Source organism: Microchirus variegatus (genome assembly GCF_963457635.1).
Source record: "Microchirus variegatus genome assembly, chromosome: 17".
Taxonomy (NCBI): Eukaryota; Metazoa; Chordata; class Actinopteri; order Pleuronectiformes; family Soleidae; genus Microchirus; species Microchirus variegatus.
The window spans coordinates 23,475,654-23,597,549 of NC_139818.1; the positions used below are offsets into that span (position 1 = coordinate 23,475,654).

At 37.8% G+C, this 121,896-nt stretch overlaps 3 protein-coding genes across 5 annotated transcripts; 2 read left to right on the forward strand and 1 right to left on the reverse strand.

The window, feature by feature from the left end:
* Positions 1–43,433: 43,433 nt before the first annotated feature.
* LOC310939104 (bone morphogenetic protein 2) lies at positions 43,434–47,317 on the forward strand (the record flags this gene model as incomplete). The annotated part of the gene is made up of 7 exons (XM_083903771.1): positions 43,434–43,554; positions 43,704–43,767; positions 44,282–44,625; positions 45,370–45,509; positions 45,604–45,720; positions 45,845–46,052; positions 46,884–47,317. 7 exons carry the CDS (start codon positions 43,434–43,436, stop codon positions 47,315–47,317), a joined length of 1,428 nt encoding a protein of 475 aa, XP_083759897.1.
* An 869-nt stretch (positions 47,318–48,186) lies between these two features.
* LOC310939189 (uncharacterized protein) lies at positions 48,187–57,244 on the reverse strand. Of its 3 annotated transcripts, none has more exons than XM_083903869.1 (3): positions 56,844–57,244; positions 56,641–56,743; positions 48,187–55,136 (listed from the first exon to the last, which is right to left on the reverse strand). In XM_083903869.1, the coding sequence occupies exon 3, from the start codon at positions 55,030–55,032 to the stop codon at positions 48,874–48,876; it is 6,159 nt and encodes a 2,052-aa protein (XP_083759995.1). In that variant the 5' UTR covers positions 55,033–55,136; positions 56,641–56,743; positions 56,844–57,244; the 3' UTR covers positions 48,187–48,873. The 3 variants fall into 3 exon arrangements, with proteins under 3 accessions (XP_083759995.1, XP_083759993.1, XP_083759994.1); XM_083903867.1 differs by having other exon boundaries at positions 48,187–55,140; XM_083903868.1 differs by having other exon boundaries at positions 48,187–55,140; positions 56,641–57,244.
* A 13,221-nt stretch (positions 57,245–70,465) lies between these two features.
* On the forward strand, positions 70,466–120,716 carry vstm4b (V-set and transmembrane domain containing 4b; the record flags this gene model as incomplete). The annotated part of the gene is made up of 8 exons (XM_083903437.1): positions 70,466–70,517; positions 73,090–73,497; positions 86,008–86,061; positions 86,214–86,321; positions 87,245–87,278; positions 87,447–87,571; positions 119,410–119,474; positions 120,411–120,716. 8 exons carry the CDS (start codon positions 70,466–70,468, stop codon positions 120,534–120,536), a joined length of 972 nt encoding a protein of 323 aa, XP_083759563.1. The 3' UTR covers positions 120,537–120,716.
* Between the last annotated feature and the right edge of the window lie 1,180 nt (positions 120,717–121,896).

Sequence of the window (121,896 nt, forward strand, 5' to 3'; positions counted from 1 at the left end):
GGTCTTAAAAAGTCTTCAAAATTCTTAAATTTGAATTTAAAGGTGAAGTAAGTAGTTTATAGTGCCATCTAGAGGAGAGGCTGACATTTACAACAAAGAACTGCTCCTCTGCTCACCCCCCTCCCTTCCCTGAGCGCTACGGTGTCCTCAGCCGGTCAAATGTCGTCCTCGTCGTCTTTCTCCGTGTCAGCAGATGAGGTTTGTGAGGCGAGGGAGAGGGCGGAGCTACCGCGGCCGTAGCAGACGAAGCGGAGAGAGAGGAGGCGGGACTTCAGCTACAAGTAAAGCGACGCTTGATTTGTTCTCTCGCGTTTGTCCTTACAGGCTCCCGTATAAACATGGCGTCTCGCTGCTAACATGCTTACATGACTTTTTGAAACACTACGCAAATGAAACAAAAACTATTATACAGCGACTAGACAATGCAGGAGCACATAATATGTATAAAAAAGTGGATTTTGGGTTCATATAAACCCATAAATACTACACAGTGTCCCTTTAAGGCCTTAAAATGTCTTTAATTCTCCTAGAATATCGTAAAAGGTCTTAAAAGGTCTGAAAGGTCTTAAAAATCTATTAAAGTTATAGTGAATGAGAATTTACCGAGCACCACTAGCTAGTGTGCTGTGCGCGTGCGATGCGGTGCTATAGTTAGCATAGCGGCGGAGAAAACTTTTTCGAAAACCCGCAGCTAAGCCGAGTTGCAAGTTCAACGATTTTTGGCTCCAATTTTCCTTCATGTCTTTTGTACTTTTTTTTTGCCAGTTTGGATTTGAAATGGGTCTTAAGTTGTATTCATTATGGTCTTAAAAAAGCCTTAAAAAGTCTTAAATTTGACTTGTTGAAACCTGCAGAGACCCTGTTTTAAATATCAGTTATTATATACTCTTGACGTCCAGTGTTTTTCAGGTTTAGAAATGTGATGAGTGGAAGTTCTAAAGTCTTAGCTCGCTATCGCGCACCATAATGTCTATAAAAACAGATATAATCTGCGTTTTTTTTTAGAAAATAAAACCAACGTGGAAGCATCTAAATGGCCACTTCTGTTCGTTCATTAATGACTTTATTCTCCACATGTGGATGGCGGAGCCTACGAGCCACTGCACCACCGTGTGGACAGTGGTTACACCCACTGGGTTGCAAAAAGAAATCAGTTTTGTATGTGATTCTATAAGAAAAAATGACTCAAATCCTCACTTTTAACTTTATAACATCAGTGAGTTGTTAGATTCAGGTCTTCATCAATACAACATGGTCTTCATTTTGTAAATGACGGTCCCTTTAATAGATGATAAACCCCCCAAAAATGGGCCGAGAAATACACAAAGAATCAAAAGCAAGACATTAAAATCAACATTAATGTTAAAATAGACGTTAAAATTGAGATAAAACGTGCATTTAAAACCATGATTATATAAGAATTGAAGTAAAACACAGGTCTCAGAGTCAATATTTTGTAGAATATTTTTCTTAACTCAGCTCACTGGTTGGTGAATTTCCCCAGATGCTCACGTTCTGTAGGAAGTAGGATTTTGAAAGCAGGACCACACACACACACACACACACACACACACACACACACACACACACACACACACACACACACACACACACACACAGTACAATACATCAGTGCTGTCGCGGCATCTCATTTACTCAGATCTGCAGGATGAGCTCATACTGAGTCAAAGCACTTAAACATGTTCTTATAAAAAGAATAACTATGCATCAGAGACCCAGGAGCCAGACTGACTGAGTATATATACTGTATATATATATATATATATATATATATATATATGTACATATGTAGAGTTTATAAGGACCGCAGCCCCTCCACATGCAAAGCTGGAGGCAAATGTGATTCGTTTTCATCAAAGTTCTTGCATTATCGGTTTCCTCTTCTCTAAAAATTGCTCCAAACTTCTTCAATGAAGCTCATTTCTCTATATTTTTTAAAACGAGATTTACAGCATATTTCACAGAGATTATGATGAAGTGAAGGGTGGATCTTAGCCACGCCCCCTAAATCATCCCCTTTATTTTACCCTCTATTTAACTCTAAACGGGACCGTGAATTCCAAAGTTGACATAATTTTCTATTGAAGAAGACACAACACAAATCATTGAAACCACAAAATCATCAGAAAAAATGTTTTTTAAAAAGTCATTTTTTTAATAGACTTGCATTCAAACTAGTGGTGTCGCCCCCTGGTGGCCTTTCAAGAGAATACAGGTATTAGTTGCTTCCACGTCGGCATAACTTTGTGGATAACATCAATTATTCATACTGTGTACAACTCATCAACTCAGTGCGTGTTAAAAGTCTGATCTTAGTCGGACTAAGACAATAATTCAGTTTTCGAAATACAAACACGTTAGTCTGACTAAGACCAATTGGATTTTAGTCAGACTCATGTGTTTACTGTACATGACACTAAGAAAACCAAATTAATGTCTTGTGGATAATGGGATTCATAGTCCGATTACTCCTGCGTGTTTACGCTTAGTCAGACTGGAGTTGGACTCGGTGTCCCGGCCTCTTTCTTCAAACAATGTGAACCACGGCGATCTTTTTGTGACATAAAGCTCAACAGGAAACTGATTCAATACGCACTAGCTTATCGAGAGATATATCGCCACCTACGGAGGTGGAGTCAGATGTACACGGACTAAGTCGGACTAAGACAATAGTTTGGTTTTCGTAATGTCACGTGAACATGTTAGTCTGACTAAGACTAGTTAGATTTTAGTCAGACTAACGTGTCCACATGACATTAAGAAAAATATTTTCAAATTATTGTCTTGTGGATAATGCGATTCATAGTCCGATTACTCCCGCGTTTTACGTTTAATCGGACCGGAGTCGGGCTAGATGTCCCCCACGTTCTTTGACCCAGAAATGGAAGGAGGCGACGTATAAACTCTTTCTTTGGACAACATGGCCAGGCAAGTTGTCCGATTCCCCGTCTTAGTCAGACTATGGCCTTTAACTCGATTAAACCGTGCGCGTATGTCACAATCTAACTCTTTTGGCCTGATTTGTATTTGGGTTTTAGTTTCAGAATGATTGAATTAGCACTCTTTGCCACAGCGTTACAACCCACTCAGCAAACTTACACGGTACAGAGTGATGGACCACCCTAACCCTTCGAGATGAAATAAGGTTGCATAGTGCTGCTCTATTGGAAATAGAACGTCTCTGTCAGAGCCGCAGATTTGATTAAAAAGACAAACTGCGCTCCAATCAGCTTTTGATTTTCACAGCACTAGCAAAACAGCAGTAACTTACGACGATAACTTAAGAGCCGCCGCGATACGCCGGGCGTAAACACAGCCTCAGTGTTCCTGCTCACTGAGCCATCAGGCCTCTGAGGTGAGCTTGAACCGGAGCCAAGTGCGTTCTGCCGGGACCCCGCGAGGCTCCGAAGGGTCCCACATTGGTGGTTCCTCTCCGACTCTGGATCTTCGTTAACCCAGGGTCACTCGGCGGGACGCCCCCACCGAAACGGCGTCCGTCCTCCGGGGCGTTTATGTTTGTCTACGAGTGTGAAAAAGGCAAAACTCGGAGAATGTCAATAGAGCGCGTGAGCGCCACAAAGCCGCTGTGCTCCGGGGGGAAGAAGAAGAAGAAGAAGAAGAAGAAGAAGAAGAAGAAGAAGAAGAAGAAGAAGAAGAAGAAGAAGAAGAAGAAGAAGAAGAAGAAGTGGCTTTTCTTTTTTTTCCACTTTGAACTCTTAATTTACACCAACCGTGAAAACTCATGGGGACGGATTTACAGATCTTGAGTTTCAGAGTCAGAGGGCACGTAAACACACAGTGGAGCCCGATCCCGATCCATTTTGTTGTTTTTCTTTTCTCCCGCAGCATCTTTTCGTCATTTCGTTGTTGGTGGGAAAACAAAAGTCAAGCCCGACACAGAGTGTGATCTCTCACTCACGTCACGGCGTTTTAGTTGTAATAGACACAACATTCATAAATCTGTTGTCATTTCACCAAATCCCCAACAGCCTGATCAACTTTTCCACACTTTTCCCTCCAATCCCTCCTCAATTCAGCAGTTGTGGTTTAAATTGTTAACCGCACCCCCCGCCCCCCCCCCCCCCCCCATCAATCATCACAACACTTGAGTTTATCCCATTTTTTTTTGTCACTGTGAGACAATGCCTTGTGCCACCCAGTGGCGAATGTGTGCAACTGCAAGGGAATAGAAGTATATAGTTTTTCTTCATGTTTTTTATTAGTTTATACATCATTTATGGATGGGTGTGTGTGAGTGTATGTGAGTGTATGGGGATGTTTCCCATATGGTTATACCTACTCATTTTCTAGGGTGGTCATTTATGGGCTGAAAACAGGAATAAACCACTCAAAATTAAACAAAAATCTGTGATTTTATGCATTTTGGTGCCCTAGAGAGTAAAAATAAAACAGACAGGATGGCTAAAAGAAGTATCAAAAAACGCCAATAAAAATGGATTGGAAACGGGCAAATGGATCATTTCCTGAATTTCAAAAATTCATTAAAATTATTCCTTAAGAGGTTTGCAAATATTTTCAACAGATCCTTGTTCAGGGCCATGTCGACTATTATGATGGTAAATTTCAAGTCATTCCGAGATACTTTTTGGTTTTTTTGAAGAAAGTCAGCTCACTGTCAAAGTGCATCAGGGCAAATGGATCATTTCCAGAATTTCGAAAATTAATTTACGTTGTGAAAACCTGGTCAGATCCTGCTGAACTCTTCTAGTAAAGGTTAATTTCTCATTGCTAAAAGTCGTTCTGTCAGCATGTGATGAAATGCTTGAAACAGTTGAGCACAAACTAACAAAATCAAATCAAATACTAAAAAAATAAATGTTGACATCTGCTAATTCAGTGACATCTCCGCGGCAACCGGGAAGATTTTTTTCCCCCCCGATTTTCCGCCGAATGTTACCGTTTCAGCATAAAACCAAACACTTTTTGGAAGTGGAAATAAAGTTAGAAAAAGCAAGTGAGCTGTAACTGTTGGATTTTGGGCGTCAGAGAGACAGAAGAGAAGGGAGCGGTTGAACATTATGTGTAGTGTACTGTACGCTGCGGGTGGTTCCCTTCATGCAACTCAATCACTGATTATACACGGTCCATCATTTAATAAATGTTGAGAAATCAGCGTGGTAATCGGCTCCTTATGGTCAGCCGAGTGTTCCGTGGCTCTCGGCCACTAATGATTCAGTTTTTCAGCGGGACCTCGGCGTGTAATTACCAACATGCCGAGGTGCAAAACACAAAACAGACGCCCCTGTTTGCTGGTTTCGGTTGGCTCGGGCCGTCCGCGCTGGCTCGGGCCTTCGCGTAGGAAAAGATTAGTGCGACGCATCCCCCCTCGCTGTAATTACACTTAAGGCGTGTAAGAATATAAACGAAGTGACATTTACAAGAGCGGCGATTAACTGTTTTTGACCCGCCAACGCTGAAAATAAACAGCCACGCGGTCGGTCGCGGTGCGCTCTGACAGGGGTAAACTTTAGATTCATCTCATTAAATAACAGCTTTTCTGTTTGTGATGATGATGATGATGATATGAAAGATGCTACGAAGTATTAATGAGTGAATTTCTCGACCCTAAAATTAAAAACCATCAATCTTCTTGATGACATCACTAATATGGCATTGTTTACATACAAATATTCACTATAGAGGCTTTGAATGATGTAGGAGACAAATGTCAAATAATTATAATATAAAACAACAATATATTGAATTAGGTCTTGTATGAAGCACCTTAAAGGTGATACATGAGTAAAGTATTTGACCAGAAAATTACTTTGGTAGAAGTTGAAGTCACTTTTATTGTACATCATATAACACTAGTGCTGTGGCTGTTGTAAGTATGTATTCCTATAGTGGGAGTTGGTTTAGGCACAACGCAAATTTGCCTAATGTTTTTTTGAAGTAAGTCAGCTCACTGTCAAAGTGCATCATGGTAAATGGATCATTTCCTGAATTTCAAAAATTCATAAAAATTATTCCTTAAGAGGTTTGCAAATATTTTCAACAGATCCTTGTTCAGGGCGATGCCGACTATTATGATGGTAAATTTCAAGTAATTCCGAGATACTTTTTATTTTTGTGAAGAAAGTCAGCTCACAGTCAGTGTATCAGGGCAAATGGATAATTTCATGAATTTCAAAAATTCATTAAAATTATTCCTTAAGAGGTTTGCAAATATTTTTAACGGATCCTTGTTCAGGGCGATGCCGACTATTATGATGGTGAATTTCAAGTTATTCTGAGATACTTTTTATTTTTGAGAAGAAAGTCAGCTCACTGTCAAAGTGCATCAGGACAAATGGATCATTTCATGAATTTCAAAAATTCATTAAAATTATTCCTTAAGAGGTTTGCAAATATTTTCAACAAATCCTTGTTCAGGGCGATGCCGACTATTATGATGGTGAATTTCAAGTCATTCCGAGATACTTTTTGTTTTTTTGAAGAAAGTCAGCTCACTGTCAAAGTGAATTAGGACAAATGAATCATTTCCTGAATTTCAGAAATTCATTAAAATTATTCCTTAAGAGTTTTGCAAATATTTTCAACGGATCCTTGTTCAGGGCGATGCCGACTATTATGATGGCGAATTTCAAGTCATTCCGAGATACTTTTTATTTTTGAGAAGAAAGTCAGCTCACTGTCAAAGTGCATCAGGGCAAAGGGATCATTTCATGAATTTCAAAAATTCATTAAAATTATTCCTTAAGAGGTTTGCAAATATTTTCAATGGATCCTTGTTCAGGGTGATACCGACTATAAGAATATTAAATTTCAAGTCATTCCGAGATACTTTTTATTTTTGAGAAGAAAGTCAGCTCACATTCAGTGTATCAGGGCAAATGGATAATTTCATGAATTTCAAAAATTCATTAAAATTATTCCTTAAGAGGTTTGCACATTTTTTCAACGGACCCTTGTTTAGAGCGATGCCGACTATTATGATGGTAAATTTCAAGTTATTCCGAGATACTTTTTATTTTTGAGAAGAAAGTCAGCTCACTGTCAAAGTGAATTAGGACAAATGAATCATTTCCTGAATTTCAAAAATTCATTAAAATTATTCCTTAAGAGTTTTGCAAATATTTTCAACGGATCCTTGTTCAGGGCGATGCCGACTATTATGAAGGTGAATTTCAAGTCATTCCGGGATATTTTTTATTTTTGAGAAGAAAGTCAGCTCACTGTCAAAGTGCATCAGGGCAAATGGATCATTTCCTGAATTTCAAAAATTCACTAAAATTATTCCTTAAGAGTTTTGCAAATATTTTCAACGGATCCTTTTTCAGGGCGAGGCCGACTATTAGTTTTGCTATTGTTATGAACAGATACTGCAGATAAACATTGATTATCCTGGGCCTCGTGACCTGTGTCACACCGAAACTATAAATGTTTTCACCCTCTGTGGTTAAACCGCTCCGTTTGCTGTCCCTAAAAATAGACGTTAACCTCTTCACCTCCTGGAACCTGCTCCTCGTAACATCTGTGTCTCTGCTGCTGCTGCTGTTGTCCCATGTCCTGGCACGTCTGTTCACCTGTGTGTGTGTGTGTGTGTGTGTGTGAGCGTCCACAGACAGCAGGTGTCTCGCACACTGAGTCATCTTTGGACGTAGAGACTCTTGTTATTTCACCGATATCTTACAGCTGGAAGGCAAATATTGTTGTCTTGCAGGGCCGGGGCGTATTTGCACAGACTCGGTCGGTCAAGGGGGAAAACGTCTGAATCTCCTGCGGTACCTGAAGCAGCCACGGCCAACTTGTCTGACTGCAAAGGTTTTTATTAAAAACAAAGATGTGGTTGCATCATCGACCTCAGCTTTTCTGTCCAGTTCTTGTCCTCGTGTGATACTTAGGGGAAAACAGAGCAGAGTTTCTTCTCGGAATTGTTGAAAATGGCTTTGTTTTAGGTCTCGTTGCTGAAGAAAAAGTCTCTTTGCGTTGTATTTAATACTTCCTACAACAGCCCAAGAGTCAGATATTTCCTTCACTAACATCATACACTCCCATTGTACAGAACTACAGATACAATAATACATTTAAGAGGGTTTAAAGCCAGAATTCTAAAAAAAAAAAGATTTAAAGACAGAATTAATTTTTTTTAGAAAAACTAAAAATCTGTATTTAACTTTAATCTCAGAATTCTGATGCTTTTGACTGTTTTTTTCCCCCGACCCTCAGAAAAGTGGCTTTAATCTAAAAATTCAGATTTTTTTTTTTAAACTCAGAATCCTAGAAGTAAACATTTAGACATTAGAGTCAGAATTCTAACTTTTTTCAAGAATTCTGATTTTTTTTCAAACATCTTTGATTTTAATCTCTGAATTCAGATTTTGAGATTAAAGTCAGATTTTTTTTTTTTTTTTTAAAAGACCTTTTTCCCCAATTCTGACATTGATCTTCTTAATTCTGATTTCGATAACATTTTACATTTTCACTTTAATCTCAGAATTCTGTTTTTACTTTTTTTTCTAAGAATGAAGACTTTTCCCCCCACAAAAATGAAGGTCAAAATTGTTTGTTTTTTGACTTTGATCTAAAAATTCTGATTTTGTTTTTTAAATCTCAGAATTCAAATTTTGACATTAAAATCAGAATTTTAAGAATAAATTATTTTTTCCAAAAAAAATTTTTTTCTAAATTCTGTAGTTGATCTCATAATTCTGCCTTTTTTTGTTTGTTTCCAAATTATTATTATTTTTTTAATTTTCCTCCAATCACAGGCCACCGTCGTTGTCCGATTAGTCAAAGTCCTTTTATGGTTAAATGGTTAAATGGGCGTGGCCACAGGTGCAACAAAGCTCCCGTCTGTGTAGCTCACCTTCAAGTCTGTGAACGCTCTCCTCTGACAGTGTTCAGACTGAGTTAAAGGACATGAAAATGCCACTGACCCCACCCTCGTAATTTGTTGCATTTCAGTTGCCCTTTCAGCTCATGTTCTAATATTTTACTGGACGTCAAACCTCTTGGCCTCGCCCACACTCGCTTTTCCTCCAGCCCTGAACTTCTTGGCACGTCTGTCCGTAGCGTCTCCCAGCAGGGACTGCAAAAACAGTATTAGCATACGTGGGAGGGGATTTTAAAAAAGAAAAAACTTTCTTCTTTATACCATTACTCAGAATCAGATATCGCACAGTTGACCGTGACATAATTTTATTTATAATGGCTGCAGACCCGGGTCTGTATAAATGTTATATATCCTTCTATCTGCATGTCTGCCTTGTGGAGCATGAAGAGGGGAAGGCGTGGAGGTGGAATATGCGGATCTGGCTCGGCGAGAGCTGAACCCGCCGCTGGTCTGAATGTAAATGTAATTATACAGTAAGTGGTTTTAGCCAAGAAATCTGATTGGACGGCGGCGCGGTCAAGCCTTGGTGCTAATTCCCATGAAGCTCAGCCACGCTTGATCGAAAAAAAAAAGAGTCCACGCAGCTCGGATTATCCGTTCCGTCCTCTCACCTTCTCTGTCTCTGTGGTTCATCCTTGTTTTTATATTCCCGCGTCCAGTGAAACGTGGGCAGCACATGTGTCCGATAACATCGTCGGGAGTCGCAGATCAGGGCCCCGGTCTAGCGCTGCTTACGTAAAGCCGTAACAAGGCCCATTAAGACAAACAAAATGAGGTAAATTCACTAAAGCCATTTTCTATTTATGCCTAATTTGACTAATTTCATCGTTAAACGGTCAAACGAAAAAAGTCCAAGGCTACGTTTCGCCTTTTTTTTTTTTTTTGCAAGGGTTTAGACCTGATTGCAGTGAGTTCTATGCCACAGTGGCCGTGAGTACACAGTGTCCTGGTTTATAATCCTGACACTGCAGGTCAGTGAGGATCTACTGTCCGTCCACTTTGCACAAACAGAGTTTGTTAAAGTGGATTTTTCGGACACAGATTGCGTTATTTGTTAGCACATTTTGTCGAAGTAGTTGCTGAAGCAGAGAAATGCAGTGTGAAATAATCATTTACAGGGCGTTAAACGCTCAAACCGCATGAAAACATTACAAGTTTATCTCGGTGTCAGAGGGTCACAGGAGTTCATGTGACCACGTTTGCATGATTGTGCTTTGTGTGGATGTGTAGAAAATGTCATCTTAATAGTAAATATTAGGTATTAATACGTAACTACATGGACTAGAGAACTAGAGAACAGGCCCAATAATCAATCTTTATTCAGATCGATGTTAACTGAATGTGATTCTATAGCAAACACGTTGTTGTTGTGTTGGCTACAAAGATGGAGGCTGATTATGTCCTGAACTGTTTTACATTCGCTCCTCCTGATGCCGAGATTAAACAGTATGGTCAGTGGAAGGTAGGTAGGATGGATGATGATGATGATGGAAGGTGGATGGATGGGTTGATAGGTTAGTTGGATGGTTGGTTGGATGGTTGGTTGGTTGGATGGATGGTTGGATGGATGGATGGATGGATGGATTATGAAGAGGAAGGTAGGCAGGTAAGTTAGATGAATGTGGTAGGTAGCTAGGATGGATGGATGGATGGATGAATGATGATGATGATGGATGGATGTTTGGTTGGATGATGGGTGGAAGGTAGGTTGGATGGGTGGAAGGTATGTTGGATGGATGGATAGGTTGGGTGGATGATGGCTGGATGGAAGGTAGGTAGGTTGGATGGATGATATGTAGGTTGGATGGATGGATAGGTTAGGTGGATGATGGATGGATGATGACGGGTAAGTAGGTTGGATGACGATGATGGATAGAAGGTAGTTAGGTCGGATGGATGGAATGTTGGATGGGTGGAAGGTAGGTAGGTTGGATGTATGGGTAGGTAGGTAGGTTGGATGGACAATGATGGATGGAAGGTAGTTAGGTTGGATGGATGGAATGTTGGATGGGTGGAAGGTAGGTTGGATGATGATGGATGGAAGGGTAGGTAGGTAAATGAATGGTTGGAAGGTAGGTAGATTGGATGGATGGGTGGAAGGTAGGTAAGATGGATGGATGGGTAGGTAGGTTGGATGGATGGATGGATGGATGGGGTAGGTAGGTTGGATGGATGGGTGGAAGGTAGGTAGGATGGTTGGATGGGTGGAAGGTAGGTAAGATGGATGGATGGGTAGGTAGGTTGGCTGGATGGATGGATGGGGTAGGTAGGTTGGATGGATGGGTGGAAGGTAGGTAGGATGGTTGGATGGGTGGAAGGTAGGTAAGATGGATGGATGGGTAGGTAGGTTGGATGGACGATGATGGATGGAAGGTAGGTAGGTTGGATGGATGGATAAATGGTTGGATCAGTAGGTGGGTAGGTTGGATGGATGATGATTATAGATGGATGGATGGTAGTTCCACCTATATCATTCCACATCCAAACAAACACTTTTATTTTGAAATTCTGTTATAAATCTATTATTTCAATTTAATTTTCTCAAAAAAGTCGGGCCTTTTTATGCATTAACCCACTCTTTTTTAAGTTAAATCATTAACAAAACAAAAAAAAGATCATGCGATTCATAATGGTACCGTAACAGCTCCCGTGTCCACAGAGTGCAGGGACAGGACGCGGTCGGACGTCTGGCTTGAGTGAGTCAGGCTTCTGTCTCCGGCTGAAGCTACTGCAGGTTCACACAGGTCACATGTGGCTGCGTGTCAGGGCAAACATCTCCAGATGGATGTCAAAGGACACTTCTCCATTTCACTACTGCACTCACGGAGAAGCCAGAGGAAAAAAAAAAAACACACAACTGTGACACAGGAAACTCCCTCTTTGTTACGCTCGCTCACTCCATCCCATCATGGTTTTGTCCTGTCATGTGCGGTCATGAGTTTCTTATCACTATCATCATTTTTATTATTATTTTGACATTCCAGTCTGGATTATGTACCTGCACTTCCTCCAATTTTGGCTTAAAACACGGACCGGGCGTCTTTTTTCACATCGTTGGTTAAAGAGTCGTGTTACATATTAGGATGAACCCAAAAGAACAGAAAGAAAAATCATAATTTAGCCCGTTTTTTTGCCTGTCTGTCTGTCTCTGCGTCTCACTCTCAAGTTTAAAACTCTGTCGTTGGAATTCGACCTGGGGAAATTCCCCACTTTTGACACTGTGACAGCTCTGGTTTGTGTTGCCGAGGATAATCAGCGAATTCTAGAGCACGGCCGAACCTGTAATTACAAGGGAAATTAGCAATAGGCAGTAATTTGTGTCTATTTGCAGCGCCGGTGTTTGACAGGGTGGGCGGGGGTTTCGCTCTCAACCTTTCTTAAAAAAAAAAAAGTTGAAATGAATGGAATGGAAAGGATGTTTGAATGTGCTTCATAATAATCCTGAAACATTAAAACCTCCATCTATTACAGCAGACGAAGTGCGTATGTTACACTTTATATTATGGACTTTATCTTAGATCAGGGGTCTGCAACCTTTAGATATGAAAAGAGACATTTTTGTTCCCTCTCCACCCAAATAAAATTATTCCGGTGCCGCAAAAAACCTATTTGATCCTTAAAATGAAGATAAAATCACATGTAAAGTTGTTGTTTTTACACATATATACTACATTCAAAGAACTACAGTTTGTCGCACGTTGATACCAAACCTCTAAAGTGTAGATAAATGACTTTGAGATGAAATTTTATGTACAATTTTATGTATGAGAAAATCTGCCTGGCCTGAGTATATGGATCTAAGCATGTCCAGGAATGTCAAATGTGAATTTCTTCATGTATGCATTACTTTAATGGCTTTCAGGGGAGGTTTTTTTTCAATTGGATGTGACGGACAAAATATCCAAAACACTTATTTACGCCTTTGACTTGACAAAAAAGTGTGAAAAACATGAAAAGTTTTTTTTCTTCAAAGCGAGAAGGAGCCACTACCGAGGGGCTGAAGAGCCACATGAGGCGCTAGAGCCACAGGTTGCAGACCCCTGTCTTAGATGTAACAGAAAAGGCGATTTGTATTGTATCACGTATTACTGTGTAACCTTGCGCGACCGTGTTCGGTTAAAAAACCCCCAAAAAAACGTTTATTTTGTTGAGATTTTGAACCAAACCGCCTCTAGCGATTCTTGTAATCTTGAAGTCATTTGGCTGGAGGAGCGCGCGTTGCCCAGAAGTCACTTTAAACACATTGTGTCCGTGTGGTTTCTTTGGGTAAAAAAACAAACAAAACAAAACAAAAAAGGGGTTCAAACCGAATTTTAAAACCTCTGCTGAATCACTAACAGCTGCCACGGGCCAGCGTCCTGCCAGGTTACTCACCTAAAGATGTCTTAGCGGCTGGCTTTGACCCAGGCTACTGCTGCTGCTGCTGCTGCTGCTGCTGCTGCTGCTGCTGCTGCTGCTGCTGCTGCTGCTGCTGCTGCTGCTGCTGCTGCTCACTGTTTGGATGCGCAAATGATCCGGGAATAAATGCGAAAATAATGACTATAAACTAATCAATATTCATGAGACAAGATGGCTTCAATAAAGGCAAAAAAGGGCTAGGAGACGTAGAGTATAGATGGCACGCAGATGTGGCTCACTTCCTGGCACGGTTTTAACACCTCTGCGATTCTTCCTGGATCTGGAACGAATATGCACGAGTCTTGTAGTGTGTCCCAAATGTCCGGGATCAAATGTTGAACGTGTTTTTTTTTAATGCAAAGATCCGACGCTCTCGGGCTAAAGGTGGAACCTACAGTGGTCCACGTGTGCAGGTGATTCGTACGTATCTTGGACAGAACCTTTCTTTTTTATTTACCTGGGATTTTCAAAAAAACCCTTGCCAAAATTACCAGGGTGAAAACTTCCCCTCGGCCCCAAACTGTCACCAGAAGAAGTACCTAGTACTCGCGATTCAGGACCTTTCAGAACTTACCAGGAACCTTAGAGGAGCAGGGTTGTGTGCAGAAGAAACGCTGATTGGTGGAACACCATTTTGCAGCCGCCTCTAAAAGAAGAAATTGGTTGGATGGAAGGATGGTGGTAGGTAGCATGGATGGAAGGTAGGTAGGTTTAATGGATGGTAGTAGGTAGGAAGATGGATGGATGATGATGGATGTAGGTAGGTAGGTTGGATGGGTGGAAGGTCAGTAGGATGGACGGGTAGATAAGTTGGATGGATGGATGGAAGGTTAGGTAGGTTGATGGATGGGTGAACGCTGATTGGTGGAACACATTTTGCAGCTGTTTAAGACGCCTTTAGAAGAAGAACTTGTTCATTTCGCTCATTGGTCATTTCCAAAATATGGAGCAGACGAAATGGACGTGCAACAAGTGGACTGACGACGAGGTCCAAGCTCTCTTGAGCGTAGTTGTTGTTCACGTCGGAGATGTTGTGCAGTTCCCTTAGATGCATTTTCCGGAAATTTGAGGTGCGGTGAAAACGCAAAAACAACCCAGATTACCGGGGAATTATTTCCCCCCCCCCCCCCAAGGTGAATAAGACCCTCCTGGTAATAAAAGTTCCTGGAAATGTCGGTGCCATGAAATATTGATTTTTACAGTTTCTAGAAGCTGTAACTCGCACTGACGCTGCTCAGATTGTCGTTTTTTAGATAGTGTTTATGGAAAAAAATATCGATAAAGCCGACTTATATGACGAATTTCATGTGAAATGCGTTGGATTTTCCAGTTGGTTTCATTGGTGACAAACAGACGTTCATCACGGACGTTTCAACGTTGCGCATTTTACATTGAGTATGTTATTTTAATACTTTAAATAGCTTCGATTTGTAGTGATTTTATTGTGGTCAAAGATTTCCCTGCTACATTTGTTGTCTTGTGTTTTGTCTTGGTGGTGCTTACCCAAACGGTTGCTATGGTAGTTGCGTCAGATCTGGACACCTGTGTGTGTGTGTGTGTGTGTGCGTTTGTGCATGTGTGTGTGTGTGTGTGTGTGTGTGTGTGTTCCAGCTGCTTCGGTGATAACAGCAGCATGTGATGACAGGGCAGCCAGGTCTAATTAGAGATGTCTTCAAAAAAAAAAAAAAGCTGCAGCGCTGATGTCAGTGACACTGCAGCTGTGAGGGTCATCCACACACACACACACACACACACACACACACACATGCAAAGTGTTAAATTAAAGCTCACACACCTGGACGGGGTTGGTGCAGTAGGGCTGAGGTGTGCGGGGGTTGGAGGGCGGGCACTCGAGTGTCAATCATTTCGCCTCATCTGAGGGGAGATTACGTGCTGACTCAGGCAAACAGCTGATCACCAGCGGTTATTAGCGCTGGAACTGGAACTTCCCCGCTCACCCGCTCACTGCCTTGATACAAGAACAGCGACGCACCTGTACACTGTATTTACAGAGCTGACTTAAAAGCTGCACAGTGAGAGTGTTTTTAGCTTTTAATGTGGTCTCTAAACGCAGATCGTGGGTGAAATAATTAACGGATTTATTAAGATATACACTAGGTCACTTGAAATGTTCCCTATGCTCACAGCCTGTACGTTTTAATATCATTACAGAACGTTCTGTGTGTGTTTTAACATCTTAAACAACAACTTTCATATAACTTGCAAAGTGGCATATCAGCCTTACCCTGCTAGCTGTGTTAGCATATGAGTGTGTTAGCTTGCAGAGTCTTTATATTTAAGTATATCTAAGTATATTTATTGACATTTCTGTCCAACACTCTGTCTTTTGAACAACAGGTGATAAAAAATGATGAACAAAAACTTTTTGTTTTGTCAGTGGAAAAGTTTTTAGGGGCCAGTACAAACAAAGAGTTAGCTAGTCCTAGCATGACTGGAAATAGGAAGCTCTGTCATAGCTCTGTCCAAAAAAACAGTGACAAAGTTCACTGATAAATGGGCTTATGGGAAAAAGAAGTACAAAAGTAACTTTATACTTTATAGTTAGATCATTTATAATGATTTATAGATACTTTACGCATAGCCATGCAAACTTTAAGCTAGGCTAATACCAGCTAGAGCTCATTGAAAGGTCCAGTGTTTGACATTTAGTTGGGGTTATTGGCAGAAATGAAACACATTATGTTCTAGTTTGTTTGTACATACGTGTTTATTTGCTATAAAATTAATTGGCTTTTCATATTAGACAAGGTCCTTAATGAGGCCGCCACCTTGTGCTGCTATATTTCTACCATGATGCTAACAAAGAAGAAAGGCTTGTATAATAGAGTTTTCATCTTTTCAGGTATGTGAAGGCCGCTGTAGTTCCCCAATGTGCTTTAGAAATGGAGGGATGAGGGTATTATCCCTTCAAAATCTCCATCAAAGGTTTGGTACTTTAAGGATGGATGTTCGAACTTGGAAAAAAAAAAAAAAAACAGTCAAACAAGGACAATATTGTCATGTTTGTCCAAGAATGATTTTTCTCATAGAAGCGATTAAGTGAAGGGGACGTTTCCTTTTCAACAGTTTTAGCCAAAGTTGGCCAAATTCACATGTTTCCATTGCAGATGACGGATGGTCAAAGTTGCTCTTCAATTTTTTTTTGAGGAGCCGGGAACGCGGCGCGACGACGGCCAAAAACGGTGGGCCGTATACGGGAATCCGCGGAAAAAATTCAGACCAAAATTTGAAGGACGATACCGCAACGCCGCAGTTTTCTTTGACAGATTGTTGTGTCCACAACACGCTGCATAATCTCCAGGCGCTCCTCGCTACCATTTTGTTTAAGCCTCCCACATTGTGCCCATCTCGCCGTTTCCCACCCACGGAAACCCAGACTCTTGGAAACGGCGCTCCTTGGCGAACCACAGCCAAGTCTCCGAAGACTGACTTCCTCCAAAAACACAGCAATCTCGTTTCGTGCTGCCAATGTGGGGGCTAACAACACGATTCTGGTGTTTAACTGAAGGGCCTTTATCATTCCTTCGGCTGACCTCAACGTCCCCTCGGGGGACCTAATGATGACATCTTTAACCCGGGCCAAGCGACTGCGGCCTGATAATCCCTGACATCATGTACTGTAACCGGCGAGGGCAAGACTCTGGTGTTGGGCGTTATTGTGAGAGAGGAGGAAGGAGATGGAAGAGAAAAAAAGACCAAAAGGGGGTAGTTCACCATAATCGGCGGTTAGATGGTTGAGGTTGTCTGTGTCAGATAGCTTTCCATCCCAATAAATATGAACGGGATCCACCATCTGTGGTTTTGATGAAAGTAGAAAATTAGATTTTGGGGGGGGGGAAAAAAAAGCAGCAGAGATCATATTTCTGTTACTTTGGATAATTATCTTTATAAGACATTCCTGCTATAGGAAGTCAAAGATTTAAAAACTGCTGAACAATCAAAACTGCTTCAATTGCTTTAAACCACTTTCCAGGAACTGGCCTGGATCAAAATAGCAACCTCCAAACATCCTCGTACAGTATCTTCTGCGTAAATAACACACGATGCGTTTCCATGACGACTCACCGGAAAAAAGACGCGCGTGACGTCGTATTTACGTGACTCCCGATTGTTAAAATTAGTCTCTAAAGTAACGCTAAACTTTAAAAACAAACGCACACATACGCAGTTACACAGGTACGCTGGTTATTTGTAGCGCTGCTATTTTCGTTTAATAAACAGACTGCTCCAGTTTGACTGTAGGCGCGCTAACCGGCGCTAAAACGAGCTAATGCAGCTAACGGAGCTTACCGGTAAACAGTGCCTGGACTCTGGTGTCGCGGCACGTAAACATGGCGTGTTGCGCGTCTTTTTCCGGTCACTCGTCATGGAAACGTGTCGTGCGTTAACGCGCGCTAACCTTTTGCACGGCACTAAAAGTAACGCTAAGGCACACATACGTAGTACACAGGTAGCGCTGGTCTTTTCCTATAATAAGCTAACGGAGTTAGTTTCCAGTTAGCTAACGGAGCTAACTGGTAAATGGTGCCTGGACTCCGGTGTGGCAGCACGCGACGTGTTGCACGTCTTTTTCCAGTCACTAAAAGTACTAAAAGTAACGCTAAACTTTAAAAACAGGAGCACACATACGTAGTACACAGATACCCTGGTTATTTGTAGCGCTGCTCTTTTCCTTTAATAAACAGACCGCTCCAGTAACCGCTAACGCCGCTAAAGGAGCTAACACAGCTAACGGAGCTAACCGGTAAACGGTGCCTGGACTCCGGGGTGTCGCGGCACGTAAACATGACGTGTTGCACGTCTTTTTCCGGTCAGTCGTCATGGAAACGCGTTGTGCGTTAACGCGCGTTAACCTTTTGCACGGCGCTAAAAGTAACGCTTAACTTTAAAAACAGAGGCACATACGCTGGTTATTTGTAGCGCTGCTCTTTTCCTTTAATAAACAGACCGCTCCAGTTACCGCTAAAGGAGCTAACACAGCTAACGGAGCTAACCGGTAAATGGTGCCTGGACTCCGGTGCCGCGGCCCCTTAACATTACCTCTTGCATGTCTTTTTTTTCGTGAAGAAGAGCTTTCAGAAGCAAACTACATCTCCCAGCGTTTCCAGATCACGACTTTGAGGTTGTATTTATGACTCTACTGCATCTGTTTCCCGACATAATTCTATCTATGCGGCGTCTCGAACATATGGCGGCTCCGCGACAACAGAACAGTATCAGATCAGAGCTTTAGTTTCCCTGCGATTCTCATCACATCTTTGGGGCCCTGAACGACGAGCTGCGCTGCAGCAACAACAGGAGGATTTAACCTCGTCACGTTGGCTGTGACTGTGAAGACGAAGGGAATCCTTGTGTGACAGCTGTCGCTGAGTTCGAGGAGGTGTAAATCAGAGAAGAGCAGCACAGAAACCACGGAGCATGTGGTGTCAATACTCTGTCGTTTATTGCCCGTCATTATCTCCTTCCTGCGTTGGACGTGCTGAGGCACATGTCTTGATGCTGAGACATGTTTTTTTTACGTGGTACTTTACTGCCTCCTTCAGGTCAAATTGGAAAATACAGCTTCTTCTTCTTTTTTTCTTTTTTTTGTATTTAAATGATTGTGGCTGTAGCTCTGACAGGATAACCCTTAGGTTATCGAGGCTGGAGCTGCAAGTGTCACGAGAGACACGTTTACAAATGTTGTCCTGAACAGCTGTGGTTCAGCGGATCGTCTTTCAACCAGAGAGGTTTGGGGTTTGATCCCAGCTCTTGATGCTGACGTGATTCATGGGTAAGAGACTTATCCCTAAAATTGCTCCTGGCAACTGTGGAGACGGCATGTGAACGGGTATTACAGATGTGTGAATGGGAGTGAATGGCACATCAACAGTGTTGGGCAACGTTACTTTGAAAAGTTACTACATTACCAAACTTTTTATACCAAGTACCACCTGAGTAAATACTGAAGTAGAATACAGTAGAAAACAGTATTTCTGATTTCCCTTCAAGTACAACCAGAGGAGCCTCTCGTACCACTGGTGGTACACGTGCTACTGTTTGAAAATAGATGCTAGCATCTGCCACGATCTAACCAGCAACTTTGTTTTCATGTAGAGTAGAAGATCTCGATCCAGTCGCTGTTTATCATGACCATGAACTCTTATTTTTCGGCTTTTCACAAGTCAACTGTTGTTGAAACAGTTTTTTTCTGTACAGCCGCTATCTTTTTCCAACTGTTAGTAAATTTTGTTGAGGTAGCAGCAAATTTTCTGTCCGTCGTATATTGATACAGAAAGTAGGAAAGTCCACTGTTTACTGGTAGCATCTCCTGCACGTGTAGCCCCGATACAAGGTAGTTAATCTCACAATAGCATAACTAGCATTAGCCTGGTTAATATTGTCATCATAATCTTAATCCAAAGGACAAAGGACTTCAGGGTCATATTCCACAACTACTACTCACGCTTTCACATAAAATAATGTCAAATTAGCTTAAAAATGATTCGCTGAATTCATTAGCTTGTATTAAACACAAGAAATTTGACAAGAAAAATTTTGTCAAAAATTTGTCAAGAAAAAAATTGCCGAATTTTACAAGAATTTTTTTTTCAAAATTTTAAAAAGAATTTTTTTTCAAAATTTTGACAAGAATTTTTTTTCAAAATTTTGACAAGAATTTTTTTTCAAAATTTTGACAAGAATTTTTTTTCAAAATTTTGACAAGAATTTTTTTTCAAAATTTTGACAAGAATTTTTTTTCAAAATTTTGACAAGAATCTTTTTCAAAAATTTAACAGTTTTTTTTTTCAAAAATTTGACAAGACATCTTTTTCAAAAATTTGACAAGAAATGTTTTTCAAAATTTTGACAAGACATTTTTTTTCAAAAATTTGACAATTTTTTTTTCAAAAATTTGACAAGAAAAATGTTGTCCAAAATTTGACAAGAAAAATTGCCCAAAATTTGACAAGAAAAATTTGTCCAAATTTTGACAAGAAAAATGTGTCCAAATTTTGACAAGAAAAATGTGTCCAAATTTTGACAAGAAAAATGTGTCCAAATTTTGACAAGAAAAATTTGTCCAAATTTTGACAAGAAAAAACACATTGAAAAGCTAACTGCAGACATAGTAAGTTAGTGGTAATGTGTCCAGACAGTATAATGTAAAACCTCCAAATGTTTAATCCTATAACATTCCATCTGTATCCGTAACTATATCAGCGAAAAGAAAAATGTGGGAAAATGTGTGTTGTACGCTGTTTCAAACATAACCACAAAAAAAACATTTTTATCATCACTTTCATTATAAAACTTGGACCCCGTGACTTTTTTCGACAACAGATTTCTTCCGGAGTCAAAGACTTTGACCACAGTCATGAGGACGTAGTGATGGAAAAAGCATATAAGCTCCTTTCCCGTGTGCTGCTGCTAATGCGAGGCTGCAGGAGCCAGAAACAGCTGTGAGCTTGAACAGATTACAGAGCCCATAACACTCGTTATACCTGCATCAGCACAGGACCCTGAATCTGACACGAGACAGACACCTCAAAAAATATATTTTTTTTTATTGGCAGTTAAAATCTGGAACTGATGAACGGTAACTGTCTCCTGCATCGATATCTTTTGTATTTCTTACGGGGGTGTTACGTTCAAGAGCTGACGTGTGTTGACAAGAGAATCGCATGCGTGGGAGCGTAGCTCCTCGCGTTACGTGAAGCGGCGGCTGCGGCGGCGAAAGCCAACGCGACGTCCAACGCCTTGTCAGTGGTTTTCATCAACACTTGAATGCGCCGGCCGTGTTTTTGTAATCATTGCTCTTCACTGATGAGCTGACCACGCAATATTTTTACCCAAGTGATTCAACCGGTGATGCAACAGAAGGGAGACCAAACTAAGAGTTGATGACTCCCCTAGTTAGTTAGTTATCTGTAATCTATCAGTTTAAAGGTTTTATATTCAGAATATGTGACTTTTGGGTCTCTGCTAAGGACCTTTTACAGGGAAGTGAGGATGGTTTGGTTAGTTCTGTTTGAGTGTTGAGCCTTGATTTTAGGGTTAGGATTGGAAGGTTTAGGGTTGAGATTAGGCATTTAGATGGGATTGGAAGGTACGGATTAGGGGCTTGGAAACGCGTATACTTAGACAAAAATTATGCAGAATTAGTCAAAATCCTGCCAGGTTTGGGTGCCGTAAAGCAAGATGAACCCAACTTTAATGAACCTCTGCTGAAATTTTAGAAAGATTATTATTTATTTCATGTTTTGGAGTTAGTTTCTCAGAGTTTAAATTTGCCAAAACCACATTTGTCTCTCTTCAAATCTTTGTTGTACAAGATAAACATGAGGAATAAAATGACACAACAAAAAAAACTATTGGTACAATTAGATCAGATTAGATTGGATTAACTTTATTCACCCCCTTGGGGAAATTCAAGTATACCATAGCTCACACTGGATGCATATACTGCAATAAAACAATACAAGTTTAAATCACTGGCTTAAAAACATCAGGTAAGAGAAGAAAAACACTAAAAAACTAACTCAGAAACAGTTAGATTAAGATTAAAATCCCTCATTCATCCACATAGGGGACACTTTTGAGTTGGTGAAGCCTGAATATAGAATAAACCATATCATTTATATCATTTAACAGGTTTTATTTACTATATAATGTATTTGTTATATGTAATTTTGCAGTACAACCATGAAAAAGAGAACTCGATCACAACTTCCTTTACCTGTTTTATGAAAATTGCATCATATGGTATTTTGTTGTATAAAATCAAGTAAATAAGACTATATACAATCAATGCATACTATTGTAGTAGTATATATATACGCCACATTTATGTACGTGACAAGTATAGTACAATCGTGAAACAGATGATAATATCCGACTAATTATCGCACGGTAATAATAACGATAACATTGTCAAACTTTTATTGGCACTTACTTTATATTTCTCTGGCGTCTACATGTGAATGAAAAGAAAAAAGCTGAAGCTTGACTTCACTTCTGCGCCCTGAACTCAGTCAGCATGTGTTTTAAGTTTCCGCCGTTGGCTTCCGTCAGTATCACTTACTCGTTACTCATCACAGCGACCACTGCCCACTGAGTCACCGCGCTGACCCGAGGCCAGAATCCCCGTTCACTTTGGGTCGTGATTCACTGCCGGTTGACTGGTTCCTAACACACCCAGTAGTTGTAAAAAGGACTTCTGTTGCCTGTAAGAGAACATTTTATACTCGTGTCTATTTTTAGACTGTCCAGACTTTGCTGTGTCACTTCCTGGGCAACAAACACGCACAAACTTTAGTGGAAAACATCAAGGTGTGGTCTTGATGACTTGCAAATCGGGTGTTTTTGTGATGTCAACATTTGACAAAAAAAGTCATAGGTTAGTATGTCGTCCAAAATTTGACAAAAAAGTAATAGGTTAGTATTAAAAAATTTGACGAAAAAGAAAAAAAAAGGTCCACAAATTGACAAAATAGTCACAGGTTAGTATGTCGTCCAAAATTTGACAAAAAAAAGGTTGTCCAAAATTTGAGAAGAATTTTTTTTCCAAAATTTGACAAGAATTTTTTTTTACAAAATTTGACAAATTTTTTTTCCAAAATTTGACAAATTTTTTTTCCAAAATTTGACAAATTTTTTTCCCAAAATTTGACAATAATTTTTTTTTTCAAAATTTGACAATAATTTTTTTTCCCAAAATTTGACAAGAATTTTTTTTCCCAAAATTTGACAATAATTATTTTTTTGAAAATTTGACAAGACATTTTTTTTCCAAAATTTGACAAGAATTTTTTTTTCCAAAATTTGACAAGAAATTTTTTGTCCAAAATTTCACAAGAAAAATGTTGTCCAAAATTTGAGAAGAAAATTTTTGTCCAAAATTTGAAAAGAAAAATGTTGTCCAAAATTTGACAAGAAAAAGGTTGTCCAAAATTTGACAAGAATTTTTTTTCCAAAATTTGACAAGAATTTTTTTTTCCAAAATTTGACAAGAATTTTTTTTTCCAAATTTTGACAAGACATTTTTTTTCCAAATTTTGACAAGACATTTTTTTTCCAAATTTTGACAAGACATTTTTTTTCCAAAATTTGACAAGAAATTTTTTTTCCAAAATTTCACAAGAAAAATGTTGTCCAAAATTTGAAAAGAAAAATTTTGTCCAAAATTTCACAAGAAAAATGTTGTCCAAAATTTGACAAGAATTTTTTTTTTCCAAAATTTGACAAGATTTTTTTTTTCCAAAATTTGACAAGAAATTTTTTGTCCAAAATTTGACAAGAAAAATTTTGTCCAAAATTTGACAAGAAAATATTTGTCCAAAATTTGACAAGAAAAATGTTGTCCAAAATTTGACAAGAAAAAATGTTGGCCAAAATTTGACAAACATTTTTTTTTCCAAAATTTGACAAAAAAAGGTCATAAGTTAGTGTGTTGTCCAAAATTTGACAAAAAAAATCATAGGTTTGTATGCCATTAAAATCAAGATGTTAAAAACATGTTTTTTGTTCCCTGTAAGTGATTCAGCTGATGTTAAGTCACTTTTCATAACTAACAGTGATGATTCATAATATCTCGTTTTCCTGGCTTAGAAATCTAAAAATAATGAACCGTATTTGTAATATCAGAGGATTTGCTCCTTCCACATGTTCGTTAAATTCACTGGGGGCGTTTTTGTGGCGTCACACTCGCAATCACAAAACATCCTGTGCTGCCCAAGTTTACCTCTCCCAGTTGATGGAAACAAGGCTGCAACAACAACAAAAAAAGCAACAAAAAAACAGCTACGATGCTCAAATCTGCTGCCAAGCTAAACCGCACAGGAACGCCGGCGCACATGTCTGATTGGAGACATTTCACGGATTCTGCCAAACCTTCGGGGAACGTTAGGCTGACAGAAGACAAGAGACGCCACAAATGAGAACCAGAGAGGCCGAGGCAGCAAACGATGTAAGAAGCTCCTCTCGTTGGAGAGTTTTCTCACATTTGAGGAGCTGTTAACGTCACTCCCAGCGGAAGCTCATGTCGTCAAGTTCGTCACGCGGCGGAAAACGTCCTGTCAAAGACGGTTGTGTCCGTCGAATATGAAGCCTTGTCGTTTAACCAAATTTCCAGACTCTTACTCAATCTCATAGGAGATTAAAGTCTGGAAAGGATGTGTTCACCTCCCACTTTCAAGAGGCGTGAGCAGCAAACCCAGATAGAGACCCTGAATGCATCTGCACCCAATTGGACAGAGCTACAACCACATCATCGCGATATTTAAGTCATGACACGATATCATCTCACTATTTAAGTCACGATGCGATATCATTGCAATATTTAAGTCACAAAATGTGATATCATCCCGATATTTCAATCACAATGATATATTGCGATATTTATGTCACGATACGATACCATTGCGATATTTAAGTCGAGATAAAATATCACGATAAATCACGATAAGTCACAATACGATACATCGTGATATTTAAGTCACGATACGATATCGTCAGTAGCTGATATGATCGCGACATTTAAGTCATGACACAATATCATCACGCTACTTAAGTCAGGATGCAATATCATCGCAATATTTAAGTCACAAAATGCGATATCATCACGATATTTAAAAAACAATGTGATATATCGCGATATTTAGGTCACTATACGATATCGCCGCTATGATATTTAAGTCTCGATAGGATATCATTGCGATATTTTAGTCACGATACGATACCGTCACAATATTTAAGTAACAATATCATATCATCACGATATTTAAGTCACGATACAGTATTTTTGCGATATTTAAGCCACGCTATGATCATCACTAGCTGATTGCGATATTTAAGTCATGAAACAATATCATCTCACTGTTTAAGTCACAAAATGTGATATCATTGCGATATTTAAGTCACAAAATGCAATATCATCGCAATATTTAAATCACAAAATGATATATCGCGATATTTAAGTCTCGATACGATATCATCACTATATTTATGTCACAATATGATGTCATAGCGATATTTAAGTCAAGATACGATATCATTGCGATATTTAATATGAGAGCAGTAGAAAAACACTGGTCACATTAGACCAGGAAAACTGAGAATGAGGAACTTTTAAAGAACACTTTAGAACACTTTAAATTTATTCAAGAATATAAAATGTTAACTCAAGATTTGAAAATTTAAATAAATTAAAACTGAATCAATCAGCTTATTGTCATTGAATATTTCACAGTAAAATATATTTGATACCGGATGATATTTGACGTGATTTTAACACAAATGTAAAAACAAACCAAAGTCCCTCGTTTATAACGTGAATTATCAGCATAAATCTGATGTGACCAATGTTTTTTATACGTATTCACTTTAAATGTAATTTATCAAAGTTGTTGACGTGTAAAATTACGCAAAAGTGTGAATTGGAGAGAGAGAGAGCGTTCACGAATGTGAAAGAAAGGAAAGAAAAGATCAAACGTGCTCGGGGGAAACTGTCCCGGAAAAAAGATACGTGATTAGAAAAATGAATTCAAGAACCCGGGTACATGTTGTACCCGGGTTCTTGAATTCAGTGGTTCATTTCCTTTGGTTTAAAAAAAAAAAAAAAAATGAGTCTGGTCCGCAACAAAGTTCCTGTTTGTATGTCGTCTATTTTTAGGACGCCGTTTTGGCCACGATGTTACATTATTGTGTCCAAAAGGGAGGAAAAAAATAACGTCAGAAATTGCATTTATATTGTAAATTAATTCACCGGTGAGAGGAGATTATTTGCTCTGGTTTCTAGCAGCTTCTTGGAGGGAAAAGTTTGCCTACGTAGACGTATTTTTCTCATCATAAATCACGCTGACGAGGGGTTGTGTAACATTTTCTTTTTTTCTATCACGAGTGATGAAGTGAGCATTTTCAAACCAGGGGTGTCAAACATACGGGCAGCGGGTCCAATGCGGGCCCTCAGTTTCGATTTCCTGGTCCGCTGTGATCTGTAAGTTGTCACGCACACATGTAAATGGTCAATTTGAGCATAATATTGTTGAAATTGCGCCTATTTTTCTAAATAAATAAGCAATGCTAATGCACGTTAACGCATTATGCGTTTCCATGACGACTGACCAGAAAAAAGACATGCGAAAACGTCATGTTTACGTGCCGCGGCACTGGAGTCCAGGCGCCGTTTACCAATTAGCTCTGTTAGCTGCATTAGCTCCTTTAGCGACGTTAGCACGCCTACAGTCGAAATGGAGCGGTCTGTTTATGAAACGAAAAGAGCAGCGCTACAAATAACTAGCGTACCTGTGTGCTGCGTATGTGTGTCTCTGTTTTTAAAGTTTAGCGTTACTTTAGAGACTCATTTTAACAATCGGGAATCGCTAAAGGAGCTAACGCAACTAACAGAGCTAACTGGTAAAGGGTGCCTGGACTCCGGTGCCGCGGCGCGTAAACATGCCGCCGCGCCACGTCATCTTTTTCCGGGCAGTCGTAATGGAAACGCGACATATGTTAGCTTACGTTAGCGTTAACGTGCCCAGCACTATAAAAAAGATGTGCCTCTGTTTTTAAAGTTTAGGGTTACTTTAGAGACTCATTTTAACAATCGGGAATTGCTAAAGGAGCTAACGCAACTAACGGAGCTAACTGGTAAACGGTGCCTGGACTCCGGTGCCGCGGCACGTAAACATGACGTCGCGCCACGTCATCTTTTTCCGGGCAGTCGTAATGGAAACGCGCCATACGTTAGCTTACGTTAGCATTAACGTGCCCAGCACTATAAAAAAGATGTGCCTCTGTTTTTAAAGTTTAGCGTTACTTTAGAGACTCATTTTAACAATCTGGAATCGCTAAAGGAGCTAACGCAACTAACGGAGCTAACTGGTAAACGGTGCCTGGACTCTGGTGCCGCGGCACGTAAACATGACGTCGCGGCCCGTCATCTTTTTTCCGGGCAGTCGTAATGGAAACGCGCCATACGTTAGCTTGCATTAGCGTTAACGTGCCCAGCACTATGAGAAAGATGTGCCTCTGTTTTTAAAGTTTAGCGTTACTTTAGAGACTCATTTTAACAATTGGGAATTGCTAAAGGAGCTAACCCAACTAACGCAACTAACGCAACTAACAGAGCTAACTGGTAAACGGTGCCTGGACTCCGGTGCCGCGGCACGTAAACATGACGTCGCGCCACGGCATCTTTTTCCGGGCAGTCGTAATGGAAATGCGGCATACGTTAGCTTACGTTAGCGTTAACGTGCCAAGCACTATAAAAAAGATGTTTTATTAAATATAAAACAAAGGGAAAATGCCGGAGTCACAAACAGTCTCAGAGGTACGTTTTTTAAATTGTGTTTTTATAGCAATTTTGAAAATGTCAACATAAATAACAACTAAATAGCTTAGATTACTGATTATATAGACACATCTTCCTGCTGTTTGAGAGGAGGCTAAAAGGTTGTGTTTGATCTACAGTCAACATAAAATATGGATGTTTGCATTAGCGCAGAATCCTTTAGCGTCGTCAGCCTCATTCAGGCTGCATTTTCGAGAACAAATGGCAGAGGCGGGTGTATCGCGTGGATTGACCAACACTCTGAGGAACCAACATAAGCACAGCGCCGTACCATAAATATGCGAGTGCAGCCCATAAACACAAGTGAAGTAGACATTAAAATAACAAGAGCGCTGTCCTGCGAAGCCGGGTCCACACTGTCAGGGGCCCCCGGGCCTCCCCTTGTTTGTCTTGGACCAGCTACAGCGACACAGCGATGACCCCACTAAACTCTGAAATGTTTTCATCATCTCGCATCATGGCTTCTCTCAGACAGAGTTACACGTCTCACGTTAAAATGGAGGCTTTTTTTGTTATTTAGACATACGGCAGGTGTCATTTCATCTACAGTATGTACAAACCCTGAATATGAGTATGTCATCCCTTTGGCTATACATTCTTAATTTAATTTATAGCAACATCACGTGACTTTTCTTTTAAAAAAAAAACACAAGTAAAAGAACATTGATGAAATAATGACAACACTAAAACAAAAGCTAGAAAAAAAACTAGCTTAATAAAAGTATTAAAAACTATGTGTTCTACGTTTTTGGAACTGTTTAACCTTTAATTATATTTGGTTACATTTAGTTACATTTTTTCTGTATGACGGTTACATCTGGCCCTTCGAGGGTAACCATTATGCTGATGTGGCCCTCAGTAAAAATTAGTTTGACACCCCTGGGCTATACCATTAATTGGTTTGTGCGCTAGTAAAATAACGTTATAAAATAACTCATAGACTACATATATATATATATATATATATATATATATATAAAAAGGGACATAGCACAGAATTAGCGCTTAGCCACCAGGGGGTGACTATTCTGGTCACAAAAAGAACTTTGTGTGATTGACAGCCGGTATCGTCCAATAGGCGCCTGGTTACAGGTCAACGCCTCATTACAGGAGGTCGTTTTACGTCAATTCTTATATAAATTCTATGGGAACTCACTGAATTAATGTTCACTCTAGGCCCAGTAAGTTCAGTTTTTTTATGATGACCCTTTATTAACTGCCTCCGATGACGTGTTTTGTAGAACAAGTGCTATAACCGTGTCGAACGCTAATTCTGCCAGTTCTGACCATGCGATGTTACCATCCTGACTCGGTTCTCCGTGTATTTTCCAGACGATCCCAATCCAAATGGCATTGGGAACGGGGATGAGTGGGATCTGCTGAATCGATAAAGCTATGATATAACTCTAGACTCGTGCTCGACTCCGTCTCTCGTCCTGTATTTTAAGCTGTCTGTCAGTCCGGCTCAGCGTTCACTTCTGGCATCGGTTATACGTCGACATCACTGTTGAGGAAAGGAATTCAGCAGATATTCATCACACACGGAACTCTCACCTTGCACACATCTGTCTTTCTCGCCATAATCCTTGATTTTGTCTGAGTCTGAGTTTCTGCGTCTGTCACTCTCTGTGTGTCGTTGAAACCTGAGACTCAGATTTCTGATCGGAACTCAAACCGCTGCAAAGATGTGGATGACAAATGTCCGGCTGCCTACTTTCACTGAGAAGAACCACTGTGGACATGTGACCAAGGCTTCAGTCAGCTAGCGTTAGCGTAGCGCTAGAGCACCGGTTTCATTTCTGATCAGACAGAGATCAGACAAAGGTGCAAATCTTACTAACCGGTGCTACCAAGATCTTAAATCTAGTGCTAACACTAGAGGTGTGAGGCCTTGCTCACACCTCACATGGACCGTAGCAGACCACTGTGGACATGTGACCAAGACTTCAGTCAGCTAGCGTTAGCGCTAGAGTGCCGAGAGCAAAGTTTTAGACCTTGGACACACGGACCATAGCAGACCACTGTGGGCTTGTGGCCAACTTGAGTACCGGTACAAAGATTTGGACGACCAATGTTCAGCTAGACTACTTTTACTGACAAGAACTTTACTGTTGTGCTATACTTGCTAACTTAGGCCTTGGACACATGTCTGCAGAAGTCCGCTATGGTCCGTCTGGTACGGTACGTATTTTTTTGCGTCTCTATTAGGAATAGTACCAAAATAATGATTTGCCAAATAGGCTAATAGGGCCACAGAAAAGTGTGTGCAACCCGCGTTTCCCATAGTAAATTACTGTTTTAAGTCGAGATGCAAGTTGACCTAGGGCTTTGCCGTTCAACAACCATACCGTGCTATACCAAACTAAACTGAGCCATGATGGAAACACGATTGTAATAACCGACCCCAACCGGTTCCATTTCCGGCACCCTTCCCTTAGGGTACTAGAGTAGTAAAATGTGACCGTACTGTCCGGGTGACGCTAACCCTAACTCTCACGACAGCGGTATAACATCACGCTACGTATCTCGCTGACGCGGCCATCTTAACAAGTAAAGGTACTGATCTCAGTCATCGCAAGCCTGAACCAGGGCTTTACCATTCACAGTACCATTTGTGACCTCACCAACCATCGCTTGTGCATACTCTCCATAGACCCAACCCTTTCCAGTCCAGATTGTTTCCCCCTCTTGTTCGTTTCTGTTCAAAAAACTCAAAGGCGAAGACGGTCACTGTGTGGATGCTTCCTCGAGGTAAAGGCGAGTAGTTTAGGGTCTTTGTTTTCCTTCCAGCCGTTGTTTGTCAAGAAAGTAGTTATACGCGTCTATAAGCTTGAACACACGCGTAAATGAACCTCGGAGCGGTCATTGGAGTTTAGACAAGAGAAGGAACTGGAGCCGCTCGCTCAGAGTGGTGATAAACATTCCTGCGATGTAATTATCCATTAACAAATACGTCAAACAGCAGTCGCTGTTCCAGTTGCCAGGCCTCACACCTCAGCCTGACTCATGTATGTCTGTACACATGCATGAGAGTGTGTTACTATAAAACATTGGCGTTGGCAGTGGGCAGCACATTATTTGGTCACTAATTAAATGTAATTGCAGTTAAACTGGACCGTTATCAGGACTGTGTCCTCAAACAAGCCCTTTGGATGAATCTCAAGATCCTTAATTCCACATTTGGCATCATTTGCCCTACTCACACTTTATATAAACACTTTTTAAATGCTTCCAAATATCAATATCTACACACTCACTTCATGTATCTTCGAGCACCGAGCAATTGAGGTACTTATTTGCTAATGAGGCCTGTCTAAGATTATTCATGAAGGCTGCACCACAAAACCACAATCTGACTAAAGCACAAAGCCACAGAGGTAAAGGCTTTTGGCCTGGATTCCTCATTTTTTAAGCCTCTGTTTGAAGTGGTAGACGTTACATAAAACTTACATAAAATAATCATATGGTTTCTTTCATTTTAACCCTTCAACAAACCAGTAGCTTCTCCTGTCGAAAAAGTTGAAATAGGCCCTAATTTTGTTTGTATCAAAACAAATATGTTCATAGAACGGTCAAATCTTCAATAAATAATTAAAGTAAAGCCTTAAAGGTCCAGTGAGCAACATTTTGGTGGGTTTGTTGTCTGAGATTAAATATGCTACCCATACAAATGTTGGTAGAAGTGTAAAACTGCTTGAAAAATAAAAAAATGTTTGGTTTCCGTAGCCTGAGAATAACCCCGAATGGACAAACAACTATTGCTAACAGCTAATGTAATCAGAAGGTATACTTTTACTACTATTTAAGTGTATTAACATAAAGTTTATGAGGATATCAAATGTGAAACTGCCTTTTTAAATATAAAATGATTGAGTGCAAATGCCCAAGAAGAAAAACATGTAATTACATACATTTTTGAGTCACAATGCGATATCATCGCGATATTTAAGTCGTAATATAATATTTCAATATTTATCGTGATACATCGTGATATTTAAGCAGCCGTAATGAACAGGCCAGCCGGAGTGTGCGTATTGCCAATGGCTAACACTATTGGCTAACATAACCAAAGAGTACAGTTTAATTCAAAGATAGAGGATAACATCGTGATATTTAAGTCACGATTCGATATCATTCCGATATTTAAGTCACGATACAATACATTGTGATATTTAAGTCACGATACGATATCATTCCGATATTTAAGTCACGATACAATACATTGTGATATTTAAGTCACGATATGATATCATTCCGATATTTAAGTCACGATACAACGTGATATTTAAGTCACAATACAATACATCGTGATATTTAAGTCACAATGAGATATCATTCCGATATTTAAGTCACGATACGATACATCGTGATATTTAAGTCACGATACAATACATTGTGATATTTAAGTCACGATATGATACATCGTCACATTTAAGTCACGATACGATATCATTTCCGGTATTCAAGTCACGATACGATACATTGTGATATTTAAGTCACGATACGATATCATTCCGATATTTAGTCACAATACAATATATCATCACTATACTCTTAACATAACTTTACTCTTGTGCTATACTTGCTAACTTAGCCCTTGGACACAAGTCCGCAAAGGCCCGCTATCGTCCGTCTGCTACGGTACATTACATATCATGAGGAATAGTACAAAAATAACCGGTTCCATTTTTGGTACCCTTCCCTTGGGGTACCAGAGTAATGGTACCCCAAGTAATGGTTAGCAAGCATATTTAATTACATTACATTTCACTGATTATATCTTGCACTATGTCTGGCTTACGAACGTTAATCCCCTTAAAGTGTTGTTTAACGACACTTTAAAAGACATGAGTCATTCCCAGGCCTTTGCTTTAAACGGGGGAAGAAAGAAGCAGATGAGAGAGCGCAGAGCGTTTGGCATCTAAAGCGCCGCATCGGTCAAGCCGTCCCATTAGAAACTCAGCACAACAATGAAGAAAGAGAGGCGGCCGATGATGAAAAATAGATGTATTTGGTGGATGAATTCCATATGGCGATCTTTTCTCAGACGGGAGCAGCAGACCTGGGTCGGGTTTCCTTTCCCAAATCCCAGTCGGAGACCATCAGTGAGACAGCAGGAAAACTTACCTCAAATCACCATCTACTGTTTCTTTATCCTCTGCCATCAGACCTTCATGTATTACATGTTTGCATAGTCTTTATATTTTGATTCAAACTGACATGCAAAGAACACACTCCGGTCGACGCTGCTAGCGGCGATGCACATCCAGTTTTTTTTTTTTTTTTTAAATATGAAGAAATGTGGTCAGTTCATGTCCGTTTAATCATCAGAAACTAATATCCCGTAACTTTACGACTTATTTCAAAGACAGATGAAAAAGCACTGGGAGCGGTATGGAACAGAGCAGCTCAGCCCCAGAGCATGTGTTTTGCTAATCACTTTTCCGGCCACCGTGTTTCTACAGCAGCCGCAATGAACAAACCAGCCAGAGTGTGAGCCTTTTCGCTAATGGCTAAAGCTATCGGCTAACGTAATCAGAAGGTACTATTTAATTATGTCTTGTTTCAAAGACGGAGGAAAACAAAACTATTGTATGGAATATAGCAGCTTCGGCCAGAGCATGTGTTTTGCTAATCACTTTCCCGGCCACCATGTTTCTGCAGCAGCCGTAATGAACGGGCCAGCCAGAGTGTGTGTGTGTGTGATTCGCTAATGGCTAACGCTATCGGCTAACGTAATCAGAAGGTACTATTTAAGCAGCTTAGCACAGAGCATGTGTTTTGCTAATCACTTTTCCGGCCACCATGTTTCTACAGCAGCCGTAATGAACAGGCCAGCCGGAGTGTGCGTATTGCCAATGGCTAACACTATTGGCTAACATAACCAAAGAGTACAGTTTAATTCAAAGATAGAGGAAAACGAAACTAGTATACGTTATATATGTTATAGCGGCTTAGACAAGAGCATTCATGTCACTTGTGGCTAATGCTATCAGCTAATGTAATCATAAAGTACCATTTCCCCACTATTAAAGTATTTTCTTTATCGTTCTAGCTACTACTCGACTGGGTTCGGTCGTAGCATGGTTGCGCAAAACTCGCTTGGAAAAGGGTACCAGGTACTATCACTAATGGCAAAGCAAAAAGTTGAGTTTGCGGAACTGACGCTTATAATGTAACCTGACTGTGTGGTGATGCTAAGCTAAATCTCATAGGAAATGCGTAAATGGTGGCAAATTACCCTTTTAGCATTACTTTAAGCACGTATTTGATATGTATTTCAGCATTATCCCCCCAAAGTTGCACTCTTAATAATTTCCTTGGCACCAGCGCAGAGAAAATAGTGACTTTCCTAGTATTTCTGTCCGCTGAAATATCAAACTCAAGTGGCTGTAGCTCTTTGTAGTTGTGGTTCCTCAAACTACTCAATGAGTGCCCTTATGTTAGCTTCTCCAGAGCCTCGGTATAAGCACTGGCATAATATTTGAACAGTATGAGTGTTTAGTTTAAGAGCTTTACTGCTGATAATAGCGTTTTTGTGATGTTTGCCAAGCAGGTGAGGATCCTCCCCAGGAATCTTGAGATAAAAATGTCCGACCAAAACCTTCCGTGTGGTTGTTGAGGGCCAACAAAATAGCTGCTGGTGGATCCGATAGACAACATCTCCCCCATATTATGGGACATATCTCTCAATAACTTACTCACGCTGACGGCAGCCCTTGAAAGTGGAACCAGTCTTAATGGCACAGCGGGGTGAGAACACGCACCCGGGGGTTCTGGCAACGCGATGCGTGGTCATCCTGCAAAGTTGTTGTCGATCCAAGGTCAACAACACGTGCAACGCAACACTCCATCATCCAGGAAGGCTCTGTGTGCGTCGGTCAGGCAAATGCATGCAAGCACATGTTGTGTGAATAATACACTTATGCTGTTTCTTCAATGTTTTTAAGTGTAAATGGACTTCAGAGTTTCCATTTTTTTTTTTTACATTTTACAGTTTTTTGGCATGCATGTACGACCTATAAGTGTCACAGGCTACATGATTGAAAACCCTAAGATCTATATCTCTACTCTGGGTTACCTTGGGTTTTGTAATCTGCAGTATATCCCGACCTAAAGGGTTGATCCGATGTGAGTTTGGCCGTAGCAGCGAGAGCATGAATGAAGTACTTTTCCAGGGTTTTTTTCTGACTTATGTCTCAAATACTGCAGCGCCGCGGTAAAGAAAATGGAAAGAACAAATTGGAGCAGATAGGCACGGCTTTTCTTTTTTTTCTTCTTCCCTCGCATCATTTGTGATGGACATTTCTCAAACCGGTGACCGGTTTATGCAAATAATAAAAAAAAAAAAAAAAAGACAAAAAGAGAGCAGCAGATGTGTGGTTTAGATAGCAGACCTCAGTCATAATGGGGCTGGTAGCGTGATGTATGAGCCAATTTAAATAACATAAACCTTCGCTACATCTGGAAACTTGACACACACACACACACACACACATATATATGCATACATATCCAAGCATACACACACACACAAAGTGCTGCAGACCATGTGGCATTAACAAACAAACATTACCCCTTTGCGACTCCATGTGCGTGGCTCCCAGGAGGCGATGGAGCCGTAGCTACAACAACTGGGCTACTTCAGTCTATTTGGCCAGTCTGCATCAATCTACTTCAGTACTTTGGTGTTTTAAGAGCCACGGGATGTTGGCACAGCATTCAGAAATGTCCCCCCTGCCCCACCATACTTTACCCATTACTAACTTCACTAACAACTAACTTTGTCTGCCTGCCGTCTGATTGCCACCGTGATTTAGTTCATAAAATACCCAGAACAATGTTTACCAAAGTTATAAATCAAGCTAGCTAATATTAGCTAATTTCCTCATAGACTTCCACACAAGCTAACTCCTTTCAGAACCAGATGAGTTAGCCCCCCTGATTATCAACGACGAGAATATAGGTTACAGTTTACAGGTTATATTCATTGTTTACAGTTAGCTAATACTTCCATACAAGCTAACGCCTTTCAGAACCAGATGAGTTAGCTAGCTTGGTTATGAGTTCCAGTTTACAGGTTATAGTCATTATTTACAGTTAGCTAATACTTCCATACAAGCTAACGCCTTTCAGAACCAGATGAGTTTGCGAGCTTAGTTATAAGTTCCAGTTTACAGGTTATATTCATTATTTACAGTTAGCTAATACTTCCATACAAGCTAACGCCTTTCAGAACCAGATGAGTTAGCTAGCTTGGTTATGAGTTCCAGTTTACAGGTTATATTCATTATTTACAGTTAGCTAATACTTCCATACAAGCTAACGCCTTGCAGAACCAAATGAGTTAGCCTCACTGATTATCAACGACGAGAATAGGTTCCAGTTTACAGGTTATATTCATTATTTACAGTTAGCTAATACTTCCATACAAGCTAACGCCTTTCAGAACCAGATGAGTTTGCGAGCTTAGTTATAAGTTCCAGTTTACAGGTTATATTCATTATTTACAGTTAGCTAATACTTCCATACAAGCTAACGCCTTTCAGAACCAGATGAGTTAGCCTCACTGATTATCAACGACGAGAATAGGTTCCAGTTTACAGGTTATATTCATTATTTACAGTTAGCTAATACTTCCATACAAGCTAACGCCTTTCAGAACCAGGTGAGTTAGCTAGCTTGGTTATGAGTTCCAGTTTACAGGTTATATTCATTATTTACAGTTAGCTAATACTTCCATACAAGCTAACGCCTTGCAGAACCAAATGAGTTAGCCTCACTGATTATCAGCGACGAGAATAGGTTCCAGTTTACAGGTTATATTCATTATTTACAGTTAGCTAATACTTCCATACAAGCTAACGCCTTTCAGAACCAGATGAGTTAGCTAGCTTGGTTATGAGTTCCAGTTTACAGGTTATATTCATTATTTACAGTTAGCTAATACTTCCATACAAGCTAACTCCTTTCAGAACCAGATGACTTAGCCCCCCTGATTATCAACGACGAGAATAGGTTCAAGTTTACAGGTTATATTAATTATTTACAGTTAGCTAATACTTCCATACAAGCTAACGCCTTTCAGAACCAGATGAGTTAGCTAGCTTGGTTATGAGTTCCAGTTTACAGGTTATATTCATTATTTACAGTTAGCTAATACTTCCATACAAGCTAACGCCTTGCAGAACCAAATGAGTTAGCCTCACTGATTATCAACGACGAGAATAGGTTCCAGTTTACAGGTTATATAAATTATTTACAGTTAGCTAATACTTCCATACAAGCTAACGCCTTTCAGAACCAGATGAGTTAACTAGCTTGGTTATGAGTTCCAGTTTACAGGTTATATTCATTATTTACAGTTAGCTAATACTTCCATACAAGCTAACGCCTTTCAGAACCAGATGAGTTTGCTAGCTTAGTTATAAGTTCCAGTTTACAGGTTATATTCATTATTTACAGTTAGCTAATACTGACATACAAGCTAACGCCTTTCAGAACCAGATGAGTTAGCTAGCTTAGTTATGAGTTCCAGTTTACAGGTTATATTCATTATTTACAGTCTGTGTGACAAACACACAAGATCAAAAACCTTCAAACTTAAATGTTGACATATTCATTTGGGAGCAAGTTAAGCTACCTGTTCCCTCCTAGTGTTTGCTAAGCTAGGCTAATCACCCACACCCCTATATATTAAATAAGACTTATTTTGTCTGTATATAAACCCAGTAGATACTCTTCTCCTTAGCTCGAGTATAGTCGAAGGGTTTAAAACCTCCTGCCACCAAGAGAGGTTAGCTAATTTACTCATAGACTTCGATAAAAGCTAACTCCTTTCAGAACCAGATGAGTTAGCCCCCCTGATTATCAACGACGAGAATATAGGTTACAGTTTACAGGATATATTCATTATTTACAGTCTGTGTGACAAACACAAATACAAAAGTTTGAAAACCTTCAAACTTAAATGTTGACATATTCATTTGGGAGCAAGTTAAGCTAGCTGTTCCCTCGTAGTGTTGTTGGTTTTGCTAAGCTAGGCTAATCACCCACAGCCCCATATAGCTCCATAGTTAGCACACAAAAAGAAAAGCTTATTCATTAGTATTTTTGTAGTTAAATAAGACTTATTTTGTCTATTTTTAAACAAAGTAGATACTCTTCTCCTCAGCTCGAGCAGCACCGTTATAGTCCTTCGTTTATCGTGAAGATTCTTGCGACAAAAGGATGACGATTCAGTAGTTAACTAACTTTGTCTGCCTGCCATCTGGTGTCGAGCAGGTATAATGAGTATAGTCAAAGGGTTTAAAACCTCCTGTCACCAATTTCCTCACGTTGGCCTCCGTCCCATCACTGGCACCAGGCTGGCTACAAACATTGGCACCGGGACTGTTGCTAACACTTAATGGCTTTTTGCTTTTAATTCTTATTAAAGGCTTATTTATTTGTGTGTGTGTGTGGGGGGGGGGGGGGAGTACAGAATGTCTTGTTCGTAAACAGTTCAATTTACACTCAAAAGGTCCAGTTTGTAACATTTAGTAGGGGGTTTATTGGGGAGAAATTCATAAATGTGTAATGATGAATGTTGATGGTTAGCGTTCTCGGTACAATAGTTAAAAGAACTATTATAATGAATAGCCTATAAGAAGATATAATAAACATTATGTAACATAAACATAAATTAATATACTGGAAATACAAAACGAGATATACCGTAACCAAGGTCACTAGTGTTCAAAACCAGGGCCCTTTATAGCTTTGTGGGGGCCATATGTAAGATGTCTTTTGGGGGGGGGCCCCTTTTTTTTTTCCAAACTACGATGGAGCCATTCCAAACCCTTTAGATTTAGAATCCATCATACCCGTCTGTCCACCTTTATTTTTTTAAGCATATAGCGGATTTTATATACACATGAGACAACTACAAATAAAGTCGGGTCATTTTAATTCTCCTCGCATGAGGTTGATCATGCAGTTTTGGGGGGCCCTGGTGGTTTGGGGCCCTAATGCATTCGCATAGTCCACATATAGCAAGCAATGGCTATGGTTTCAACAAAAATTGCTTGCTTTTTGTAGACTTTAGGCTTTATTGAGTTCTCCAAAGTAGCCCCAATAGGCAAACCATCTTAAATGCGCTTGATATTTGGCTGGTTTATGCAAACAAAGACGCGTAACACCACTTTCAAACTTTGACTTAGTGAAAAATCGGAAAAATTCAATAAAAATGTAACCTGAGCCGAGCTACAAAAGTCAAAAACAAACAAAAAGAACCACCGCTTTTCCACAGCCGGCATGCACGCACGCACGCACAGTATGTCGAGCATTTGGTAGGTAGAGAAACGCAAAATATGAACGTAATCCACAACATAAACTCCCCGACACACTCGTCCGCGGCCCACGCAGGTGGCCGAGCCGCGATAACAAACAGTGTAATTAGAAGCAGGTAAACGTTACGAGGCACTTTCTATTATCTAAACTGCAATAATTTACCAGATGAAGTAGCGTCTGGCTGACTTAATGACAGAGATGTGAGGTCGCCGTGCAGAGTAAAGGGGTGGTGGTGGTGGTGGTGGTGGTGGTGGTGGTTTCAGGAAAAAGAAACAAAAAAACATGACTGGTCCACAGCCACATACAACAGCACTGCCTCTGGAGTCCAGGCCAAGACTCAATGTGCTCTATGTTTCTGCGATTTGAACGAGGTGAAAGATTGAATTCAGATACCGGCCGAAAGCAAACTGCAGAAACTGAGAAGACTCAGAACTGCACTTATTTATATATAAATTATAGAATTTCATGTGCAATTAACAGGCACATTATATGGTATTTAAAGTGCCAGTGATGGCTACCATTTATGCGCCATAACACTTTTTCATGACCGATACTGATTTCTCCATACTTGAGTATCTGCCGATACCAGTGTCACCTTTTATTTAAAAGCCATTTCAAAGACATAATTCTCCAATCCTGTAACAAATATTCTTCTCGTTCAAAGAAGAAATTATTTTTATTTACTTTTTTTACAGTCATATGTGCATAGTGATTAATAGGATTTTTGAATTGTGTCAGATTTTACAATTCCGATCCAGTGATTTTGACCAGAATTGGAGCACATACAGATACTGAGATACTGGTTTTCTCTTTGGTGTTCTATATGTGTACTTACTTAACTAAGTGGCAACTCACCATAACATAAACTGCTGTTAAGATGTCTTTTTAATAGGTACCAGATACCAGATACTATCCCTAATGGAAAACCATAAAAACAACAACATCATATCTACATCTTAACGCATAGCCCACTTTATTAGCTTGTTTTTTCTTTTTAAAGAGACAAAATTTATCAAAAAGGATGTTATGTTGCTTTAAAGAAGACCTGTAAAACTTTAAAAAAAAAAATTGTAAACAATGTTTACTAAAGTTATTGATCAAGTGAGACGTTAGCTAATACTTCCATACGAGCTAACGCCTTTCAGAACCAAGATGAGTGAGCTAGCTTAGTTATAAGTTCCAGTTTACAGGTTATATTCATTATTTACAGTCTGTGTGACGGACAAACAAGATTAAAAAAACCTTCAGACTTGATTGTTGACATATTAATTTGGGAGCAGGTTAAGCTAGCTGTTCCCTCCTAGCGTTGTGAGTTTTGCTAATAGCCCTATATACAGTAACTCCATAGTTAGCACACAAAAAGAAAAGCTTATTTAGAGTATTTTTGTAGTGAAATAAGACTTATTTCTTCTATATTTAAACACTAGTAGAGCCATAGAGGATTAGCTTATAGTCGTAATGTTATTGGTGAGTATTAATGTATCCATGTAAAAAAAAAAAAAGTGTGTTTTCTGCATATCTTCACTTTTCGGTCGTTATTCATTTGTATCGTGTCAAATTTAAGCTTTCGTTGTCTTTCTGATGCTCAGATTCAAGAGAAAGTTGTGTTTCTCGCATCTAAATTGACCTCGAATGGAGAACTATATCCTCGCTTAAAGGACAGCTGACCCTGTTTGTGTTCAGACGCAGCAGAGACGCATTTTATTTTTTTATTTTTTTTTACTTAATTCCAAATCACGTTTACGCCGCGGCCCCCCGACGCCCGACACCCTGGTCATGTGTTTCCACTTTTCGCCCGTGATTGTGTTCCTCTTCATTATTCATTCAAACGCAGTTGCAGCAGTGGCCAGCACTTGTAGCAAATGCCTTCCATGTGTTCTCTAATTGCCTCAGTCGAGGTATTTAACACGAGGTGAAGTCATTAACACACGGACACACTCGTCAGATGTGTTGCCAGGCGGCCGCGGGTGAAGGAGTCGACGTCGGAGGGGCGATCCGTGTGCATCAAAATATCTGTTTAAAAAAAATGGCAGTATTTTTTAGATTTTGCTATACATTCCGGTACATAAATTATGTTGTTTTCGGCTTAATTTTGTCACTTTTATATAAGCTTGACGCATCACGTAGCAAAGTCTGAATCTGTTTTTTTTTCAACAGAAATGTGGATCCATGCGTGGGTCAACAGCACCACCTGGTGTCCAACCGAGGCCACTGCATCCACCCAGGTCCAGGTTTAATCAGAAGAAGATGAGATGAAGATGTGCAGACTTTAGTCTCCGCTCCGCTGGAGAAACTGGCAAAACGCTGAGGAGCTGGCACACAACGACCCGATGTGAAGGTGTTGGACACCGGAGGGCGCTCTGACGAGACGTGAAATGAGAGATCCACCTATTACAGGTCCTGGCTTCATATTAGTGACACACACATACACACACACTGTATAGATGTCCATTCATGTCCCTGTAACCTTAATCATAAACAGTTACCCCTTATTTTAACCCATTAGGACCAGGTTTTTGGACTCCAATGAGGACGACTGGACCTGTCAAGATCAGTGTTTATGCCAGAAAAAAAAACTGCTAAAGGTAACACATACACACTCACACATAGACAGATGTCAATAAATACATCGTATTTATTCGCTAAAACAGCGCTTCTAAAGTCATTTTCGTGATATTTTTCTAATCTGACTCTGTTCGCTGATCGCTTTCTCGTGAAATTTTCCCACAAAATATGGGAAAATCTGCTCTATAAAAGCTCAGATTTCCAGCTCAATGACAGGTTTTTATTATCTGTGCGCGTGTGTGTGTGTGTGTGTGTTCTTGTACTTGCAGCATACTGAGGACCAGTGAGGGTTTTTAACCAACAAAGTGAGGTCATTTTTCCGAAGTGAGGACATTTTGGCCGGTCCTCACTTTGTTTTCATTGAAATCACTTCCTTAGGTTGCTATAACATGCTTTACTCAATTTGTAAAAAAAAATAAAAAATTCTAATTTTGGACGACATAGTATAGTATGACGTTTTTGTCAAATTTTGGGTCAAATTTCTTTTTTCAAATTTTGGACAATATAGTATAGTATGAGTTTTTGGTCAAATTTTGGACCAAAAATTTTTTGGCAAATGTTTTTAAAAATTTTGGTCGACATACTATAGTTTGAGGGTTTTGCCAAATTTTGGACCATAAATTTTTCGTCCCTTTTTTTTTTTTTTTTGGTCGACATAGTATAGAATTAAAATTTTGGACCAAAATAAAAAATGTCCAGGCCTTTCTTCTCTGGGGCTCAACCTGCAGACATTTTATGGTACTCGAACCATAGTTCTTTGTAGATGTCATTCATGAAGTAGATATTTGTAATTGTGTTGATTTATAAAGTGGAAATGCTGGTCCTCAGTATGCAGCAAGTACAAGAATGTGTGTGTGTGTGTGTGTCACTGTCACGCCTACGTCAGAGGGCTTCCCTTTAAGTCTATCTGCGATCAGCACACGGCCAGAGCAAACATTTGAGGACATCCCACACACACACACACACACACGTCCAGCTGTATACGTTCACGCGCCACACACACACACACACTGCACACTGCAAAATATTCTCGGTAAATTTACCAGCATGTAGTATCTGTGCACGTTTTTATTGTGACAGTTATGCCATATTTCTGCGATTCAGCAGTACTGCTATAACAGGGGTGTCAAGCGTAAGGCCCGCGGGCCAGAACCGGCCCCCCGGAGGGTCCGATCCGGCCCACGGGATGGATTTATAATGTGAAATATTAGATTTTTAGTCACTTCGAAAATACCTGTGACTAAATGTTTGCGATAATTTCTCGATCCACTGAAACGATTCATCGATTATTAATCGATGACTAAATCAATCGTCAACTATTTTGATCATCGATTAATCAGTTTGAAGGTTTTTTTTTCATGATTAAAACAAGATTTCTGACTGTTTTCAGCTTCTTAAATGTGAATATTTTCTGGTTTCATAAAAAAAACTTTATCATCTTTTCCAGGTTTGACAAACACTGATTAAGATTTTTTTTTTTTTGCATTTTCTGGCATTTTCTGGACCAAACGAATGAAAATAATCGTTAGCTGCAGCTCCAGTCGTAATGCACACGTGTAAATGCTAAATTTAGGCGTAATAGTGTTGAAATTGCCCTTGTTTTTCTCATAAAATGTCATGTTTTGTAAAAAAAACAAACAAAGATACTTTACTGGGATACAACACAGTGTGTGAAATCACAGTTTTAGTGTCGTTTATTGCAGGCACAGTTCACACCAACACACTTGTTTGCAGCCTTTTTCATGTTCTTTGAAATAGAAAGTGCATTTAAATAACTTTAGAGGACAGGAAACGGCATCTTTTTACCAAATTTTCACGAGATCCAATCATGTGTTTACAGCTGTATCATCTATACTAAAAGTGATCCCAGAGATTATGGGTGATTTATGGACTAAACGTTGAGTAATGGCCCCTAAACGAGGCGGGATCATCGTCATCATCCCCCGGCGTGTGATCAACAGAGTGAGAGTGGAGCCATTGATCAGCGCGGACGATCTTGTGAATTTGATCCCTTTTGTTCCGGGAGGTGTTGAATGATTGGAGGGAACGATAATATTAATGATGGAGGGATAAATAAACACGTCATGAGCCGATAGGGGGGGGGGGGGGGGGGGGCGAGGAATGTGCTGCGGGGACCGTGTGCGTCACGGCCCCCGCGCTTCGTTTGCTCTCCAGCCGCTGGCTTCATGCTGATAACAGGCAACTGCAGCCCGGGGAACAACATGCAGAAAACATCACGGTGGCTTCAACTTTGTTTGGCTGTAAAAAAAAAAAACGACACTCATTTTATGTTTGGAACAGATCCATCACTTTAAAAAGGAAAAAAAACAAAAACATCCTAAAACTATAGAAACAGTGCGTATTTATTCCACCACCCATATTCGGAAATCTTTTATTTTTATAGTAGTCGCCATGGTTACCGTTTAATCACGTGTATAAATGATCTTGTAAGTGCAATAACGGGTCAGAAAAACCCCATCCACGCCTCTGCAAACACGGCCCCGCGCTCTGATAAAAGCCAGTCTGTTTGGCCGCTTCACCTTCACCATCCTGGACATACAAATTAAGGGGAATTAGTCATTTATTTATTAGCTTTATGGCTGAGTCTCGGGTCATTTTCACCTTTCCTTTGTGCGCGCTGTTTTGCATCCATTGTCAAATCACGGGCCAATCATCTCCCAGGGAGCGGGGGGGGGGGGGCTGTCATCAAAGGCAGCGGTTGGTCTCCCCTTTATCACCCGCGGTCCACGCAGGTGTGGAGCTCAGTCCACTCTCACTGAAATAATGACCACAGCAGGAGGTCTCCGCGTCTGGGTCCTCTTCGTCCTCCACCTGAGGTGCGCGGCGCCGCTCGCCATCCCGCGGGGCCGAGGGGCGGCGGAGCGGCGTGCGGTCAGCGCCGACCAGGCGACGGGGACCGCGGGCGAGCGTCTGCTCCACCTGAAGGAGTCGCTGCGCGCTCCGGCTGCGGCTCCGCACAAGAAGGCGCCGCAGTTCATGTTGGATCTTTTTAACGCCGTGTCGGTTGCGGACGGGTCACCGAAGAGCCAGAAGGAGATTTTGGAAGGAAACATAGTGAGGAGCTTTGAGGATAAAGGTGAGCCAAAATTTTTTTTACTTTTACGCACGGAATTTTTATTTTTGCTGTTTTTTTTAAATGACTTATGATATGTTAAATATTTTTTATTAATGTGACTGAAGTTAAAGTGTTATAAGTCAGCGCTAAATATGTGGTTTTGAATGCGTAAAGGTCATCCAAGCGCGCAATTACGCACATTTTACGCACGTTTAAAAGTAACATTTTTGGAGCACATTGTTTTAATATCTCTTGTTAGACATTTTATTGAAGCTATGAAGCAAATATAGCTCGTGTGGAATGTGATTTTCTCACTTAAGCAGCAACTAAATACATTTGGTTCATTTTGGGCAAAGGGAATTTATCACTGACATGATCCTTATTTGATGAAATTTCATTTTTATGATATGCTCTTTACCTGTCACTGTGTTTTGTATAGATGACATCTATATATATATATACATATACTGTACATATATAACTATATAATCATGATTTTCCAATGTCAATGGAAGTTTAAGCTCAGAAAAGTTGTTACTTTACATTTACTAATTATTTTGTCCAGCTATTGTTTTGTATATTGTAACTTTTCATGTCACTTAAGTAGTAGTAGTATCATTTATTGTTATATTCCTATAGAAAATGTTTAAAAACACAATATATACACGTAATAACGGAGAAAAAACATGGATGGAATGATGTACTGTATGATTGGCTCTTGGAGGATCTCATCATTTCACTAAACTCTGTGTTTTCCATCCGCAGGTCACACCGGAGAGAGGTTCCACTTCTTCAACCTATCGTCTTTCGGCAAAGAGGAGCGAATGATCAAAGCGGAGTTCCGTTGGTTCAGGAAGAAACAGAAGTTTTACCTCGGAAAGTCGCACGGACCTCATTTCTATAAGGTAAAAAAAAAAAATATATATATATTTTCTTGGACTATGACATGACTTCATGTCAGTTGGACACAGTTTTAATGTCGATGTTGACCGTCTCCAGGTGGACCTGTATGAGGTGCTGGACAGCAGAGTGAAGCCGTGGAGAGGAAACCTCATCACGTCCAGACTGGTGCCGCTCTACACTCAGGGATGGGAAGTCTTCAACGTCACCCAAACTGTAAATACATACTTTTGAATTTCACACATTTCATTTATTCGTAGTTTAAAAAAAAAACAAAAAAACAACCACAACAAAAAAACATATTTCTTAACTCTTATTTCCCTCCTGCTGTGATTGACAGGTGTCTAAGTGGATCCGGAACAGTGAGGAGAACAACGGCATCCTGGTGGTGACCACACTTCCCTCTGGTAACTGGATGGAGTCGGCGGTGTCGTCGTCGTCGTCGTCGTCGTCCAAGCAGAGCGTAGAACTCTTTGACGCTGCAAACTCTTACCTGGTCATATTCTCTGATGACGGGAGGACAGGAGCGTCCAACCAGTCGTACCTGGGTAAGACGGAGACACCGGTGTGGGTTGTGTTAGTGTGAGAAAACCAGAGAAAGTCTGTTTACGTTCACAAGTTTTAAGCTACATCACGATTTTATCTTTTACTTCAATTATATACTTTTTACTGCATATTTGTATGCTCTGAATGTACAGTAAGATAGAGAAAAATAATCAAAATATTCATATAGCATTAACTAGTATTACCAAATAGTATATTATTCCCTATTTTATTTTAATTATACGCTACAAAAATACTCAAAAAATGTGAATATATACTAGTATCACTCACTAGTTTCACTGAATAGTGATGCTATAGTTTTACTGTATTATTTTTTTGTTTACATTTTTAAGGGTTACTCTTATTTTAATTATATCCAGAATATATATTTGAGTATCACTCACTAGTTTCACACTTGATGTTATTTGAATGTGATTATTGCATCATTAAGTGATCAAATATATCACAATTGTCTGTTTTATATCAGTATTAGACAGGATATTACATAATATTATGGTTTCTCTGTACAAAAATAGGTATTATTGCAAAAACGCTACTATAAAATAGTATTATATACCCATAATATACATTTTTCTGTACACATGCGTGTAAACATAACATGATATTTATGTATTTCATTCATAATATTACTCTATTTGTGCAGGAACACAAATAAATGGTATGTTATTTACACAATGTACCTTTTATCTGTGCACCTGCACTTTAAATATACAGTATTATCTGACTTTTTGTTCACAACATAGTGTTCTGAATTTGTAATCCCTCAAATGTGCACTTTTCTAACCTCGTGTTCTCATTTTTTCCTCTTCACAAAGGTCAAGGTCGACCTGCAGCAGCAGCACCTGACCACCACCACCACCACGACAGCAGCAGCAGCAGCAGGAAGAAACGTGCATCTCCCGGTTCGTCCTCCCCGCACGGCCACTCTCAGCCCTGCCAGCGAGTTCCTCTCTTCGTGGACTTCGAGGAGATCGGCTGGTCGGGCTGGATCATCTCCCCCCGCGGCTACAACGCCTACCACTGCAAGGGCGCCTGCCCGTTCCCGCTGGGCGGAAGCCTCAGAGCCACCAACCACGCCACGGTGCGCTCCATCATGCACGCGCTCAGGCTCTCCGCCGACGAGGTGGGCGCCCCCTGCTGCGTGCCCGACAGACTGCAGTCCATCAGCTTGTTGTACTTTGACGACGAGGAGAACGTGGTGCTGAAGCAGTACGACGACATGGTGGCGCTGAGCTGCGGCTGTCACTGACCACTTTCCTTTTCACACGACGACTAGCGGACAATGATGGGGGGTGGGGGGGGGGTGATGGTTTGACGAAGCTGAGTTAAAAACACTGTATTTTTGTGCATATGTTTATTTATTGTATTATTTTTGAGAAATAAAACCACTATTCCCCTGCTATTAATCATCCTTTTTCTTAGTTTAGTCAGATTACGGGATTAATAATCCTGATTTTTTACGTGTGTTTATATAATGCTAGTTGCTACAGGTCAGGTCAACTCAAGGTTGGTGATATTATCTATGATGCAGATATAAAATATCAACATACTTTGCTCTGGAAGTTTGTTTTTTTCACTTTTCACAATCGATTAATATGTAGATTTCTTGCTCGATGAATCGTTTGGTCCATAAAATGTCAGAAAATGTAAAAAAAGTTGATCAGTGTTTGTCAAACCTGGAAATAACAATGTTCTCGGATGTCTTGTTTTTGTCCACAAACCAAAATGATTTCTTTGTTTTACATGGAGCAAAGAAAAAATTCACATTTAAGAAGCTTAAACGATCAGAAATCTTGTTTTGATAATGAAAAAAGCTTAAAACTGATTAGTTTCACCCCTAATTCTAATCTGTAGCCAAACATGGCCATTGTGTTCAGCAATTTACTGTGTTTTCATTTCCTGACCAGCAGATGGCAGCACAGACGCTTATCTGAAGACCAATTCTCCACAGAAGCAAACTACAATCTGCAACAATTCAACATTTCAAACCAATCGCATCAGTTCATCATATTCAAAACAAACACACAACATTTGATTGAGTTCTACATCCTTTCTTTGGACAGAAACCACAAGTGCAACACAGAGTCTGTAAAAACAGTTGTTTTTTTATTGGAATGGATCACAGACACAATGCAGCCCTGCTTTTACTCTACGTTTAGAAAAATGCCAATGCAACAAACTTGCAAAGAAAAAACCCACAACTCTCCTTTATGTGAACAAACAAGAGTTGGCCATAATTCCAGTTGTTTAAATAAAGCATGCAACTTTTAAAAAAAATATATCATAATGTAGTTGTGTGACAGCAATCGTATTTGGAATCGTATACCAAATTGAAACTACTGTGTGTTTTTCATACATGATCTTTTATTTCAGTTTTATTGACTGGAAGCTGAATCTTGAGGCAGCAAAACTCTGCAGGAAGTAAAAACAAAACGCTGCAAAAAACCTGAAAAGTACTTCAAACCCTAGTCGTTTGGATATAACAAATACAATAAATATACCACATTTACATTCAAGCTCTGTGTTTACACTAAAATACATTATGTACATGGGTCGTCCATGTCCTTCATCCTTCGTCTCCCAGAAAAAAAGAAAAAAAACAATTGCACGTTATCTTATCGTCAACCCTCATTCGAACATTCAACAGCGACTACCGTTCGTCCACAAAACCCATGAAGTCTAGTCCAAAAAAATTCCCCTTCACAATAAAGTGTGATAGTCTTTAGTGATTCTCTCACAAGCTTTAACAAAGCTCAAGCAAAAACAAGGGTGGGCGGCGTTTATCCTTCCAAACCTCGTGGCGTCTCAGCTCGGACAGTCCAGCTCCTCCGTGCCCACGAACTCCCCCAATATGTGGTCGTGTTGACCGAAGACCGGCTCCAGATAAGGACGTCCCTCCTTACAGTGCATCTGCCTCGACCTCTCCAGGCGTCTTTGCTCAAACTCCTCCGGCTCCACGTGAGCGTGAGCGTGAGCTTGGACGACGCTAGCTTTCTGAGCCATCGGGGACAAAGGCACCGGGACAAAGCTGTGGTAAACGACCAGAGGTGGGGTCAGGACCTCTATGGGCGACGGCTGGTGGAGAGCGCCGTCGGGCGGCTGCACTGGCAGCTGCACGTAGCTCCCCGTTTCGGGATCGAAGAAGGTCTTCGTTTTGACTTGTATGGGCATGTCTACGACAAAATACTGGCCCGAGTCGGGGTCCTGGAGGAGCTTGCGTTGGGTCATCGGGAACGACTGCGTGACGATGGCGTGCTCGACGCTGGACTGGCGTGAAAGCTGGCCGGTGTAGCTGGACTGGCGGGACAGCGGCGAAGGGCGCGCCGCGTCGGCGCCGTACGCGTCGATGCTTTGGCTCCTCCTCGCCGGGTTGTCCCTGGCGGCCTTGTCTCTGGCTCGTCCTCGCTGATGAAGACCGTCTATGATGGACTTCTCGATGCGCTGGGACCTCGGGTCGGACCTCTCGTTGGCGCACGCGTCGGCGCTGAACCGGCGCTCGGCTCTGTCGCCGAGGTATCTGTCGATGCTCTGTGATCGGTTGAGCGGTCGGTTGTCCGACGCTTGGTTCTCGCCGACCTGAGCCTTGTACACGGGTACGTTGCTGATGACCCTGTCCGTGCTGTAATGTCTCGACTTGTCTCGAGTTTGTCTGTCGCTAGTGCGGCCTTGCCTTTCTGCCGCCACGCCCTGCTCTCTGGCCGCGTTGGCGCTGTCGAGGCTCTGTCGCCGGGTGTTTTGGTTCGTCTCTGTTCTGTCTTGATGGCGGTTCTCACCCTTGTGGCTTCTTCTCTCTTGGCGTATTGGCTCGGCCGTGTTGCTGGGATGATGGTGACCGTCCTCCGTTGTTTCTCGGTGTTTCCTCTCACCGCTCTTGCTAGTCCTACTTCCGCTGCTGCTCGTCTTCTCCGACCTGTCACCCTTGTGTCTCTCTGCTCTGTGTTTGCTGCCGCTGCCGCCGTGAGACGACTTTTGGGAGGATTTCTGAGCCTCTTCCTTTTTCATTCTCCTATTTGTCAGCTTGATGGCTTTGAGGACGGCCTTTTCCGATTTGGGTAAGACAGTCGGTGGTTTGGGTAGCCCCGTTTGACTGTCGTTCCCACTGTAGTTGGATCCTGAGCATTCACTGGGAACCTTGGACACTTCGGGCTCCACGGAAAGACCTGCACTCATTCCCACCTCTATTGCTGTGTCAGCTGAGCTTTCCACGCCTTCGGATGATGGACTCACTCCATATGATCCGTCGTCCTCCTGTGGAACAGTGAGGAAATGAGCAGCTTGGAGATTCTTTGGCTTTTCAGTGTGTATCTTTGAAGGTGTGGGCAAAGGAGGAGGTAACTGGTTCATATGGATCTCCTTAGGTTTTTCAGCAGGACTTAAACTAGCGACAGCTTCTACAGCCGGTGGGAGCACCGCTGGATTTATCTTTGCCTGATGTAACTCGTCTTCTTCCCTCTGTGAAACAGCCAGACTCGATCTCAGAGGCCAAGGTTGTACTGTGGTCTTCTTCGCTTTAACGTTTCCGGTGTTGTCTTTGATTTTAAACAAGGAAGGGATCCCCGAGCTTGGTGAGAAGCTGTTCGTGGGCGACAGCGGCGTCTGACTGTTTTCATAATGAAAGTTAGAGCTTTGGTCTGTGGAAGTATATTCTCTGTCTTTGTTGTGGTTCTTTGGTACTTCTGGCTCTTTTTGAGGCGACGCTATCGACAGCTTTAGGAGCTCTGGCTCACATTCGTGATCGCTCAGAGAATAATATTCCCCTTCGATGCGGTCTGAATCTATTTTCATGTTGGGCGACGTGCTCTGCATGCCTTCATCCCCCTCCACCTCTACACCAGTCAAGGTCTCCAGTGAATGGTAAACATTGGACTCCGTCTCAGTGTTTCTGTGCAGTGCGCTGTCCACAGAAAAGTAGGACGACTTTGAGGACAAGCTGCCTTGGTCGGGCGGGCTCTGATTGACGCTAACGCCGTTTACCATTAGCAAGGGTGAGATTATGCTTCTGGGCGTTTCACTGAGAGCTTCTGTGTCCACGTTTACTTCCTCTGGAAGTTTGTTTGCTTTCTCGGCTTCCACTTCTGCTGCTGCAGTTTTAGCGGCTTTGTCGTCTGGCGTGATTAAATGGTCTGGTCTTAAAGGGGCTTTTCGCTTTATCTTGCGCACTTCCTGCGCTGGGGTTTTGATGCTTTCAAATGCCGTTTCCCTCGTGGGACTAAAATCTGTCTGCCAGTTATTTGCCTCACTTTCATCTCCTCTGTACTTCAGTGATAAGCGCGAGCTGTTTTCAGATAAGATGGGCTCACGTTTTACGGCGTCTTTATCGGAGATAGTTTCAGCCTCTTTTGTTAACAGATCACTATCTAAGTTTTGTTTTCCTGGACCTGCCGCTCTAATCTTACTCAGGCAAGTTTCACCATTTTCACATCTCCCTGCTTCATCTGCTGCATAGTTTAAGATATTTATGTCCTTATTATCACTGTCGTCCATTCTGTTGCCTCCTTTTTTGCTCCTTGGAGGAACTGGGGGAGCGTCTAACTGTCCAATTTCATTAATCAGACTCTCTCCACTGTCTTCAGACGTCCGTCTTGCCACATATCTGAAATCCATCTCCTCTAATTCATAGTTGGGATCGTCGGGTTGTTTATTATTAGCATGTTTAGCTTTCGTTTTAAGGATATTGTTGACTCTGTCCATGCCCGGTAGAGGATTCCTGCCACCGAGTCTGTGAGTCTCGCAGAGTCTGGGCTCAGTTTGTGCAAGAATCTGCCTCATGTGGTTGTGGTCTTTCAGATCACTCAACCTATCTTTTAGCTCGTTTTCTCTCAGCGTGGAAGTGCTGCCGTTTTGTTTTTCCTTCATCTCCATGATCAGCGAGTCGCTCATGGCTTTTTTACACTGCTGTATCCTTGTTGCGTAACTTTCGTCGCTGGCGCTCTCATCGAACATTGGATTTTCGTCTTCCGTGGACGTCGTCATTTTCTTCTGCCTCTCTGAAATGATTTCTTCGAGCGCCATTTTGGCTCTGTCGTAGTTGACGTTTATAAGTGCTTTGTTGACCATGACGTTACCCTGCGACCTTTGCTCCTTCTCTTTCTTGGCAAATATGTCCCTCTTCGCCGAAGTGTTGCCTCTCATTGAAAGCATGCCCTTCTTTATGTTCCGCAGCTCCCTCGAGATCAAGTCGTTCTTAGCCCTGGCCTCCTCGTCGATGTTGTTGACCGACAATTTTTTCTTTGCATTCTCAAGAATGCGGTCGCCGAGCTTTGCTCTCTGCAGCTCTTTCAAAGCGTTCAGATCATTGATGATGTGCTCGCTGTCTCTTATTTCCCTCATCGACTTCCTCTCGTCCGTCTCCGCCCTCGCGCTCACGTTCGGTTCCCGTTCGCCCCGTTTCTCCGCTCGCTCGACGTAGTCGTCGTCGTCGTCGCTCGCTGCACATCTTTGATTTTTGATGTAATTGTTCTGTCTGGCTGAGAAAATGTGTTTGACCTTCGCTTGCTTCGAGACGGATTCGTCTTCTTTTGACGGCGACACAGCGGCGGCTTCCCAATTAGCGGGTTTGTCCGCTGCGTGCGTTTGATGTTTATCAAAAGCAAATTCGATATCGGATTTTGAAAAATGCCTCTTTGGAACTGGCGGCGGCTCTTTCTTGTCATAACTGTTTTTGCCAACTGGTGATGCACTAGTTGACTCATTTCTACTTTTAGATAAAACCTTGTTGTCTTGCGCTCTTATCGTTTCTTTTGAATAGCTAACCCTCTCATTCCCTTCTTTCTCCTGTGTTTCGTCTATGACTATCATCTGTTTGTTGATGCTCTCTGGTGGCGCTGCAGATAGAGCTTTATTTTTCGTCGCGTTAATTGCCTCCCTCGCTGCTCTGATCACATCCATCGTACTCATGGTTTGGCCGCTAGATTCTTTTTCCTTAGAAACAGCCTGTGCATCAAGCTCCTTTTCTTTCGTGTGCGTTTTAACCAGCGGTTTCGCTTTGTCTGGAACGTTTGCTTTTGACGACAGCTTCTCATTCTCAATTGCACGGGGTGAAATTATGGGCGTGTGAGCGTTAGAAGTATTTAGTGAAGGCCCTGTGAGTTGTTTGTTTAGCACGAGTGGTGAAAGCTCATTCGTCTCACCGGATTGGTCTACGTGCGGAGGAACACCACAGCTTGGAGGGACTTGGAGATATCTCGTATCGCTCTCGTCGGGGCTGGCTTTTCTGTACAAATTCAGAGAAGGATAGTTTTGCCTTTTAGCCCTGGGGCTCTTGTTCTTTTTCGGGGGTATACGAGGGGATATTGGATTCTCCTCGCTCAAAACGCCACTACCTGCCACCTCCTTTTTGGATTGTAGTAGATGCGATAACAAATAATCATTGGACAGAGGCCTGTCAGTGTCGCGCTTTGTTAGACTAACAGTTGGGGTATCGGCGAGTTCCAAGATAGGACTGCAAACGACCTGTCCGTCTCTGAAAATGACAGGAGTGCTGAAGCCAGATGCATTGCCCTCAGAGTCAGCTCGTTTCACCTGATCTGTTTGTAGAGAATGGACGCCACTCTCGGGCGGCTCTAGGGCTTTGAATTTAGGTGGGCTGTAGCGGCTCTTGACCCTTTTCCTGTTGTCTTTGATGTTGAAGAGTATGCTGGAGGCGAGTGATTTGTAGCCGTCCCGTTTGACCGGAGGTTCGGGGGTCAGCTTGGCCTCGGAGTGCGGCCTCAGCGGAAGGTCCAGGGCTGAGGGCGAGAAGACCGCTTGGAGGATTTCTGACGTGTCTGTTGCTTGTCGGGAGGGAATGAGGGGAGTCATGAGCTGGCAGATACTGAACGGAGTAGAGGCTAAAGAGCTGACTTCTTCAATAGCTTTCACCTCCACGGACTTAGCTTCCTTTTTGTGTGCGAGTGAAAAACTTTCTTCCACTGCCTTTGCAATATTGTCCTGACTTAGTATTCCCGGCTGGTTTACCAGAACAGCACTTGTTGCCCTGGATCTGTTGCGCCTCCAGGGGGCAGCGATGCCATCCCCTACGTCTGACGAACACCTTTTCTCTGCTGGAGTGGCCGAGGGCTTTGGCAGGACTTTCGGTGGAGGAGGGGGAGGCAGGGGTTTGGGAGCAACGGGAGGCGGAGGCTCGACTGCTGCTTTTTGGCACAACTGGGACTCCACTGTGTGCAGAGTCTCTTTTCTGTGCGCATCTGTCAACTCCTTGTAAAACGGCAAGTCGAACCATTTAGGGACACCGTCTGTGGGGAGAATAGAAGTCACTGTCTTGTCTTGGCCGAAGGGAAAACGATTGAAATCTCTCCACGTTTGGAAAGGGCTAAACTCACTGTGGAGGAAAAAGTTCTTGATGTTGAGTTTCTTTAGTTTTGCAGTAGTTTTGCCATTTTTGACCTTTGACGATTTCCCCGAGGGAAGGGCAGCATCGTTGCCTGATTTGTTTGACGAACAATGGTCCTTGTAATCTCTCAGATTGGCGTGATAATCCGAGGAGAATTCTGATAGCTCTCGTTGGATGCTTCTAAGTGCCGACTTGTCCCACGATTCCCCGTTAGAGTCCGTCATATCTCCATTTTTGATAAGCATCCCCTCGCAGCTTTTCTCTGTGGCGCTTAATACCTTCAGGAACGACGACATGTTGGATAGGTTCTTCTGTTGCTGCTTTTTCCACGGCTGGGCGTCATTTTTGTCGTTTTTATTGCGCCCTTGCTTTTTAGATTCCTTACGTTGAGCGTTTTTCAGGGGCTCCCCCACTATGGGTTTGTGGCAACTGAAAGGCGAGTATCCGTACAAGAGCTCGTCGTTGTAGACCGCATCATCTCCAACGCAGAGGCTTCGGAAGGCGCGGTCCGTTAGCGTGCTCACCTCCCGATCTGTCTCGTCCATCGACAAGTCGGTGAAGCCGTTGGGGTAGCGATGGTGGAGCATGCTCCCCGTCCGGTGGCTCATGTGACGCTTTTCCACACAGCTCATGATGTCAACATGTGGCTGTCTGTCTTGCACATCACCAGTCTGTCTCCGCTGTCACTCTGTAGATTAGTTCTCCCAGCTCAGGTTGACGTAGTCGGATGTCTGGACTTCCTAAAAAAAAAAAAAAAAGTGGAATCTGTCAGCATTGAAGAGTTCTGGAATGGCACTGTAAAAGTTTATTGATTATATAAACATATTAGTAGTTTAATGAAGTGGAAAAGCGCTCTTTTATTGATGTGATTGCTAAAAATAAACTCCGCCGTTGCACTGATGACCTTTACCTACACGACATGTGTTGGCTTCAGCCGTGCTGTCACTATGCAGGCAGCAGACAAACACTTCATGCCATGCTCTTGTCTATTTTTAACACAAAGCGGATCGTTTTTGTCGCTATGAGAACCATACCCGTACTCTGTTTATAGGGAAAAATGTTTCCTCCATGTGTTGACCCACATCAACACCAATCGTGTTAACTTCCTCTACAAAAATCTCGAACTATATTCACGCTTAAGGGTTTACAACAACAGAGGGGAGAGGAAACGTAAAGTGAATCATCACAGTGTGCCTCAACAGCAGCTGCTGTAGCTACTGTAGCTTTCTTTAGCTATCTGGGTGAGCTCCAGGAATAGCTCATTAACCCATTTATATGCCCTGACCTGGGAGCATAGCCACTGGCATATAACTCAACTCTTCAACTTTCCACACAGACCACCACTCTCCTTATAAGCAGATGAGATTGACTGAGGCGAATGTAAATATAGACGATACACGAATTAATGTCGTATTTTATTGAGTGTGCACCTTAAAATTGTAATGTTTTTAATATAGTTTGAGCAAGACAGTGACGAGGAGTCGACTAGAAATGATCGGACGTGATTTGAATAACCGCGGAAGGCAAAAGTAACTGCAGAAAAATATATTATTATTATATTACTGCTATACAAACTAGCAACTAACAACTTAATGACATTTCGCTTAGCCATTCCTTAGCCATTGATCGGTTAGCGAGAACAAATCATCATTATTGCCATAACAACTTGACAACCAACTAAATATAGTATAGAACCTAAACAAATGTACTGCATCTTTCTCCTAATAACTAAATGTCTTGGCTTTCCAAAAAAAACATTGGTCGCCAACTCTCGTTTAGCCTTTCAGCTCAGATGACCACAGATCAGTTAGTAACCACTCAATATTATTATTATTATGATAATTAAGCAAGCTCAACAGCACAGGTTCAATTACTAGAATTTCGTGACTTTACTGTATCCCGCAGCTAACTTACAAAATGCTTTTGGCTTTGCAGTAGACTTCGGTCGCCAACAATCTTCCACTTCACATAACCACAGATCAGTTAGCAACCGCGGTACTTTCCCTGCATCTGCTCGTGTATTTATACCCGTGGAATGAAGTGTCCCGGTTACTATACTGTATAAAGACCGACTGCGTATCCTGGAAGGTTTGTAGACGATCAATTTACAGTAAATTGTGTGTAATGATACGTATTGATTTGTCTATTAGGACATTTAGCAAAAATATCGATCAAATATTGTGTCACTTGTTAGCGTCAGTGTCTTTGTAAACATCTGAATAATCCCACTGCTCCCTCACCTCGGTGATGGGTCTTTCATTATGAGCGTAACTGTCCAAACTCGACTCCGGTGTCAAATAAATCCTCAGGGGAGAATCCGAGTATCCAGTGCAGTGCCCCCTGCTGAGAACAGAAAGTCGAGTTAGTCGCCGTCTTTCATCGCCAAAACAAAACGCGCTGTTTGTTGGAAGTCGTTTTGGAATTAAACAAAAAGAAAACTCACCAAAGTGAGTCAAGTCCTCGGCTCCTCCATGTTAAAGTGCACTGATGTGGCCGGGGTGACTCCTGACAGCCAGCTCAGAGCATACCAAAATAGACGCACAAGTCGGTGTGGCCAAAAGTGAGCAGCAGCACAGGACGTTGGGCAGCTCGCTCGCTCGCTCCCTCACATCGGAATAACCAGAAGGTGTCGAGTGGCAGGGGCTGGACAGACCAGCGGGATGAAATGGAAACTGTCATTGGTTATTTTTGTATTCAAGCAGTGAGGCTGATAGGTCTCCACAAGGAACCTTCTCCTCAGTGTTGGGCACCTTCGATGAGCGTGGACCCACACAACTGATCGGTTGAATCGCGGAGGAAGAGGCTGCAGACGAGTGGTTTCCAGTGCCACATGTTCAGAAAATCACACATGTAAATGATCAAATCAAGGAGAGCCATCACTTGTGTTTTTTCCTGCTAAAAAGATGTCTGTGCAAAGGAGTCATTGGCCTAACATTTAGCCGCTGACTCATTTTGCCTCTGTCACCGCGGGAAACAAGCGTTCCCATTCAGAACCATTGCATCACACGTACTGTATCTAACATGGCGGGACGGGTCGCCGACGCTCCAATGCCATGAGGCGTATGTCTGATGAATGGTATGACTTTTTGCGGTGCTGTGGTAATCGTTGGTTAAGCTCTGTTTACAAGGACGTGTGAACATGTGGGTGACCGGGTCGTCTAGTTTTAGGGGGGATGCAGCTGTTGTTGCCGTGAGATTGAGTTGAAATGGGGAGAGGTTTTTTTTTTTTAGTAGACTTGTTAGCCTTCGAAGTCCGTGGATGAGGTCACACCCTGTGCATTCCTTAAATGGAGGAAGGACGTCATGAGATTGACCTACTGACTGAAATGACCTACTTCGTGTCCAAGCCAATGGGATGCCATACGTTGATCGAGTCTTTAGATGGTTTCCAGACAATTATGAAATTTAAAGACATTTAGAAGGCTTTATTGGAGGAAAGTATGAGTCTTTAGTACTTGGTAGATATTTATAGCCTCAAAATAAGCCTTTAGGCAATGGGTTTGCTTTACAGAGGCCACCATCTTGTGCCACCATGTTGCTTAAAGTGACCTTTACTATATAATCTAAGAGGAACAACTCATTGAGGGCCTCAAACCAAGGTAGCTCATCTACTCGGACAAATACTCAAGTTTCACTTGAGTTTGAAACATGTTGATATGAGCAAGGGCACCATTGGTACCCAACTGAGAGCTGGGCCCAAGAGGAAACCCATACCTTCCTTTCTATGCTTATTTTCTTTAGCGATGATGCCCCAACCAAAGGCTTCTTGGCTGACGGGATTCATTCATCGTGGAAATGACACCATCCGAGCTCTGATGTAGACAAGGCGAAAACAGACGAGGGCTTGATGTGAACTTTCTGACCCATTTAAGTTACGGTGCACCGTGTGTCAAAATGAAAATATTGTGTGTGCAAACCGAAAAAAAACACACCACGTGTCCACATGCACGACGAAGGTGCCATATTTAAGCCGGTCTATTCCTGTCATGTTGTATTTCATAAGGTAACAGCCTGCCTCTCTGGTGACTGCACCTTACTCCCCCGATAATCAATCACACGCTAACCTTGCACGTGTTAGCCGTCGAGCTAACTTTAGACGGCAACGTGTGATCTTTTCTGCAAAAACGGCCTTCGCGTTGGACCAATTCCAGCAAAGTAAACCCGTGGTTGAGCTTAAGGTGTGTGATGCTCCGTTGTAGATTAACAATAAACATTCTCAAAATTCATATTTAATTCACTCCTTGTTCCAAGCACATGCAGTATTTTTTTGCATGGTAGATGAGCAGTGTAGTGTCCTCCTTTTATTTTACTGGGGGAAAAGTCCCTGCATTGTGTTAGAAAAAGAGACAGATCGGCTTACTTGCTGAGCTGTGTGGGAATATCACGTTGTGAGCGGAGACACTGTGTGTGGGAGCGTTTGTCTTTTACTGTCTCTCACTCGCGCCTCTCCCCAGAATAAGGGCCTCACATGGGCCTGAACCCTCTCACACCAAACAACCTCCTGCCTCTTTCTCCGTTTGAATTTCAGTCATAAAAGTCCCCATATTTTGTCTGGAACCTTTTGGAACCTTTCCTACCAGCTGCCAGAATATTCACAGCCTGAGACATCGTGACATGACATCCACAAAAGACTATATTTTATGGCTTTGGCCTGTGCAAGAAAGAGAAATATTTATGTAACGGCTTTGAAAACCAAGAGTGGACACGCTGTGGACAGTTGACACCTAACAACAGACACCCAAGAATGAAGTCCAGTCTGACGGGCTTAGGGTGGGACATTTGTTCGTGCCTCTGTGACTGACACCCACAAGTGTTTTGCCCGGTTGGCTGTGAAACCGTTGGGGGCAATCGCAGGCAATCTGGCTCATGTCCTCTCATGCCCACCGAGAAAGTGGGACAGACGGACCGGGGGAAAGATCGGGCTTCAAGCCCCGACAGACGAATCAACTAATAAAGTCTGGGACAGCTGGGGCTTGACATATACAGTAGGAGATAGGTAAAATATCACATTTAGTGACATATATCTCACAGGACAGTGGTATTCTGATGGCTGGATGAAGAAGTTGTAGTGTTATACCATTATGTTAACCACTATCAACCAACCAAAATATGGCTTCTCAACATTTGTCCCTGTACAGATTTTTAACTTTCAGCAATTGTTGTGATGTTGTGGGGTTTTCACATGTACACAAACGTTGTTTTTTGGTAAATGGCCATTATTCTCCTTCTGTGGTGGATTTTACGGAAGCGTATTGCATTCACTTGAAAAAAAAAAAAAAAATCCTGTTTTTCTGAGTAATTATTTTTCTGTTTTTTGTGCAAATGTTTTTTCCCCCTGTTTTTCGGGGTAATTTTTTTTTTCTGCTTGCTTTTCTAAGATTGCTATGTCTAGCAGATCTGAATGGGCTTTTCCTTCTGAACAACCGCAAAGTCCTCAGGTGCCTGCGTAAAGTCGACAAACTAATGATAATACCATCTATCTGACTTAAAGACAGGACTATCTCCCAGTGTCTTAAACCCAGATCAAAGTAAAACTTGATTAAACTAAACAAGCCGTCCATGTTCTTACAAATCGAACTCTCAGTAACGGAGTGAATGTGTGGATTATTTCAAATGGTCTCTAAACTCAGAAAAAAATGACTCTGAAAAACAGGGGAAAAAAAATTTGCACGAAAAACAGAAAAAAAAAATTATTCAGCAAAACAGAAAAAAAAAATTACTCAGAAAAACAGAAAAAAATGACTCAGAAAATCAGGAAAAAATTAGACAGAAAAACATGGAAAAAAACATTTGTCAGAAAAACAGAAAAAAAAAATTATTCAGCAAAACAGAAAAAAAAATTACTCAGAAAAACAGGGGGAAAAAATTTGCACGAAAAACAGAGAAAAAATATTATTCAGCAAAACAGAAAAAAAAATCAGGAAAAAAAAAATCAGGAAAAAATTATTCAGCAAAATAGAAAAAAAATTACTCAGAAAATCAGGAAAAAATTAGACAGAAAAACATGAAAAAAAATATTTGTCAGAAAAACAGAAAAAAAATTCTTCAAAAAAACAAACCGAAAATTAATTACTGAGAAAAACAGTGAATGCAATACGCTTCAGTAGGATATAACCACAGGATGAATCAAAACACCAACACCAGTCATCAACATAGTCATGTGATGAAGGACGTTGGCTAATAATATTTTATTGGAAGTAGTAAATATACAATGTCATGTCTTCTGTGGCAACATCATGTCAACATCAACGGTACATAAATAAGTATTAAACAATCTGTGCATAGGAAATTTAGGAAATAAACCTATTGCAACAGTTTGTGATGTTCTAGGAACATGTCAACATACGGTACACCATCAAGTACAACTAGAACTTGTGTTTATTAATGATAAAACGCTGCCACACTGTCGATTGCAAGAGTTTAGAGGATGTTGATGATGTTAATCTTGCACTGAAGCCACTTAAAGGACTTTCGACAGCTGCACAGATGCACAATCTTTTAATCAGAGCAGCTTTGAAAGCTCAGGAAACTGCTCGTCATGTGATGGTTTGAGGGAAAAAGACTCGCGAGCGCTTGAAGCAGACGAGTGAAAAGTCATGACGGCGTCGCAGACGTGTGGGTGCGTGTCCGCCATTGCCGGGACCGTCCTCGTCGCCCGTGAGTACGAGTCTCTAATGTGATCTAATAAAACTATTACTATAATATATGAGCCAATTAGCATAGCTAATTTGACTTAAAAATGACGCCTGAAACCTGAATAGTTTTAGCAAATTAGCTTAGTTTAGATTATTTTAGCTAACTTAAACTATTATATTCTTAAACCTAATATTCACTTTGTAGTATGAAAAAAGAGACAGCTTATAAACAATACTGAAAAGCACACCCGACTAAAGCTAATTAGCTTAGTTTAGATGACTCAGTTTAGCTATATTAATCAAACACTTACAATTAAACTTGCTGTAATTGTGAATTAGTTGAATTATGCTAACATTAATGTTGTAGTATAAAAAAGAGACAACTTTAAAGCGATGTCCAAAAGCCCCAAACCAAAAGCTAATTATGCTAGCTAATTTCAATCACTCATTTTAGCTAACCCAAACTAATATTTACTATTTAAATGAAATTGTGATTAAGTTTATTGATCTCAAAATGAATATTAACAGTATAAAATGGTATAAAAAGCTTTTAAAACAACCCAAAAAAAACTAAGCTACATGAGTATAAACACCAAGCTAATAGCTAACTTTTTTGCTAACCTAAACTAAAATATACCTGAATTCTACATTATTTTATTTAACTGAATATGAATGAACTCAAAAGCAGATTAACTTGTTAATTTGCTTAGTTTAGTGTAAAAATACAATTTAGTTTTTTTTTGTTACTGTTAATATTTTTATTTTATTAACTACTTGACTGTAGAATGACATCATTTCGTTTACATAAGTTGAATTGACCTTTTGTAATTCATGAATGAGTCGATGGTTTTTACTGCAGTATCTGTGTTCTATTTTTGTATTTTTGACTGATTTTCTTTCGGCGTTTATACTCTTAGTCCGACCATTAACACTGTGTTTATATCGTACATGAGCCTGGAGTCAGTCGGTTCAGCTTGGCCGCGCTCTGCTCTGCTCACTGGACGGTGACACTTTATGTAAGAGGTCGCACTCGGGTCAGCGTGAACTTTATCTGCAAACACTCAGGACACGTTAAGCTGAAACCTGGGCCTGAAGACGATAGCGTGTCACACAGATCACCTCGTGACTCGTCTGGTTATGTGTTCAGACTCCAGCTCAGGTGAAACACGTGATTCTGACACAAAATCTAACATTGGAGTGCTTGGCTCGAGGGTTTCTTTGGCAACGGCTCCTAAAAATGTGACTTCCTATCACAGCACTTGGAAAAGTTCATCTAACGAGCAGCCGCCGAATCACACCAAAGTCACTGAAGTTACCAAAACTACACGATAATCTGAATTTACTGGCTCACAAAGATCTGATTATGCCGTCAGTTGGTATTCGAAAGTATTTGAAGAAGTAGTATTCTGAGAATTCTTATGGTTACCAATTGGAAAATTGCATTGTGTTGAGTCATTATGTTGCATAATAATCGTTTTAAAACTGTTTAAAAATAGGCTTCTTTATTAGTTGTATATCTGGGGTCCGGGTACTAAAGTATAATCGTTTTTTTCACAATACCAACAAACGAGAGCACGTGATGGCGACCTCTGCTGGTGACATTAGATGCTAGCTTATTTCGGCAGGGTAAACGTTTTCTACAATATCCATTCACACACTCAGCTAAAATAATAATTATAGCCTATGATTTTATGGCTGCAGAATTGTCCAAAAGTCTTTAGTGAGTGAACATTTTTCCAAGATAACTTTCACTTTCGATATCTGGCAGTTATTTAAACCATTTAGCAATTACGGTACTGAGAAGCTAACGTCACAAGCCGCTAATTCTTCCGGCAACGAATACACTCCATAAGGCCTCGCGGTGGCTGGGGTCAATTTAGAGCGTCCAACTAACAATGAGCATTGGGGGTTTGATTGGGTAACTTGCTCAGGGGTTACTACCCCAAGTCTTGACCTGGCAGGGACTCAAACTAGCAACCTCTCGGTTACAAGACAAGTTCCCTGTCCGCTGGAACCAAGCGTCCGCCGCCTCCATTGACTCCCAGAGAAGCTGAGCTTCCGTGGAAGTGACATAACGTAAAAAAATAAAATAAGCAGCAGCTGTCCTTCTCCCAAACAACCAGCTGTTATGGTTTCACTTTTCACGAAAATACATGTACTACATTACAGTGTATAAAGAGAATGGTGTATAATCTTTATAGAAAATAAATGAGCACGCTTTTATTTTGAAGTGTTTACACTTCACTTCCGCTTCCGGTCCGTCAGCCGCCGTCTCCATTTAAATTAAGAAACAGGAATTTGCAAAAAAACAAATTTCGGCCGTTATTTTGTTTTGTTTCTTTCGTTTTTCCGTATTTTGGTTGAATACGAAACAAGGAACTAGGGGGCGCTGTTTCTGTTTTTTTTAATATTTTGGTTCAATACGAAACAAGGACATTTCCGTGCTCTCGTTTGTTGGTATTGTGAAAAAAAACGGATTATACTTTAGTACCCGGACCATCTGGCATATATACAGTCACATTTGCCCTGCTTCAGACTTTTTTAAAGATTCATGTGCCTGGCAGACAAATATCGACAATGAAATTGAAATTCTAAAATCCTAAAGAATGTCCACGTTATATCAGCTGACACGTGTCAAGCATATAGGTCTAAAATAAGAGTGCGAGTGTTGCCGTAAAATTCTTTAAATAGATTCCACTCGCTCTCGCTTTTATTTTTAACGTGACACGGAGAACGCGTTAATAAAAGTAAATCTATATCTGTTCGCCGACGTCTCGCGCGTCATCGTATTTACTTTCTCGATGTCAAGAGCCAGAGGTCAGAAGTTAATCTCTCTCTCTCGCTGTTTCTGGACGTGTTATTGCAATATCATCGATATTTTTCAATATGTTCTGAGTTTGAGTTTCTTTGCCGCCAGTTTCAGAAGCTGAATTTGCACCGAGCGCCGCGTCTTATCTGACGTCTGGATCTGATCGTCTTCTTCCTGTTTGTCAGAGATCTTTGTGGTGTTTTTGTGACCTAAAAATTTTTTTGTTTTTCTCACAGAGTTTCTGCTGATGAGCGTCAGAGGAGATGGAGCAGATTCCGGAGAAGAAGAACTAGGTAAGAGAGCGACGCAGAACACGATCTGATTCTGAGGTCGATTAGATGCGGCTTCAGAAGCTGCAGCTCGATGCGGAGGCTTCCTGTGAAGACTTTAATGCTTCACTGACGACACGAGTCACAGAATAGAGCAAAAATGTACAAAGGTTGGACAACAAAAGACTGATTTAATCAGTCATCAGCGTCACTCATAATCATCTCACCATGGGTTCGTGAACAATAGACAAACAAGTGTACTTTATTGAACCCAAAATGGTGCTATACGTGGTCCAGACAGAGGCGATTCTAGAGTCTGCGGGGGCCCTAAGCAAAAATTCCCAGGGGGCCCTTCCAACCAGAAAATAACATGGAAAAACCTTGTAATTAAAAAAGTATGTCAAAATATAAATGTAAAGAACAATAAAATACTGTAAATAGCTTTTTAAAAAGTATATAAAGTGAGTTAAAAAGATATATGCAAATAATCCTCTTCATTTTCCAACTTGCAGAACGATAACTTCACACAGGTTAAAGTGAGGTGGGGCCCCTTTAGGGAGGTTTACTACTGAGATGTCACTGCAAATCGCCCATTGTTGTTTAAGGGGGACGGGGAGGCGGCTGGTCACTGCACAGTAAAAACAGCCCTCAGGCTCCGAGTGTCGGGGGGCCCCTATTGGCTCAGGGGCCCCAAGCAGTTGCCTGCCTTGCCTGTTCACAAGCTGCGCCTCTGGGTCCAGAACCAAGGGTGTACCCCACCATGTCATGTGGAGGATAAAGCAGTAGAAGATGGAGGGATGGTGTTTAAAGGTCCACTGTGGAAGAATTAGTGACACCTACTGGCGAGAGTGCAGATTATTTTTATTATAATAACAAACAAATAGACTCTTCGAGAAGGTCCAAGGTTCAAATTATCTGTATCGATGAAGTGTCTTTCTACTCCAAAGCTAAAAGTTCACGCCCATTCATACAGGACAGTAGAGGGTTGTGGGTTTGAATCCCAACAGGTCAAGGGGTGGAGTACCAAATCGTCATTGATTGGATTGATTGGATACTCTAAATGGACATCCAGTGGTCTCCTAGTGTTGGTCCCAAGCCCGGATTAAATCGGAGGGTTGCGTCAGGCAGGGTCCTCACTGTAAAATAACCCTAACCCTGTAAAATCTCTACCAAGCTCTGCCAATAAACTCTCCTGAAACCTTCAAAGTGGACCTTTAAGGCCCTGTCTCAATACCTCCCCTAACCCTACATTTTTCCCCTAACCCTACATTTTGCGTGTTCACGCGTAGGGTGGAGCAACGGGAAATGTGATTTTGCGGGCTTAAAAAGACGTGGAAGATGAAATTACCCATGATGCTTTTTGCGAATTCAGCGAGCCGACTGATATCTTTCAACAAAGATGGCGGCCACACATCTACCGAGGAACATTTTTCGTTACGATATATTTTCGCAAATAAGCACAGGTTACAATGTCGAATTGCGTTGGAATTAGAGCTGAAACGATTAATCGATGAATCGATTATTAATCGATGACTAAATTAATCGCCAACTATTTTGATAATCGATAATCGGTTTGAAGCTTTTTTTCATGATTAAAACAAGATTTCTGATTGTTTTAGCTTCTTAAATGTAAATATTTTCTCTGTTCCTTTGCTCCACATTAACAAAGAAATCATTAAAACTGGATAATTTTGGTTTGTGGACAAAAACAAGACAATCGAGAACATTGTAATTTTCAGGTTTGACGAACACTGATCAACATTTTCTGACATTTTATGGACCAAACGATTCATCGATTAATCGAGAAAATAATCGACAGATTAATCGATTACGAAAATAATCGTTAGTTGCAGCTCTAGTTGGAATATGTTGAGCTTTGAACACTGATGTCAGAAAATAAGTGACCATTTATGAAAGCAGCTAGCTAACTAGCTAACGGAGCCAAAGTGTACAATACGCGAGTGTGAAGACTAAAGGCCACATTATTCTTCTCCGACTGCGTAATGCGTTATCCGACTGCGTCACCACGGAGACGCCTCGAGCCTTTATACTTCTGCGTCGTGGTGACGGACACGCGCTGCAATTTCCCGCCCGATCAGTAGGGGTCGCTGCGCAAGGTTGTTCTGCTTCGGGCTACAGTGAGCAATGGCGTCCGAGAAAGAAAGAGAGAAAAAGACTGTTGTTGTTGAAACAGTGGCCGTTTCTCACTTTTCTGTGTGACGGAACGCAGTTTTAAGATAATTTGAGGCGAGAAATTGGCCATTTAGAGTCTAAACATGTGCTGTGTGTGTTTAGATATGACGTATTTATAGTTTGGCAGCGACGTTATCGGCGGTGATCAGCTCCGCCTCTGTGGACGCTCGGTGCTCATTGTGAGCCGGCACAAAGCAGCGCTATCTCGGCCTGTCCTGAGGACCAATCGCAGCTCTTGCCGTCTCCGTTGTCCCTTGACGGAGTGACGGACACTTAAAAAATATTTCGTGCAGTCGGAGACGACGCAGAGGCTCTTCGACAGGCTACGGGACTACGGTTACGCAGAGGACTTTACGCATAAGTATAAATTGGGCTTAAGGTGGGAGATGAAAACAGGAAGTAAGAGAATGAAGGTGTTGTGCTGTGACTTTTAGGTTTGGTATTTGCTTGAGGATTCGTGGCCTTCAAAGTGTCGACCCCTCCCCCCGATCACTCCTAGATGTTGTGGATTCACTGTGACGCAACTTGAATGTGAGGAAAGAAGCACGAGACGGTGACTGAGTGTCGTTTGCCGACTGAGTGTCAACAACAAGTTGTGAAATCTTTTCGCGTCTTCAGAACACGAGCTGGTGTCACTCAAAACGCTCCCATTTTCTCGCTCTGTTTGTTCAGACTTCAGATACGTTTTCATCGGCGCCGGGATCGGCGTGTTCTTGGCCGCGATGTTCGTCATCTACAAGGTCTGCCTCATCAGGAAGCAAGTGCTCGCCAACCGCACAGCGGAGGAAACAGGTGAGACCGTCGACGTGTCTGTGTTTGCGTTTTCATTTTCATTTTCATTTTTTTGGTGTTCAAATCAGACCGAGCGTAAACAAACAATCGTCGGTGGTTCTTCTTTTCACGCAGACGTGACGATTCGGCGGAATTCAAGAAGAGGTAAGATTGTTGTTAAGGAAAACTGCGGTTTTTATCATCGTCAAATCAATGACAGTGTTATTTAAGGATTTTTAAATCTATATTTTCAAACGAAGGGATTATTAACACCGTAAATGTTGTGTAACGTTGCCTGAATGTTCCTATTAGTTGCAGTTTTAGTGGAATAATTGAGCTTATTCTCTGTTTTCTTTTCAGGATTGTCGTTGTGACACCAGGTCATGGACTGCAGAGGAAAATGAGTTTCTGATTTTTTTATTACTGTATATGGTCCAAGGCCATTTAACCATTAAATAAAAAAAATATAAAAAATATATACTTTTTCTTTTCTTTTTTTTTCTTTTTTTTTACATTTTTAGTTACTAAAATTGTGTTTATTACTTTAACCTTGACTTGACTGAGCCTTCACCGCTGATGAGAGGACCCTGCAGTGGTCAAAGGTCAAAGGTCATAGGTCACGCAGGCGGTCTAACATCAAAACAACTGTTTTACTGTTTTAACCTTCACAACCATGTGTGTGGCTGAAGATAATTCGATTTATTATGTATTTATCATTATTATTATTATTATTATTATTATTATTTTGGGCACAACACGGGTTCAGCAATGCATCAGGACTAAAATAACACTTCATATACTGGCCACAAGGGGGCGACATTCACCTCAAAGAAAGACAATGTCGTGGAGTCTTGGTTCTTTGTGCCTGTTAGTTTACTTTTATGTGCATTTTAACTTAAAAACCTGCGTAACAACAGTGTTTAAATCACAACTTTATTTACAACAATAACGTGAACAAACGGTTTGATGGAAATTTTGAAAAAAAGATAAAGAAACCAACGAAAAAGACATTAAATTAAACAAATGATTACAGCTTTGGAGTTTGTGTAGAACTTCAAATTGTATTTGGGTCAAAACTTTATTTTAATATTGTGTTTCTTACAGAAGGAAAACACAGCATAACTTCTTTTTTATACTTATATTATAATATATACTTATATACACCGTATATATATCACCATATAGTCTATGTAGTTGTCACAAAACTGTATTGTACACACGTTTTGGTTGTGTATCTCCTGTATTCCAGAGCCTAATCTACATCTTTAAAGACAATTTCTTTCTAATTTTTGCATCATTTTGTGCACTTTTGCGCTTTAGTGCAAACAAGCGATGCCCTCTATAAATAAGTGATGTGACACCGCTCCTCCTCCTCCTCCTCCTCCTCCTCCTCCTCCTCCTCCTCCTCCATATGATCTATAACGTCCTAAGTAGGAATCCCAGTCGTCTGCCAAAGTTCCTGCAGATTTATCCAGTGTGTGTAGTGTGCTTTTTTTTTTTTTAGCTTGTTGTGGCGTTTTCTCCTCCGCTAAATATAGACGACAGGAGTCGGATCACCGTCGTGCAGAACTCTCCTAAGCAGGAAAAAAAAATTGCACGAGCGAGAACATCTGCTCAGTGTTTACAGACCTGATCTGCTTAATCCCACTGAACGATGTAGGTTTACGCGACGCCAGACGAGGAGCGGCGGCGCTGCTCTCCAGGTCCTTCTGCCGCCTTCAGCTATTATCTGTAAATCGAGAGTTTCCCAGGATCTCTACGTCGTGATGCTCTCGCTGCTCTCTGATATTGCGATAAAAAGCCCAGGAAAGTGTCCCCAAAAGTGTAAAAAGAGGCACAGAGGCTCCACTGTGGGATTATGTTACCCGGGAAGCAGAGATGATGGGAGATAGATGTAGACGCAACAATATCCAGAGGCTGCAGGGGGTCAGCGATGATCGCGAGTGAGAAACCGAAGCGGTGAGGAAGAATTTGAGACGATGGAAAATTTCAAAAAGGCTAAGAAGGGACTGCAAATTTAAAAATACAGACATAAAATAGAGCTCTCTGCACACTTTGAATCCACAAAGATCCAGACTTTTGTTGGCGGACGTTATTCAAAACCTGCTGTCAATAACGTCAAACGTATTTTTTTATAAACATAACTATGTATTTGGTTGAATTTAACGTGTCGGCAGAAGTCGGAGGTTTGAAAAAATAAGAAGTGTGTCTGCTCCGAGCAGCAGCAGAGAACGGTCACGTGGTCTATTATAGGTAAGAGGTAGTTAGCTTAGCTTGTTAGTTAGCTTATCTGTCCCGGAGAAACATCTGTTCATCCAACTTTCTCTCTCTCTCTCTCCGCTTTCGTCCAACACAAATGTTTCAGGCAAGATAACCTTACAGGGATAGGGAGAGTGTGATGGCGGCGGATGATCCGCTGTAGCGCCCCCTAGAGGGGGAAGCTAGGGAGAAGAAAGGAGGAGCTAACTTTTCTGGCAACCTGGGCTGTGTTATTGGGTAAGTGACACAATTATATAATAATCAAGTTCAAAAAGACAGAATTAGCGTCTGTCGTGTCGCGTAAGACAAACGACTCTCGTTTCTGTTTCAAAATAAAAGCACTCGGCCTGCGACTCGATTTCCTGTTCGGTCCAAACCAGAAAATATTCACATCTAAGAAGCTTTAAAAAAAAAAAAAAAGACGAAGTTAGTAGTTGACAAATCACCCTAACTCACGCAGACGTAAGGCGACGCATTACTTACGTAGTGTACCTTTAATCACTGCGCGAACGACTGCCTGGGTTAATGAGCGCTTTAAATTGCAACTTGCGTAAACGTTCTCTTCGTTTTATTGTCAGGAAATGAGTGGCCCACACAGACTGAAAACACCACGACCACCACACACCCGCACCTCCCCTCCCCTCACACCCCCCCCCCCCCCCCCACACACACACACACTGGTGTCAGCATGTTCATGTGTGTGTGTGTTCCAAAATAAAAGCCCTGGCTGACTGAGGGTCTGCTTGCCTGCTCACCTCCACAGCTGGAAGTGTGATTTGCCCGGCGTCAAACCCTCGACAACACGCTCCCCCTCACCCACTCTGCACAGGAAATTACATTTCCCACTCACTCCACACAACCATAGGTGTGTATGTGTGTGTGTGTGTGTGTGTGACAGTAGAGGAGGAGGAGGAGGAGGAGGAGGAGGAGGAGGAGGAGGAGGAGCACAGGGGGAGGTTCTGAGTAGAAACAGAGAGTCCAATGTTTCATATTACAGTCCTCAACTTGGAGGAGGAGGAGGGAAAAAAAAAGTAGTAGAAGAAGAAGAAGAGGAGGAGGAGGAAACCTGTGACTTCTTCTCTTTCGGAGGCATTCAAGTGGGAGTTTATGGAGGCTGCAGCCGTGGAAAATGAAGATCTCCTCTGTGGCGTTTGCTCTCCTGGTTCGAGCGCTGTTTGGAGGTAAGGAGGGGGGGGGGGGAAAGTTGACTTTATGCTCCGTCGCTGAGAGGATGTGGTTCCTGGAGGACTTGGCAGAGGACGTCCGAGAAGCAGGGGGAGGATGTTGGAGTGATGGCTGAGGAGATGTTTGATAAGATGCTGATAAGCCGATACGTTCTCCAGAGTTGAAAAACGTTCAGGGACAGTGAAAATCGCCGGTGTTTGAAAGTGAAATAGCTTTGATTTCATTCATAAGAGAAACAAACTTTTAGTGGTTTTAAAAAATCTGCTCGCGTGTCACAGAAAGTGTGGAATAAGAAGTTGGAACCAACCGTGGAAAACAATCAACATCAACAGTGTGATATATTGTCACAGCACACAGCTTATTGTGCCCTCGTCAGTGTTGTCGTCACAGGCCAAAAACAACACGACTGTGCGACAGCGTGAGGGGAAAAGAAGACTGAAGTCCGAGCAACAACAACAACAACAACACACCCTGTGAGTCCTGGACGTATAGCTTCCTCCTGTGGAAAACAAACCTCTCTGTACGTTTGTCGTGTCGTTTCCTGCTCCGTGGGCGTAAAAAGAGAGGAAAGTTCAAGTTGGTCACAGAAGCATCAGCTGCCGCTCTTGCAGCTCATCTTAAAACCATTAGGGTTGAAGTTAACTTCACAGGGGTTTTTTGCTGCGGCCAAGTGGAAGCAGATTGAAGTTCCTCGCGTTCACGTTTTTGACTCCACACAAAGAAACTTTAGAAAATGGATTTGAACTCCAAGAACGTGTGGTGAATCCCTGACATTGTCTTGTTTTCCCTAAAAGCAAAGAAGAGTTTATTCAAATTCACTTTCATGCACACTGATGGAACTCAACATAAAAAATGATTTGAAATTTACCATCATAATAGTCGGCATCGCCCTGAACAAGGATACGTCGAAAATATTTGCAAACCTCTTAAGGAATAATTTTAATGAATTTTTGAAAATCAGGAAATGATGCATTTGTCCTGATGCACTTTGACAGTGAGCTGACTTTATTCAAAAAAATAAAAAGTATCTCGGAATGACTTGAAATTTACCATCATAATAGTCAGCATCGCCCTGAACAAGGATCCATTGGAATTTTTTGCAAACCTCTTAAGGAATAATTTTTATGAATTTTTGAAAATCATGAAATAATCCATTTGCTCTGATGCACTTTGACAGTGAGCTGACTTTCTTCAAAAAAACAAAAAGTATCTCAGAATGATTTGAAATTCACCATCATAATAGTCGGCATCGCCCTGAACAAGGATACGTCGAAAATATTTGCAAACCTCTTAAGGAATAATTTTAATGAATTTTTGAAAATCAGGAAATGATCCATTTGCCCTGATGCACTTTGACAGTGAGCTGACTTTCTTCAAAAAAACAAAAAGTATCTCGGAATGACTTAAAATTCACCATCATAATAGTCGGCATCGCCCTGAACAAGGATCTGTTGAAAATATTTCCAAATCTCTTAAGGAATAATTTTAATGAATTTTTGAAAATAAGGAAATTATCCATTTGTCCTGATGCACTTTGACAGTGAGCTGAGTTTCTTCAAAAAAATAAAAAGTATCTCGGAATGACTTGACATTTACCATCATAATACTCGTCATCGCCCTGAAGAAGGATCAGTTAAAAATATTTGCAAACCTCTTAAGGAATAATTTTAAGGAATTTTTGAAAATCATGAAATGATCCATTTGCCCTGATGCACTTTGACAGTGAGCTGACTTTCTTCACAAAATCAAAAAGTATCTCGGAATGACTTGAACTCCACCATCATAATAGTCGGCATCGCCCTGAACAAGGATCCATTGAAAATATTTGCAAACCTCTTAAGGAATAATTTTAATGAATTTTTAAAAATCTGGAAATGATCCATTTGCCCTGATGCACTTTGACAGTGAGCTGACTTTCTTCTCAAAAACAAAAAGTATCTCGGAATTACTTGAAATTTACCATCATAATAGTCGGCATCGCCCTGAAAAAGGAACCATTGGAATTTTTTGCAAACCTCTTAAGGAATAATTTTAATGAATTTTTGAAAATCAGGAAATTATTCATTTTCCCTGATGCACTTTGACAGTGAGCTGACTTTCTTCAAAAAAACATCTACCTGCAATTCTGAAGACTTGTCCTCAGGATCACACATACAATCATCTGTCCAGGAAGAAGACGCAAGCTCTCTGGAATAATCCGCTCTTATTGTCTCCATGATTATCTATATTTTTGGCTTCTGTTGTTGTGGCTGTTGTTTTCATTCTCTTCTCTCGGAGCCAAACCTTGAAACTAGCTTGGTCTGTACAATAACATGGTCTCCCGGCTCTTTAGTGATAATAAATAATGTTTAATAACGCTACAGAGTGACAGAGAGTTATGAAGTTCCCTCACAAATAACACACAGATAAAAGCCAGGTATAAAAAGGTAGGTCTTTAAGTGTAAAGTGCTCTTTTATGCAGATGATAATCAAGTGTGTAGAAGAACTTACAGTGACTTAAAGGCCTTCAAACAATGCTGTTTCAATCAAAAAACTTCAGTTTGTGTCTCATCTATATCGTTTTTTCAGGTTTGTGTTTGGCCATCAACGTCACCATCACGCCGTCCCCCTTCACCGTGGCCCAGGAGGGTCAGAACGTCACTCTGACCTGTGTCGTGTCCCAGCGGCGGCGGAACGCCGCTCTCCCGGTCGTGAAATGGACCTTCTTACCGGCGGGCACGCACCGCCAAGAGGACGAAGTCTTGATCGCGCGCGTCAACATGAGGAAGGCGCGATTCTACGGCAACTACACCAAGAGCTTCTCCTGGCCCAAGCTGAAGCTGACGGTGGTGAAGCAAGGGAAGGTCTTTGACCTGCTGATCCTGAACGTGTCGGAGGGCGACCGCGGCCTCTACGCGTGCCGAGTGCAGGAGTTTAGAAAGCACCAGGACCGGTGGAAGGCGGCGTCCAACTGCACTGCGTCTACTGAGCTCAGAGGTGAGGGCTGAATTTATTACTCTGGTGTCCAGACTGAAACTACAAAAAGGTGATTTGCACGATTGCTTCTCACTTTAAAAGATAACTTAAACTGGGATTGTGTCCCCAAAAAAGCTGGAAACATCGACTTAGGCTCTAATGATAAAGACTACTTTCCTGTTTTTTGGAAAATGCTAACTTTCCTCTGCAGTTGTTTGGTCACTTTCACAAAGTACAACTCAAAAGAAACAACAAAATTACAGCAATTTTTGCTGTTTTCAAGTGTTATTGGTGCTTTTTTTATGCAGACGATCATCAAGTGATGGCTAATGAGAACCAAACGTGCATTGAACGCATCACCGTTCTCTAAGATCTCCAAAGGTGCCCGTCCAGACATAAAGGTGCATTATGTAATAAATCATAAAACCCTCCTAATATGTCACAGAGACTCAGGAATAATGTTCATATAACAAACTGAACTCACCAACAACAACAGTACAGACAAAATATTTGCATTAAAAATAATATTTTGCAAATCTTGTTTATGTTTTGGCATGTGGCGCCACCTATCATTGCAGTCAGTAGAGTCTCAGCTGCTGAGCAACCACGGGTTGCCAGTTACGTCAGAAAACGAAACCTAAAAGACCTCGGTGTTTTGAATTTGAATGTAGTAACCGTTTTTTTATTTCTGCGACCACAACAGAAGCCGTGACAAATGCAGTTTTGATAATAGTGAAACCACAGATAGTCAGCAGCAGATGTCAGTTCGGGTTACAGAGAATATTCCATAGCGAGCAGCAGCAGCAGCAGCAGAAGTGCGACTGTTACTGAGCGTCTCCCCGAGCAGTGAGCTCATCCAACTGTGTGTGTGGTTGCAGCTGGATTTTTAGGGAAAAAAAAAACCAACAGATCATAGAGAAGATGCTCTGCTAAATGTCATCGGCTCCCGCAGAACGACTCGGTTCAACCTGACGACTTAACGAACCCCCCGCGCCGTCGATATTTCGTACAGAATTCTGTAAATTATTCAACAAAATATAATGAGAAGAGGGAGATGGAGAAGCGGCGCAGTTTTTTTTTCTCACGACCGCACTTGGATGATGTAATCCATCTGTCTGAAGAGTTACTGAAGTGGGTTCGCTGAGCGAAAGCACTGTCCTGCTTCTGATTTCGGAGGGGAAATGTCATTGGTTGGGAACAAGCCCGGGATTAAAGGATCCTCCGTGGCAATGAGCTGCAGCTTTTGACTGAGGATGATGATGATGATGATGATGATGAGGATGAGGTCTTGGAGAAAGAGCAGACGCGAGCGAGGGGTTTCACTCGGCACAGTCGGATGACCGATGACCAGATATTATATCATATCTGTGAATTTACTCTGGCGACAGCTCAAAAGCAAGTATTTAACCCCAGCGTGTGTCGTAAGAGTGGCAAACTCACCTTATCTGAAAGTCTGAGACGTCTCCATTGAATCAAAGTTTGGCTTGATTTGTAGCTTCTAAAACTGCAGCTAGCTAGATTTAGCATAATTATCCTGCTAGAAAAACCAGTATAGACCAGTATGTTGCGTTATGGTGGCTGGACCAGCATCAAAGCATAATCTATGCTGATCCAGCTAGGTCCACCAGCTAAACTAGCATAAACCAGCATTGACTAGCATCGAGCTACCATAGTTATTATGCTAGTCTATGCCAGTTTAATGCCAGCTAGCTAAGTGAGAGGTCAGCTACAGTGTGTGTTTTCTGTTCAAAACAACATGGCTACCTCTGCTAGCTGACATGACAACTGTTGCTAGCAGGTTGACTGTATTTTGCTTGGTAGGGTGTTAGCGGTGTAGTAGTTAGGGTTAGGGTTAGGGTTAGTCTGGTCATTTGTGGATCTTCAGGTGGCTGTGCAGGCCAAACCTTGACCCACAAGACCTGTTCCAGTAGGGGCATGCGTGAACGTTTGAGGAGCCATTTTGGTTCGGGCAACACAGTGTAGGTCCTTTTCTAGTTTTTCTATGCCTTCATAGACCGTCCTATTCCACAGATCTCTATTGAGAGTAACCCCCTCCCAGTTGTCGAGGTTGAAGCAGCAATATTTTGTTCTTCATAAGCTATTTGGTTCACAATGCTAACTGAAATAAATATCCTCATTTTGAAAGGAACGACACAAATATGTGTTACCCCTCTGCTAGCTAACAGACCCTGTGAAACTAATGTGACAGCACCCTTTAGCAACCTGTACCGGGTGTTATTTTGCTAGTCTATCCATAGTTATTATGCTAGTCTATGCCAGTTTTCCAGCAGGGAAGCTAGCTACGTGAGAGGGCGGCTACAGTGTGTGTATTCTGTTCAAAACAACATGGCTACCTCTGCTAGCTGAACTGACAACTGTTACTAGCAGGTTGACCGTATTTAGCTTGCTAGGGTGTTAGCGGTTTGGTAGTTAGGGTTAGTCTGGTCATTTGTGGGTCTTCAGGCAGCTGTGCAGGCCAATCCGTGACCCACAAGACCTGTTCCAGTAGGGTTATGCGTGAATGGTTGCCCTGGAGGTGGACGTTTGAGGACGTTTTTGGTGCGGGAAACACAGTGTAGGTCCTTTTCTAGTTTTTTCTAGTTGTTCTTCATAAGCTATTTGATTCACAATGCTAACTGCAACAAATGTCACAAATTTGTGTTACCCCTCTGCTAGCTAACTGCAGACCCTGTGATACTAATGTCACAGCACCCTTTAGCAACTTGTACCGCGTGTCGTGAAGATTTTATTCTTGAAGCTTTTTTTTCATCTTAATTGAATCACAATGTAAATATGAATATTCATTACCATCGTGCAAGAGTTGGTGTGTGCCACCCGAACTTTGAACGACAGCAGACGTTGCTCACCACATTTTCCATGGAAGCGTTCCTACGGGCTTGCGACTTTCGGGGGGGCGTCCGCAGCCAAAGTCTGGGCTCAGGCAGACGCTGCGTCCCTCGCGAGAGGCTGTTGACATTGGCTCCGTTGAGGAGTTTCCCCCTCGCAAAAGTAGAACAGTCCAGAAAGACTGCAGCGGAGCGGCAACAAGAAATGTTTGTGCGGAGGAAGGTGAAGTTCAAGCGTTTGTCCGCAGTGGAAGGAAGAGGCGAGCAGGCCGACCGGCTCGTGTCTGGCTCTTAACCTTCTGCGGTCGAGGATGTGGGGAGCTACTGTATTTCCATCCAAGAACATGACGGACCGTCGTGGTCTCTCGGCGATAGTCGTGAAAAGGCACACGGCAATGTTTTTGTACCAGAACTGCAATCAACATCTTCACAGGGACCTTTTTTTCTTCCCCAAAACATATATATATCGAAAATGTGAGTCAGAAATTGGGGCCTAATTTCCCATAATCCGGCTCAACCATATCTTTTGTCTGGCCTTGCCTGTATCGCAGGCTGTTTCTGGTCAACCCTGTGGATGATGTCACTCGCTCCTTTCTAATCCATTTAAAACAACGTAAACCATTTGAATTATGAATATAAACATTTGCAAAGATACGGGAGAAAAGCTCCACATAACGCTCGGACGCCGTTCCATTTCTGACCCGCTGCACCAGCAGGTAGACGTATATTTTTCCTGCTCACAGTTGACAGCCATATGATAAACATGAGCTGCACAGCTGAGGGGTTAAAACCCCCAGTGGGACCATTGCTCCGGGTTCCCACTCTCAGCAGATGACTTCATGGGTGAGTTTTGGATAACATCAGGTGACCAGGTGTTTCCACAATCTGTCACACACACACACACACACTGAACCTCCCACTACTCTACTTACTACTCCTATAATAAACACACACACAGAGAAAGGTCACGGGGTTTGCTAGAAAAACTGACATAGGCTGTGTGGATTTAGCCTCCTCTTGGCATAAACAGAGCAAACGGGGGGGGATGTGGCATGGGTTTAAGTATAGTAGGACCTCTGGATATACAGTAGACTGCGGAAGGAAAAAATAAAATTAAAAATATCACTATTCTGAGGCCACACATGAGGCAACAGGCAACGTTTGTGTCCCTACCAGTTCCTGTTTGGTCACCAAGCGTCCTGTGGTACACGGCCAAGACAATAAAGTCCAACTTTGGACTGTCCCAAGATGAAAGATGACCAATGTGGAACAATCTTGGCTAATTCTCCTCAGCGGTGGTCCATCATCGTACTCGAGGTTCAAATTGACGGCCGTTGTTAGGGTCTTGCGATTAAAGACGACTCGCTAAATTGTTCAGAACTTTAAGACGATCTGCGTCTACTGATTAGCCAATAAAAATGGTCCACATTCTACTCGGCCCTGGTTTCTACTTTGGATTTTTCTACAAACACAAAAAAGAAGGATTGCCAGATTGTGATTAAATCTTGTTCTCTTGTAAAATGTGGTCACAAAACAAACAAATGGCCAAGACAATAAAGTCCAACTTTGGACTCGCCAAGATGAAAGATGACCAATGTGGACCAATCCTGGCTTATTCTCTGGTTGTGGCTCCTCATCTGTGGTCCACCATCATACTCGAGGCTCAAATTGACGGCCGTTGTTAGGGTCTTGCGATTAAAGATGACTCGCTAAATTGTTCAGAACCTTAAGACGATCTAGGTCTCCTGATTAGCCAATAAAAATGGTCCACATTCTACACGGCCCTGGTTTCTACTTTGGATTTTTCTACAAACACAAAAAAGAAGGATTGCCAGATTGCGATTAAATCTTGTTCTCTTGCATAATTTGGTCACAAAACAGCCTGTGGTACATTGCCAAGACAATAAAGTCCAACTTTTGACTGTCCCAAGATGAAAGATGACCAACGTGGAACAATCCTGGCTAATTCTCCTCAGCGGTGGTCCATCATCGCACTCGAGGTTCAAATTGACGGCCGTTGTTAGGGTCTTGCGATTAAAGATGACTCGCTAAATTGTTCAGAACTTTAAGACGATCTACGTCTCCTGATTAGCCAATAAAAATGGTCCACATTCTACTCGGCCCTGGTTTCTACTTTAGATTTTTCTACAAACACGAAAAAGAAGGATTGCCAGATTGTGATTAAATCTTGTTCTCTTGTAAAATTTGGTCAAAAAACAAACAAATGGCCAAGACAATAAAGGCCAACTTTGGACTGTCCCAAGATGAAAGATGACTAATGTGGACCAATCCTGGCTAATTCTCCTCAGCGGTGGTCCATCGTCGCACTCGAGGTTCAAATTGACGGCCGTTGTTAGGGTCTTGCGATTAAAGATGACTCGCTAAATAGTTCAGAACTTTAAGACGATCTACGTCTCCTGATTAGCCAATAAAAATGGTCCACATTCTACTCCCTACTGTCCTCGTTTCTACTTTGGATTTTTCTACAAACACGAAAAAGAAGGATTGCCAGATTGCGATTAAATCTTGTTCTCTTGCATAATTTGGTCACAAAACAGCCTGTGGTACATTGCCAAGACAATAAAGTCCAACTTTGGACTGTCCCAAGATGAAAGATGACCAATGTGGAACAATCCTAGCTAATTCTCCTCAGCAGTGGTCCATCATCGTACTCGAGGTTCAAATTGACGGCCGTTGTTAGGGTCTTGCGATTAAAGATGACTCGCTAAATTGTTCAGAACTTTAAGACGATCTACGTCTCCTGATTAGCCAATAAAACGTCCACATTCTACTCCCTACTGTCCTCGTTTCTACTTTGGATTTTTCTACAAACACGAAAAAGAAGGATTGCCAGATTGCGATCAAATCTTGTTCTCGTGCGTAATTTGGTCACAAAACAGCCTGTGGTACATTGCCAAGACAATAAAGTCCAACTTTGGACTCGACAAGATGAAAGATGACCAACGTGGAACAATCCTGGCTAATTCTCCTCAGCAGTGGTCCATCAAGATGACTCGCTAAATTGTTCAGAACTTTAAGACGATCTACGTCTCCTGATTAGCCAATAAAAATGGTCCACATTCTACTGGCCAAGACAATAAAGGCCAACTTTGGACTGTCCCAAGATGAAAGATGACCAACGTGGAACAATCCTGGCTAATTCTCTGGTTGTGGCTCCTCATCGGTGGTCCACCATCATACTCGAGGCTCAAATTGATGGCCGTTGTTAGGGTCTTGCGATTAAAGATGACTCACTAAATTGTTCAAAACTTTAAGACGATCTACGTCTCCTGATTAGCCAATAAAAATGGTCCACATTCTACTCCCTACTGCCCTTGTTTCTAATTTGGCTTTTTCTACTCAGGATTGCCAGATTGCACATGCTGATTACTTTTTATCCTCTGTACTAACTTGTGTTGTAGCCTGTGATACAATAAGAGCCGTCATTGCATAGTCTACACACAGTACATTACAACTTTATTAGATCCTTGTGTGTAGGCTGCATAACTCAGTAAAGGGAAGCCTTTAGGGGGATTGATTTGAATGTGGATGGTGTCATTTTTCCCTGCTGAGATTACATTGTGCATTCAGTGTTCATTCATCATTATGACAAGTAGAAGTTGTGTTTTTCCTGTAAGAAAAGGAGTAGATTTGAATAAGAAGCCCATTTTGTACACACAGATGCTCATTCTTCAAAGAGCAGATGCAGGAAACACGACAGGATGTTAATGGGTTGATTATTTTTGGCTTTGTAACGACACAGAACGCTGTCACCGTCTTTTTTTTTTAAAAACACCAGTAAACTGCAGCATTGATGGACACAGGGGATCATTGTTTACTCCGGTCCCCGTCTTTGTGTTGATGTTTACAGTGATGGGTGTGTTGCGACACACAAATGTGACACACACAGCAGTCGGCGACTGACTGTGTCGACTCCGTGGGTCTGAAAAACAAAAAGTCGTCTGTTGGACGTTTCCACATCCAGAGGAGTTTAAAAGGCCGTTTTATGGCACATGGTTTCCAATTTTTCTCTGATTATTTCAACATGTACAGCCGCCTCGCTGACAGAGCGACACACAACCTGAGGCGAATGACACCGAGTAAACGTCATGAATGTTATCGGGATTTACGCCGGGAATGATTTACTGTCAAAGGGGGAGGTTCGAGGTTTAAATTAAACCGTCTGCCATTCGATACGACTCGAGAAAGTCTGTCTCCAATTAGGTCCAAACTCTGACAAACGCTGTAGATTCAACGTCTATCTTGGTGTTGTACTGTAGGACTTTAGCATTTTTCACGAGCTACAAAATGGCCACAGCTGTGTCACGGACAGTAAATAAATGCCATTCACAGCAGCTTTGCAAATAACATGCTAACTACAAGCTAACTTCACTTCTGCTCTTCACAAAATGAGTCTAATATGTGTTAAAACAAAAGAAATGTATCTTTCTGAGTCATTCCAATCGATACACAATCAAAATTAGACTTAAGTGCAACAGAGAAATGTGTCCTTTCACACCTGAACAACAAAAGATAGCTAGCTAGCTATGTAACATTAGCTAGTGTTTCGATTCTGCACTTCACAAAATGGGTCAAATATGTGTTAAAACAAAAACAAAAAAATCTTTCTGAGTCATTCCAATCGATACACAATCAAAATTAGACTTAAGTGCAACAAAGAAATGTGTCCTTACACACCTGAACAACAAAAGATAGCGAGCTAGCTATGTAACATTAGCTAGTGTTTCGATTCCGCTCTTCACAAAATGAATCTAATATGTGTTAAAACAAAAAAACGTATCTTTCTGAGTCATTCCAATCGATACACAATCAAAATTAGACTTAAGTGCAACAAAGAAATGTGTCCTTACACACCTGAACAACAAAAGATAGCTAGCTAGCTATGTAACATTAGCTAGCTAGCTGAATGGATTCAAGAAAAATTTAATATAATGTGTGAATGTAAAGGTGAAAACATAAAAAAAACTTTATTTTAATACATATACAGTAAGTACTTTGTATGTGCCCTTATTTTTGTAGAGTTTTAACTTTTTGAATGTTGAGTTAACTCTGTCAGGCTTTGGGCTATATCTGTATTTGTTTTTGTGGGTTGAACTATAAACTGCGTAAATGATTGAGTTTCATCACTGAATCATGTAAAAACGAATGGTATCGTGGCAGATTTCGTGATCCCAGTATCAATAGCTGTCATATATATATATATATATATATATATAACCCATTGTTTTTGCTTTAGCTGGAGAGTAGAATATTTCCAAATCCCCTAAAAGTCTCATTTGGAAGTGGAAAAGTTTAACCTGCAAAGTGACTCACAGTAAAAATGCCAGGTCGTGCCTATAAATGTGACGGATTTGAACGGTAAAATGTCAGGTCACATGTGGTCAGTGTAGGGTTTAGCGGTTTGACAGATGGCCGAGCGATTCCTACGGTATGTTCCCAACAGTCCAAATATGAGGACACCAGATTCTCATAGTTGACGCAGCAAAGCTACAGTGAAAATGACAACCGTGTTTGGTAGAAGACGTGACAAGTTTATGTCTGAAATGCTGCTTATTTCATTTCACTCTCTCAACTTTAACGTCAGTGCTTTGTGATTGTGTGATGGCGCGTTTGAGGACGCCCTGTTATTTCTGGCGCCGTGCAGCCTGACATTCCGTTTTTAATAAAGGTAATCCGATAAGAGAATGACTAGCTTGACTGTTTTGACTCTTTACTAGTGTCGAGTTTTAGCTCTAAACATGCCACTGCTTTATGAGAAGCTTCGCAGTTTTTTTTTTAATTTATACTCCACATACTTGCTTTTTCAGCCACCGTTATTGCAAAGATCTCTTCTGTGACTGTGGGAAACTCTCCAGCCGGCCGTGGCGGGCCGCAGCCTGTTTGTCGTCAGTTGCCGGCGGTTTTTTGGGGGGGTATTTCAAGATGCCCCGAGATGGGTGTCACCTCGTTTAGCTTCCTGCCCGCACCAGCTCGGCAGGAGCACAGTAGTGTTAAGGCGACTGTGGTCACACAAACACACGAGGCGGAGAAAGCAAGGACCGAGTGTGTGAGAGGCGTATTTTTCGCTGAGTATGGGAAACTTAGTTGCACATAGTTGGGATTCTCTTTCCAGATTTAGGCCGTGTTTACTTTGAGCCACGCCCCCCAAATGCGGCTCCTGTTGGATTTTTTTGGGGGCATAATGTACAGTATATATATCGGGCGATGGTAGCTGAGTGGTAGAGTGAGTTGTATTTCAACTGGAAGGTTGTGGGTTTGAGTCCCACCTCTGCTAGACAGTAGTTTTTTGGGTGTATTTTTTGCGTTCTGGGAAATCTGTCACATTTCTACTGATATCTCTTGCATTTTTTTTCCCAAATAACTTCTTATTTGGTGTTGCACACTGGGGGGTTTGTTATAAGTCGTGTGCCAAGTTTGAAGCCTGTAAATTAAACCGTATGTCGTCCAAAACATACTTCAATTTGTGCCTGTTTTTCGGTGTATTTTTGCCTCATATCTGTCACATTTCGACCGATATCTCTTCCATTTATTATTCAAATAACTTCTTATATGGCGTCGCACACTGGGGGGTTTGTTATAAGTCGTGTGCCAAGTTTGAAGCCTGTAAATTAAACCGTATGTCGTCCAAAACATACTTCAATTTGTGACTGTTTTTTTTTGTGTATTTTTGCGTTATATCTGCCACATTTCTATCGATATCTCTTGCATTTCTTATACAAATAACTTCTCATTTGGCGTCGCACACTGGGGGGGTTGTTATAAGTCGTGTTCCAAGTTTGAAGCCTGTAAATTAAACCATATGTCATCCAAAACATACTATTGCACCATACTGTACGTCGTCCAAAATACACTTCAATTTGTGCCTGTTTTTTTGGTGTATTTTTGCGTTATATCTGTCACATTTCAACTGATATCTCTTCCATTTCTTATGCAAATAACTTCTCGTTTGGCGTCGCACACTGGGGGGTTTGTTATAAGCCGCGTGCCAAGTTTGAAGCCTGTATATTAAACCGTACGTCCAAAACATACTTCAATTTGTGACTGTTTTTTTTTTGTGTATTTTTGCGTTATATCTGCCACATTTCTATCGATATCTCTTGCATTTCTTATACAAATAACTTCTCATTTGGTGTCGCACACTGGGGGGTTTGTTATAAGTCGTGTGCCAAGTTTGAAGCCTGTAAATGAAACCATACGTCGTCCAGAATACACTTCAATTTGTGCCTGTTTTTCGGTGTATTTTTGCGTCATATCTGTCACATTTCGACCGATATCTCTTCCATTTCTTATTCAAATAACTTCTTATATGGCGTCGCACACTGGGGGGTTTGTTATAAGTCGTGTGCCAAGTTTGAAGCCTGTAAATTAAACCATACGTCGTCCAGAATACACTTCAATTTGTGCCTGTTTTTCGGTGTATTTTTGCGTCATATCTGTCACATTTCGACCGATATCTCTTCCATTTCTTATTCAAATAACTTCTTATATGGCGTCGCACACTGGGGGGTTTGTTATAAGTCGTGTGCCAAGTTTGAAGCCTGTATATTAAACCGCATGTCGTCCAAAACATACTTCAATTTGTGCCTGTTTTTTGGTGTATTTTTGCGTCATATCTGTCACATTTCGACAGATATCTCTTGCATTTCTTATTCAAATAACTTCTCATTTGGCGTCGCACACTGGGGGGGTTGTTATAAGTCGTGTGCCAAGTTTGAAGCCTGTAAATTAAAACCGTATGTCGTCCAAAACATACTATTGAACCATACTGTACGTCGTCCAAAATACACTTCAATTTGTGCCTGTTTTTCGGTGTATTTTTGCATCATATCTGTCACATTTCGACCGATATCTCTTCCATTTCTTATGCGAATAACTTCTCGTTTGGCGTCGCACACTGGGGGGTTTGTTATAAGTCGTGTGCCAAGTTTGAAGCCTGTATATTAAACCGTACGTCCAAAACATACTTCAATTTGTGCCTGTTTTTTGGTGTATTTTTGCGTCATATCTGTCACATTTCGACAGATATCTCTTGCATTTCTTATTCAAATAACTTCTTATATGGCGTCGCACACTGGGGGGGTTGTTATAAGTCGTGTGCCAAGTTTGAAGCCTGTAAATTAAACCGTATGTCGTCCAAAACATACTTCAATTTGTGACTGTTTTTTTTGTGTATTTTTGCATTATATCTGCCACATTTCGACAGATATCTCTTGCATTTCTTATTCAAATAACTTCTCGTTTGGCGTCGCACACTGGGGGGTTTGTTATAAGTCGTGTGCCAAGTTTGAAGCCTGTATATTAAACCGCATGTCGTCCAAAACATACTTCAATTTGTGACTGTTTTTTTTTGTGTATTTTTGCGTTATATCTGCCACATTTCTATCGATATCTCTTGCATTTCTTATCCAAATAACTTCTCATTTGGCGTCGCACACTGGGGGGGTTGTTATAAGTTGTGTGCCAAGTTTGAAGCCTGTAAATTAAACCGTATGTCGTCCAAAACATGCTATTGAACCATACTGTACGTCGTCCAAAATACACTTCAATTTGTGCCTGTTTTTCGGTGTATTTTTGCATCATATCTGTCACATTTCGACCGATATCTCTTCCATTTCTTATTCAAATAACTTCTTATATGGCGTCGCACACTGGGGGGGTTTGTTATAAGTCGTGTGCCAAGTTTGAAGCTTATAAATAAACCGTTCAACATATATCATTAAGAGTCAGAGAGACGGACGTTCCTTGGTGCCTGTTTTTGGTGTATTTTTGAGTGATATCTGTCACATTTCTATCGATATCTCTTGCATTTCTTATACAAATAACTTGTCGTTTGCCGTTGCACACTGGGGGGGTTTGTTATAAGTCGTGTTCCAAGTTTGAAGTCTGTAAATTAAACCGTTCAACAGATGTGTAATTAAGAGTCAGACAGACAGACAGACAGACGTTCCTTGCATTTATAGACAGATGTCCCTGCCAAATAGTGTCCCAGGCTTCGCTGATACACGACTCCTCATGGTGAGGCTAACGGGGAGGGATAATGATGGACAACAGTGTCTGTCCTTATAGATCTAGACACTGTGATACTCTGATAGATTTATCGTTATGGGATTGTCAGGCAATGGACCGAATCCCAAAGATAGTAAGTGATGGGATGGATGGATATGATGGGACGGGAAAGTATATAACACCAAATTTGGAAACTTTAAACTCTAAATCAATCGTTACTGTTTTTGACAATGAGACAAAAAAGTAGACACGTCTGAGTTGGGACATTGTTCTCGGACATTGTGTGGACCAAAATAGACGCCACAACTCTTTATTTTGCGAAGGTGACAGGACATGGGTCGGGCTCAGATTATGGGTGGACTATGGCTGAGGTGAGAGTCGACAGTGAATCATAACCAAATGTTTGCACTGATGACTGAGTTCTTCGTCCTCTTGAGTGCAGTAAAACGCTTCACACTGAGCTTTTGTCTGCGGACGATGGAGCAGAGACAGTAGGAGGAGGAGGAGGAGGAGGAGGAGGAGGAGGAGGAGGAGGAGGTCCACCTTGTTTAGCTTTATTTAAACTGAGGGCAGTGTGTAATCAGGGGCCAGGGAAACCACAGTGATGACTACGGACTTTACATGTTTCTCCTTCTTCTCTCTCTCTCTCTCCGTGTAGTGCATGTTCTGCCGACCACCAAGGTCAAGGAGAGCCTGTGGAGCTTGTTTGAAGGTAAGTCGTCATATTTGGCACCGGTGTGTCATCATGGTACGCAAGCAAAATCAAAAAATCAAATAAATCCAACCCAAAGGTTAAACTATGTTATCTATAAATAGCCGTGTGTGGCTGCGGTGGTGAAGTGACCTCGTGTTTGTGCGTTGCAGATGTTTACTTGTGTGCGGCGCTCATCTGCTCAGTCGGCCTCCTCTGCATGTGCATGTTCACCGTGACGGTGACGTGTCAGTGCGTACACAGGAAGCACAGGTTAAAAGGTGAGAGGTCACTGACCACCTCTGATCTGTTTTACTTTCCGAGTGTCCGTCTTGCTTTCTGTCTGTCTTTCTTCCTTTCTTTCTTTTCTTTTCTCGAAAAAATTGTCAAATTTTGGATGACAAAATTTTAGACCAGAAAATGTTTTTTCTCAAAAGTTGTCAATTTTGGACGACATAGTATAGTATGACGTTTTTGTCAATTTTTGGACCAAATTTTTTTTACGAAATTTTTTTCTAATTTTGGACGACATAGTATAGTATGATGTTTTTGTCAATTTTTGGACCAAATTTTTTTTTTTGAAAATTGTCACATTTTGGACCACTTAGTTTATTATGATGTTCAAATTTTGGACAGAGATTTTTTTTCGAAATTTTTTTCAAATTTTGGTCATCATAGTATAGTATGACATTTTTGTCAAATTTTGGACGAAATATTTTTTTTCAAAAAAATTGCCCCTTTTTTCGACAACATAGTATAGTATGATGTTTTTGTCAAATTTTGGACCAAAATGTTTTTCAAAAAATTGTCACATTTTGGACTACTTAGTATAGTGCGACGTTTTTTGTCAAATTTGGGACATTTTTTTTGTCTATCTTATTTCTGAGAGTCTGTGTCTTTTGTCTGTCTGTCTTTCTGTCTTAGTGTATGTCAGTTTGTCTTACTTTCTATCTGTGTTTCGTTTTTTCTTTCTTTCTTGAGTTGTAGTTTCTACATAGTATAATCCCCATTTCTATAAATGGGGATTATACACATTGATCAACGTAGCCATGAGCTAATTTCCATCTGTACTCTCTAGGCAGATTGAATTTCACCAACAGCCGCCCACAAAAAAACAATTAAAAACCACAATATAAAGTCCTCATCTAAGGTTTCAGATGTGTTTGGAATGATGCGATTGTCTAAATGTGTTGTATCTTTGCAGATAATTACCTGCTGGTCAAAAGTCCACAGAACAGGTAAGATTTTTAGGAGAAATGTATCGTTTTGACACATTTAAAATGATTCCATCAAGACGTTATTGAGGTATCGTGTTCCCTGAAAAACACAATGCCTTCCTTCCACAGCAATTACCAGCAGAAAGAAATGTTCTTAACTGCACTGCACCTCGTCTGTTTCCACTGTAGCTCAGGGGAGACAGTCACCAGTGTGGTCAGTATGTCTCCTGCTCTGCCGCAGAAGGAGAGGAGGTACAGGAAGAAAAAGACCAGGAGCCACCAGGAGGATTTACCACCAGAGATACCAGCCAAAGGTAGAGTCTTCTGAAAAGCTAACATCAGCTTATTATGAATGTAACGTGGATTAACAAGTCATTTTTTCCACAAGAAAAGCCAAACAAGATCCCCAAAACAACTTTGTAAATGTGTTTGGAAAGTTCAAAATGTCACTCACACAAAAATGTCAGTACTGTAAAATGTCAAAAATCATACAAAAGTCATATGTCATAGTATGTTGTCCAACTTATGACATAAAAAGAATAAAGCACCATCTGTATTTTGGACAACATACGAATATATTACTTTTTTGCTAAATTTTGGACGACATACTATATAGTATTACGTTTTTTCAAAGTTCTGACCAAAATTTATTATAGTTGTCAAATTTGGATGACATAGTTTAGCATGATGTTTTAGCATGATGTTTTAGTCAAATTTCAGACGATGTATGACTTTTTCTTCAAATTTTAGACCAGAAAATGTTTTTTATCAAAATCCCCCTCTTTCCTTTCCGTCTAAACTATGCTACTCTTACAGGCGAAAAAGCCCCAAAAAATAAACTTCCAAAAATTTCATGTTTTGGACGACATAGTATAGTAAGGCGTTCTTTCAAATTTTGGACCAAATTTTTTTTTTTTAAAGTTGTCACATTTGGATGATATAGCATAGTATTACGTCATGGTCAAATTTCGGACGACATGACGCTTTTTTAGACCAAAAAATTATTTTGAAAAAAAAGTCAGATTTTGGACGACATAGTATAGTATGATGTTTTTTCAAATTTTGGACAAAATTTTTCTTTTCTCAAAAGCTGCCACATTTGGATGATATAGCATAGTACTACGTTATAGTCAAATTTCGGACGACATATGACGTTTTTTAGACCAAAAAAATGATTTTGAAAAAAAACTTACAATTTTGGACGACAAAGTATAGTATGATGTTTTTTCAAATTTTGGTCCAAATTTTTTTTTTTCTCAAAAGCTGTCACATTTGGATGATATAGCATAGTACTACGTTATAGTCAAATTTCGGACGACATATGACGCTTTTTAGACCAAAAAAATGATTTTGAAAAAAAATGTCAAATTTTGGACGACATAGTAAAGTATGATGTTTTCAAATTTTGGACCAAATTTATTTTTGCTCAAAAGCTGCCACATTTGGATGATATAGCATAGTACTACGTTATAGTCAAATTTCGGACGACATATGACGCTTTTTAGACCAAAAAAATGATTTTGAAAAAAAATGTCAAATTTTGGACGACATAGTATAGTATGATGTTTTTCAAATTTTGGACCAAATTTTTTTTTTCTCAAAAGCTGTCACATTTGGATGATATAGCATAGTATTACGTTATAGTCAAATTTCGGACGACATAGTATAGTAGGATGTTTTTCAAATTTTGGACCAAATTTTTTTTTGCTCAAAAGCTGCCACATTTGGATGATATAGCATAGTACTACGTTATAGTCAAATTTCGGACGACATATGACGCTTTTTAGACCAAAAAAATGATTTTGAAAAAAAATGTCAAATTTTGGACGACATAGTATAGTATGATGTTTTTCAAATTTTGGACCAAATTTTTTTTCGCTCAAAAGCTGCCACATTTGGATGATATAGCATAGTACTACATTAAAGTCAAATTTCGGACGACATATGACGATTTTTAGACCAAAAAAATGATTTTGAAAAAAAATGTCAAATTTTGGACGACATAGTATAGTATGATGTTTTTCAAATTTTGGACCAAATTTTTTTTTGCTCAAAAGCTGCCACATTTGGATGATATAGCATAGTACTACGTTATAGTCAAATTTCGGATGACATATGACGCTTTTTAGACCAAAAAAATGATTTTGAAAAAAAATGTCAAATTTTGGACGACATAGTATAGTATGATGTTTTTCAAATTTTGGACCAAATTTTTTTTTGCTCAAAAGCTGCCACATTTGGATGATATAGCATAGTACTACGTTATAGTCAAATTTCGGACGACATATGATGCTTTTTAGACCAAAAAAATGATTTTGAAAAAAAATGTCAAATTTTGGACGACATAGTATAGTATGATGTTTTTCAAATTTTGGACCAAATTTTTTTTCGCTCAAAAGCTGCCACATTTGGATGATATAGCATAGTACTACGTTATAGTCAAATTTCGGACGACATATGACGATTTTTAGACCAAAAAAATGATTTTGAAAAAAAATGTCAAATTTTGGACGACATAGTATAGTATGATGTTTTTCAAATTTTGGACCAAATTTGTTTTTGCTCAAAAGCTGCCACATTTGGATGATATAGCATAGTACTACGTTATAGTCAAATTTCGGACGACATATGAGGCTTTTTAGACCAAAAAAATGATTTTGAAAAAAAATGTCAAGTTTTGGACGACATAGTATAGTATGATGTTTTTCAAATTTTGGACCAAATTTCTTTTTTTCTCAAAAGCTGCCACATTTGGATGATATAGCATAGTACTACGTTATAGTCAAATTTCGGACGACATAGGACGATTTTTAGACCAAAAAAATGATTTTGAAAAAAAATGACAAATTTTGGACGACATAGTATAGTATGATGTTTTTCAAATTTTGGACCAAATTTTTTTTTTCTCAAAAGCTGCCACATTTGGATGATATAGCATAGTACTACGTTATAGTCAAATTTCGGACGACATAGGACGATTTTTAGACCAAAAAAATGATTTTGAAAAAAAATGACAAATTTTGGACGACATAGTATAGTATGATGTTTTTCAAATTTTGGACCAAATTTTTTTTTTCTCAAAAGCTGCCACATTTGGATGATATAGCATAGTACTACGTTATAGTCAAATTTCGGACGACATATGACGCTTTTTAGACCAAAAAAATGATTTTGAAAAAAAATGTCAAATTTTGGACGACATAGTATAGTATGATGTTTTTCAAATTTTGGACCAAATTTTTTTTTTCTCAAAAGCTGTCACATTTGGATGATATAGCATAGTATTACGTTATAGTCAAATTTCGGACGACATAGGACGATTTTTAGACCAAAAAAATGATTTTGAAAAAAAATGACAAATTTTGGACGACATAGTATAGTATGATGTTTTTCAAATTTTGGACCAAATTTTTTTTTTCTCAAAAGCTGTCACATTTGGATGATATAGCATAGTACTACGTTATAGTCAAATTTCGGACGACATAGGACGATTTTTAGACCAAAAAAATGATTTTGAAAAAAAATGACAAATTTTGGACGACATAGTATAGTATGATGTTTTTCAAATTTTGGACCAAATTTTTTTTTTCTCAAAAGCTGCCACATTTGGATGATATAGCATAGTATTACGTTATAGTCAAATTTTGGACGACATATGACGCTTTTTAGACCAAAAAAAATGATTTTGAAAAAAAAATGTCAAGTTTTGGACGACATAGTATAGTATGATGTTTTCAAATTTTGGACCAAATTTTTTTTTGCTCAAAAGCTGCCACATTTGGATGATATAGCATAGTACTACGTTATAGTCAAATTTCGGACGACATATGACGCTTTTTAGACCAAAAAAATGATTTTGAAAAAAAATTTCAAATTTTGGACGACATAGTATAGTATGATGTTTTTCAAATTTTGGACCAAATTTTTTTTTTCTCAAAAGCTGCCACATTTGGATGATATAGCATAGTATTACGTTATAGTCAAATTTCGGACGACATATGACGCTTTTTAGACCAAAAAAATGATTTTGAAAAAAAATGTCAAATTTTGGACGACATAGTATAGTATGATGTTTTTCAAATTTTGGACCAAATTTTTTTTGGCTCAAAAGCTGCCACATTTGGATGATATAGCATAGTACTACGTTATAGTCAAATTTCGGACGACATATGACGATTTTTAGACCAAAAAAATGATTTTGAAAAAAAATGTCAAATTTTGGACGACATAGTATAGTATGATGTTTTTCAAATTTTGGACCAAATTTTTTTTTGCTCAAAAGCTGCCACATTTGGATGATATAGCATAGTACTACGTTATAGTCAAATTTCGGACGACATATGACGCTTTTTAGACCAAAAAAATGATTTTGAAAAAAAAAGACAAATTTTGGACGACATAGTATAGTATGATGTTTTTCAAATTTTGGACCAAATTTTTTTTTTCTCAAAAGCTGCCACATTTGGATGATATAGCATAGTATTACATTATAGTCAAATTTTGGACGACATATGACGCTTTTTAGACCAAAAAAAATGATTTTGAAAAAAAATGTCAAATTTTGGACGACATAGTATAGTATGATGTTTTTCAAATTTTGGACCAAATTTTTTTTTGCTCAAAAGCTGCCACATTTGGATGATATAGCATAGTACTACGTTATAGTCAAATTTCGGACGACATATGACGCTTTTTAGACCAAAAAAATGATTTTGAAAAAAAAGTCAAATTTTTGGACGACATAGTATAGTATGATGTTTTCAAATTTTGGACCAAATTTTTTTTTGCTCAAAAGCTGCCACATTTGGATGATATAGCATAGTACTACGTTATAGTCAAATTTCGGACGACATATGACGCTTTTTAGACCAAAAAAATGATTTTGAAAAAAATGTCAAATTTTGGACGACATAGTATAGTATGATGTTTTTCAAATTTTGGACCAAATTTTTTTTTGCTCAAAAGCTGCCACATTTGGATGATATAGCATAGTACTACGTTATAGTCAAATTTCGGACGACATATGACGCTTTTTAGACCAAAAAAATGATTTTGAAAAAAAATGTCAAATTTTGGACGACATAGTATAGTATGATGTTTTTCAAATTTTGGACCAAATTTTTTTTTGCTCAAAAGCTGTCACATTTGGATGATATAGCATAGTATTACGTTATAGTCAAATTTCGGACGACATATGACGCTTTTTAGACCAAAAAAATGATTTTGAAAAAAAATGACAAATTTTGGACGACATAGTATAGTATGATGTTTTTCAAATTTTGGACCAAATTTTTTTTTGCTCAAAAGCTGCCACATTTGGATGATATAGCATAGTACTACGTTATAGTCAAATTTCGGACGACATATGACAATTTTAAGACCAAAAAAATGATTTTGAAAAAAAATGTCAAATTTTGGACGACATAGTATAGTATGATGTTTTTCAAATTTTGGACCAAATTTTTTTTTGCTCAAAAGCTGTCACATTTGGATGATATAGCATAGTATTACGTTATAGTCAAATTTCGGACGACAAATGACGCTTTTTAGACCAAAAAAAATGATTTTGAAAAAAAATGTCAAGTTTTGGACGACATAGTATAGTATGATGTTTTCAAATTTTGGACCAAATTCTTTTTTTGCTCAAAAGCTGCCACATTTGGATGATATAGCATAGTACTACGTTATAGTCAAATTTCGGACGACATATGACGCTTTTAAGACCAAAAAGTGATTTTGAAAAAAAATTCAAATTTTGGACGACATAGTATAGTATGATGTTTTTCAAATTTTGGACCAAATTTTTTTTTCTCAAAAGCTGCCACATTTGGATGATATAGCATAGTACTACGTTATAGTCAAATTTCGGACGACATATGACGATTTTTAGACCAAAAAATGATTTTGAAAAAAAATGTCAAATTTTGACGACATAGTATAGTATGATGTTTTTCAAATTTTGGACCAAATTTTTTTTTTGCTCAAAAGCTGCCACATTTGGATGATATAGCATAGTACTACGTTATAGTCAAATTTCGGACGACATATGACGATTTTTAGACCAAAAAAATGATTTTGAAAAAAAATGTCAAATTTTGGACGACATAGTATAGTATGATGTTTTTCAAATTTTGGACCAAATTTTTTTTTTCTCAAAAGCTGCCACATTTGGATGATATAGCATAGTACTACGTTATAGTCAAATTTCGGACGACATATGACGATTTTTAGACCAAAAAAATGATTTTGAAAAAAAATGTCAAATTTTGGACGACATAGTATAGTATGATGTTTTTCAAATTTTGGACCAAATTTTTTTTTCTCAAAAGCTGTCACATTTGGATGATATAGCATAGTATTACGTTATAGTCAAATTTCGGACGACATATGACGATGTTTAGACCAAAAAAATGATTTTGAAAAAAAAGTCAAATTTTGGACGACATAGTATAGTATGATGTTTTCAAATTTTGGACCAAATTTTTTTTTGCTCAAAAGCTGCCACATTTGGATGATATAGCATAGTACTACGTTATAGTCAAATTTCGGACGACATATGACGCTTTTTAGACCAAAAAAATGATTTTGAAAAAAAATGTCAAATTTTGGACAACATAGTATAGTATGATGTTTTTCAAATTTTGGACCAAATTTTTTTTTTCTCAAAAGCTGTCACATTTGGATGATATAGCATAGTATTACGTTATAGTCAAATTTCGGACGACATATGACGCTTTTTAGACCAAAAAAAATGATTTTGAAAAAAAATGTCAAGTTTTGGACGACATAGTATAGTATGATGTTTTCAAATTTTGGACCAAATTTTTTTTTGCTCAAAAGCTGCCACATTTGGATGATATAGCATAGTACTACGTTATAGTCAAATTTCGGATGACATATGACGATTTTAAGACCAAAAAAATGATTTTGAAAAAAAATGTCAAATTTTGGACGACATAGTATAGTATGATGTTTTTCAAATTTTGGACCAAATTTTTTTTTGCTCAAAAGCTGCCACATTTGGATGATATAGCATAGTACTACGTTATAGTCAAATTTCGGATGACATATGACGATTTTAAGACCAAAAAAATGATTTTGAAAAAAATGTCAAATTTTGGACGACATAGTATAGTATGATGTTTTTCAAATTTTGGACCAAATTTTTTTTTGCTCAAAAGCTGCCACATTTGGATGATATAGCATAGTACTACGTTATAGTCAAATTTCGGACGACATATGACGATTTTAAGACCAAAAAAATGATTTTGAAAAAAAATGTCAAATTTTGGACGACATAGTATAGTATGATGTTTTCAAATTTTGGACCAAATCTTTTTTTTGCTCAAAAGCTGCCACATTTGGATGATATAGCATAGTACTACGTTATAGTCAAATTTCGGATGACATATGACGATTTTAAGACCAAAAAAATGATTTTGAAAAAAATGTCTTTTGGACGACATAGTATAGTATGATGTTTTTCAAATTTTGGACCAAATTTTTTTTTGCTCAAAAGCTGCCACATTTGGATGATATAGCATAGTACTACGTTATAGTCAAATTTCGGACGACATATGACGATTTAAGACCAAAAAAATGATTTTGAAAAAAAATGTCAAATTTGGACGACATAGTATAGTATGATGTTTTTCAAATTTTGGACCAAATTTTTTTTTTCTCAAAAGCTGCCACATTTGGATGATATAGCATAGTACTACGTTATAGTCAAATTTCGGACGACATATGACGCTTTTTAGACCAAAAAAATGATTTTGAAAAAAAATGTCAAATTTTGGACGACATAGTATAGTATGATGTTTTTCAAATTTTGGACCAAATTTTTTTTTTCTCAAAAGCTGTCACATTTGGATGATATAGCATAGTATTACGTTATAGTCAAATTTCGGACAACAAATGACGCTTTTTAGACCAAAAAAAATGATTTTGAAAAAAAATGTCAAATTTTGGACGACATAGTATAGTATGATGTTTTCAAATTTTGGACCAAATTTTTTTTTGCTCAAAAGCTGCCACATTTGGATGATATAGCATAGTACTACGTTATAGTCAAATTTCGGACGACATATGACGCTTTTTTAGACCAAAAAAGTGATTTTGAAAAAAAAAGTCAAATTTTGGACGACATAGTATAGTATGATGTTTTTCAAATTTTGGACCAAATTTTTTTTTTCTCAAAAGCTGCCACATTTGGATGATATAGCATAGTACTACGTTATAGTCAAATTTCGGATGACATATGACGATTTTTAGACCAAAAAAATGATTTTGAAAAAAAATGTCAAATTTTGGACGACATAGTATAGTGTGATGTTTTCAAATTTTGGACCAAATTTTTTTTTGCTCAAAAGCTGCCACATTTGGATGATATAGCATAGTACTACGTTATAGTCAAATTTCGGACGACATATGACGCTTTTTAGACCAAAAAATGATTTTGAAAAAAAATGTCAAATTTTGGACGACATAGTATAGTATGATGTTTTTCAAATTTTGGACCAAATTTTTTTTTTCTCAAAAGCTGTCACATTTGGATGATATAGCATAGTATTACGTTATAGTCAAATTTCGGACGACATATGACGCTTTTTAGACCAAAAAAAATGATTTTGAAAAAAAATGTCAAGTTTTGGACGTCATAGTATAGTATGATGTTTTCAAATTTTGGACCAAATTTTTTTTTGCTCAAAAGCTGCCACATTTGGATGATATAGCATAGTACTACGTTATAGTCAAATTTCGGATGACATATGACGATTTTAAGACCAAAAAAATGATTTTGAAAAAAAATGTCAAATTTTGGACGACATAGTATAGTATGATGTTTTTCAAATTTTGGACCAAATTTTTTTTTGCTCAAAAGCTGCCACATTTGGATGATATAGCATAGTATAACGTTATAGTCAAATTTCGGACGACATATGATGCTTTTTAGACCAAAAAAATGATTTTGAAAAAAAATGACAAATTTTGGACGACATAGTATAGTATGATGTTTTTCAAATTTTGGACCAAATTTTTTTTTGCTCAAAAGCTGCCACATTTGGATGATATAGCATAGTACTACGTTATAGTCAAATTTCGGACGACATATGACGATTTTTAGACCAAAAAAATGATTTTGAAAAAAAATGTCAAATTTTGGACAACATAGTATAGTATGATGTTTTTCAAATTTTGGACCAAATTTTTTTTTGCTCAAAAGCTGCCACATTTGGATGATATAGCATAGTAATACGTTATAGTCAAATTTCGGACGACATATGACGATTTTAAGACCAAAAAAATGATTTTGAAAAAAAATGTCAAATTTTGGACGACATAGTATAGTATGATGTTTTTCAAATTTTGGACCAAATTTTTTTTTTCTCAAAAGCTGCAACATTTGGATGATATAGCATAGTACTACGTTATAGTCAAATTTCGGACGACATATGACGCTTTTTAGACCAAAAAAATGATTTTGAAAAAAAATGTCAAATTTTGGACGACATAGTATAGTATGATGTTTTTCAAATTTTGGACCAAATTTTTTTTTTCTCAAAAGCTGTCACATTTGGATGATATAGCATAGTATTACGTTATAGTCAAATTTCGGACAACAAATGACGCTTTTTAGACCAAAAAAAATGATTTTGAAAAAAAATGACAAATTTTGGACAACATAGTATAGTATGATGTTTTCAAATTTTGGACCAAATTTTTTTTTGCTCAAAAGCTGCCACATTTGGATGATATAGCATAGTACTACGTTATAGTCAAATTTCGGATGACATATGACGATTTTAAGACCAAAAAAATGATTTTGAAAAAAAATGTCAAATTTTGGACAACATAGTATAGTATGATGTTTTTCAAATTTTGGACCAAATTTTTTTTTTCTCAAAAGCTGCCACATTTGGATGATATAGCATAGTATTACGTTATAGTCAAATTTCGGACGACATATGACGATTTTTAGACCAAAAAAATGATTTTGAAAAAAAATGTCAAATTTTGGACGACATAGTATAGTATGATGTTTTCAAATTTTGGACCAAATTTTTTTTTGCTCAAAAGCTGCCACATTTGGATGATATAGCATAATATTACATTATAGTCAAATTTCAGACGACATATGACGCTTTTTAGACCAAAAAAGTGATTTTGAAAAAAAATGTCAAATTTTGGACAACATAGTATAGTATGATGTTTTTCAAATTTTGGACCAAATTTTTTTTTGCTCAAAAGCTGCCACATTTGGATGATATAGCATAGTACTACGTTATAGTCAAATTTCGGACGACATATGACGATTTTAAGACCAAAAAAATGATTTTGAAAAAAAATGTCAAATTTTGGACGACATAGTATAGTATGATGTTTTATAAATTTTGGACCAAATTTTTTTTTTCTCAAAAGCTGCCACATTTGGATGATATAGCATAGTACTACGTTATAGTCAAATTTCGGACGACATATGACGCTTTTTAGTCCAAAAAAATGATTTTGAAAAAAAATGTCAAATTTTGGACGACATAGTATAGTATGATGTTTTCAAATTTTGGACCAAATTTTTTTTTGCTCAAAAGCGCCCACATTTGGATGATATAGCATAGTACTACGTTATAGTCGAATTTCGGACGACATATGACGCTTTTTAGACCAAAAAAGTGATTTTGAAAAAAAAAGTCAAATTTTGGACGACATAGTATAGTATGATGTTTTTCAAATTTTGGACCAAATTTTTTTTTGCTCAAAAGCTGTCACATTTGGATGATATAGCATAGTACTACGTTATAGTCAAATTTCGGATGACATATGACGATTTTAAGACCAAAAAAATGATTTTGAAAAAAAATGTCAAATTTTGGACAACATAGTATAGTATGATGTTTTTCAAATTTTGGACCAAATTTTTTTTTTCTCAAAAGCTGTCACATTTGGATGATATAGCATAGTATTACGTTATAGTCAAATTTCGGACGACATGACGATTTTTAGACCAAAAAAATGATTTTGAAAAAAAATGTCAAATTTTGGACTACATAGTATAGTATGATGTTTTCAAATTTTGGACCAAATTTTTTTTTGCTCAAAAGCTGCCACATTTGGATGATATAGCATAGTACTACGTTATAGTCAAATTTCGGACGACATATGACGATTTTTAGACCAAAAAAATGATTTTGAAAAAAAATGTCAAATTTTGGACGACATAGTATAGTATGATGTTTTTCAAATTTTGGACCAAATTTTTTTTTTCTCAAAAGCTGTCACATTTGGATGATATAGCATAGTATTACGTTATAGTCAAATTTCGGACGACATATGACGATTTTTAGACCAAAAAAATGATTTTGAAAAAAAATGTCAAATTTTGGACGACATAGTATAGTATGATGTTTTCAAATTTTGGACCAAATTTTTTTTTGCTCAAAAGCTGCCACATTTGGATGATATAGCATAGTACTACGTTATAGTCAAATTTCGGACGACATATGACGCTTTTTAGACCAAAAAAATGATTTTGAAAAAAAATGTCAAATTTTGGACGACATAGTATAGTATGATGTTTTTCAAATTTTGGACCAAATTTTTTTTTGCTCAAAAGCTGCCACATTTGGATGATATAGCATAGTACTACGTTATAGTCAAATTTCGGACGACATATGACGCTTTTAAGACCAAAAAAATGATTTTGAAAAAAAATGTCAAATTTTGGACGACATAGTATAGTATGATGTTTTTCAAATTTTGGACCAAATTTTTTTTTGCTCAAAAGCTGCCACATTTGGATGATATAGCATAGTACTACGTTATAGTCAAATTTCGGACGACATATGACGCTTTTAAGACCAAAAAAATGATTTTGAAAAAAAATGTCAAATCTTGGACGACATAGTATAGTATGATGTTTTTCAAATTTTGGACCAAATTTTTTTTTTCTCAAAAGCTGTCACATTTGGATGATATAGCATAGTATAACGTTATAGTCAAATTTCGGACGACATATGATGCTTTTTAGACCAAAAAAATGATTTTGAAAAAAAATGACAAATTTTGGACGACATAGTATAGTATGATGTTTTCAAATTTTGGACCAAATTTTTTTTTGCTCAAAAGCTGTCACATTTGGATGATATAGCATAGTATTACGTTATAGTCAAATTTCGGATGACATATGACGATTTTAAGACCAAAAAAATGATTTTGAAAAAAAATGTCAAATTTTGGACGACATAGTATAGTATGATGTTTTTCAAATTTTGGACCAAATTTTTTTTTGCTCAAAAGCTGCCACATTTGGATGATATAGCATAGTACTACGTTATAGTCAAATTTCGGATGACATATGACGATTTTAAGACCAAAAAAATGATTTTGAAAAAAAATGTCAAATTTTGGACAACATAGTATAGTATGATGTTTTTCAAATTTTGGACCAAATTTTTTTTTTCTCAAAAGCTGCCACATTTGGATGATATAGCATAGTACTACGTTATAGTCAAATTTCGGACGACATATGACGCTTTTTAGACCAAAAAAATGATTTTGAAAAAAAATTTCAAATTTTGGACGACATAGTATAGTATGATGTTTTTCAAATTTTGGACCAAATTTTTTTTTTCTCAAAAGCTGTCACATTTGGATGATATAGCATAGTATTACGTTATAGTCAAATTTCGGACAACAAATGACGCTTTTTAGACCAAAAAAAATGATTTTGAAAAAAAATGTCAAATTTTGGACGACATAGTATAGTATGATGTTTTCAAATTTTGGACCAAATTTTTTTTTGCTCAAAAGCTGCCACATTTGGATGATATAGCATAGTTCTACGTTATAGTCAAATTTCGGACGACATATGACGCTTTTTAGACCAAAAAAGTGATTTTGAAAAAAAGAGTCAAATTTTGGACGACATAGTATAGTATGATGTTTTTCAAATTTTGGACCAAATTTTTTTTTGCTCAAAAGCTGCCACATTTGGATGATATAGCATAGTACTACGTTATAGTCAAATTTCGGATGACATATGACGATTTTAAGACCAAAAAAATGATTTTGAAAAAAAATGTCAAATTTTGGACAACATAGTATAGTATGATGTTTTTCAAATTTTGGACCAAATTTTTTTTTTCTCAAAAGCTGTCACATTTGGATGATATAGCATAGTACTACGTTATAGTCAAATTTCGGACGACATATGACGCTTTTTAGACCAAAAAAATGATTTTGAAAAAAAATGTCAAATTTTGGACGACATAGTATAGTATGATGTTTTTCAAATTTTGGACCAAATCTTTTTTTTGCTCAAAAGCTGCCACATTTGGATGATATAGCATAGTATTACGTTATAGTCAAATTTCGGACGACATATGACGATTTTTAGACCAAAAAAATGATTTTGAAAAAAAATGTCAAATTTTGGACGACATAGTATAGTATGATGTTTTTCAAATTTTGGACCAAATTTTTTTTTTCTCAAAAGCTGTCACATTTGGATGATATAGCATAGTACTACGTTATAGTCAAATTTCGGACGACATATGACGATTTTTAGACCAAAAAAATGATTTTGAAAAAAAATGTCAAATTTTGGACGACATAGTATAGTATGATGTTTTTCAAATTTTGGACCAAATTTTTTTTTTCTCAAAAGCTGTCACATTTGGATGATATAGCATAGTATTACGTTATAGTCAAATTTCGGACGACATATGACGATTTTTAGACCAAAAAAATGATTTTGAAAAAAAATGTCAAATTTTGGACGACATAGTATAGTATGATGTTTTCAAATTTTGGACCAAATTTTTTTTTGCTCAAAAGCTGCCACATTTGGATGATATAGCATAGTACTACGTTATAGTCAAATTTCGGACGACATATGACGCTTTTTAGACCAAAAAAATGATTTTGAAAAAAAATGTCAAATTTTGGACGACATTGTATAGTATGATGTTTTTCAAATTTTGGACCAAATTTTTTTTTTCTCAAAAGCTGCCACATTTGGATGATATAGCATAGTACTACGTTATAGTCAAATTTCGGACGACATATGACGCTTTTTAGACCAAAAAAATGATTTTGAAAAAAAATGTCAAGTTTTGGACGACATAGTATAGTATGATGTTTTTCAAATTTTGGACCAAATTTTTTTTTGCTCAAAAGCTGCCACATTTGGATGATATAGCATAGTACTACGTTATAGTCAAATTTCGGATGACATATGACGATTTTAAGACCAAAAAAATGATTTTGAAAAAAAATGTCAAATTTTGGACGACATAGTATAGTATGATGTTTTTCAAATTTTGGACCAAATTTTTTTTTGCTCAAAAGCTGCCACATTTGGATGATATAGCATAGTACTACGTTATAGTCAAATTTCGGACGACATATGACGCTTTTTAGACCAAAAAAATGATTTTGAAAAAAAATGTCAAATTTTGGACGACATAGTATAGTATGATGTTTTTCAAATTTTGGACCAAATTTTTTTTTGCTCAAAAGCTGCCACATTTGGATGATATAGCATAGTACTACGTTATAGTCAAATTTCGGATGACATATGACGATTTTAAGACCAAAAAAATGATTTTGAAAAAAAATGTCAAATTTTGGACGACATAGTATAGTATGATGTTTTTCAAATTTTGGACCAAATTTTTTTTTGCTCAAAAGCTGCCACATTTGGATGATATAGCATAGTACTACGTTATAGTCAAATTTCGGACGACATATGACGCTTTTTAGACCAAAAGAATGATTTTGAAAAAAAATGTCAAATTTTGGACGACATAGTATAGTATGATGTTTTTCAAATTTTGGACCAAATTTTTTTTTGCTCAAAAGCTGCCACATTTGGATGATATAGCATAGTACTACGTTATAGTCAAATTTCGGACGACATATGACGCTTTTTAGACCAAAAAAATGATTTTGAAAAAAAATGTCAAATTTTGGACGACATAGTATAGTATGATGTTTTTCAAATTTTGGACCAAATTTTTTTTTTCTCAAAAGCTGTCACATTTGGATGATATAGCATAGTATAACGTTATAGTCAAATTTCGGACGACATATGATGCTTTTTAGACCAAAAAAATGATTTTGAAAAAAAATGTCAAATTTTGGACGACATAGTATAGTATGATGTTTTTCAAATTTTGGACCAAATTTTTTTTTTCTCAAAAGCTGTCACATTTGGATGATATAGCATAGTATTACGTTATAGTCAAATTTTGGACGACATATGACGCTTTTTAGACCAAAAAAATGATTTTGAAAAAAAATGACAAATTTTGGACGACATAGTATAGTATGATGTTTTCAAATTTTGGACCAAATTTTTTTTTTCTAAAAAGCTGTCACATTTGGATGATATAGCATAGTATAACGTTATAGTCAAATTTCGGACGACATATGATGCTTTTTAGACCAAAAAAATGATTTTGAAAAAAAATGACAAATTTTGGACGACATAGTATAGTATGATGTTTTTCAAATTTTGGACCAAATATTTTTTTTTCTCAAAAGCTGCCACATTTGGATGATATAGCATAGTATTACGTTATAGTCAAATTTCGGACGACATATGACGCTTTTTAGACCAAAAAAATGATTTTGAAAAAAAATGTCAAGTTTTGGACGACATAGTATAGTATGATGTTTTTCAAATTTTGGACCAAATTTTTTTTCGCTCAAAAGCTGCCACATTTGGATGATATAGCATAGTACTACGTTATAGTCAAATTTCGGACGACATATGACGCTTTTTAGACCAAAAAAATGATTTTGAAAAAAAATGACAAATTTTGGACGACATAGTATAGTATGATGTTTTCAAATTTTGGACCAAATTTTTTTTTTCTAAAAAGCTGTCACATTTGGATGATATAGCATAGTATAACGTTATAGTCAAATTTCGGACGACATATGATGCTTTTTAGACCAAAAAAATGATTTTGAAAAAAAATGACAAATTTTGGACGACATAGTATAGTATGATGTTTTCAAATTTTGGACCAAATTTTTTTTTGCTCAAAAGCTGCCACATTTGGATGATATAGCATAGTACTACGATATAGTCAAATTTCGGACGACATATGACGATTTTTAGACCAAAAAAATGATTTTGAAAAAAAATGTCAAATTTTGGACGACATAGTATAGTATGATGTTTTTCAAATTTTGGACCAAATTTTTTTTTTCTCAAAAGCTGTCACATTTGGATGATATAGCATAGTACTACGTTATAGTCAAATTTCGGACGACATATGACGATTTTAAGACCAAAAAAATGATTTTGAAAAAAAATGTCAAATTTTGGACGACATAGTATAGTATGATGTTTTTCAAATTTTGGACCAAATTTTTTTTCGCTCAAAAGCTGCCACATTTGGATGATATAGCATAGTACTACGTTATAGTCAAATTTCGGACGACATATGATGCTTTTTAGACCAAAAAAATGATTTTGAAAAAAAATGACAAATTTTGGACGACATAGTATAGTATGATGTTTTCAAATTTTGGACCAAATTTTTTTTTGCTCAAAAGCTGCCACATTTGGATGATATAGCATAGTACTACGATATAGTCAAATTTCGGACGACATATGACGATTTTTAGACCAAAAAAATGATTTTGAAAAAAAATGTCAAATTTTGGACGACATAGTATAGTATGATGTTTTTCAAATTTTGGACCAAATTTTTTTTGCTCAAAAGCTGCCACATTTGGATGATATAGCATAGTACTACGATATAGTCAAATTTCGGACGACATATGACGATTTTTAGACCAAAAAAATGATTTTGAAAAAAAATGTCAAATTTTGGACGACATAGTATAGTATGATGTTTTTCAAATTTTGGACCAAATTTTTTTTTTCTCAAAAGCTGTCACATTTGGATGATATAGCATAGTACTACGTTATAGTCAAATTTCGGACGACATATGACGATTTTAAGACCAAAAAAATTATTTTGAAAAAAAATGTCAAATTTTGGACGACATAGTATAGTATGATGTTTTTCAAATTTTGGACCAAATTTTTTTTCGCTCAAAAGCTGCCACATTTGGATGATATAGCATAGTACTACGTTATAGTCAAATTTCGGATGACATATGACGCTTTTTAGACCAAAAAAATGATTTTGAAAAAAAATGTCAAATTTTGGACGACATAGTATAGTATGATGTTTTTCAAATTTTGGACCAAATTTTTTTTTGCTCAAAAGCTGTCACATTTGGATGATATAGCATAGTACTACGTTATAGTCAAATTTCGGACGACATATGACGCTTTTTAGACCAAAAAAATGATTTTGAAAAAAAATGTCAAATTTTGGACGACATAGTATAGTATGATGTTTTTCAAATTTTGGACCAAATTTTTTTTTGCTCAAAAGCTGCCACATTTGGATGATATAGCATAGTACTACGTTATAGTCAAATTTCGGACGACATATGACGCTTTTTAGACCAAAAAAATGATTTTGAAAAAAAATGACAAATTTTGGACGACATAGTATAGTATGATGTTTTCAAATTTTGGACCAAATTTTTTTTTTCTAAAAAGCTGTCACATTTGGATGATATAGCATAGTATAACGTTATAGTCAAATTTCGGACGACATATGATGCTTTTTAGACCAAAAAAATGATTTTGAAAAAAAATGACAAATTTTGGACGACATAGTATAGTATGATGTTTTCAAATTTTGGACCAAATTTTTTTTTGCTCAAAAGCTGCCACATTTGGATGATATAGCATAGTACTACGATATAGTCAAATTTCGGACGACATATGACGATTTTTAGACCAAAAAAATGATTTTGAAAAAAAATGTCAAATTTTGGACGACATAGTATAGTATGATGTTTTTCAAATTTTGGACCAAATTTTTTTTTTCTCAAAAGCTGTCACATTTGGATGATATAGCATAGTACTACGTTATAGTCAAATTTCGGACGACATATGACGATTTTAAGACCAAAAAAATGATTTTGAAAAAAAATGTCAAATTTTGGACGACATAGTATAGTATGATGTTTTTCAAATTTTGGACCAAATTTTTTTTCGCTCAAAAGCTGCCACATTTGGATGATATAGCATAGTACTACGTTATAGTCAAATTTCGGACGACATATGATGCTTTTTAGACCAAAAAAATGATTTTGAAAAAAAATGACAAATTTTGGACGACATAGTATAGTATGATGTTTTCAAATTTTGGACCAAATTTTTTTTTGCTCAAAAGCTGCCACATTTGGATGATATAGCATAGTACTACGATATAGTCAAATTTCGGACGACATATGACGATTTTTAGACCAAAAAAATGATTTTGAAAAAAAATGTCAAATTTTGGACGACATAGTATAGTATGATGTTTTTCAAATTTTGGACCAAATATTTTTTTTTCTCAAAAGCTGCCACATTTGGATGATATAGCATAGTATTACGTTATAGTCAAATTTCGGACGACATATGACGCTTTTTAGACCAAAAAAATGATTTTGAAAAAAAATGTCAAGTTTTGGACGACATAGTATAGTATGATGTTTTCAAATTTTGGACCAAATTTTTTTTTGCTCAAAAGCTGCCACATTTGGATGATATAGCATAGTACTACGATATAGTCAAATTTCGGACGACATATGACGATTTTTAGACCAAAAAAATGATTTTGAAAAAAAATGTCAAATTTTGGACGACATAGTATAGTATGATGTTTTCAAATTTTGGACCAAATTTTTTTTTTCTAAAAAGCTGTCACATTTGGATGATATAGCATAGTATAACGTTATAGTCAAATTTCGGACGACATATGATGCTTTTTAGACCAAAAAAATGATTTTGAAAAAAAATGACAAATTTTGGACGACATAGTATAGTATGATGTTTTCAAATTTTGGACCAAATATTTTTTTTTCTCAAAAGCTGCCACATTTGGATGATATAGCATAGTATTACGTTATAGTCAAATTTCGGACGACATATGACGCTTTTTAGACCAAAAAAATGATTTTGAAAAAAAATGTCAAGTTTTGGACGACATAGTATAGTATGATGTTTTTCAAATTTTGGACCAAATTTTTTTTCGCTCAAAAGCTGCCACATTTGGATGATATAGCATAGTACTACGTTATAGTCAAATTTCGGACGACATATGACGCTTTTTAGACCAAAAAAATGATTTTGAAAAAAAATGACAAATTTTGGACGACATAGTATAGTATGATGTTTTCAAATTTTGGACCAAATTTTTTTTTTCTAAAAAGCTGTCACATTTGGATGATATAGCATAGTATAACGTTATAGTCAAATTTCGGACGACATATGATGCTTTTTAGACCAAAAAAATGATTTTGAAAAAAAATGACAAATTTTGGACGACATAGTATAGTATGATGTTTTTCAAATTTTGGACCAAATTTTTTTTTTCTCAAAAGCTGTCACATTTGGATGATATAGCATAGTATTACGTTATAGTCAAATTTTGGACGACATATGACGCTTTTTAGACCAAAAAAATGATTTTGAAAAAAAATGTCAAATTTTGGACGACATAGTATAGTATGATGTTTTTCAAATTTTGGACCAAATTTTTTTTTCGCTCAATAGCTGCCACATTTGGATGATATAGCATAGTACTACGTTATAGTCACATTTCGGATGACATATGACGCTTTTTAGACCAAAAAAATGATTTTGAAAAAAAATGTCAAATTTTGGACGACATAGTATAGTATGATGTTTTTCAAATTTTGGACCAAATTTTTTTTTTCTCAAAAGCTGTCACATTTGGATGATATAGCATAGTATTACGTTATAGTCAAATTTCGGACGACATATGACGCTTTTTAGACCAAAAAAATGATTTTGAAAAAAAATGACAAATTTTGGACGACATAGTATAGTATGATGTTTTCAAATTTTGGACCAAATTTTTTTTTTCTCAAAAGCTGTCACATTTGGATGATATAGCATAGTATAACGTTATAGTCAAATTTCGGACGACATATGATACTTTTTAGACCAAAAAAATGATTTTGAAAAAAAATGACAAATTTTGGACGACATAGTATAGTATGATGTTTTTCAAATTTTGGACCAAATTTTTTTTGCTCAAAAGCTGCCACATTTGGATGATATAGCATAGTACTACGATATAGTCAAATTTCGGACGACATATGACGATTTTTAGACCAAAAAAATGATTTTGAAAAAAAATGTCAAATTTTGGACGACATAGTATAGTATGATGTTTTTCAAATTTTGGACCAAATTTTTTTTTTCTCAAAAGCTGTCACATTTGGATGATATAGCATAGTACTACGTTATAGTCAAATTTCGGACGACATATGACGATTTTAAGACCAAAAAAATTATTTTGAAAAAAAATGTCAAATTTTGGACGACATAGTATAGTATGATGTTTTTCAAATTTTGGACCAAATTTTTTTTCGCTCAAAAGCTGCCACATTTGGATGATATAGCATAGTACTACGTTATAGTCAAATTTCGGATGACATATGACGCTTTTTAGACCAAAAAAATGATTTTGAAAAAAAATGTCAAATTTTGGACGACATAGTATAGTATGATGTTTTTCAAATTTTGGACCAAATTTTTTTTTTCTAAAAAGCTGTCACATTTGGATGATATAGCATAGTATAACGTTATAGTCAAATTTCGGACGACATATGATGCTTTTTAGACCAAAAAAATGATTTTGAAAAAAAATGACAAATTTTGGACGACATAGTATAGTATGATGTTTTCAAATTTTGGACCAAATTTTTTTTTGCTCAAAAGCTGCCACATTTGGATGATATAGCATAGTACTACGATATAGTCAAATTTCGGACGACATATGACGATTTTTAGACCAAAAAAATGATTTTGAAAAAAAATGTCAAATTTTGGACGACATAGTATAGTATGATGTTTTTCAAATTTTGGACCAAATTTTTTTTTTCTCAAAAGCTGTCACATTTGGATGATATAGCATAGTACTACGTTATAGTCAAATTTCGGACGACATATGACGATTTTAAGACCAAAAAAATGATTTTGAAAAAAAATGTCAAATTTTGGACGACATAGTATAGTATGATGTTTTTCAAATTTTGGACCAAATTTTTTTTCGCTCAAAAGCTGCCACATTTGGATGATATAGCATAGTACTACGTTATAGTCAAATTTCGGACGACATATGATGCTTTTTAGACCAAAAAAATGATTTTGAAAAAAAATGACAAATTTTGGACGACATAGTATAGTATGATGTTTTCAAATTTTGGACCAAATTTTTTTTTGCTCAAAAGCTGCCACATTTGGATGATATAGCATAGTACTACGATATAGTCAAATTTCGGACGACATATGACGATTTTTAGACCAAAAAAATGATTTTGAAAAAAAATGTCAAATTTTGGACGACATAGTATAGTATGATGTTTTTCAAATTTTGGACCAAATATTTTTTTTTCTCAAAAGCTGCCACATTTGGATGATATAGCATAGTATTACGTTATAGTCAAATTTCGGACGACATATGACGCTTTTTAGACCAAAAAAATGATTTTGAAAAAAAATGTCAAGTTTTGGACGACATAGTATAGTATGATGTTTTCAAATTTTGGACCAAATTTTTTTTTGCTCAAAAGCTGCCACATTTGGATGATATAGCATAGTACTACGATATAGTCAAATTTCGGACGACATATGACGATTTTTAGACCAAAAAAATGATTTTGAAAAAAAATGTCAAATTTTGGACGACATAGTATAGTATGATGTTTTTCAAATTTTGGACCAAATTTTTTTTTGCTCAAAAGCTGCCACATTTGGATGATATAGCATAGTACTACGTTATAGTCAAATTTCGGACGACATATGACGCTTTTTAGACCAAAAAAAAAGATTTTGAAAAAAAATGTCAAGTTTTGGACGACATAGTATAGTATGATGTTTTCAAATTTTGGACCAAATTTTTTTTTTCTCAAAAGCTTTCACATTTGGATGATATAGCATAGTATAACGTTATGGTCAAATTTCGGACGACATATGATGCTTTTTAGACCAAAAAAATGATTTTGAAAAAAAATGACAAATTTTGGACGACATAGTATAGTATGATGTTTTCAAATTTTGGACCAAATTTTTTTTTTCTCAAAAGCTGTCACATTTGGATGATATAGCATAGTATAACGTTATGGTCAAATTTCGGACGACATATGATGCTTTTTAGACCAAAAAAATGATTTTGAAAAAAAATGACAAATTTTGGACGACATAGTATAGTATGATGTTTTCAAATTTTGGACCAAATTTTTTTTTGCTCAAAAGCTGCCACATTTGGATGATATAGCATAGTACTACGATATAGTCAAATTTCGGACGACATATGACGATTTTTAGACCAAAAAAAGGATTTTGAAAAAAAATGTCAAATTTTGGACGACATAGTATAGTATGATGTTTTTCAAATTTTGGACCAAATTTTTTTTTTCTCAAAAGCTGTCACATTTGGATGATATAGCATAGTACTACGTTATAGTCAAATTTCGGACGACATATGACGATTTTAAGACCAAAAAAATGATTTTGAAAAAAAATGTCAAATTTTGGACGACACAGTATAGTATGATGTTTTTCAAATTTTGGACCAAATATTTTTTTTTCTCAAAAGCTGCCACATTTGGATGATATAGCATAGTATTACGTTATAGTCAAATTTCGGACGACATATGACGCTTTTTAGACCAAAAAAATGATTTTGAAAAAAAATGTCAAGTTTTGGACGACATAGTATAGTATGATGTTTTCAAATTTTGGACCAAATTTTTTTTTGCTCAAAAGCTGCCACATTTGGATGATATAGCATAGTACTACGATATAGTCAAATTTCGGACGACATATGACGATTTTTAGACCAAAAAAATGATTTTGAAAAAAAATGTCAAATTTTGGACGACATAGTATAGTATGATGTTTTTCAAATTTTGGACCAAATTTTTTTTTGCTCAAAAGCTGCCACATTTGGATGATATAGCATAGTACTACGTTATAGTCAAATTTCGGACGACATATGACGCTTTTTAGACCAAAAAAAAAGATTTTGAAAAAAAATGTCAAGTTTTGGACGACATAGTATAGTATGATGTTTTCAAATTTTGGACCAAATTTTTTTTTTCTCAAAAGCTGTCACATTTGGATGATATAGCATAGTATAACGTTATAGTCAAATTTCGGACGACATATGATGCTTTTTAGACCAAAAAAATGATTTTGAAAAAAAATGACAAATTTTGGACGACATAGTATAGTATGATGTTTTCAAATTTTGGACCAAATTTTTTTTTTCTCAAAAGCTGTCACATTTGGATGATATAGCATAGTATAACGTTATAGTCAAATTTCGGACGACATATGATGCTTTTTAGACCAAAAAAATGATTTTGAAAAAAAATGACAAATTTTGGACGACATAGTATAGTATGATGTTTTCAAATTTTGGACCAAATTTTTTTTTGCTCAAAAGCTGCCACATTTGGATGATATAGCATAGTACTACGATATAGTCAAATTTCGGACGACATATGACGATTTTTAGACCAAAAAAATGATTTTGAAAAAAAATGTCAAATTTTGGACGACATAGTATAGTATGATGTTTTTCAAATTTTGGACCAAATTTTTTTTTGCTCAAAAGCTGCCACATTTGGATGATATAGCATAGTACTACGATATAGTCAAATTTCGGACGACATATGACGATTTTTAGACCAAAAAAATGATTTTGAAAAAAAATGTCAAATTTTGGACGACATAGTATAGTATGATGTTTTTCAAATTTTGGACCAAATTTTTTTTTTCTCAAAAGCTGTCACATTTGGATGATATAGCATAGTACTACGTTATAGTCAAATTTCGGACGACATATGACGATTTTAAGACCAAAAAAATGATCTTGAAAAAAAATGTCAAATTTTGGACGACATAGTATAGTATGATGTTTTTCAAATTTTGGACCAAATTTTTTTTCGCTCAAAAGCTGCCACATTTGGATGATATAGCATAGTACTACGTTATAGTCAAATTTCGGACGACATATGACACTTTTTAGACCAAAAAAATGATTTTGAAAAAAAATGTCAAATTTTGGACGACATAGTATAGTATGATGTTTTTCAAATTTTGGACCAAATTTTTTTTCGCTCAAAAGCTGCCACATTTGGATGATATAGCATAGTACTACGTTATAGTCAAATTTCGGACGACATATGACGATTTTTAGACCAAAAAATGATTTTGAAAAAAAAAGACAAATTTTGGACGACATAGTATAGTATGATGTTTTTCAAATTTTGGACCAAATTTTTTTTTTCTCAAAAGCTGTCACATTTGGATGATATAGCATAGTACTACGTTATAGTCAAATTTCGGACGACATATGACGCTTTTTAGACCAAAAAAATGATTTTGAAAAAAAATGTCAAATTTTGGACGACATAGTATAGTATGATGTTTTTCAAATTTTGGACCAAATTTTTTTTTGCTCAAAAGCTGCCACATTTGGATGATATAGCATAGTACTACGTTATAGTCAAATTTCGGACGACATATGACGATTTTAAGACCAAAAAAATGATTTTGAAAAAAAATGTCAAATTTTGGACGACATAGTATAGTATGATGTTTTTCAAATTTTGGACCAAATTTTTTTTTGCTCAAAAGCTGCCACATTTGGATGATATAGCATAGTACTACGTTATAGTCAAATTTCGGACGACATATGACGCTTTTTAGACCAAAAAAATGATTTTGAAAAAAAATGTCAAATTTTGGACGACATAGTATAGTATGATGTTTTTCAAATTTTGGACCAAATTTTTTTTTTTCTCAAAAGCTGTCACATTTGGATGATATAGCATAGTACTACTTTATAGTCAAATTTCGGATGACATATGACGCTTTTTAGATCAAAAAAATGATTTTGAAAAAAAATGTCAAATTTTGGACGACATAGTATAGTATGATGTTTTTCAAATTTTGGACCAAATTTTTTTTTTCTCAAAAGCTGTCACATTTGGATGATATAGCATAGTATTACGTTATAGTCAAATTTTGGACGACATATGACGCTTTTTAGACCAAAAAAATGATTTTGAAAAAAAATGTCAAATTTTGGACGACATAGTATAGTATGATGTTTTTCAAATTTTGGACCAAATTTTTTTTTTGCTCAAAAGCTGCCACATTTGGATGATATAGCATAGTACTACGTTATAGTCAAATTTCGGACGACATATGACGCTTTTTAGACCAAAAAAAAAGATTTTGAAAAAAAATGTCAAGTTTTGGACGACATAGTATAGTATGATGTTTTCAAATTTTGGACCAAATTTTTTTTTTCTCAAAAGCTGTCACATTTGGATGATATAGCATAGTATAACGTTATAGTCAAATTTCGGACGACATATGATGCTTTTTAGACCAAAAAAATGATTTTGAAAAAAAATGACAAATTTTGGACGACATAGTATAGTATGATGTTTTCAAATTTTGGACCAAATTTTTTTTTTCTCAAAAGCTGTCACATTTGGATGATATAGCATAGTATAACGTTATAGTCAAATTTCGGACGACATATGATGCTTTTTAGACCAAAAAAATGATTTTGAAAAAAAATGACAAATTTTGGACGACATAGTATAGTATGATGTTTTCAAATTTTGGACCAAATTTTTTTTTGCTCAAAAGCTGCCACATTTGGATGATATAGCATAGTACTACGATATAGTCAAATTTCGGACGACATATGACGATTTTTAGACCAAAAAAATGATTTTGAAAAAAAATGTCAAATTTTGGACGACATAGTATAGTATGATGTTTTTCAAATTTTGGACCAAATTTTTTTTTGCTCAAAAGCTGCCACATTTGGATGATATAGCATAGTACTACGATATAGTCAAATTTCGGACGACATATGACGATTTTTAGACCAAAAAAATGATTTTGAAAAAAAATGTCAAATTTTGGACGACATAGTATAGTATGATGTTTTTCAAATTTTGGACCAAATTTTTTTTTTCTCAAAAGCTGTCACATTTGGATGATATAGCATAGTACTACGTTATAGTCAAATTTCGGACGACATATGACGATTTTAAGACCAAAAAAATGATTTTGAAAAAAAATGTCAAATTTTGGACGACATAGTATAGTATGATGTTTTTCAAATTTTGGACCAAATTTTTTTTCGCTCAAAAGCTGCCACATTTGGATGATATAGCATAGTACTACGTTATAGTCAAATTTCGGACGACATATGACACTTTTTAGACCAAAAAAATGATTTTGAAAAAAAATGTCAAATTTTGGACGACATAGTATAGTATGATGTTTTTCAAATTTTGGACCAAATTTTTTTTCGCTCAAAAGCTGCCACATTTGGATGATATAGCATAGTACTACGTTATAGTCAAATTTCGGACGACATATGACGATTTTTAGACCAAAAAAATGATTTTGAAAAAAAATGACAAATTTTGGACGACATAGTATAGTATGATGTTTTTCAAATTTTGGACCAAATTTTTTTTTTCTCAAAAGCTGTCACATTTGGATGATATAGCATAGTACTACGTTATAGTCAAATTTCGGACGACATATGACGCTTTTTAGACCAAAAAAATGATTTTGAAAAAAAATGTCAAATTTTGGACGACATAGTATAGTATGATGTTTTTCAAATTTTGGACCAAATTTTTTTTTGCTCAAAAGCTGCCACATTTGGATGATATGGCATAGTACTACGTTATAGTCAAATTTCGGACGACATATGACGATTTTAAGACCAAAAAAATGATTTTGAAAAAAAATGTCAAATTTTGGACGACATAGTATAGTATGATGTTTTTCAAATTTTGGACCAAATTTTTTTTTGCTCAAAAGCTGCCACATTTGGATGATATAGCATAGTACTACGTTATAGTCAAATTTCGGACGACATATGACGCTTTTTAGACCAAAAAAATGATTTTGAAAAAAAATGTCAAATTTTGGACGACATAGTATAGTATGATGTTTTTCAAATTTTGGACCAAATTTTTTTTTTTCTCAAAAGCTGTCACATTTGGATGATATAGCATAGTACTACTTTATAGTCAAATTTCGGATGACATATGACGCTTTTTAGATCAAAAAAATGATTTTGAAAAAAAATGTCAAATTTTGGACGACATAGTATAGTATGATGTTTTTCAAATTTTGGACCAAATTTTTTTTTTCTCAAAAGCTGTCACATTTGGATGATATAGCATAGTATTACGTTATAGTCAAATTTTGGACGACATATGACGCTTTTTAGACCAAAAAAATGATTTTGAAAAAAAATGTCAAATTTTGGACGACATAGTATAGTATGATGTTTTTCAAATTTTGGACCAAATTTTTTTTTTGCTCAAAAGCTGCCACATTTGGATGATATAGCATAGTACTACGTTATAGTCAAATTTCGGATGACATATGACGCTTTTTAGACCAAAAAAATGATTTTGAAAAAAAATGTCAAATTTTGGACGACATAGTATAGTATGATGTTTTTCAAATTTTGGACCAAATTTTTTTTTGCTCAAAAGCTGCCACATTTGGATGATATAGCATAGTACTACGTTATAGTCAAATTTCGGACGACATATGACGCTTTTTAGACCAAAAAAATGATTTTGAAAAAAAATGTCAAATTTTGGACGACATAGTATAGTATGATGTTTTTCAAATTTTGGACCAAATTTTTTTTCGCTCAAAAGCTGCCACATTTGGATGATATAGCATAGTACTACGTTATAGTCAAATTTCGGACGACATATGACGCTTTTTAGACCAAAAAAATGATTTTGAAAAAAAATGACAAATTTTGGACGACATAGTTTAGGATGATGTTTTCAAATTTTGGACCAAATTTTTTTTTTCTCAAAAGCTGTCACATTTGGATGATATAGCATAGTATACTATGCTATATCATCCAAATGTGGCAGCTTTTGTATAGTAGACCAAAAAAATGATTTTGAAAAAAAATGTCAAATTTTGGACGACATAGTATAGTATGATGTTTTTCAAATTTTGGACCAAATTTTTTTTTTCTCAAAAGCTGTCACATTTGGATGATATAGCATAGTACTACGTTATAGTCAAATTTCGGACGACATATGACGCTTTTTAGACCAAAAAAATGATTTTGAAAAAAAATGTCAAATTTTGGACGACATAGTATAGTATGATGTTTTTCAAATTTTGGACCAAATTTTTTTTTGCTCAAAAGCTGCCACATTTGGATGATATAGCATAGTACTACGTTATAGTCAAATTTCGGACGACATATGACGCTTTTTAGACCAAAAAAATGATTTTGAAAAAAAATGTCAAATTTTGGACGACATAGTATAGTATGATGTTTTTCAAATTTTGGACCAAATTTTTTTTCGCTCAAAAGCTGCCACATTTGGATGATATAGCATAGTACTACGTTATAGTCAAATTTCGGACGACATATGACGCTTTTTAGACCAAAAAAATGATTTTGAAAAAAAATGACAAATTTTGGACGACATAGTTTAGGATGATGTTTTCAAATTTTGGACCAAATTTTTTTTTTCTCAAAAGCTGTCACATTTGGATGATATAGCATAGTATAACGTTATAGTCAAATTTCGGACGACATATGATGCTTTTTAGACCAAAAAAATGATTTTGAAAAAAAATGACAAATTTTGGACGACATAGTATAGTATGATGTTTTCAAATTTTGGACCAAATTTTTTTTTGCTCAAAAGCTGCCACATTTGGATGATATAGCATAGTACTACGATATAGTCAAATTTCGGACGACATATGACGATTTTTAGACCAAAAAAATGATTTTGAAAAAAAATGTCAAATTTTGGACGACATAGTATAGTATGATGTTTTTCAAATTTTGGACCAAATTTTTTTTTTCTCAAAAGCTGTCACATTTGGATGATATAGCATAGTACTACGTTATAGTCAAATTTCGGACGACATATGACGATTTTAAGACCAAAAAAATGATTTTGAAAAAAAATGTCAAATTTTGGACGACATAGTATAGTATGATGTTTTTCAAATTTTGGACCAAATTTTTTTTCGCTCAAAAGCTGTCACATTTGGATGATATAGCATAGTACTACGTTATAGTCAAATTTCGGACGACATATGACGATTTTAAGACCAAAAAAATGATTTTGAAAAAAAATGTCAAATTTTGGACGACATAGTATAGTATGATGTTTTTCAAATTTTGGACCAAATTTTTTTTCGCTCAAAAGCTGCCACATTTGGATGATATAGCATAGTACTACGTTATAGTCAAATTTCGGACGACATATGACACTTTTTAGACCAAAAAAATGATTTTGAAAAAAAATGTCAAATTTTGGACGACATAGTATAGTATGATGTTTTTCAAATTTTGGACCAAATTTTTTTTTTCTCAAAAGCTGTCACATTTGGATGATATAGCATAGTACTACGTTATAGTCAAATTTCGGACGACATATGACGATTTTTAGACCAAAAAAATGATTTTGAAAAAAAATGACAAATTTTGGACGACATAGTATAGTATGATGTTTTTCAAATTTTGGACCAAATTTTTTTTTTCTCAAAAGCTGTCACATTTGGATGATATAGCATAGTACTACGTTATAGTCAAATTTCGGACGACATATGACGCTTTTTAGACCAAAAAAATGATTTTGAAAAAAAATGTCAAATTTTGGACGACATAGTATAGTATGATGTTTTTCAAATTTTGGACCAAATTTTTTTTTGCTCAAAAGCTGCCACATTTGGATGATATAGCATAGTACTACGTTATAGTCAAATTTCGGACGACATATGACGATTTTAAGACCAAAAAAATGATTTTGAAAAAAAATGTCAAATTTTGGACGACATAGTATAGTATGATGTTTTTCAAATTTTGGACCAAATTTTTTTTTGCTCAAAAGCTGCCACATTTGGATGATATAGCATAGTACTACGTTATAGTCAAATTTCGGACGACATATGACGCTTTTTAGACCAAAAAAATGATTTTGAAAAAAAATGTCAAATTTTGGACGACATAGTATAGTATGATGTTTTTCAAATTTTGGACCAAATTTTTTTTTTTCTCAAAAGCTGTCACATTTGGATGATATAGCATAGTACTACTTTATAGTCAAATTTCGGATGACATATGACGCTTTTTAGATCAAAAAAATGATTTTGAAAAAAAATGTCAAATTTTGGACGACATAGTATAGTATGATGTTTTTCAAATTTTGGACCAAATTTTTTTTTTCTCAAAAGCTGTCACATTTGGATGATATAGCATAGTATTACGTTATAGTCAAATTTTGGACGACATATGACGCTTTTTAGACCAAAAAAATGATTTTGAAAAAAAATGTCAAATTTTGGACGACATAGTATAGTATGATGTTTTTCAAATTTTGGACCAAATTTTTTTTTTGCTCAAAAGCTGCCACATTTGGATGATATAGCATAGTACTACGTTATAGTCAAATTTCGGATGACATATGACGCTTTTTAGACCAAAAAAATGATTTTGAAAAAAAATGTCAAATTTTGGACGACATAGTATAGTATGATGTTTTTCAAATTTTGGACCAAATTTTTTTTTTCTCAAAAGCTGTCACATTTGGATGATATAGCATAGTACTACGTTATAGTCAAATTTCGGACGACATATGACGATTTTTAGACCAAAAAAATGATTTTGAAAAAAAATGTCAAATTTTGGACGACATAGTATAGTATGATGTTTTTCAAATTTTGGACCAAATTTTTTTTTTCTCAAAAGCTGTCACATTTGGATGATATAGCATAGTATTACGTTATAGTCAAATTTCGGACGACATATGACGCTTTTTAGACCAAAAAGTGATTTTGAAAAAAAAAGTGAAATTTTGGACGACATAGTATAGTATGGCTTTTTTTGTTCTAAAGTAAGAGAAGGTGAAATTCAGCTGGTGTTTAGCTCAGTTGGCAGAGCACATGACCTGATTCATCAATTGACAATGTAGTATCTTAACAAGCACACCATGTTCGAATCCCGCGCTGACCTCCTGTCATCAATCCCCCTCTTTCCTTTCCGTCTCAACTATGCTACTCATTACAGGCGAAAAAGCCCCAAAAAATACACTTTAAAAAAATGACACATTTTGGACGACATAGTATAGTATGACGTTTTTTTCAAATTTTGGACCAAATTTTTTTTTTCTCAAAAGTTGTCACATTTGGATGATATAGCATATTATTTATTACGTCATAGTCAAATTTCGGACGACATATGACGCATTTTTAAACCAAAAAATGATTTTGAAAAAAAAAGTCAAATTTTGGACGACATAGTATAGTATGATGTTTTTTCAAATTTTGGACCAAATTTTTTTTTTCTCAAAAGTTGTCACATTTGGATGATATAGCATAGTATTACGTCATAGTCAAATTTCGGACGACATATGACGCTTTTTTAGACCAAAAAATGATTTTGAAAAAAAATGACACATTTTGGACGACATAGTATATAAGGCGTTTTTTCAAATTTTGGACCAAATTCTTTTTTTTCTTAAAAGTTGTCACATTTGGATGATATAGCATAGTACTACGTTATAGTCAAATTACGGACGACATATGACGCTTTTTTAGACCAAAAATTGATTTTGAAAAAAAAAGTCAAATTTTGGACGACATAGTATAGTAAGGCGTTTTTTCAAATTTTGGACCAAATTTTTTTTTCCTCAAAAGCTGTCACATTTGGATGATATGGCATAGTATTACGTTATAGTCAAATTTCGGACGACGAATGACGCTTCTTTAGACCAAAAAATGATTTTTTTAAAAACGACATAGTATAGTATGATGTTTTTTGTCAGTTAGACCGCCAGTAAATCAGCTGGTGTTAAGCACACATCCCTAAATTTACTGATGATATTCTAACATTTGCATCATCACATTTGCAATATGCATCATATATATACTTGCTAAACAAATCTCTCTTAAACTGTTTCCTCTTTGTTGTGCTTCACGCAGCTCCCATCAGAGACAAAACAAGAAAACCCAAACTTTTAAAACCACAACCGAGGAAACTAGTGTTGGTAAGCACATGCATGCATTTTTACAAACCTTTTTTCATGATTTGATTGTTGTTGTGGTGATCCTAAATGTTCCCAGTTATGTTTTGCATTGATACGTTTACCTTAAAACTTGTCACACTGCACACTAAGCAAGACAATATCCCAAATATATTGAAAATAATGAAGAGGGTATTTGACATTTTAATCAATCAAACCACATTTGACAAGAAAGTCATACTTTAGTATGTCGTCCAATATTTGACAAAAATGTAATCAAAAAATTTTTTTGACAATACAGTCATACTAAAGAATTCCATCCACAATTTGACAAAGTCATATTTAAGTATGTCGTCTCAAATTTGACAAAAAAGTGAAAAGAAAAAGAAAGTCCTAAATTTGACAAAAGAAAAGTCATACTATAGTATGTCGTCCAAAAGTTGACAGAAAAGTCCAAAAAATGTTTTTCCAAAATTTGACAAAAAAAAAATCATACTATAGTATGTCTTCCAAAGTTTTACAGAACATTTCAAAAAATAATAATTTGTCCAAAATTTGACAAAAAAAGTAATAGGTTAGTATGTCGTCCAAAATTTGACAAAAAAGTCAAAAAAAAAATTGGCTAAAAAGGAGATAGGTTAGTATCTCGTCCCTCAATTTGACGAAAATGTCATACTTTAGGATGTTGTCCAAAATTTGATAAAAGTCATACTTTAGTACACATTACCATGGTATTTGCAGCATCAAACCACTATTCTGTAATGTGAGTATTCTTATCAGACACAGTGAAGACATATGAGAAAACAGAGTCTCCAACCCTGTAATTACCTTACCTTACCCGGGAATTAATAAAGTATTCTGATTCTGATTCTGATTCTGATACTGATACTGATTCTGATTCTGATTCTGATTCGGTCCTTTTCTCGCCACTGATCAATCACGTTTCCCCTCCGTCTCCAGCCGAAGATCGTGGAGGAGAATCTGACCTACGCAGAGTTGGATCTGGTGAAGCCCATTCCAGAGGCCAAGGCGTCTCGCAGCGGCACAGTGTACGCTCAGATACAGTTCGGGGAGCAGCAGCTATGAGACAAACACAAACACCACTAGTGACTGTGCCAAATGCAAAATGTTTATATTTATAGTCTGTGATTTTTGTATTAAACAAATGAAGGTTTGAACTGCGTGAAGTCAAAAAAAACACACTATGTACAGTTTGATTTTATACAAAGAGCGAGATGCAAAAGGGTAAATGTTTCTGTTTCTTATTCTTTTTCAAACCTGTGTAGCTCAAGCTGGGAACACAATAGAAGACTAAAAACTCCACGTTCACATCAATCACGCTTACAATGCGACGTTCACAGACTCCTGTCTTTTTAAAAGTTGAAACATTAAATTTTTTGAAAAAAAATGTGACAAAAGTTGAAATAAATTATTTTTTTTTTAAATTGACAAAAGTTGAAACATTACATTATTTGAAAAAAATTTGACAAAAGTTGAAATAAAATAAAAATTTTAATTGACAAAATGAAACATTACATTCTTTGAAAAAAATGTGACAAAAGTTGAAATAAAAAAAAAATTTAATTGACAAAAGTTGAAACATTACATTATTTGAAAAAAATGTGACAAAAGTTGAAATAACTTTTTTTTCAAAATTGACAAAAGTTGAAACATTAAATTTTTGGAAAAAAATTTGACAAAAGTTGAAACATTACATTTTTGGAAAAAAGTTTGACAAAAGTTGAAACATTACATTTTTTGAAAAAAAATGTGACAAAAGTTGAAATAACATTTTTTTTTCAAAATTGACAAAAGTTGAAACATTAAATTTTTGGAAAAAAATTTGACAAAAGTTGAAACATTACATTTTTGGAAAAAAGTTTGACAAAAGTTGAAACATTACATTTTTTGAAAAAAAATGTGACAAAAGTTGAAATAACTTTTTTTTTTCAAAATTGACAATAGTTGAAACATTAAATTTTTGGAAAAAAATTTGACAAAAGTTGAAACATTACATTTTTGGAAAAAAGTTTGACAAAAGTTGAAACATAACATTTTTTGAAAAAAAATTTGACAAAAGTTGAAACATTACATTTTTTGAAAAAAAATGTGACAAAAGTTGAAATAACTTTTTTTTTTCAAAATTGACAATAGTTGAAACATTAAATTTTTGGAAAAAAATTTGACAAAAGTTGAAACATTACATTTTTGGAAAAAAGTTTGACAAAAGTTGAAACATAACATTTTTTGAAAAAAAATTTGACAAAAGTTGAAACATTACATTTTTTGAAAAAAAATGTGACAAAAGTTGAAATAACATTTTTTTTTCAAAATTGACAAAAGTTGAAACATTACATTTTTGGAAAAAAGTTTGACAAAAGTTGAAACATTACATTTTTTGAAAAAAAATGTGACAAAAGTTGAAATAACATTTTTTTTTCAAAAT

Coding starts and splice junctions, on each gene's coding strand:
- LOC310939189 (XM_083903869.1), bottom strand. CDS start 55,032: ATGAGCTGTGTGGAAAAGCGTCACATGAGCCACCGGACGGGGAGCATG.